Source organism: Loxodonta africana, unplaced genomic scaffold, assembly GCF_030014295.1.
Source record: "Loxodonta africana isolate mLoxAfr1 unplaced genomic scaffold, mLoxAfr1.hap2 scaffold_98, whole genome shotgun sequence".
Classification (NCBI taxonomy): Eukaryota; Metazoa; Chordata; class Mammalia; order Proboscidea; family Elephantidae; genus Loxodonta; species Loxodonta africana.
This window is the reverse complement of record NW_026975672.1, coordinates 277,221-421,399: the sequence shown is the minus strand read 5'-3', so window position 1 is coordinate 421,399 and position 144,179 is coordinate 277,221. Positions and strand designations below refer to the sequence as shown.

Here is a 144,179-nt window from a genome sequence, read left to right as displayed (position 1 = left end):
ACTTTGTATTCTATATTCTTCTACATACAATATACTCCTATATACTATATTGTATTTTTCATATACCACATTCTATATTCTGCAATCTATATTTTAAATTCTTCTATATTTTATGTTCTGTATTCTATATTCTCCATTCTAAATTCTATATTCTTCCTTATTCTTCTATATTCTATATTTTTCTATATACTATATTTTTCTGTATTCTCTTTCATATTCTACATTCTTCCTTCTATATTCTTCTATATTGTGTATTCTTTCTTTTACATCCTATATTCTATATTCCATTATCTACTATATGCTATAATCTATATTCTTCTATTTTCTGTGTTCTTTATACTTTATTTTATATTCTATATTTTGTATTCTACATTCTATGTTCTATATTCTATATTTTTCTATACTCTACATTTTCTATATTCTACATTCCATACTGTGTTCTGTATTCAATGTTCTTTTCTATATTCTATATTTTTCTATATAATTTTCTGTATTCTATATTCTACATTCTACACTATAGTCTTCATTGTCTGTATCATATATTCTTCTATATTGTATATTCTGTATTTCACATTCTACATTCTATATTCCATAATCTTCCATATTCTATAATGTATAATCTCTACATGATGTACTTTTTATTCTATATTTTATATTCTACATTCTATATTTTTCTATCTTCCATTGTATTCTATATTCAAAGTTTTCTATTTTTTATAATTTTCTGTATTCTTATTGCCTATTCTGTAAACTATATTCTTTATTCTATATTCTCTTATATTCCATCTTCTATATTTAATTCTACATTCTATATTCCAGAACCTTCTTTATTCTATAATCTATATTCTTCTATATTCTTAGTTCTCTATATTTTTTATTCTATAGTCTGTATTCTACGTTGTACATACTCTATTGGATATTCTATATTTATCTCTGTTCTATATTTTCCTTTATTCTCTATTCCATACTCTGTATTCTATATTCCATATTTGATGTTCTATATTCTATATTCTGTAGTTTTTATATCCAATATTCTTCTGTATTCTACATTCTATAGTCCTTACTCTATATTCTGCATTCTATATTCTTCTATATTCTGTGTTCTATACTCTTCTACATCTTTATTCTACATTCTATATTCTTCTGTTATAATCTATATTCTTCTATCTGCTATATTCTATGTTCTAAATTCTATACTCAATATTCTACAGTCCATTCTATATTCTAAATTTTTCGATATTCTTTATTCTTCTCTATTGTTCTCCATTCTACATTCCATTTCCTTCTATATTATATATTCTACATTTCTCTGAATTCTATATTCCTCTATATTCTATATTTTTTATTGTATATTCTACCTTCTAATCTCTATATTCTATATTCTTCTGTAATCCAATATTCTCTGTTCTACATTCTATATTCTCCTATATTTTGTAATCTATATTCTTCTACTTTATTCTCTATTCTTCAATAGTGTATATCCTATACCCTATATTCCCTATTTGTCAATATTCTATTTTCTTCTCCATTCTATCTTCTATATTCTGTAGTCTGTCATCTATTTGCTTTACTCCTGTATATTCTGTATTCTATATCCTGTATCTTCTATATTCTAAATATATACTGTTTTCCTATATTCTGTGTTCTATATTTTGCAATATTCTATATTCTTCTATAATTATATTCTACATTCTCCTATTTTCCATATTTCATTCTTCTATACTCTATATTCTTCTATTTTCTTTTATATTCTCTGTTGTACCTTCTATGTTCTGTGTTCTTCTATATACTATATTCCTCTATATACTATAGTCCATATTCTATATTCTACATTCTAAATTCTTCTATATTGTGTATTTTACATTCTAAATTTTATATTCTTCTATGTTCTATATTCTTTTATATTCTATGTCTATATTTTCCCATATTCTAGGTTCTAAATTCCGTACTCTGTATTCTATATTGTATATTCAAATTTCTATGTTCTATATTCTTTATCTATATATTTTTCTGTATGGTATAGTCTATGCTCCATATTCTATATTCTATATGCTATATTCTACATTCCGTGTTCTATGTTCTTTTATATTCTGTATTCTATATTCTGTATTTTACATTCTACATTCCACAATTTTCTATATTCTATAACCTGTACTCTAGTCTTTATTCTATATTCTGTATTCTACTTTCTATATTCTAAGTTCTTCTATAATCTATATTCTGTATTGTATACTCTTCTATTGTGTATATTCTTCTATAATGTATATTCTCTATTCTTCTGTATTCTATATTCTGTATTCTTCAATATTCTGTGTTCTGCACTCTACTATATTCTTTTTCTTGCATTTTGTATGGCTTTCTATATTCTTCTATTTCCTAAATTTATATTCAATATTCTTCTGTATTTTGTATTCTATATTCTGCAATGTACATTCTATAATCTATGTTCTTGTTTGTATTCTTCTATATTCCACATTCTTAGTATATTCTATATTCTACTATTTTCTATATTCTGTATTGTATCTTCTGTGTTCCATGTTCAATATTCTTCTATGTTCTATATTCCATAAATTCTTCTATATTCCATATTCTACATTTTAAATTCTGTTCTTCTATATTCTATATTTTCCTACATCCTATATTCCATACTCTCTATTCTATATTCGATGTTCCGTGTTCTATATTCTATATTTTTCTCTATACTATATTCTTCTGTATTCTATATTCCATATTGTATATTCTACATTCTCTATTCTATATGCTACGTTCTATTCTTCTATATTCTATATTTGTCGATATACTATGTTCTATATTAATTCTTCTATTTTCTGTTTTTACATATATTTTTGTGTATTCTGTATTCCATATTCTTAACTGTATTCAACACTCTATATTCTCCTATATTCTATATTCCATAATCTTCTATATTGTGTAATTTATAATCTTCTATATTCTATAATCTATATTCTCCTAAATTCTTCATTGTGTTTTGCAATCTATATTCTACATTGTACATTTTATATTCTTCTGTATTCTACTTCAAAATTTATATTCTATTTTCTTCGATATTCTGTATTTTTTATGCTATATTCTTTTATAATGTATATTCTATAATTTTTTTATTCCAAATCCTCTATAAACCATACTCCTCTATTTTCAAAGTTCTTTTATATTCTGTATTCTATCTTCAGTGTTCTGTTAACCCTAACCCTAAACCAGACCCTGACCATAAACCTGACTCTGACCCTAACAACCCTGACCCTAACCTTAACCCTAACCCTGACCCTAAAACCCTGACCCTGACTCTGACCATTGACCCTGACCCTAAAACCCTGACCGTGACCCTGACCCTAAAACCCTGACCATGACCCTGACCCCAACGCCTAACCCTGAACCTAACCCTTAACCCTGACCGAACCCCTAACCCGGACCCTAAACCCTAACCGCTAACCCTGACCTGAACCCCTAACCTTCCCCCGAACCCCTAACCCTGACCCGAGCCCCTAACCCTGAACCTAACCCCTAAACCTTACCCGAACCTCTAACCCTGACCCTAACCCCTAACAATGACCCTAACCCCTAACCCTGACCCTAACCCTTAACCCAGACTCTAACCCCTAACCTTAACCCAAACCCCTGAACCTGACCCTAAAGCCTAACTCCTAACCCTGACCCTAAACCCTAACTCCTAACCCTGACCCTAACTCCTGACCCTGACCATAACCCGACCCTGAACCTAACCCCTAACCCTAACCCTAAAACTTAACACTAACCCTAACCCCTAACCCGAACCGTAACCTCTAACCCTAACCAACCCAACCCTAACCAACCCAACCCTAACCAACCCTATCCTTAACACCCTAACCCTAACAACACTCTAACCCTAACACCCTAATACCTAACAAATCCCTAACCCAAACCCTAACACCCTAACCCTATTCCTAACACCCTAACCCTAACACCCTAACCCTAACCAACCCTAACCCTAACACCATAACCCTAACCAAACCTAAGCCTATACTGTTCATTATATTCTTCTTCATTAATATATTCTTTATTATATTTTTCACTATCATATTCTTCATTATGATGTTCTTTATTTACAATTATTATATCCTTCTTCATTATTACATCCTTCATTCTTACATCCTTCGCGATTACATCCTTCGTTATTAGATTCTTCATTGTTACATTCTTCATTGTTATATTCTTCATTACTATTTTCTTCATTATTACATTGTTCATTATTACATTCTTCATTATTATATTGTTTATTATATTCTTCATTATTTTCTTAAATATTATATACTTCTTCATTGTTATAATCTTCATTATATTCTTCCTCATTATTATATTCTTCATTATTATATTGTTTATTTTTATGTTCTTCATTATTTTTTCATTATTATATTCATTATTATTATATTCTTCACTATTACGTTCTTCACTGTTACGTTCTTCAGTGTTACGTTCTTCACTTACGTTCTTCACTCTTACGTTCTTCACTCTTACTTTCTTCACTATTCATTATATTCTTGATTATATTCTTCATTATTTTCTTCATTATATTGTTCATTACTATATTGTTCATTATATTCTTGCTCATTATGCTCTTCATTATATTCATTATTTTAATCCCATTATTCTATTCTTCATTAATATATTCATTATTACATTCTTCATTGTTAAATTCTTCATTATTACATTCTTCATTAATATATTATTACATTCTTCATTGTTACATTCTTCCTTATTACATTATTACATTGTTCATTATTACATTCTTCATTACTAGTCTTCATTACATTCTTCACTATTATATTCTTCATTATTATATTCTTCATTTCTATATTCTTTAGTCGTCATTATGTTCATTATTATATTCTTCATAATTATATTGTTCATTATATTCTTCATAATTAAATTCCTCATTTTTCTTCTATGTTGTAATATTCTTCATTATATTCACTATCTACTTTTATTTTGTTCTTCATTATTCTGTTCTTCATTGTTTTATCCTTCATTATTGTATCCTTCATTATTATATTCTTCACTATTGTGTTCTTCATTATTCTATTCTTCATTATTGTATTCTTCTTCATTATTATATTTTTTATTTTCTTCATTACATTCTACATTATATACTTCTTCGTTATTATATTCTTCATTATTGTATCCTTCATTATTGTTTTTCATTATTATATTCATTATTATATACAACCTCATTATCATATTCTTTATTGTATTCTTCATTACATTCTTCATAATTATGTTCTTTATTATATTCTTCATTATTGTATTCTGCATTATTATATTCTTTATTCTTTATTATTATATTCATCATTATTACAATCTTCATTACTATATTCGTCATTATTAAATTCTGCATTATTGTATTCTTATATTCTTCATTATATTCATTATTATATTCATTATTATAGTCTTCATTTATACATTCTTCATTATATTCTTCATCAGTATAGTCTTCGTTATTATATTCATTATTATATTCTTCATTATTATATTCTTTAATGTATTCTTCATTATTATGTTCTTCATTTTTATAGTCTTCACTATTATATTCTTCACTATAATATTCTACATATTACATTCTTCATTATTATATTCTTCATTTATATATTGTTCATTATTAAATTCTTTATTATATTCATTATATTATTCTTCATTATATTCTTCATTTTTATATTCATTATTTAATTCTTCATTACTGTATCCTTCATTATTATATTCATTTTTGTTCTTCACTATTATATTCTTCATTATTATATACTTCCTATTATATTCGTCTTTGTTGTATTCTTCATAATTATGTTCTTCATTATATTCTTCATTTTTACATTCTTCATTGTTGTTCTTTGATATTATATTCTAGTTATATTCTTCATTATTATATTCATTATTATATAATTCTTCATTATAATCTTCATTTTTGTATTCTTTATTACTGTATTCTTCATTATTATATCCTTCATTATTATGTTCTTCATTACTATGGTTTTCATTATTATATACTTCAATATTATATTCTTCATTATTATATACCTCCTCATTATTATATTCTTCTTTATTGTATTATTTTCTTCATAATTATGTTCTTCATTATATTCTTTAATTTATATTCTTCATTATTGTATTCATTATATTGTACATTATATTTTTCATTATTATATTCTCCATTATTGTATTCTTCATTATTATATTCTCCATTATAGCATTCTTCTTTATTATATCCTTCATTATATTCTTCTTCATTTATATTCTTGTTGATTATCATATCTTCTTCATTATTATATTCTACATTATTCGTCATTAGTATATTCATCATTATATTCTTCATTATTCATTGTTATATTCTTCATTATTATATTCTTCATAATTATATTCTTTATTATATTCCTCTTTTTCTTCATTATTGTATTCTTCATTTGATATTCTTCATTATGTTCTTCATTATTATATACTCCTTCATTCTATTGTTCTTCATTATTGTATTCTTATTATATTCTTCATTATTTTATTTAGTATATTCTTCAGTATTATATTCTTCATTATTATATACTTCCACATTATTATATTCTTCTTTATTTTATTCATTATATTCCTCTTTATTATATTCATTATTATATTCTTTGTTATTATGTTCATTATATTCTTCCTCATTATTATATTTTTTATTCTTCATTATTATAGTCTTCATTATTATATTCTTCATTTTTACAGTCTTTGTTATATTCTTCATTATTATATTCTTCATAATTATATTTTTCATTATTATATATTTCTTCATTATATTCATTATTATATTATTCTTCATTTTTGAATACTTCATTACTATATTCTTCATCATTATAGTCTTCCTTTTATATCCTTTTCATTATATTCTTGAATATTATATTTTTCATCTTTATATTCTTCATTATTATATTCCTCATCGTTATAATCTTCATTATTGTATTCTACACTATATTCTTCATTATTTTATTCTACATTATATTCTTCATTACTATATTCATTACTATATTCCTCATTATTAAATTCTTCATTATTACCTTCTTGACTATTATTTTTCATTATTATATTCTTCATTATCATATTATTCATTATATACTTCATTATTATATTCTTGTTCATTATTATAATGTACTTCATTATTACAGTCTTCATTATTATATTCATTATTTTCTTCGTTATTATATTCTTCGTTAGTATATTCTTCATTGTTAAATTCTTATTCATCATTATTCTTCATTAATGTGTTCATTATTATATTCTTCATTACATGCTTCATTATATTCTTCATTATTATATTCTACATTATTCATCATTATTATATTCATTATTATATTGTTCATTGTTATATTCTTTATTATAGTTTTCATAATTATGTTTTTCATTATTATATTCTTTATTATATTATTCATTGTATTCATTATATTATTATATTCCGCTTCATTATTATATTCTTCTGCATTATTCTTCATTTTTATGTTCTTCCTAGTTATATACTTCTTCATTCTATTCTTATAATATTCTTAATACATTATTATATTCTTTTTCATTATATTGTTCATTATGTTCTTCATTATATTCTTCATTGTTATATTCATCTTCATTAGTATATTCTTCATTATTATATCTTTATTATATTCTTCATTATTATATTCTTTCTCATTATTATTCTTCATTATATTCATTATTACATTCTTCCTCATTATTATATTCTTCATTAGTATACTCTTCATTAGTCTTCATTATTATTTTCTTCATTTGTATCATCTTCATTATTATAGTCTTCATTATTATACCCTCCCTATTGTATTCTTCATTATTACATTCTTCATTATTATATTCTTCACTATTATATACTTCATTATTTTATTCTTCATTATTACATTCTTCATTATATTCTCCATTATTGTATTTTCATCATATTCTCCATTAATATATTCTTCTTGATTATTATATGCTTCATTATTATATTCTTTATTATTATATCCTTCATTATGTTCTTCATTATATTCTTCATTATATTCTTCCTCAATATTATATTTCTACATTATATTTTTCATTATTATATACTTCATTTACTATTCTTCTAATTATATTCTTCATTGTTATATTCATTATTATATTCTTCATTAATGTATTCTTCATTATATTCTACGTTGTTCTTCATTATTATATTCATTATATTATTCTTTATTATTACGTTCTTCATTATTATATTATTCATTGTTATCTTGTTCATTATTATATTCTTCTTCATTAATGTATTCATTATATTCTACGTTATTTTCTTCATTATTATTGTCTTCATTGTTATCCTTATGTTCATCATTATATTCTTCATTACATTCTTGATTATCATATTCTTCATGATTATATTCTTCAGTATTTTAGTCTTCATTATTGTATTCTTCATTATTATATTCTCTTTCGTTAATGTATTCTTCTTCATCATTATATTCCACATTATTATATTCATTTTTATATTCTTCATTATTATATTCTTCTAAATTATATTCTGCATTATTGTTCTTCATTTTTATATTCTTCATTATATTCATTAATATATTCATTATATTATTCATTATTATATACTTTATTATATTCTTCATTATTATATATATCTTTATTATATTCTTCATTATTATATTCATTATTATATACTTCTTTATTACATTCATTATATACATCTTTATTATATTCTTCATTATTATATTCTTCTTCATTATATTCATTGTATTCATTATTATATTCATCATGATATTCTTCATGATATTCTTGATATTCTTCGTTATTATATTCTTCATTATTATATTGTTCATTATTGCATTCTTCATTATTGTATTCGTTATATTTTTCATTATTATATTCATTACTATATTCTTTTTCTATATTCTATATTTTATACAATTTTCTGTATTCTTTATTCTACATCCTATACTCTATATTCTTCTATAGTATATGTTCTTATATATTGTATTATTTTTTACTTTCTACGTTCTATATTCCATAATATTCTGTATTTTATAATGTATATTCTCTATATTATGTATTTTTATTTTATATTTTGTAGTCTATATTCGGTATTCTACATTGTATATTTTAAATTCTATATTGTTCTATATTCTATTGTCTGTATTCTATATTTAATGTTTTCTATATTGTATATTTTTATAATTTTCTGTCATCTCTATTCCATTTTGCATATTCTGTAAACTATATTCTACATACTATATTCTCTTATATTCCATCTTTTACTTCCTGTATTTAATTCTACTTTATTCCAGAATATTCTATATTCTATGATCTATATTCTTCTATATTCTATGTTCTTTATTCTATATTTTATATTCTATATTCTCTATTCTACTTTGTACATACTCTATTCTATATTTCTCTATATTTTTCTGTATTCTATATTCCATACTCTGTATTCTATAGTCTATGTTGTATATTCTATAATTTTTATATCCTATATTCTTCTGTATTCTACATTCTATATTCTTCTATGTTCTGTATTCTATACTCTTCTACATTTTTATTCATTCTATAGTCTTCTGTTATAATCTATATTCTTTCTGCTATATTGTACATTGTACATTCTATATTCAATATTCTACAGTCTACATTCTATATTCTAAACTTCTCAATATTCTTTATTCTTCTTTATTCTCTATTCCATATTCTATGTTCTCCATTCTACATTCCATTTTCTTCTATGTTCTATAGTCTACATTTTATATTCTAAATTTTTTTGAATTCTATATTCTTCTATATTCTATATTTTTAGTGTATATTCTACCTTCTTATCTCTATATTCTGTATTCTTCTGTAATCTAATATTTTCTTATATTGTATTCTACATTCTATATTCTTCTATATTTTGTAATCTATATTCTTCTACTTTAATTCTCTATTCTTCAATAGTGTATGTCCTATACCCTATATTCCCCGTTTGTCAATATTGTTTTCTGCTACTTTCTGTCTTCTATATTCTGTAGTCTGTCATCTATATTCCTTATTCTTCTATATTCTGCATTCTATACCCTATATCTTCTATATTCTAAATTTATGCTCTATGTTTTCCTATATTCTGTATTCTATATTTTTCAATATTTTATATTCTTCTATAATTACATTCTACATTCACCTATTTTCCATATTCTATATTTTTTTATATTCTTCTATAATCTATTTTCTTTTTTATGCTCTTTATGTTCTATGTTCTTCTATATACTATATTCCTCTATATTCTTTAGTTCATATTGTATACTCTACGTTCTAAATTCTTCTATATTCTACATTCTAAATTTTATATTCTTCTATGTTCTATATTCTTTTATATTCTATTTCTATATTTTTCCATATTCTAGGTTCTATATTCCATACTCTGTATTCTATATTGTATATTCAAAGTTCTATGTTCTATATTCTTTATTTTTACATATACTATATTTTTCTGTATGGTATATTCTATGTCCCCTATTCTATATTCCATATGCTATATTCTACATTCTATATTCTGTATTCTATATTCTTCTATATTTTATTCTACATTCCATAATTTTCTATATTCTATACTCTGTATTCTATAGTCTTTATTCTATTCTGTATTCTGCATTCTACTGTCTATATTCTAAATTCTGTATTCTATGTTCTTCTATAATCTATATTCTGTATTGTATAGTCTTCTATTGTGTATATTCTTCTATAATGTATATTCTTTATTCTTCTGTATTCTGTATTCGAATTCTTCTATATTCTCTATTCTTCCATATTCTGTATTCTACCTTCTACTATATTCTTTTTCTTGTATTATCTATAGCCTTGTATATTCTATATTCTACATTTATATTCGATATTCTTCTATATTCTTCTGTAATGTATATTCTATAATCTATATTCTTGTTTATATTCTTCTGTTACATATTCTCGTATATTACATATTCTACTATTTTCTGTATTCTTTTACAGTCTGTTTTCTATCTTCTGTTCCATGTTCAATCTTCTTCTATATACTATATCCTTCTATGTTCTATATTCCATATTTGATATTCCACATTCTAAATTCTATGTTCTATTCTCCTAAATTCTTCATTCTATATTTTGAATTCTGTATTCTACATTGTACCTTTTATATTCTTCTGTATTCTATATACTAAATTTATATTTTATTTTCTTCTATATTCTGTATTATTTATGCTATATTCTTCTGTAATTTATATTCTATCTTCTTTATTCCAAATCCTCTATACACTATATTCTTCTATTTCAAAGTTCTTTTATATTCTGTATTCTATCTTCAGTGTTCTATATTCCATATTTTATATTCTATATTTTAAATTCACTTTATTCTATAATCTATATTCTTCTATATTCTATGTTTTTGTATATTCTATAATCCATACTCTGTATTCTATATTCGATGTTCTATATTCTTCTACATACAATATTCTTCTATATTAAATATTTTATATTTTAAATTCTTCTATATTCTATGTTCTGTATTCTATATTCTACATTCACAATTTTATGTTCTATGTTCTTCCATACTCTATATTTTCTATATATTTTTCTCTATTCTATATTCCATATTCTACATTCTTCCTTCTATATTCAGTATTCTTCTATATTCTCTATTGTATATTCTTCTATATTGTATAGTCTATATTTTACATTCTATATTCTATATTCCATTATCGTCTATATTCTATAATCTATATTCTTCTGTATTCTGTGTTCTTTATACTTTATTTTATATTCTATATTTTGTATTCTACAGTGTATATTCTACATTTTTCTATACTCTGTATTTTCTATATTCTGTTTTCCATACTCTGTGTTCTATATTCAATGTTTTTTCTATATTCTATATTTCCCCATACAATTTTCTGTATTCTATATTCTACATTCTATACCCTATATTCTTCTATGGTCTATATCATATATTCTTCTATATTGTATATTCTCTTTTTACATTCTACATTCGATATTCCATAATATATATTCTGTAATGTATATTCTCTATATTATGTATTTATTCTATATTTTATATTTTTCTATATCCCATTCTCTGTATTCTATATTCAATGTTGTCTCTATTCCATATTTTTTATAATTTTCCGTATTCTATATTCCATATTGCATATTCTGTAAACTATATTCTACATTCTCTTATATTTCATCTTCTATATCCTATGTTTAATTCTACATTCTATATTCCAGAATATTCTATATTCTTCCATATTCTATGTTCTTTATTCTATATTTTATATTCAAAATTCTGCATTCTACTTTGTACATACTCTTCTATAGTCTATATTTATCTCTATTCTATATTTTTCTATATTCTCTATTCCATACTCTGTATTCTATATTCCATATTTGATGTTCTATATTTTTTATATCCTATATTCTTCTGTATTCTAGATTCTATATTCCATATTCTATATTCTGCATTCTATATTTTTCTGTTCTGTATTCTATACTCTTCTACATTCTTATGCTACATTCTATATTCTTCTGTTATAATCTATATTCTTCTTTCTGCTATGTTCTATATTGTACATTCTGAATTCTATATTCAATATTCTACAGTCTACTTTCTATAGTCTCAATTTTTCAAAATTGTTTATTCTTCTCTATTCTCTATTCCATATTCTATGTTGTCCCTTCTCCATTCTACATTCCTTTTTCTTCTATATTCTATAGTCTACATTTTATATTCTAAATTTTTCTGAATTCTATACTCCTCTATATTCTATATTTTTTACTGTATATTCTACCTTCTAATCTCTATAGTCTATAAAAAAATTTTTTAATACTCTTCTGTAATCTAATATTCTATTCTCTATTCTACATTCTATATTCTTCTATATTTTGTAATCTACATTCTTCTACTTTATTCTCTATTCTTCAATAGTGTATGTCCTGTACCGTATATTCCCTATTTGTCAATATTCTGTTTTCTTCTACTTCTTGTCTTCTATATTCTGTAGTCTGTCATCTATGTTCTTTATTCTTCTATATTTTGCATTCTATATCCTATATCTTCTATATTCTAAATTTATGCTGTTTTCCTATATTCTGTATTTCAATATTTTATATTCTTCTACAATTATATTCTACATTCTCCTATTTTCCATATTCCATGTTCTTCTATACCCTATATTCTTTTTTCTTTTATATTCTCTATTGTATCTTCTATGTTCTTCTATATACTATATTCCTCTTTATTCTATAGTCAATATTCTATATTCTATGTCCTAAATTCTTCTATATTCTATATTCTGTATTTTATATTCTATATTCTACATTCTAAATTGTACATTCCTCTATGTTCTATATTCGTTTATATTCTATTTCTATATTTTTCCATATTCTAGGTTCTATATTCCATACTCTGTATTCTATATTGTACATTCAAATTTCTGCTCTATATATTCTTTATTTTTCTATAGGGTATATTTTTCTGTATTGTATAATCTATATTCTATATGCTATATTCTACATTCTGTATTCATGAACAGGCCCGAATAGTGGAGCCCGGCACGCACGAACAGGCCCGGATAGCGGAGCTCCGCAGGCTCGAACAAACCCGAATAACGGAGCTCCGTAGGCACGAACAGGCCCGAATAGAGGACCCCCGCAGGCAAGACGAGACCCAAAAGGACACTCCCGCAGTCAAGATTAGGCCTGAATGGAGAATTCCGCAGGTAAGAATAGTCCCGGATGGAGGGTCCCGCAGGCTAGAATAGGCCCGAATGGAGATTCCTGCAGGCAAGAATAGGCCAGAATAGAGGAGCCCCGCAGGCAACAATAGGCCTGAACAGAGTTCCACAGGGAAGAATAGGTCCGACCGAAGAGTATCGCAGGCAAGAATAGGCTTCAACAGAGAGTCCCGCAGGGAAGAATAGGTCCAAACGGAGAGCCCCGCAGGCGAGAATAGGCCAGAATGAAGAGTCCCCCAGGCCTGATAGGCCCGAAGAGAGTCCAGCAGGCAAAAATAGGCCTGAATAGAGGAGCCCCGCAGGCAAGATTAGGCCCGAAGAGAGTCCAGCAGGCAAGAATACACCCAGAGAGTCCTGAAGGCAAGAACAGGCCCGACCAGAGTCCCACAGGCAAAAATAGGCCCTAATAGAGGAGCCCCGCAGGCAACAATAGGCCCGAATAGAGTCCCGCAGGCAAGAAGAGGCACGAACGGAGAGTCCTGCAGGCAAGAATAGGCCTGGAGTGCGCTGCAGGCAAGAATAGGCCCGAACGGAGATTCCCGCAGGCAAGAATAGGCCCAGAGTCCAGCAGGAAGTATAGGACCGAATAGAGGAGCCTCGCAGGCAAGAATAGGCCAAACACAGTCCCATAGGCAATAATAGGCCCAAAAAGAGGAGATCCAGAGGCAAGATTAGGCCCGAACAGAGAGACCCGAAGGCAAGAATAGGCCCGAGTACAGGAGCCACGCAGGCAAGAATAGGCCCAACCAGAGTCGCACAGGGAATAGGACCGAATAGCGGAGACCTGAAAGCACGAACAGGACCGAATACTGAAGACCCGTATGCATGAACAGGCCCGAGTAGAGGAGCCACGTACGCTCAAACAGGCCCAAATATCGGAGCTCCGCAGGCTCGATAAGGCCTGAATAACAGAGCTCCATAGGCATGAACACTACCGAATAGAGGACCCCCACAGGAAAGAGGAGGCCCAAAAGGAGACTCCCACAGCTGAGAATAATAAAGAACAGAGTCCCGTAGGTGAGGATAGGCCCGAACGCAGAGTCCCGCAGGCGAGAATAGGCCCAAACAGAGAGTCCCGTAGGTAAGAAAAGGCCCGAGCGGAGAGTCCCGCAGCAAGAATAGGCCTGAATAGAGGAGCCCCGCAGGCAAGAATAGGCCTGAACAGAGTCCCGCATGCAAGAATAGGCCTGAAAAGGGGCATTCCTCAGGCAAGATTAGGTCCGAAGAGAGTCCAGCAGGCAAGAATAGGTACGAATGGAGTGTCCCGCATGCCAGAACAGGCCCGAACGGAGATTTCCGGAGGGAAGAATAGGCCCGAAAAAGAGTGCCGGAGGCAAGAATAGTCCTGAGTAGAGAAGCCGTGCACGCAAGCATATGCCCGAACAGAGTCCGGCAGGCCATAATAGGCCCGAACGGAGAGTCCCGCAGGCAAGAATAGGCCCAAATAGAGGAACCCTGTAGGCAAGATGAGGGCCGAGTAGAGTTCTGCTCGCAAGAATAGGCCCGAACAGAGAGTCCCGCAGGCCAGAAAGGCCCAAACGGAGAGTCTCGCAGGCAAGAATAAGCCCAGAGAGTCCCGCAGGCCAGAATATGAAAGAATGGAGAGTCCCCCGTCCAGAACAGACCCGAAGAGAAGTCACGCTGGCGAGAATACTCCCAAACTGAGAATCCCACAGGCCAGCATAGGCCCAGAGAGTGTTGCAGGCAAGAATAGACCTGAACGGAGAGTCCTGCAGGCCAGAATTGCCTGAAAGGAGACTCCCGCAGGTCAGAATAGGCCCAAACTGAGATACCCGCAGGCAAGCATAGGCCCAAAAAGGGGAGCCCTGCAGGCAAGAACAGGCCTGAACAGAGTTCCGCAGCCAGAATAGGCACGAATAGAGGAGCCCCGCAGGCAAGAATAAGCCCAAACAGAGTCCTGAAGGCAAGAATAGGCACGAGTAGAGGAGCCGTACAGGCAAGAAGAGGTCCGAACAGAGTCCGGTAGGCGAGAATAGGTCCGAACGGAGAGTCCCGCAGGCCAGAATAGGGCCGAAGAGAATTCACGTAGGCGAGAATACTCCCAAACTGAGAATCCCACAGGCCAGCATAGGACCGAACAGAGAGTCCTGCAGGCAAGAATAGACCTCAACAGAGAGCCCCGCAGGCTAGAAAGGCCCGAATGGAGAGTCACGCAGGTCAGAATACGCCCGAACGGAAAGTCCCGCAAGCCAGAATAGGGCCGAAGAGAAGTCACGCAGGTAAGAATACTCCCAAACTGAGAATCCCGCAGGCCAGAAAAGTCCCGAATGGAGAGACCCGCAGGCTAGAACAGGCCCAAATGGAGATTCCTGCAGGCAAGCATAGGTCCGAACAGAGTCCCGCAGGCCTAAATAGGCCCAAACGGAGATTCCCGGAGCAAGAATAGGCCTGAACAGAGTCCCGCAGTCAAGAATAGGCCCGAGTAGAGGAGCCGTGCAAGCAAGAAGAGGACCAAACAGAGTCCACAGGCAAGAATAGGCCCAAATGGAGAGTCCCGCAGGCAAGAATAGGCCCGAACGGAGATTACTGCAGGCAAGAATAGGCACGTATGGAGTCCCCTAGGCAAGAATACTCCTGAGTAGAGGAGACATGCATGCAAGAAAAGACCTGAAGAGAGTCCCGCAGGCAAGAATTGACTCGAACGGAGAGTCCTGTAGGCAAAAACAGGCCCAAATGGAGATTCCTGCAGGCAAGAATAGACCCGAACAGAGTCCCGCAGGCAAGAATAGGCCAGAACAGAGGAACCCCGTAGACACGAATAGACACGAATAGAGTCCCGCAGGCAAGAATAGGCCCGAGTAGAGGAGCCGTGCAGGCAAAAAGAAGCCATAACAGAGTCCCGCAGGCCCGAATAGCCCCAAACGGAGAGGCCCGCAGACAAGAATAGGTCCGAACAGAGAGTGCCGAAGGCCAGAAAGGCCCGAACAAAGAGTCCCGCAGGCAAGCATAGGCCTGAACAGAGTCCTGCAGGCCAGAATAGGCCCGAACGGAGATTCCCGGAGGCAAGAATACGCCCAGAGTCCCGCAGACAAGAATAGGCCCAAGTAGAGGAGCCGTGCAGGCCAGAAGAGGCCCAAAAAGAGTCCCACAGGCAAGAATACGCTCAAACGGAGAGTCCCACAGGCGAGAATAGGCCGGAACGGAGATACCTGCAGGCAAGCACAGGCCGGAACAGAGTCCCGCAGGCCAGAATACGCCGGAACGGAGATTCCTGGAGGCAAGAAGAGACCCGAACAGAGTCCTGCAGGCAAGAATAGGCTCGAACAGAGAGTCCCACAGGCAAGAATAGGCCCGAACGGAGATTCCTGCAGGCAAGAATAGGCAAGTACAGAGTCCCACAAGCCAGAACAGGCCCGAACAGAGATTCCCGCAGGCAAGAATAGACTTGAACGGAGAGTCCCGTAGGCAAAAATAGGCCGGAATATAGATTCCTGCGGGCAAGAATAGGCCCGAACAGAGTCCCGCAGGCAAGGATAGGCCCGAACGGAGATTCCTGCAGGCAAGAATAGGCACGAACAGAGTCCCGCGGGCAAAAATAGACCCGAGTAGAGGAGCCATGCAGGCAAGAAGAGTCCTGAATAGAGTCCCGCTGGCAAGAATAAGACCGAACGGAGTGTCCCACAGGCAAGGAAATCCTAACGGATACTCCCGCAGACGAGAATAGGCCCGAATGCAGAGTCCCGCAGGCCAAAATAGGCCCTAACGGAGATTCCCGCAGGCAAACCTCGACCGGAACAGAGTCCCAAAGACCAAAATAGGCCCCAACAGAGATTCCGGAGCATGAAGAGGCCCGAACAGAGTCCCGCAGGCAAGAATAGGCCTGAACGGAGAGTTCCGCAGGCATGAATAGGCCTGAATAGAGGAGCCCCACACGCACGAATAGGCCCGAGTAGTGGAGCCCCGCACGCACAAACAGACCTGAGTAGTGGAGCCTCGCATTCATGATCAGGCCTGAGTACCACCCCGCATGTACGATCAGGCCCGAATAGCAGAGCTCCACAGGCTAGAACAGGACCGAATAACGGAGCTCCGTAAGCACAAAAGGCCCAAATAGAGGAGCCCCGCATGCAAGAGGACACCTGAAAGGAGACTCCCGCAGGTAAGATTAGGTCCGAACGGAGAGTTCCACAGGTAAGAATAGGCCCGAACAGAGAGCCCCGCTGGCAAGAATAGGCCCGAACGGAGAGTCCTGCAGGCGAGAACAGGCCCGAAGGGAAGTCCCTCAGGCGAGAATACATGCAAACTGAGAATCCCTCAGGCCAGCATAGGCCTTAACGAACATTCCCGCAGGCAAGCATAGGTCTGAACAGAGTCCTGCAGGCCAGAATAGGCCCGAACGGAGATTCCCGCAGGAAATCATAGGCAATAACAGAGTCCCGCAGGCGAGAATAGGCCCAAAAGGAGATTCCTGGAGCAAGAATAGGCCCGAACAGAGTCCTGCAGGCAAGAATAGGCCTGAGTAGAAGAACCGTGCAGGCAAGAAGAGGCCCGGACAGAGTCCCGCAGGCAAGAATAGGCCCAAACGGAGAGTCCTGCAGGCAAGAATTGGCCCGAATAGAGTCCCACAGGCAAGAATAGGCTCGAACGGATAGTCCCGAAGGACTGAACGGCCCGAATGCAGAGTCTCACACGTAAGAATAGACCCAAACGAAAATTCCCTCAGTCAAGCATAGGCCCGAACAGAGTCCAGCAGGCCAGAATAGACCCAAACGGAGATTCCCGGAGGCAAGATTAGGTCCGAACAGAGTCCTGCAGGAAGAATAGGCCCAAGTAGAGGAGCCATGCAAGCAAGAAGAGGCCCGAAAAGAGTCCCGCAGGCAAGAATAGGCCCGAATGGAGAGTCCCGCAGGTGAGAATAGGCCCGAACAGAGAGCCCCGCAGAAAGAATAGACTCGAACGGAGTGTCCCTTAGGCAAGAATAGGCCAGAACGGAGATTCCTGCAGGCAAGAATAGGCACGTACAGAGTCCCACAGGCAAGAATAGGCCCGAAAAGAAGTCATGCTGGTGAGAATACTCCCAAACTGAGAATCCCACAGACCAGCATACGCCCGAACAGAGAGTCCTGCAGGCAAGGATAGACCTGAACGGAGAGTCCCGCAGGCCAGAAAGACCCGAAGAGGGAGTCCCGCAGGCCAGGATAGGCCTGAATGGAGAGTCCCGCAGGCAAGAATAGGCCCGAATGGAGATTCCCCCACGCAAGCATAGGCACAAACAGAGTCCCGCACGCACGAACAGACCCAAGTAGGGAAGCCCCGCATGCACGATCAGGCGCAAATAGCGGAGCCCCACATGCATCATCAGGCCCAAATAGTGGAGCTCCGCAGGCTAAAACAGGACTGAATAACGGAGCTCCGTAAGCACAAAAGGCCCAAAGAGAGGAGCCCTGCATGCAAGAGGTGACCCGAAGGAGACTCTCGCAGGCAAGATTAGGTCCGAATGGAGAGTTCCGCAGGTAAGAATAGTCCCGAACGGAGACACCTGCAGGTGAAAATAGGCCCGAAGCAAGTCCCACAGGTGAAAATACGCCAAAACTGAGAATCCCGCAGGCCAGCATAGGCCTGAAAGGAGATTCCCACAGGACAAGCATAGGCCCGAACAGAGTCCCGCAGGCCAGAATAGACCCGAATGGAGATTCCCAGAGCTAGAATAGGCCCCAAAATACTCCCGCAGGCAAGAATAGGCCCAAATGGAGATTCCTGAAGGCAAGAATAGGCCCAAACAGAGTCCCGCAGGCAAGAATAAGCCCGAATAGAGGAACCCCGGAGGAAAGAATAGGCCCGAATAGAGTCCCGCTGGAAAAAATAGGCCCGAGAAGAGAAGCCATGTAGGCAAGAAGAGGCCCAAACAGAGTCCCCAGGCAAGATTAGGCCCGAATGGAGAGTCCCACAGGCAAGAATAGGTTAGATCGGAAAGTCTCACAGGGAAGAACAGGCTCGAACGGAGATTCCCGCAGGCAAGAACAGGCCCAAACGGAAATTTCTACAGGCAACAATAGGCCCGAACAGAGTCCCGCAAGCAAGAATAGACTCGAACGGAGAGTCCCGCAGGCAAAAATAGGCCTGAATAGAGACTGCTGCAGGCAAGAATAGGCCCAAACAGAGTCCCGCAGGCCAGAATAGGCCCGAACAGAGAGACCCGCAGGCACGAATAGGCCCGAAGGGAAGGCTCGCAGGCAAAAATACGCCCAAACTGAAAATCCCGCGGGCCAGCCTAGGCCTGAACAGAGATTCCTGCAGGCAAGGATAGGATCGAACAGAGTCCCGCAGGCAAGAATATGCCCAAGTAGAGAAGCCCCGCACGCACAAACACGCCCGAGTAGCAGAGCCCCACAAGCACGAACAGGCTTGAGTAGCGGAGTCCCGCATGCATGAACAGGCCCGAATAGCAGAGCTCCGCAGGCTAGAACAGGACCAAATAAAGGAGCAGCATAAGCTCGAGAGGCCCAGATAGAGTAGGCCCGCATGCAAGAGGAGACCTGAAAGGAGACTCCCGCAGGCAAGATTAGGTCCAAACGGAGAGTACCGCAGGCAAGAATAGGCCTGAAGGGAAGTCCCGCAGGCGAGAATAGACCCTAGTAGAGGAGCCGTGCAGGAAAGAAGAGACCCGAACAGAGTTCCGCAGGCCAGAAGACGCCCGAACGGAGATTCCCGGAGGCAAGAATAGGCTCGAAGGGAGAGTCCCGCAGGCAACAATAGGCCCAAGTAGAGGAGCCGTGCAGGAAAGAAGAGGCCCGAACAGAGTCCCGCAGGCAAGAACAGACCCGAACGGAGAGTAACGCAGGCAAGAATAGGCTCAAACGGAGAGTCCCGCAGGCAAGAATAGGCCCGTACGGACAGTCCTGCAGGCAGGAACAGGCAAGAGCAGAGACCAGCAGGTAAGAATAGGCCCGAGTAGAGGAGCCATGCAGGCAAGAAGAGGCTCAAACAGAGTCCCGTAGGCAAGAATAGGTCCGAACGGAGAGTCACGCAGGGAAGAATAGGATCGAACAGAGAGTACCGCGGGCAAGAATAGGCCCGAATGGAGATTCCTTCAGGCAAGAATAGGCCCGAATAGATGAGCCCCGTAGGCAAGAATTTTTTTAAAGTCCCACTGGCAAGAAAACGTCCAGAGAGTCCCGCAGTCCAGAAAGACCCGAACGGAGAGTCCCGCAAGTGAGAATAGGCCCGAACGGAGAGTTCTGCAGGTCAGAATAGGCCCAAACGGAGAATCCCGCAGGCGAGAATGGGCCCAAACTGAGAATCCCGCAGGCTAGCACAGGCCGGAACGGAGAGCCCTGCAGGCAAGAATAGACCTGATCGGACAGTCCCGATGGCCAGAAAGGCCTGAACAGAGAGTCCCGCAGACGAGGAAAGACCCGAACGGCGAGTCCCGCAGGTGAGAACAGGCCTGAACGGAGAGTCCCGCAGGCCAGAATAGGCCCGAACGGAGATTCCTGCTGGCAAGCATAGGCTCTAACAGAGTCCCGCAAGCAAGGATAGGTCCGAGTAGAGTCCCGCTATCAAGAATAGGACCGAACAGAGAGTCCCGCAGTTCAGAATAGTCCGAACGGAGACTCTCGCAGGCGAGAATAGGCCCGAACGGATAGTCCTGCAGGCCAGAACAGCAAAGAACGGAGAATCCCGTAGGCCACAATAGGCCCGAATACAGGAGCACCACAGGCAAGAATAGGCCTGAACAGAGTTCCGCAGCAAGAACAGGCCCGAATAGAGAAGCCCCACACTAAGGAACAGGCCCGAGTAGCACAGCCGGGCACGCACGAACACACCATGTAGCGCAGCCCTGCACATATGCTCTGGCCCAAGTAGCGAGGCCATGCACGCACGAACAGGCCCGAATAGCAAAGCTCCGCAGCCTAGAACAGAACCAAATAAAGCAGATCCGTAAGCACAAAAGGATCTAAGAGAGGAGCCTCGCGTGGAAGAGGACACCCGAAAGGAGACTCCCGCAGGCAAGATTAGGTTTAGGTCCGAACGGAGAGCTCAGCAGTAAGAATACTACCGAACGGAGAGTCCAGCATTCAAGAATAGGTGCGAATGGAGAGACATGGAAGCAAGAACAGGCCCGAACAGAGATTTCTGAAGGCAATAATAGGCAACCTCCGGTGGCACACTGCATATGCGTCACTTCTCCAAAGGCAAGGCCAAAATCAGGGCATCCAGGGTACCAGCTGTCCAGAGTCTGTGCATGGGGGCATAGGGATAACCTCTTTGAACTTACATGAGGGAGGCCTGGGCCCTGGATTGGCTCCGCTAGAGCTCCACGACCTCAGCTATTTTACGGGATCTTTGGCCCGTGCCCTTGTGAGTGTGTGATCTCTAGTTACACTTCTCCTCCGAACACTCTCAAAAAGCCACCTGTGGATACCTGAGTGTGGAAATCAACATCGATCACTGGCTACAGTGTCACAGGTCACTAGGTGACTAGGCTCAGGCTGACCTTGGCTGTCTTCTGTCCAGGCAAGGAGCTTAATCCTTGAAAGGAAATGAGGACAAGTGGTCACTGGCCGACATCCTTTCTTTAATCCACACAGCGCTCTAGAAGAGGATAAAGAGGCCACGTAGGCCAGGTGAAGGCTGAGTGCGGGGCCTAAGGCTTCTTTCCAAATCAGTAGGCAAGGCGCCTTCCCCAGCATCTATGGCCCCTCTCTGGATGTGTTCATTCAGAGGAATCTCTTCCTTCTACCCCTGAGACACATCACAAGTATGAGGGGCCTGACAGAGAGCCTGGAGATGAAACGGGGGAGGCTTCTGGCTGGACCGCTTCCCCGTGGGTAGACAATAGCAGGTAGTCTCTCTGGAAGGTCTTAGCTTCTGTTGATTGACATGGGCAATACAGTAGGGGCGGTCCCTGGCCAGGTGGAGCTTGTGGGCAGATGCAACCTCTCCGGCGACGAATAATCCCGCTGCTGCTTTGTTTGCTGAAAACCTCCCCCCGCCAACTCGGATGGGCAGAGAACATTCACCCACACCTGCCAGGGGCCTTTCCTGGGACTAAAGATCCCAACCTGGTCTCAACGTCGTCACCCTCTCAGCACACACCTTTCCTGCACACATAATCCTGCCTTTCTCCGTCAGTGCCTTATCCTACTCGGAAACAAAGCATGCCGCTCAAATAGGCCGATGCCGGGGAAATCGAGGAGACACTGCCATTTTCCACATTTTTCCTGTCTACATGTCCCCGCCCCCGGTGCAAGGCTGCGTATGTGGCCGGGCTCCGAAGGCAAGGCCGAAATCCTGGCAGCCTGGGCCCCGGCAGTCCAATGGTTTATGGACGTGGGGACACGGATGACCTGTTTGCCACATACAGGAGAAATCCTTGGGCCCTTCACTGGCTCGCCATTCAGCTCCACGACGTCCACTCCTGGCCCTGGCCTTTGGCCGGTGCCCCATTCAACGTGTGCTCAGGAGCCATGTTTCTCCACCCATCGCTATCATTCTGCCACCAGGGGATATGTGAGTGTGGGAGTCACCATTTGTCACTGGCAGCAGCGTCACAACTCACTAGACTTCCAGGGACCCGCAGACCTAGGCTGCCTTCTGCCTCAGGCAAGGTCCCGAATCCTTTATCCCAGATGCTGACACCTGGCCACTGGCGGACATTCATTTTGATCAACACAGAGGTCTGAGTGAGGGTCAGCAGGCCGGGTAGGTGAAGTGAAGGCCCGGTGGGCGGGACTAAGGCTTCTTTGCCATCACCATGGAGACAGTCTCCCCACCGGAAGAGTAGGCGCAGCTTATGATGGGCCTGGTGACAAGACTCAGCCAATGGCAGAGATCCAGCCCGCCAGGCAGATGACACAGGGCCCTCCATTGTGACCCAGGACACCTAGTGGCCACAGGATTTGAGCACACCCTGGGAAAGGCTACGCAGGCACAAGGGAGCCTCTGGTGCGGACTGCTTCAGGGCATTGGCACAGCAGGCCAGGGTCCAATTTTCCCACTTTCCTCAGGATATCAGTACGCAAGACATCCCCACTCAGCATCTCCTGCCTCTCTCTCTCTCTCTCTCTGTATGTGTTCATTCTCTGAAATCTCTTCCTTCTCCCCCCCAGGCGCTTCACAGCTTGGAGTGCCTGACAGAGTGTCTAGAGACGAAAGGGCAAAGGGGGAAGGCCTCTGGCTGTACTGGTTGCCCAAGGGCAGAGAAGATCTGGTAGTCTATCTGGAAGGACTAGGGAGTAGTGATTGATTGGGGAGCTACATCACGGGTGAACCCTGGCCGGGTGAAGCTTGTTGACACGGGGCAGCCTCTCCGGAGACTACTAATTCCGCTGATAACATTGTATTCAAATACCCGGCTGAGTGCCATGGGCAGAAAACATTGACACATACCTGCCAGAGGCCTATCCTGGGTCTGAAGAGTCCACCCTGGTCTCCAGCGACTCATCATCTCAGCACACACTTTGCCGGCACACATGGAATCCGCCTCTCTCCAGGAATGCTTCTCCTGCTAGGAAACACAGGATGGCACTCAGCCAAAGGAGAACACAGGCAAAGTCAAATGAAGCCCGCATTTTCAAGATTTTGCTTCTGCTGGGCCACAGCCCCCGGTGGCACACTGCATGCGCGTCACTTCTCCAAAGACAAGGCCGAAATCCGGGCGTCCAGGGCCCCAGCAGTCCAGAGTCTGCGGATGGCGGCATACTCTGCAGATGGTGCCACCTATTTGCCAAGTACAGGACGGAGGCCTGTGCCCTAGACTGGCTCCGCTAGGGCTCCACGACCTCAGCTATTTTCCGAGACCTTTGACCCGTGCCCTCGTGAGTGTGTGATCTCTAGTTACACTTCTCCTCCGACCACTCTCAATCCGCCACCTGCGGATACCTGAGCGTGGAAATCTACATCTATCACTAGCTGCAGTGTCACAGGTCACTAGGTGTTTAGGCTCAGGCTGACCTTGGCTGTCTTCTGCCCGGGCAAGGAGCGAAATCCTTCAAAGGAAATGAGGACACGTGGTCACTGGCCGACATCCTTTCTTTCATCCACACGGCGGTCCAGATGAGGGTAAAGAGGCCACGTAGGCCAGGTGAAGGCTGAGTGCGGGGCCTAAGGCTTCTTCCCCAATCACCATGGAGACAGCCACCGGAAGGCTGGCCGGAACTTCTGACGGGGACGGGTCACAAACACTGAGCCAATAGGAGAAGTCCAGCCTAACCGGCCAGTTCCGCAGAGCCCTCCATGGTACCCATGGACACACAACAGGCCCTTGTGTCTTTGGCCACAAAATCGAGGGCACCAGGGAATAACTTCACAGTAGCCAATCCCTGATGCGGACACGTTCGACACACTGGGACAGCAGGCAGGTACCTCTTTACCACTTACGCTAGGATGTCAGTAGGCAAGGTGCCCTTCCTCAGCATCTATGGCCCCTCTCTGGATGTGTTCATTCAGAGGAATCTCTTCCTTCTACCCCTGAGACACATCACAAGTATGAGGGGCCTGACAGAGAGCCTGGAGATGAAACGGGGGAGGCTTCTGGCTGGACCGCTTCCCCGTGGGTAGACGATAGCAGGTAGTCTCTCTGGAAGGTCTTAGCTTCTGTTGATTGACATGGGCAATACAGTAGGGGCGGTCCCTGGCCAGGTGGAGCTTGTGGGCAGATGCAACCTCTCCGGCGACGAATAATCCCGCTGCTGCTTTGTTTGCTGAAAACCTCCCCCCGCCAACTCGGATGGGCAGAGAACATTCACCCACACCTGCCAGGGGCCTTTCCTGGGACTAAAGATCCCAACCTGGTCTCAACGTCGTCACCCTCTCAGCACACACCTTTCCTGCACACATAATCCTGCCTTTCTCCGTCAGTGCCTTATCCTACTCGGAAACAAAGCATGCCGCTCAAATAGGCCGATGCCGGGGAAATCGAGGAGACACTGCCATTTTCCACATTTTTCCTGTCTACATGTCCCCGCCCCCGGTGCAAGGCTGCGTATGTGGCCGGGCTCCGAAGGCAAGGCCGAAATCCTGGCAGCCTGGGCCCCGGCAGTCCAATGGTTTATGGACGTGGGGACACGGATGACCTGTTTGCCACATACAGGAGAAATCCTTGGGCCCTTCACTGGCTCGCCATTCAGCTCCACGACGTCCACTCCTGGCCCTGGCCTTTGGCCGGTGCCCCATTCAACGTGTGCTCAGGAGCCATGTTTCTCCACCCATCGCTATCATTCTGCCACCAGGGGATATGTGAGTGTGGGAGTCACCATTTGTCACTGGCAGCAGCGTCACAACTCACTAGACTTCCAGGGACCCGCAGACCTAGGCTGCCTTCTGCCTCAGGCAAGGTCCCGAATCCTTTATCCCAGATGCTGACACCTGGCCACTGGCGGACATTCATTTTGATCAACACAGAGGTCTGAGTGAGGGTCAGCAGGCCGGGTAGGTGAAGTGAAGGCCCGGTGGGCGGGACTAAGGCTTCTTTGCCATCACCATGGAGACAGTCTCCCCACCGGAAGAGTAGGCGCAGCTTATGATGGGCCTGGTGACAAGACTCAGCCAATGGCAGAGATCCAGCCCGCCAGGCAGATGACACAGGGCCCTCCATTGTGACCCAGGACACCTAGTGGCCACAGGATTTGAGCACACCCTGGGAAAGGCTACGCAGGCACAAGGGAGCCCCTGGTGCGGACTGCTTCAGGGCATTGGCACAGCAGGCCAGGGTCCAATTTTCCCACTTTCCTCAGGATATCAGTACGCAAGACATCCCCACTCAGCATCTCCTGCCTCTCTCTCTCTCTCTCTCTGTATGTGTTCATTCTCTGAAATCTCTTCCTTCTCCCCCCCAGGCGCTTCACAGCTTGGAGTGCCTGACAGAGTGTCTAGAGACGAAAGGGCAAAGGGGGAAGGCCTCTGGCTGTACTGGTTGCCCAAGGGCAGAGAAGATCTGGTAGTCTATCTGGAAGGACTAGGGAGTAGTGATTGATTGGGGAGCTACATCACGGGTGAACCCTGGCCGGGTGAAGCTTGTTGACACGGGGCAGCCTCTCCGGAGACTACTAATTCCGCTGATAACATTGTATTCAAATACCCGGCTGAGTGCCATGGGCAGAAAACATTGACACATACCTGCCAGAGGCCTATCCTGGGTCTGAAGAGTCCACCCTGGTCTCCAGCGACTCATCATCTCAGCACACACTTTGCCGGCACACATGGAATCCGCCTCTCTCCAGGAATGCTTCTCCTGCTAGGAAACACAGGATGGCACTCAGCCAAAGGAGAACACAGGCAAAGTCAAATGAAGCCCGCATTTTCAAGATTTTGCTTCTGCTGGGCCACAGCCCCCGGTGGCACACTGCATGCGCGTCACTTCTCCAAAGACAAGGCCGAAATCCGGGCGTCCAGGGCCCCAGCAGTCCAGAGTCTGCGGATGGCGGCATACTCTGCAGATGGTGCCACCTATTTGCCAAGTACAGGACGGAGGCCTGTGCCCTAGACTGGCTCCGCTAGGGCTCCACGACCTCAGCTATTTTCCGAGACCTTTGACCCGTGCCCTCGTGAGTGTGTGATCTCTAGTTACACTTCTCCTCCGACCACTCTCAATCCGCCACCTGCGGATACCTGAGCGTGGAAATCTACATCTATCACTAGCTGCAGTGTCACAGGTCACTAGGTGTTTAGGCTCAGGCTGACCTTGGCTGTCTTCTGCCCGGGCAAGGAGCGAAATCCTTCAAAGGAAATGAGGACACGTGGTCACTGGCCGACATCCTTTCTTTCATCCACACGGCGGTCCAGATGAGGGTAAAGAGGCCACGTAGGCCAGGTGAAGGCTGAGTGCGGGGCCTAAGGCTTCTTCCCCAATCACCATGGAGACAGCCACCGGAAGGCTGGCCGGAACTTCTGACGGGGACGGGTCACAAACACTGAGCCAATAGGAGAAGTCCAGCCTAACCGGCCAGTTCCGCAGAGCCCTCCATGGTACCCATGGACACACAACAGGCCCTTGTGTCTTTGGCCACAAAATCGAGGGCACCAGGGAATAACTTCACAGTAGCCAATCCCTGATGCGGACACGTTCGACACACTGGGACAGCAGGCAGGTACCTCTTTACCACTTACGCTAGGATGTCAGTAGGCAAGGTGCCCTTCCTCAGCATCTATGGCCCCTCTCTGGATGTGTTCATTCAGAGGAATCTCTTCCTTCTACCCCTGAGACACATCACAAGTATGAGGGGCCTGACAGAGAGCCTGGAGATGAAACGGGGGAGGCTTCTGGCTGGACCGCTTCCCCGTGGGTAGACGATAGCAGGTAGTCTCTCTGGAAGGTCTTAGCTTCTGTTGATTGACATGGGCAATACAGTAGGGGCGGTCCCTGGCCAGGTGGAGCTTGTGGGCAGATGCAACCTCTCCGGCGACGAATAATCCCGCTGCTGCTTTGTTTGCTGAAAACCTCCCCCCGCCAACTCGGATGGGCAGAGAACATTCACCCACACCTGCCAGGGGCCTTTCCTGGGACTAAAGATCCCAACCTGGTCTCAACGTCGTCACCCTCTCAGCACACACCTTTCCTGCACACATAATCCTGCCTTTCTCCGTCAGTGCCTTATCCTACAAGGAAACAAAGCATGCCGCTCAAATAGGCCGATGCCGGGGAAATCGAGGAGACACTGCCATTTTCCACATTTTTCCTGTCTACATGTCCCCGCCTCCAGTGCAAGGCTGCGTATGTGGCCGGGCTCCGAAGGCAAGGCCGAAATCCTGGCAGCCTGGGCCCCGGCAGTCCAATGGTTTATGGACGTGGGGACACGGATGACCTGTTTGCCACATACAGGAGAAATCCTTGGGCCCTTCACTGGCTCGCCATTCAGCTCCACGACGTCCACTCCTGGCCCTGGCCTTTGGCCGGTGCCCCATTCAACGTGTGCTCAGGAGCCATGTTTCTCCACCCATCGCTATCATTCTGCCACCAGGGGATATGTGAGTGTGGGAGTCACCATTTGTCACTGGCAGCAGCGTCACAACTCACTAGACTTCCAGGGACCCGCAGACCTAGGCTGCCTTCTGCCTCAGGCAAGGTCCCGAATCCTTTATCCCAGATGCTGACACCTGGCCACTGGCGGACATTCATTTTGATCAACACAGAGGTCTGAGTGAGGGTCAGCAGGCCGGGTAGGTGAAGTGAAGGCCCGGTGGGCGGGACTAAGGCTTCTTTGCCATCACCATGGAGACAGTCTCCCCACCGGAAGAGTAGGCGCAGCTTATGATGGGCCTGGTGACAAGACTCAGCCAATGGCAGAGATCCAGCCCGCCAGGCAGATGACACAGGGCCCTCCATTGTGACCCAGGACACCTAGTGGCCACAGGATTTGAGCACACCCTGGGAAAGGCTACGCAGGCACAAGGGAGCCCCTGGTGCGGACTGCTTCAGGGCATTGGCACAGCAGGCCAGGGTCCAATTTTCCCACTTTCCTCAGGATATCAGTACGCAAGACATCCCCACTCAGCATCTCCTGCCTCTCTCTCTGTCTCTCTCTCTCTCTGTATGTGTTCATTCTCTGAAATCTCTTCCTTCTCCCCCCCAGGCACTTCACAGCTTGGAGTGCCTGACAGAGTGTCTAGAGACGAAAGGGCAAAGGGGGAAGGCCTCTGGCTGTACTGGTTGCCCAAGGGCAGAGAAGATCTGGTAGTCTATCTGGAAGGACTAGGGAGTAGTGATTGATTGGGGAGCTACATCACGGGTGAACCCTGGCCGGGTGAAGCTTGTTGACACGGGGCAGCCTCTCCGGAGACTACTAATTCCGCTGATAACATTGTATTCAAATACCCGGCTGAGTGCCATGGGCAGAAAACATTGACACATACCTGCCAGAGGCCTATCCTGGGTCTGAAGAGTCCACCCTGGTCTCCAGCGACTCATCATCTCAGCACACACTTTGCCGGCACACATGGAATCCGCCTCTCTCCAGGAATGCTTCTCCTGCTAGGAAACACAGGATGGCACTCAGCCAAAGGAGAACACAGGCAAAGTCAAATGAAGCCCGCATTTTCAAGATTTTGCTTCTGCTGGGCCACAGCCCCCGGTGGCACACTGCATGCGCGTCACTTCTCCAAAGACAAGGCCGAAATCCGGGCGTCCAGGGCCCCAGCAGTCCAGAGTCTGCGGATGGCGGCATACTCTGCAGATGGTGCCACCTATTTGCCAAGTACAGGACGGAGGCCTGTGCCCTAGACTGGCTCCGCTAGGGCTCCACGACCTCAGCTATTTTCCGAGACCTTTGACCCGTGCCCTCGTGAGTGTGTGATCTCTAGTTACACTTCTCCTCCGACCACTCTCAATCCGCCACCTGCGGATACCTGAGCGTGGAAATCTACATCTATCACTAGCTGCAGTGTCACAGGTCACTAGGTGTTTAGGCTCAGGCTGACCTTGGCTGTCTTCTGCCCGGGCAAGGAGCGAAATCCTTCAAAGGAAATGAGGACACGTGGTCACTGGCCGACATCCTTTCTTTCATCCACACGGCGGTCCAGATGAGGGTAAAGAGGCCACGTAGGCCAGGTGAAGGCTGAGTGCGGGGCCTAAGGCTTCTTCCCCAATCACCATGGAGACAGCCACCGGAAGGCTGGCCGGAACTTCTGACGGGGACGGGTCACAAACACTGAGCCAATAGGAGAAGTCCAGCCTAACCGGCCAGTTCCGCAGAGCCCTCCATGGTACCCATGGACACACAACAGGCCCTTGTGTCTTTGGCCACAAAATCGAGGGCACCAGGGAATAACTTCACAGTAGCCAATCCCTGATGTGGACACGTTCGACACACTGGGACAGCAGGCAGGTACCTCTTTACCACTTACGCTAGGATGTCAGTAGGCAAGGTGCCCTTCCTCAGCATCTATGGCCCCTCTCTGGATGTGTTCATTCAGAGGAATCTCTTTCTTCTACCCCTGAGACACATCACAAGTATGAGGGGCCTGACAGAGAGCCTGGAGATGAAACGGGGGAGGCTTCTGGCTGGACCGCTTCCCCGTGGGTAGACGATAGCAGGTAGTCTCTCTGGAAGGTCTTAGCTTCTGTTGATTGACATGGGCAATACAGTAGGGGCGGTCCCTGGCCAGGTGGAGCTTGTGGGCAGATGCAACCTCTCCGGCGACGAATAATCCCGCTGCTGCTTTGTTTGCTGAAAACCTCCCCCCGCCAACTCGGATGGGCAGAGAACATTCACCCACACCTGCCAGGGGCCTTTCCTGGGACTAAAGATCCCAACCTGGTCTCAACGTCGTCACCCTCTCAGCACACACCTTTCCTGCACACATAATCCTGCCTTTCTCCGTCAGTGCCTTATCCTACTAGGAAACAAAGCATGCCGCTCAAATAGGCCGATGCCGGGGAAATCGAGGAGACACTGCCATTTTCCACATTTTTCCTGTCTACATGTCCCCGCCCCCGGTGCAAGGCTGCGTATGTGGCCGGGCTCCGAAGGCAAGGCCGAAATCCTGGCAGCCTGGGCCCCGGCAGTCCAATGGTTTATGGACGTGGGGACACGGATGACCTGTTTGCCACATACAGGAGAAATCCTTGGGCCCTTCACTGGCTCGCCATTCAGCTCCACGACGTCCACTCCTGGCCCTGGCCTTTGGCCGGTGCCCCATTCAACGTGTGCTCAGGAGCCATGTTTCTCCACCCATCGCTATCATTCTGCCACCAGGGGATATGTGAGTGTGGGAGTCACCATTTGTCACTGGCAGCAGCGTCACAACTCACTAGACTTCCAGGGACCCGCAGACCTAGGCTGCCTTCTGCCTCAGGCAAGGTCCCGAATCCTTTATCCCAGATGCTGACACCTGGCCACTGGCGGACATTCATTTTGATCAACACAGAGGTCTGAGTGAGGGTCAGCAGGCCGGGTAGGTGAAGTGAAGGCCCGGTGGGCGGGACTAAGGCTTCTTTGCCATCACCATGGAGACAGTCTCCCCACCGGAAGAGTAGGCGCAGCTTATGATGGGCCTGGTGACAAGACTCAGCCAATGGCAGAGATCCAGCCCGCCAGGCAGATGACACAGGGCCCTCCATTGTGACCCAGGACACCTAGTGGCCACAGGATTTGAGCACACCCTGGGAAAGGCTACGCAGGCACAAGGGAGCCCCTGGTGCGGACTGCTTCAGGGCATTGGCACAGCAGGCCAGGGTCCAATTTTCCCACTTTCCTCAGGATATCAGTACGCAAGACATCCCCACTCAGCATCTCCTGCCTCTCTCTCTCTCTCTCTCTGTATGTGTTCATTCTCTGAAATCTCTTCCTTCTCCCCCCCAGGCGCTTCACAGCTTGGAGTGCCTGACAGAGTGTCTAGAGACGAAAGGGCAAAGGGGGAAGGCCTCTGGCTGTACTGGTTGCCCAAGGGCAGAGAAGATCTGGTAGTCTATCTGGAAGGACTAGGGAGTAGTGATTGATTGGGGAGCTACATCACGGGTGAACCCTGGCCGGGTGAAGCTTGTTGACACGGGGCAGCCTCTCCGGAGACTACTAATTCCGCTGATAACATTGTATTCAAATACCCGGCTGAGTGCCATGGGCAGAAAACATTGACACATACCTGCCAGAGGCCTATCCTGGGTCTGAAGAGTCCACCCTGGTCTCCAGCGACTCATCATCTCAGCACACACTTTGCCGGCACACATGGAATCCGCCTCTCTCCAGGAATGCTTCTCCTGCTAGGAAACACAGGATGGCACTCAGCCAAAGGAGAACACAGGCAAAGTCAAATGAAGCCCGCATTTTCAAGATTTTGCTTCTGCTGGGCCACAGCCCCCGGTGGCACACTGCATGCGCGTCACTTCTCCAAAGACAAGGCCGAAATCCGGGCGTCCAGGGCCCCAGCAGTCCAGAGTCTGCGGATGGCGGCATACTCTGCAGATGGTGCCACCTATTTGCCAAGTACAGGACGGAGGCCTGTGCCCTAGACTGGCTCCGCTAGGGCTCCACGACCTCAGCTATTTTCCGAGACCTTTGACCCGTGCCCTCGTGAGTGTGTGATCTCTAGTTACACTTCTCCTCCGACCACTCTCAATCCGCCACCTGCGGATACCTGAGCGTGGAAATCTACATCTATCACTAGCTGCAGTGTCACAGGTCACTAGGTGTTTAGGCTCAGGCTGACCTTGGCTGTCTTCTGCCCGGGCAAGGAGCGAAATCCTTCAAAGGAAATGAGGACACGTGGTCACTGGCCGACATCCTTTCTTTCATCCACACGGCGGTCCAGATGAGGGTAAAGAGGCCACGTAGGCCAGGTGAAGGCTGAGTGCGGGGCCTAAGGCTTCTTCCCCAATCACCATGGAGACAGCCACCGGAAGGCTGGCCGGAACTTCTGACGGGGACGGGTCACAAACACTGAGCCAATAGGAGAAGTCCAGCCTAACCGGCCAGTTCCGCAGAGCCCTCCATGGTACCCATGGACACACAACAGGCCCTTGTGTCTTTGGCCACAAAATCGAGGGCACCAGGGAATAACTTCACAGTAGCCAATCCCTGATGCGGACACGTTCGACACACTGGGACAGCAGGCAGGTACCTCTTTACCACTTACGCTAGGATGTCAGTAGGCAAGGTGCCCTTCCTCAGCATCTATGGCCCCTCTCTGGATGTGTTCATTCAGAGGAATCTCTTCCTTCTACCCCTGAGACACATCACAAGTATGAGGGGCCTGACAGAGAGCCTGGAGATGAAACGGGGGAGGCTTCTGGCTGGACCGCTTCCCCGTGGGTAGACGATAGCAGGTAGTCTCTCTGGAAGGTCTTAGCTTCTGTTGATTGACATGGGCAATACAGTAGGGGCGGTCCCTGGCCAGGTGGAGCTTGTGGGCAGATGCAACCTCTCCGGCGACGAATAATCCCGCTGCTGCTTTGTTTGCTGAAAACCTCCCCCCGCCAACTCGGATGGGCAGAGAACATTCACCCACACCTGCCAGGGGCCTTTCCTGGGACTAAAGATCCCAACCTGGTCTCAACGTCGTCACCCTCTCAGCACACACCTTTCCTGCACACATAATCCTGCCTTTCTCCGTCAGTGCCTTATCCTACTAGGAAACAAAGCATGCTGCTCAAATAGGCCGATGCCGGGGAAATCGAGGAGACACTGCCATTTTCCAAATTTTTCCTGTCTACATGTCCCCGCCTCCGGTGCAAGGCTGCGTATGTGGCCGGGCTCCGAAGGCAAGGCCGAAATCCTGGCAGCCTGGGCCCCGGCAGTCCAATGGTTTATGGACGTGGGGACACGGATGACCTGTTTGCCACATACAGGAGAAATCCTTGGGCCCTTCACTGGCTCGCCATTCAGCTCCACGACGTCCACTCCTGGCCCTGGCCTTTGGCCGGTGCCCCATTCAACGTGTGCTCAGGAGCCATGTTTCTCCACCCATCGCTATCATTCTGCCACCAGGGGATATGTGAGTGTGGGAGTCACCATTTGTCACTGGCAGCAGCGTCACAACTCACTAGACTTCCAGGGACCCGCAGACCTAGGCTGCCTTCTGCCTCAGGCAAGGTCCCGAATCCTTTATCCCAGATGCTGACACCTGGCCACTGGCGGACATTCATTTTGATCAACACAGAGGTCTGAGTGAGGGTCAGCAGGCCGGGTAGGTGAAGTGAAGGCCCGGTGGGCGGGACTAAGGCTTCTTTGCCATCACCATGGAGACAGTCTCCCCACCGGAAGAGTAGGCGCAGCTTATGATGGGCCTGGTGACAAGACTCAGCCAATGGCAGAGATCCAGCCCGCCAGGCAGATGACACAGGGCCCTCCATTGTGACCCAGGACACCTAGTGGCCACAGGATTTGAGCACACCCTGGGAAAGGCTACGCAGGCACAAGGGAGCCCCTGGTGCAGACTGCTTCAGGGCATTGGCACAGCAGGCCAGGGTCCAATTTTCCCACTTTCCTCAGGATATCAGTACGCAAGACATCCCCACTCAGCATCTCCTGCCTCTCTCTCTCTCTCTCTCTCTCTCTGTATGTGTTCATTCTCTGAAATCTCTTCCTTCTCCCCCCCAGGCACTTCACAGCTTGGAGTGCCTGACAGAGTGTCTAGAGACGAAAGGGCAAAGGGGGAAGGCCTCTGGCTGTACTGGTTGCCCAAGGGCAGAGAAGATCTGGTAGTCTATCTGGAAGGACTAGGGAGTAGTGATTGATTGGGGAGCTACATCACGGGTGAACCCTGGCCGGGTGAAGCTTGTTGACACGGGGCAGCCTCTCCGGAGACTACTAATTCCGCTGATAACATTGTATTCAAATACCCGGCTGAGTGCCATGGGCAGAAAACATTGACACATACCTGCCAGAGGCCTATCCTGGGTCTGAAGAGTCCACCCTGGTCTCCAGCGACTCATCATCTCAGCACACACTTTGCCGGCACACATGGAATCCGCCTCTCTCCAGGAATGCTTCTCCTGCTAGGAAACACAGGATGGCACTCAGCCAAAGGAGAACACAGGCAAAGTCAAATGAAGCCCGCATTTTCAAGATTTTGCTTCTGCTGGGCCACAGCCCCCGGTGGCACACTGCATGCGCGTCACTTCTCCAAAGACAAGGCCGAAATCCGGGCGTCCAGGGCCCCAGCAGTCCAGAGTCTGCGGATGGCGGCATACTCTGCAGATGGTGCCACCTATTTGCCAAGTACAGGACGGAGGCCTGTGCCCTAGACTGGCTCCGCTAGGGCTCCACGACCTCAGCTATTTTCCGAGACCTTTGACCCGTGCCCTCGTGAGTGTGTGATCTCTAGTTACACTTCTCCTCCGACCACTCTCAATCCGCCACCTGCGGATACCTGAGCGTGGAAATCTACATCTATCACTAGCTGCAGTGTCACAGGTCACTAGGTGTTTAGGCTCAGGCTGACCTTGGCTGTCTTCTGCCCGGGCAAGGAGCGAAATCCTTCAAAGGAAATGAGGACACGTGGTCACTGGCCGACATCCTTTCTTTCATCCACACGGCGGTCCAGATGAGGGTAAAGAGGCCACGTAGGCCAGGTGAAGGCTGAGTGCGGGGCCTAAGGCTTCTTCCCCAATCACCATGGAGACAGCCACCGGAAGGCTGGCCGGAACTTCTGACGGGGACGGGTCACAAACACTGAGCCAATAGAAGAAGTCCAGCCTAACCGGCCAGTTCCGCAGAGCCCTCCATGGTACCCATGGACACACAACAGGCCCTTGTGTCTTTGGCCACAAAATCGAGGACACCAGGGAATAACTTCACAGTAGCCAATCCCTGATGTGGACACGTTCGACACACTGGGACAGCAGGCAGGTACCTCTTTACCACTTACGCTAGGATGTCAGTAGGCAAGGTGCCCTTCCTCAGCATCTATGGCCCCTCTCTGGGTGTGTTCATTCAGAGGAATCTCTTCCTTCTACCCCTGAGACACATCACAAGTATGAGGGGCCTGACAGAGAGCCTGGAGATGAAACGGGGGAGGCTTCTGGCTGGACCGCTTCCCCGTGGGTAGACAATAGCAGGTAGTCTCTCTGAAGGTCTTAGCTTCTGTTGATTGACATGGGCAATACAGTAGGGGCGGTCCCTGGCCAGGTGGAGCTTGTGGGCAGATGCAACCTCTCCGGCGACGAATAATCCCGCTGCTGCTTTGTTTGCTGAAAACCTCCCCCCGCCAACTCGGATGGGCAGAGAACATTCACCCACACCTGCCAGGGGCCTTTCCTGGGACTAAAGATCCCAACCTGGTCTCAACGTCGTCACCCTCTCAGCACACACCTTTCCTGCACACATAATCCTGCCTTTCTCCGTCAGTGCCTTATCCTACTAGGAAACAAAGCATGCCGCTCAAATAGGCCGATGCCGGGGAAATCGAGGAGACACTGCCATTTTCCAAATTTTTCCTGTCTACATGTCCCCGCCCCCGGTGCAAGGCAGCGTATGCGGCCGGGCTCCGAAGGCAAGGCCGAAATCCTGGCAGCCTGGGCCCCGGCAGTCCAATGGTTTATGGACGTGGGGACACGGATGACCTGTTTGCCACATACAGGAGAAATCCTTGGGCCCTTCACTGGCTCGCCATTCAGCTCCACGACGTCCACTCCTGGCCCTGGCCTTTGGCCGGTGCCCCATTCAACGTGTGCTCAGGAGCCATGTTTCTCCACCCATCGCTATCATTCTGCCACCAGGGAATATGTGAGTGTGGGAGTCACCATTTGTCACTGGCAGCAGCGTCACAACTCACTAGACTTCCAGGGACCCGCAGACCTAGGCTGCCTTCTGCCTCAGGCAAGGTCCCGAATCCTTTATCCCAGATGCTGACACCTGGCCACTGGCGGACATTCATTTTGATCAACACAGAGGTCTGAGTGAGGGTCAGCAGGCCGGGTAGGTGAAGTGAAGGCCAGGTGGGCGGGACTAAGGCTTCTTTGCCATCACCATGGAGACAGTCTCCCCACCGGAAGAGTAGGCGCAGCTTATGATGGGCCTGGTGACAAGACTCAGCCAATGGCAGAGATCCAGCCCGCCAGGCAGATGACACAGGGCCCTCCATTGTGACCCAGGACACCTAGTGGCCACAGGATTTGAGCACACCCTGGGAAAGGCTACGCAGGCACAAGGGAGCCCCTGGTGCGGACTGCTTCAGGGCATTGGCACAGCAGGCCAGGGTCCAATTTTCCCACTTTCCTCAGGATATCAGTACGCAAGACATCCCCACTCAGCATCTCCTGCCTCTCTCTCTCTCTCTGTATGTGTTCATTCTCTGAAATCTCTTCCTTCTCCCCCCCAGGCACTTCACAGCTTGGAGTGCCTGACAGAGTGTCTAGAGACGAAAGGGCAAAGGGGGAAGGCCTCTGGCTGTACTGGTTGCCCAAGGGCAGAGAAGATCTGGTAGTCTATCTGGAAGGACTAGGGAGTAGTGATTGATTGGGGAGCTACATCACGGGTGAACCCTGGCCGGGTGAAGCTTGTTGACACGGGGCAGCCTCTCCGGAGACTACTAATTCCGCTGATAACATTGTATTCAAATACCCGGCTGAGTGCCATGGGCAGAAAACATTGACACATACCTGCCAGAGGCCTATCCTGGGTCTGAAGAGTCCACCCTGGTCTCCAGCTACTCATCATCTCAGCACACACTTTGCCGGCACACATGGAATCCGCCTCTCCAGGAATGCTTCTCCTGCTAGGAAACACAGGATGGCACTCAGCCAAAGGAGAACACAGGCAAAGTCAAATGAAGCCCGCATTTTCAAGATTTTGCTTCTGCTGGGCCACAGCCCCCGGTGGCACACTGCATGCGCGTCACTTCTCCAAAGACAAGGCCGAAATCCGGGCGTCCAGGGCCCCAGCAGTCCAGAGTCTGCGGATGGCGGCATACTCTGCAGATGGTGCCACCTATTTGCCAAGTACAGGACGGAGGCCTGTGCCCTAGACTGGCTCCGCTAGGGCTCCACGACCTCAGCTATTTTCCGAGACCTTTGACCCGTGCCCTCGTGAGTGTGTGATCTCTAGTTACACTTCTCCTCCGACCACTCTCAATCCGCCACCTGCGGACACCTGAGCGTGGAAATCTACATCTATCACTAGCTGCAGTGTCACAGGTCACTAGGTGTTTAGGCTCAGGCTGACCTTGGCTGTCTTCTGCCCGGGCAAGGAGCGAAATCCTTCAAAGGAAATGAGGACACATGGTCACTGGCCGACATCCTTTCTTTCATCCACACGGCGGTCCAGATGAGGGTAAAGAGGCCACGTAGGCCAGGTGAAGGCTGAGTGCGGGGCCTAAGGCTTCTTCCCCAATCACCATGGAGACAGCCACCGGAAGGCTGGCCGGAACTTCTGACGGGGACGGGTCACAAACACTGAGCCAATAGAAGAAGTCCAGCCTAACCGGCCAGTTCCGCAGAGCCCTCCATGGTACCCATGGACACACAACAGGCCCTTGTGTCTTTGGCCACAAAATCGAGGGCACCAGGGAATAACTTCACAGTAGCCAATCCCTGATGTGGACACGTTCGACACACTGGGACAGCAGGCAGGTACCTCTTTACCACTTACGCTAGGATGTCAGTAGGCAAGGTGCCCTTCCTCAGCATCTATGGCCCCTCTCTGGATGTGTTCATTCAGAGGAATCTCTTTCTTCTACCCCTGAGACACATCACAAGTATGAGGGGCCTGACAGAGAGCCTGGAGATGAAACGGGGGAGGCTTCTGGCTGGACCGCTTCCCCGTGGGTAGACGATAGCAGGTAGTCTCTCTGGAAGGTCTTAGCTTCTGTTGATTGACGTGGGCAATACAGTAGGGGCGGTCCCTGGCCAGGTGGAGCTTGTGGGCAGATGCAACCTCTCCGGCGACGAATAATCCCGCTGCTGCTTTGTTTGCTGAAAACCTCCCCCCGCCAACTCGGATGGGCAGAGAACATTCACCCACACCTGCCAGGGGCCTTTCCTGGGACTAAAGATCCCAATCTGTTCTCAACGTCGTCACCCTCTCAGCACACACCTTTCCTGCACACATAATCCTGCCTTTCTCCGTCAGTGCCTTATCCTACTAGGAAACAAAGCATGCCGCTCAAATAGGCCGATGCCGGGGAAATCGAGGAGACACTGCCATTTTCCACATTTTTCCTGTCTACATGTCCCCGCCCCCGGTGCAAGGCTGCGTATGTGGCCGGGCTCCGAAGGCAAGGCCGAAATCCTGGCAGCCTGGGCCCCGGCAGTCCAATGGTTTATGGACGTGGGGACACGGATGACCTGTTTGCCACATACAGGAGAAATCCTTGGGCCCTTCACTGGCTCGCCATTCAGCTCCACGACGTCCACTCCTGGCCCTGGCCTTTGGCCGGTGCCCCATTCAACGTGTGCTCAGGAGCCATGTTTCTCCACCCATCGCTATCATTCTGCCACCAGGGGATATGTGAGTGTGGGAGTCACCATTTGTCACTGGCAGCAGCGTCACAACTCACTAGACTTCCAGGGACCCGCAGACCTAGGCTGCCTTCTGCCTCAGGCAAGGTCCCGAATCCTTTATCCCAGATGCTGACACCTGGCCACTGGCGGACATTCATTTTGATCAACACAGAGGTCTGAGTGAGGGTCAGCAGGCCGGGTAGGTGAAGTGAAGGCCCGGTGGGCGGGACTAAGGCTTCTTTGCCATCACCATGGAGACAGTCTCCCCACCGGAAGAGTAGGCGCAGCTTATGATGGGCCTGGTGACAAGACTCAGCCAATGGCAGAGATCCAGCCCGCCAGGCAGATGACACAGGGCCCTCCATTGTGACCCAGGACACCTAGTGGCCACAGGATTTGAGCACACCCTGGGAAAGGCTACGCAGGCACAAGGGAGCCCCTGGTGCGGACTGCTTCAGGGCATTGGCACAGCAGGCCAGGGTCCAATTTTCCCACTTTCCTCAGGATATCAGTACGCAAGACATCCCCACTCAGCATCTCCTGCCTCTCTCTCTGTCTCTCTCTCTCTCTGTATGTGTTCATTCTCTGAAATCTCTTCCTTCTCCCCCCCAGGCACTTCACAGCTTGGAGTGCCTGACAGAGTGTCTAGAGACGAAAGAGCAAAGGGGGAAGGCCTCTGGCTGTACTGGTTGCCCAAGGGCAGAGAAGATCTGGTAGTCTATCTGGAAGGACTAGGGAGTAGTGATTGATTGGGGAGCTACATCACGGGTGAACCCTGGCCGGGTGAAGCTTGTTGACACGGGGCAGCCTCTCCGGAGACTACTAATTCCGCTGATAACATTGTATTCAAATACCCGGCTGAGTGCCATGGGCAGAAAACATTGACACATACCTGCCAGAGGCCTATCCTGGGTCTGAAGAGTCCACCCTGGTCTCCAGCGACTCATCATCTCAGCACACACTTTGCCGGCACACATGGAATCCGCCTCTCTCCAGGAATGCTTCTCCTGCTAGGAAACACAGGATGGCACTCAGCCAAAGGAGAACACAGGCAAAGTCAAATGAAGCCCGCATTTCAAGATTTTGCTTCTGCTGGGCCACAGCCCCCGGTGGCACACTGCATGCGCGTCACTTCTCCAAAGACAAGGCCGAAATCCGGGCGTCCAGGGCCCCAGCAGTCCAGAGTCTGTGGATGGCGGCATACTCTGCAGATGGTGCCACCTATTTGCCAAGTACAGGACGGAGGCCTGTGCCCTAGACTGGCTCCGCTAGGGCTCCACGACCTCAGCTATTTTCCGAGACCTTTGACCCGTGCCCTCGTGAGTGTGTGATCTCTAGTTACACTTCTCCTCCGACCACTCTCAATCCGCCACCTGCGGATACCTGAGCGTGGAAATCTACATCTATCACTAGCTGCAGTGTCACAGGTCACTAGGTGTTTAGGCTCAGGCTGACCTTGGCTGTCTTCTGCCGGGCAAGGAGCAAAATCCTTCAAAGGAAATGAGGACACGTGGTCACTGGCCGACATCCTTTCTTTCATCCACACGGCGGTCCAGATGAGGGTAAAGAGGCCACGTAGGCCAGGTGAAGGCTGAGTGCGGGGCCTAAGGCTTCTTCCCAATCACCATGGAGACAGCCACCGAAGGCTGGCCGGAACTTCTGACGGGGACGGGTCACAAACACTGAGCCAATAGGAGAAGTCCAGCCTAACCGGCCAGTTCTGCAGAGCCCTCCATGGTACCCATGGACACACAACAGGCCCTTGTGTCTCTGGCCACAAAATCGAGGGCACCAGGGAATAACTTCACAGTAGCCAATCCCTGATGCGGACACGTTCGACACACTGGGACAGCAGGCAGGTACCTCTTTACCACTTACGCTAGGATGTCAGTAGGCAAGGTGCCCTTCCTCAGCATCTATGGCCCCTCTCTGGATGTGTTCATTCAGAGGAATCTCTTCCTTCTACCCCTGAGACACATCACAAGTATGAGGGGCCTGACAGAGAGCCTGGAGATGAAACGGGGGAGGCTTCTGGCTGGACCGCTTCCCCGTGGGTAGACGATAGCAGGTAGTCTCTCTGGAAGGTCTTAGCTTCTGTTGATTGACATGGGCAATACAGTAGGGGCGGTCCCTGGCCAGGTGGAGCTTGTGGGCAGATGCAACCTCTCCGGCGACGAATAATCCGCTGCTGCTTTGTTTGCTGAAAACCTCCCCCCGCCAACTCGGATGGGCAGAGAACATTCACCCACACCTGCCAGGGCCTTTCCTGGGACTAAAGATCCCAACCTGGTCTCAACGTCGTCACCCTCTCAGCACACACCTTTCCTGAATACTATCTCTCTTGCTGCCTTTCTCCGTCAGTGCCTTATCCTACTAGGAAACAAAGCATGCCGCTCAAATAGGCCGATGCCGGGGAAATCGAGGAGACACTGCCATTTTCCAAATTTTTCCTGTCTACATGTCCCCGCCCCCGGTGCAAGGCTGCGTATGTGGCCGGGCTCCGAAGGCAAGGCCGAAATCCTGGCAGCCTGGGCCCCGGCAGTCCAATGGTTTATGGACGTGGGGACACGGATGACCTGTTTGCCACATACAGGAGAAATCCTTGGGCCCTTCACTGGCTCGCCATTCAGCTCCACGACGTCCACTCCTGGCCCTGGCCTTTGGCCGGTGCCCCATTCAACGTGTGCTCAGGAGCCATGTTTCTCCACCCATCGCTATCATTCTGCCACCAGGGCATATGTGAGTGTGGGAGTCACCATTTGTCACTGGCAGCAGCGTCACAACTCACTAGACTTCCAGGGACCCGCAGACCTAGGCTGCCTTCTGCCTCAGGCAAGGTCCCGAATCCTTTATCCCAGATGCTGACACCTGGCCACTGGCGGACATTCATTTTGATCAACACAGAGGTCTGAGTGAGGGTCAGCAGGCCGGGTAGGTGAAGTGAAGGCCCGGTGGGCGGGACTAAGGCTTCTTTGCCATCACCATGGAGACAGTCTCCCCACCGGAAGAGTAGGCGCAGCTTATGATGGGCCTGGTGACAAGACTCAGCCAATGGCAGAGATCCAGCCCGCCAGGCAGATGACACAGGGCCCTCCATTGTGACCCAGGACACCTAGTGGCCACAGGATTTGAGCACACCCTGGGAAAGGCTACGCAGGCACAAGGGAGCCCTTGGTGCGGACTGCTTCAGGACATTGGCACAGCAGGCCAGGGTCCAATTTTCCCACTTTCCTCAGGATATCAGTACGCAAGACATCCCCACTCAGCATCTCCTGCCTCTCTCTCTGTCTCTCTCTCTCTCTGTATGTGTTCATTCTCTGAAATCTCTTCCTTCTCCCCCCCAGGCAGTTCACAGCTTGGAGTGCCTGACAGAGTGTCTAGAGACGAAAGGGCAAAGGGGGAAGGCCTCTGGCTGTACTGGTTGCCCAAGGGCAGAGAAGATCTGGTAGTCTATCTGGAAGGACTAGGGAGTAGTGATTGATTGGGGAGCTACATCACGGGTGAACCCTGGCCGGGTGAAGCTTGTTGACACGGGGCAGCCTCTCCGGAGACTACTAATTCCGCTGATAACATTGTATTCAAATACCCGGCTGAGTGCCATGGGCAGAAAACATTGACACATACCTGCCAGAGGCCTATCCTGGGTCTGAAGAGTCCACCCTGGTCTCCAGCGACTCATCATCTCAGCACACACTTTGCCGGCACACATGGAATCCGCCTCTCTCCAGGAATGCTTCTCCTGCTAGGAAACACAGGATGGCACTCAGCCAAAGGAGAACACAGGCAAAGTCAAATGAAGCCCGCATTTTCAAGATTTTGCTTCTGCTGGGCCACAGCCCCCGGTGGCACACTGCATGCGCGTCACTTCTCCAAAGACAAGGCCGAAATCCGGGCGTCCAGGGCCCCAGCAGTCCAGAGTCTGCGGATGGCGGCATACTCTGCAGATGGTGCCACCTATTTGCCAAGTACAGGACGGAGGCCTGTGCCCTAGACTGGCTCCGCTAGGGCTCCACGACCTCAGCTATTTTCCGAGACCTTTGACCCGTGCCCTCGTGAGTGTGTGATCTCTAGTTACACTTCTCCTCCGACCACTCTCAATCCGCCACCTGCGGACACCTGAGCGTGGAAATCTACATCTATCACTAGCTGCAGTGTCACAGGTCACTAGGTGTTTAGGCTCAGGCTGACCTTGGCTGTCTTCTGCCCGGGCAAGGAGCAAAATCCTTCAAAGGAAATGAGGACACGTGGTCACTGGCCGACATCCTTTCTTTCATCCACACGGCGGTCCAGATGAGGGTAAAGAGGCCACGTAGGCCAGGTGAAGGCTGAGTGCGGGGCCTAAGGCTTCTTCCCCAATCACCATGGAGACAGCCACCGGAAGGCTGGCCGGAACTTCTGACGGGGACGGGTCACAAACACTGAGCCAATAGAAGAAGTCCAGCCTAACCGGCCAGTTCCGCAGAGCCCTCCATGGTACCCATGGACACACAACAGGCCCTTGTGTCTTTGGCCACAAAATCGAGGGCACCAGGGAATAACTTCACAGTAGCCAATCCCTGATGTGGACACGTTCGACACACTGGGACAGCAGGCAGGTACCTCTTTACCACTTACGCTAGGATGTCAGTAGGCAAGGTGCCCTTCCTCAGCATCTATGGCCCCTCTCTGGATGTGTTCATTCAGAGGAATCTCTTTCTTCTACCCCTGAGACACATCACAAGTATGAGGGGCCTGACAGAGAGCCTGGAGATGAAACGGGGGAGGCTTCTGGCTGGACCGCTTCCCCGTGGGTAGACGATAGCAGGTAGTCTCTCTGGAAGGTCTTAGCTTCTGTTGATTGACGTGGGCAATACAGTAGGGGCGGTCCCTGGCCAGGTGGAGCTTGTGGGCAGATGCAACCTCTCCGGCGACGAATAATCCCGCTGCTGCTTTGTTTGCTGAAAACCTCCCCCCGCCAACTCGGATGGGCAGAGAACATTCACCCACACCTGCCAGGGGCCTTTCCTGGGACTAAAGATCCCAATCTGTTCTCAACGTCGTCACCCTCTCAGCACACACCTTTCCTGCACACATAATCCTGCCTTTCTCCGTCAGTGCCTTATCCTACTAGGAAACAAAGCATGCCGCTCAAATAGGCCGATGCCGGGGAAATCGAGGAGACACTGCCATTTTCCACATTTTTCCTGTCTACATGTCCCCGCCCCCGGTGCAAGGCTGCGTATGTGGCCGGGCTCCGAAGGCAAGGCCGAAATCCTGGCAGCCTGGGCCCCGGCAGTCCAATGGTTTATGGACGTGGGGACACGGATGACCTGTTTGCCACATACAGGAGAAATCCTTGGGCCCTTCACTGGCTCGCCATTCAGCTCCACGACGTCCACTCCTGGCCCTGGCCTTTGGCCGGTGCCCCATTCAACGTGTGCTCAGGAGCCATGTTTCTCCACCCATCGCTATCATTCTGCCACCAGGGGATATGTGAGTGTGGGAGTCACCATTTGTCACTGGCAGCAGCGTCACAACTCACTAGACTTCCAGGGACCCGCAGACCTAGGCTGCCTTCTGCCTCAGGCAAGGTCCCGAATCCTTTATCCCAGATGCTGACACCTGGCCACTGGCGGACATTCATTTTGATCAACACAGAGGTCTGAGTGAGGGTCAGCAGGCCGGGTAGGTGAAGTGAAGGCCCGGTGGGCGGGACTAAGGCTTCTTTGCCATCACCATGGAGACAGTCTCCCCACCGGAAGAGTAGGCGCAGCTTATGATGGGCCTGGTGACAAGACTCAGCCAATGGCAGAGATCCAGCCCGCCAGGCAGATGACACAGGGCCCTCCATTGTGACCCAGGACACCTAGTGGCCACAGGATTTGAGCACACCCTGGGAAAGGCTACGCAGGCACAAGGGAGCCCCTGGTGCGGACTGCTTCAGGGCATTGGCACAGCAGGCCAGGGTCCAATTTTCCCACTTTCCTCAGGATATCAGTACGCAAGACATCCCCACTCAGCATCTCCTGCCTCTCTCTCTGTCTCTCTCTCTCTCTGTATGTGTTCATTCTCTGAAATCTCTTCCTTCTCCCCCCCAGGCACTTCACAGCTTGGAGTGCCTGACAGAGTGTCTAGAGACGAAAGAGCAAAGGGGGAAGGCCTCTGGCTGTACTGGTTGCCCAAGGGCAGAGAAGATCTGGTAGTCTATCTGGAAGGACTAGGGAGTAGTGATTGATTGGGGAGCTACATCACGGGTGAACCCTGGCCGGGTGAAGCTTGTTGACACGGGGCAGCCTCTCCGGAGACTACTAATTCCGCTGATAACATTGTATTCAAATACCCGGCTGAGTGCCATGGGCAGAAAACATTGACACATACCTGCCAGAGGCCTATCCTGGGTCTGAAGAGTCCACCCTGGTCTCCAGCGACTCATCATCTCAGCACACACTTTGCCGGCACACATGGAATCCGCCTCTCTCCAGGAATGCTTCTCCTGCTAGGAAACACAGGATGGCACTCAGCCAAAGGAGAACACAGGCAAAGTCAAATGAAGCCCGCATTTTCAAGATTTTGCTTCTGCTGGGCCACAGCCCCCGGTGGCACACTGCATGCGCGTCACTTCTCCAAAGACAAGGCCGAAATCCGGGCGTCCAGGGCCCCAGCAGTCCAGAGTCTGTGGATGGCGGCATACTCTGCAGATGGTGCCACCTATTTGCCAAGTACAGGACGGAGGCCTGTGCCCTAGACTGGCTCCGCTAGGGCTCCACGACCTCAGCTATTTTCCGAGACCTTTGACCCGTGCCCTCGTGAGTGTGTGATCTCTAGTTACACTTCTCCTCCGACCACTCTCAATCCGCCACCTGCGGATACCTGAGCGTGGAAATCTACATCTATCACTAGCTGCAGTGTCACAGGTCACTAGGTGTTTAGGCTCAGGCTGACCTTGGCTGTCTTCTGCCCGGGCAAGGAGCAAAATCCTTCAAAGGAAATGAGGACACGTGGTCACTGGCCGACATCCTTTCTTTCATCCACACGGCGGTCCAGATGAGGGTAAAGAGGCCACGTAGGCCAGGTGAAGGCTGAGTGCGGGGCCTAAGGCTTCTTCCCCAATCACCATGGAGACAGCCACCGGAAGGCTGGCCGGAACTTCTGACGGGGACGGGTCACAAACACTGAGCCAATAGGAGAAGTCCAGCCTAACCGGCCAGTTCTGCAGAGCCCTCCATGGTACCCATGGACACACAACAGGCCCTTGTGTCTCTGGCCACAAAATCGAGGGCACCAGGGAATAACTTCACAGTAGCCAATCCCTGATGCGGACACGTTCGACACACTGGGACAGCAGGCAGGTACCTCTTTACCACTTACGCTAGGATGTCAGTAGGCAAGGTGCCCTTCCTCAGCATCTATGGCCCCTCTCTGGATGTGTTCATTCAGAGGAATCTCTTCCTTCTACCCCTGAGACACATCACAAGTATGAGGGGCCTGACAGAGAGCCTGGAGATGAAACGGGGGAGGCTTCTGGCTGGACCGCTTCCCCGTGGGTAGACGATAGCAGGTAGTCTCTCTGGAAGGTCTTAGCTTCTGTTGATTGACATGGGCAATACAGTAGGGGCGGTCCCTGGCCAGGTGGAGCTTGTGGGCAGATGCAACCTCTCCGGCGACGAATAATCCCGCTGCTGCTTTGTTTGCTGAAAACCTCCCCCCGCCAACTCGGATGGGCAGAGAACATTCACCCACACCTGCCAGGGGCCTTTCCTGGGACTAAAGATCCCAACCTGGTCTCAACGTCGTCACCCTCTCAGCACACACCTTTCCTGCACACATAATCCTGCCTTTCTCCGTCAGTGCCTTATCCTACTAGGAAACAAAGCATGCCGCTCAAATAGGCCGATGCCGGGGAAATCGAGGAGACACTGCCATTTTCCAAATTTTTCCTGTCTACATGTCCCCGCCCCCGGTGCAAGGCTGCGTATGTGGCCGGGCTCCGAAGGCAAGGCCGAAATCCTGGCAGCCTGGGCCCCGGCAGTCCAATGGTTTATGGACGTGGGGACACGGATGACCTGTTTGCCACATACAGGAGAAATCCTTGGGCCCTTCACTGGCTCGCCATTCAGCTCCACGACGTCCACTCCTGGCCCTGGCCTTTGGCCGGTGCCCCATTCAACGTGTGCTCAGGAGCCATGTTTCTCCACCCATCGCTATCATTCTGCCACCAGGGCATATGTGAGTGTGGGAGTCACCATTTGTCACTGGCAGCAGCGTCACAACTCACTAGACTTCCAGGGACCCGCAGACCTAGGCTGCCTTCTGCCTCAGGCAAGGTCCCGAATCCTTTATCCCAGATGCTGACACCTGGCCACTGGCGGACATTCATTTTGATCAACACAGAGGTCTGAGTGAGGGTCAGCAGGCCGGGTAGGTGAAGTGAAGGCCCGGTGGGCGGGACTAAGGCTTCTTTGCCATCACCATGGAGACAGTCTCCCCACCGGAAGAGTAGGCGCAGCTTATGATGGGCCTGGTGACAAGACTCAGCCAATGGCAGAGATCCAGCCCGCCAGGCAGATGACACAGGGCCCTCCATTGTGACCCAGGACACCTAGTGGCCACAGGATTTGAGCACACCCTGGGAAAGGCTACGCAGGCACAAGGGAGCCCTTGGTGCGGACTGCTTCAGGACATTGGCACAGCAGGCCAGGGTCCAATTTTCCCACTTTCCTCAGGATATCAGTACGCAAGACATCCCCACTCAGCATCTCCTGCCTCTCTCTCTGTCTCTCTCTCTCTCTGTATGTGTTCATTCTCTGAAATCTCTTCCTTCTCCCCCCCAGGCAGTTCACAGCTTGGAGTGCCTGACAGAGTGTCTAGAGACGAAAGGGCAAAGGGGGAAGGCCTCTGGCTGTACTGGTTGCCCAAGGGCAGAGAAGATCTGGTAGTCTATCTGGAAGGACTAGGGAGTAGTGATTGATTGGGGAGCTACATCACGGGTGAACCCTGGCCGGGTGAAGCTTGTTGACACGGGGCAGCCTCTCCGGAGACTACTAATTCCGCTGATAACATTGTATTCAAATACCCGGCTGAGTGCCATGGGCAGAAAACATTGACACATACCTGCCAGAGGCCTATCCTGGGTCTGAAGAGTCCACCCTGGTCTCCAGCGACTCATCATCTCAGCACACACTTTGCCGGCACACATGGAATCCGCCTCTCTCCAGGAATGCTTCTCCTGCTAGGAAACACAGGATGGCACTCAGCCAAAGGAGAACACAGGCAAAGTCAAATGAAGCCCGCATTTTCAAGATTTTGCTTCTGCTGGGCCACAGCCCCCGGTGGCACACTGCATGCGCGTCACTTCTCCAAAGACAAGGCCGAAATCCGGGCGTCCAGGGCCCCAGCAGTCCAGAGTCTGCGGATGGCGGCATACTCTGCAGATGGTGCCACCTATTTGCCAAGTACAGGACGGAGGCCTGTGCCCTAGACTGGCTCCGCTAGGGCTCCACGACCTCAGCTATTTTCCGAGACCTTTGACCCGTGCCCTCGTGAGTGTGTGATCTCTAGTTACACTTCTCCTCCGACCACTCTCAATCCGCCACCTGCGGACACCTGAGCGTGGAAATCTACATCTATCACTAGCTGCAGTGTCACAGGTCACTAGGTGTTTAGGCTCAGGCTGACCTTGGCTGTCTTCTGCCCGGGCAAGGAGCAAAATCCTTCAAAGGAAATGAGGACACGTGGTCACTGGCCGACATCCTTTCTTTCATCCACACGGCGGTCCAGATGAGGGTAAAGAGGCCACGTAGGCCAGGTGAAGGCTGAGTGCGGGGCCTAAGGCTTCTTCCCCAATCACCATGGAGACAGCCACCGGAAGGCTGGCCGGAACTTCTGACGGGGACGGGTCACAAACACTGAGCCAATAGGAGAAGTCCAGCCTAACCGGCCAGTTCCGCAGAGCCCTCCATGGTACCCATGGACACACAACAGGCCCTTGTGTCTTTGGCCACAAAATCGAGGGCACCAGGGAATAACTTCACAGTAGCCAATCCCTGATGTGGACACGTTCGACACACTGGGACAGCAGGCAGGTACCTCTTTACCACTTACGCTAGGATGTCAGTAGGCAAGGTGCCCTTCCTCAGCATCTATGGCCCCTCTCTGGATGTGTTCATTCAGAGGAATCTCTTCCTTCTACCCCTGAGACACATCACAAGTATGAGGGGCCTGACAGAGAGCCTGGAGATGAAACGGGGGAGGCTTCTGGCTGGACCGCTTCCCCGTGGGTAGACGATAGCAGGTAGTCTCTCTGGAAGGTCTTAGCTTCTGTTGATTGACATGGGCAATACAGTAGGGGCGGTCCCTGGCCAGGTGGAGCTTGTGGGCAGATGCAACCTCTCCGGCGACGAATAATCCCGCTGCTGCTTTGTTTGCTGAAAACCTCCCCCCGCCAACTCGGATGGGCAGAGAACATTCACCCACACCTGCCAGGGGCCTTTCCTGGGACTAAAGATCCCAACCTGGTCTCAACGTCGTCACCCTCTCAGCACACACCTTTCCTGCACACATAATCCTGCCTTTCTCCGTCAGTGCCTTATCCTACTAGGAAACAAAGCATGCCGCTCAAATAGGCCGATGCCGGGGAAATCGAGGAGACACTGCCATTTTCCAAATTTTTCCTGTCTACATGTCCCCGCCCCCGGTGCAAGGCTGCGTATGTGGCCGGGCTCCGAAGGCAAGGCCAAAATCCTGGCAGCCTGGGCCCCGGCAGTCCAATGGTTTATGGACGTGGGGACACGGATGACCTGTTTGCCACATACAGGAGAAATCCTTGGGCCCTTCACTGGCTCGCCATTCAGCTCCACGACGTCCACTCCTGGCCCTGGCCTTTGGCCGGTGCCCCATTCAACGTGTGCTCAGGAGCCATGTTTCTCCACCCATCGCTATCATTCTGCCACCAGGGCATATGTGAGTGTGGGAGTCACCATTTGTCACTGGCAGCAGCGTCACAACTCACTAGACTTCCAGGGACCCGCAGACCTAGGCTGCCTTCTGCCTCAGGCAAGGTCCCGAATCCTTTATCCCAGATGCTGACACCTGGCCACTGGCGGACATTCATTTTGATCAACACAGAGGTCTGAGTGAGGGTCAGCAGGCCGGGTAGGTGAAGTGAAGGCCCGGTGGGCGGGACTAAGGCTTCTTTGCCATCACCATGGAGACAGTCTCCCCACCGGAAGAGTAGGCGCAGCTTATGATGGGCCTGGTGACAAGACTCAGCCAATGGCAGAGATCCAGCCCGCCAGGCAGATGACACAGGGCCCTCCATTGTGACCCAGGACACCTAGTGGCCACAGGATTTGAGCACACCCTGGGAAAGGCTACGCAGGCACAAGGGAGCCCTTGGTGCGGACTGCTTCAGGACATTGGCACAGCAGGCCAGGGTCCAATTTTCCCACTTTCCTCAGGATATCAGTACGCAAGACATCCCCACTCAGCATCTCCTGCCTCTCTCTCTGTCTCTCTCTCTCTCTGTATGTGTTCATTCTCTGAAATCTCTTCCTTCTCCCCCCCAGGCACTTCACAGCTTGGAGTGCCTGACAGAGTGTCTAGAGACGAAAGGGCAAAGGGGGAAGGCCTCTGGCTGTACTGGTTGCCCAAGGGCAGAGAAGATCTGGTAGTCTATCTGGAAGGACTAGGGAGTAGTGATTGATTGGGGAGCTACATCACGGGTGAACCCTGGCCGGGTGAAGCTTGTTGACACGGGGCAGCCTCTCCGGAGACTACTAATTCCGCTGATAACATTGTATTCAAATACCCGGCTGAGTGCCATGGGCAGAAAACATTGACACATACCTGCCAGAGGCCTATCCTGGGTCTGAAGAGTCCACCCTGGTCTCCAGCGACTCATCATCTCAGCACACACTTTGCCGGCACACATGGAATCCGCCTCTCTCCAGGAATGCTTCTCCTGCTAGGAAACACAGGATGGCACTCAGCCAAAGGAGAACACAGGCAAAGTCAAATGAAGCCCGCATTTTCAAGATTTTGCTTCTGCTGGGCCACAGCCCCCGGTGGCACACTGCATGCGCGTCACTTCTCCAAAGACAAGGCCGAAATCCGGGCGTCCAGGGCCCCAGCAGTCCAGAGTCTGCGGATGGCGGCATACTCTGCAGATGGTGCCACCTATTTGCCAAGTACAGGACGGAGGCCTGTGCCCTAGACTGGCTCCGCTAGGGCTCCACGACCTCAGCTATTTTCCGAGACCTTTGACCCGTGCCCTCGTGAGTGTGTGATCTCTAGTTACACTTCTCCTCCGACCACTCTCAATCCGCCACCTGCGGACACCTGAGCGTGGAAATCTACATCTATCACTAGCTGCAGTGTCACAGGTCACTAGGTGTTTAGGCTCAGGCTGACCTTGGCTGTCTTCTGCCCGGGCAAGGAGCGAAATCCTTCAAAGGAAATGAGGACACGTGGTCACTGGCCGACATCCTTTCTTTCATCCACACGGCGGTCCAGATGAGGGTAAAGAGGCCACGTAGGCCAGGTGAAGGCTGAGTGCGGGGCCTAAGGCTTCTTCCCCAATCACCATGGAGACAGCCACCGGAAGGCTGGCCGGAACTTCTGACGGGGACGGGTCACAAACACTGAGCCAATAGGAGAAGTCCAGCCTAACCGGCCAGTTCCGCAGAGCCCTCCATGGTACCCATGGACACACAACAGGCCCTTGTGTCTTTGGCCACAAAATCGAGGGCACCAGGGAATAACTTCACAGTAGCCAATCCCTGATGTGGACACGTTCGACACACTGGGACAGCAGGCAGGTACCTCTTTACCACTTACGCTAGGATGTCAGTAGGCAAGGTGCCCTTCCTCAGCATCTATGGCCCCTCTCTGGATGTGTTCATTCAGAGGAATCTCTTCCTTCTACCCCTGAGACACATCACAAGTATGAGGGGCCTGACAGAGAGCCTGGAGATGAAACGGGGGAGGCTTCTGGCTGGACCGCTTCCCCGTGGGTAGACGATAGCAGGTAGTCTCTCTGGAAGGTCTTAGCTTCTGTTGATTGACATGGGCAATACAGTAGGGGCGGTCCCTGGCCAGGTGGAGCTTGTGGGCAGATGCAACCTCTCCGGCGACGAATAATCCCGCTGCTGCTTTGTTTGCTGAAAACCTCCCCCCGCCAACTCGGATGGGCAGAGAACATTCACCCACACCTGCCAGGGGCCTTTCCTGGGACTAAAGATCCCAACCTGGTCTCAACGTCGTCACCCTCTCAGCACACACCTTTCCTGCACACATAATCCTGCCTTTCTCCGTCAGTGCCTTATCCTACTAGGAAACAAAGCATGCCGCTCAAATAGGCCGATGCCGGGGAAATCGAGGAGACACTGCCATTTTCCAAATTTTTCCTGTCTACATGTCCCCGCCCCCGGTGCAAGGCTGCGTATGTGGCCGGGCTCCGAAGGCAAGGCCGAAATCCTGGCAGCCTGGGCCCCGGCAGTCCAATGGTTTATGGACGTGGGGACACGGATGACCTGTTTGCCACATACAGGAGAAATCCTTGGGCCCTTCACTGGCTCGCCATTCAGCTCCACGACGTCCACTCCTGGCCCTGGCCTTTGGCCGGTGCCCCATTCAACGTGTGCTCAGGAGCCATGTTTCTCCACCCATCGCTATCATTCTGCCACCAGGGCATATGTGAGTGTGGGAGTCACCATTTGTCACTGGCAGCAGCGTCACAACTCACTAGACTTCCAGGGACCCGCAGACCTAGGCTGCCTTCTGCCTCAGGCAAGGTCCCGAATCCTTTATCCCAGATGCTGACACCTGGCCACTGGCGGACATTCATTTTGATCAACACAGAGGTCTGAGTGAGGGTCAGCAGGCCGGGTAGGTGAAGTGAAGGCCCGGTGGGCGGGACTAAGGCTTCTTTGCCATCACCATGGAGACAGTCTCCCCACCGGAAGAGTAGGCGCAGCTTATGATGGGCCTGGTGACAAGACTCAGCCAATGGCAGAGATCCAGCCCGCCAGGCAGATGACACAGGGCCCTCCATTGTGACCCAGGACACCTAGTGGCCACAGGATTTGAGCACACCCTGGGAAAGGCTACGCAGGCACAAGGGAGCCCTTGGTGCGGACTGCTTCAGGACATTGGCACAGCAGGCCAGGGTCCAATTTTCCCACTTTCCTCAGGATATCAGTACGCAAGACATCCCCACTCAGCATCTCCTGCCTCTCTCTCTGTCTCTCTCTCTCTCTGTATGTGTTCATTCTCTGAAATCTCTTCCTTCTCCCCCCCAGGCACTTCACAGCTTGGAGTGCCTGACAGAGTGTCTAGAGACGAAAGGGCAAAGGGGGAAGGCCTCTGGCTGTACTGGTTGCCCAAGGGCAGAGAAGATCTGGTAGTCTATCTGGAAGGACTAGGGAGTAGTGATTGATTGGGGAGCTACATCACGGGTGAACCCTGGCCGGGTGAAGCTTGTTGACACGGGGCAGCCTCTCCGGAGACTACTAATTCCGCTGATAACATTGTATTCAAATACCCGGCTGAGTGCCATGGGCAGAAAACATTGACACATACCTGCCAGAGGCCTATCCTGGGTCTGAAGAGTCCACCCTGGTCTCCAGCGACTCATCATCTCAGCACACACTTTGCCGGCACACATGGAATCCGCCTCTCTCCAAGAATGCTTCTCCTGCTAGGAAACACAGGATGGCACTCAGCCAAAGGAGAACACAGGCAAAGTCAAATGAAGCCCGCATTTTCAAGATTTTGCTTCTGCTGGGCCACAGCCCCCGGTGGCGCACTGCATGCGCGTCACTTCTCCAAAGACAAGGCCGAAATCCGGGCGTCCAGGGCCCCAGCAGTCCAGAGTCTGCGGATGGCGGCATACTCTGCAGATGGTGCCACCTATTTGCCAAGTACAGGACGGAGGCCTGTGCCCTAGACTGGCTCCGCTAGGGCTCCACGACCTCAGCTATTTTCCGAGACCTTTGACCCGTGCCCTCGTGAGTGTGTGATCTCTAGTTACACTTCTCCTCCGACCACTCTCAATCCGCCACCTGCGGACACCTGAGCGTGGAAATCTACATCTATCACTAGCTGCAGTGTCACAGGTCACTAGGTGTTTAGGCTCAGGCTGACCTTGGCTGTCTTCTGCCCGGGCAAGGAGCAAAATCCTTCAAAGGAAATGAGGACACGTGGTCACTGGCCGACATCCTTTCTTTCATCCACACGGCGGTCCAGATGAGGGTAAAGAGGCCACGTAGGCCAGGTGAAGGCTGAGTGCGGGGCCTAAGGCTTCTTCCCCAATCACCATGGAGACAGCCACCGGAAGGCTGGCCGGAACTTCTGACGGGGACGGGTCACAAACACTGAGCCAATAGGAGAAGTCCACCCTAACCGGCCAGTTCCGCAGAGCCCTCCATGGTACCCATGGACACACAACAGGCCCTTGTGTCTTTGGCCACAAAATGGAGGGCACCAGGGAATAACTTCACAGTAGCCAATCCCTGATGTGGACACGTTCGACACACTGGGACAGCAGGCAGGTACCTCTTTACCACTTACGCTAGGATGTCAGTAGGCAAGGTGCCCTTCCTCAGCATCTATGGCCCCTCTCTGGATGTGTTCATTCAGAGGAATCTCTTCCTTCTACCCCTGAGACACATCACAAGTATGAGGGGCCTGACAGAGAGCCTGGAGATGAAACGGGGGAGGCTTCTGGCTGGACCGCTTCCCCGTGGGTAGACGATAGCAGGTAGTCTCTCTGGAAGGTCTTAGCTTCTGTTGATTGACATGGGCAATACAGTAGGGGCGGTCCCTGGCCAGGTGGAGCTTGTGGGCAGATGCAACCTCTCCGGCGACGAATAATCCCGCTGCTGCTTTGTTTGCTGAAAACCTCCCCCCGCCAACTCGGATGGGCAGAGAACATTCACCCACACCTGCCAGGGGCCTTTCCTGGGACTAAAGATCCCAACCTGGTCTCAACGTCGTCACCCTCTCAGCACACACCTTTCCTGCACACATAATCCTGCCTTTCTCCGTCAGTGCCTTATCCTACTAGGAAACAAAGCATGCCGCTCAAATAGGCCGATGCCGGGGAAATCGAGGAGACACTGCCATTTTCCAAATTTTTGCTGTCTACATGTCCCCGCCCCCGGTGCAAGGCTGCGTATGTGGCCGGGCTCCAAAGGCAAGGCCGAAATCCTGGCAGCCTGGGCCCCGGCAGTCCAATGGTTTATGGACGTGGGGACACGGATGACCTGTTTGCCACATACAGGAGAAATCCTTGGGCCCTTCACTGGCTCGCCATTCAGCTCCACGACGTCCACTCCTGGCCCTGGCCTTTGACCGGGTGCCCAATTCAACGTGTGCTCAGGAGCCATGTTTCGCCACCCATCGCTATCATTCTGCCACCAGGGGATCTGTGAGTGTGGGAGTCACCATTTGTCACTGGCAGCAGCGTCACAACTCACTAGACTTCCAGGGACCCGCAGACCTAGGCTGCCTTCTGCCTCAGGCAAGGTCCCGAATCCTTTATCCCAGATGCTGACACCTGGCCACTGGCGGACATTCATTTTGATCAACACAGAGGTCTGAGTGAGGGTCAGCAGGCCGGGTAGGTGAAGTGAAGGCCAGGTGGGCGGGACTAAGGCTTCTTTGCCATCACCATGGAGACAGTCTCCCCACCGGAAGAGTAGGCGCAGCTTATGATGGGCCTGGTGACAAGACTCAGCCAATGGCAGAGATCCAGCCCGCCAGGCAGATGACACAGGGCCCTCCATTGTGACCCAGGACACCTAGTGGCCACAGGATTTGAGCACACCCTGGGAAAGGCTACGCAGGCACAAGGGAGCCCCTGGTGCGGACTGCTTCAGGGCATTGGCACAGCAGGCCAGGGTCTAATTTTCCCACTTTCCTCAGGATATCAGTACGCAAGACATCCCCACTCAGCATCTCCTGCCTCTCTCTCTGTCTCTCTCTCTCTCTGTATGTGTTCATTCTCTGAAATCTCTTCCTTCTCCCCCCCAGGCGCTTCACAGCTTGGAGTGCCTGAGAGATTGTCTAGAGACGAAAGGGCAAAGGGGGAAGGCCTCTGGCTGTACTGGTTGCCCAAGGGCAGAGAAGATCTGGTAGTCTATCTGGAAGGACTAGGGAGTAGTGATTGATTGGGGAGCTACATCACGGGTGAACCCTGGCCGGGTGAAGCCTGTTGACACGGGGCAGCCTCTCCGGAGACTACTAATTCCGCTGATAACATTGTATTCAAATACCCGGCTGAGTGCCATGGGCAGAAAACATTGACACATACCTGCCAGAGGCCTATCCTGGGTCTGAAGAGTCCACCCTGGTCTCCAGCGACTCATCATCTCAGCACACACTTTGCCGGCACACATGGAATCCGCCTCTCTCCAAGAATGCTTCTCCTGCTAGGAAACACAGGATGGCACTCAGCCAAAGGAGAACACAGGCAAAGTCAAATGAAGCCCGCATTTTCAAGATTTTGCTTCTGCTGGGCCACAGCCCCCGGTGGCGCACTGCATGCGCGTCACTTCTCCAAAGACAAGGCCGAAATCCGGGCGTCCAGGGCCCCAGCAGTCCAGAGTCTGCGGATGGCGGCATACTCTGCAGATGGTGCCACCTATTTGCCAAGTACAGGACGGAGGCCTGTGCCCTAGACTGGCTCCGCTAGGGCTCCACGACCTCAGCTATTTTCCGAGACCTTTGACCCGTGCCCTCGTGAGTGTGTGATCTCTAGTTACACTTCTCCTCCGACCACTCTCAATCCGCCACCTGCGGACACCTGAGCGTGGAAATCTACATCTATCACTAGCTGCAGTGTCACAGGTCACTAGGTGTTTAGGCTCAGGCTGACCTTGGCTGTCTTCTGCCCGGGCAAGGAGCAAAATCCTTCAAAGGAAATGAGGACACGTGGTCACTGGCCGACATCCTTTCTTTCATCCACACGGCGGTCCAGATGAGGGTAAAGAGGCCACGTAGGCCAGGTGAAGGCTGAGTGCGGGGCCTAAGGCTTCTTCCCCAATCACCATGGAGACAGCCACCGGAAGGCTGGCCGGAACTTCTGACGGGGACGGGTCACAAACACTGAGCCAATAGGAGAAGTCCACCCTAACCGGCCAGTTCCGCAGAGCCCTCCATGGTACCCATGGACACACAACAGGCCCTTGTGTCTTTGGCCACAAAATGGAGGGCACCAGGGAATAACTTCACAGTAGCCAATCCCTGATGTGGACACGTTCGACACACTGGGACAGCAGGCAGGTACCTCTTTACCACTTACGCTAGGATGTCAGTAGGCAAGGTGCCCTTCCTCAGCATCTATGGCCCCTCTCTGGATGTGTTCATTCAGAGGAATCTCTTCCTTCTACCCCTGAGACACATCACAAGTATGAGGGGCCTGACAGAGAGCCTGGAGATGAAACGGGGGAGGCTTCTGGCTGGACCGCTTCCCCGTGGGTAGACGATAGCAGGTAGTCTCTCTGGAAGGTCTTAGCTTCTGTTGATTGACATGGGCAATACAGTAGGGGCGGTCCCTGGCCAGGTGGAGCTTGTGGGCAGATGCAACCTCTCCGGCGACGAATAATCCCGCTGCTGCTTTGTTTGCTGAAAACCTCCCCCCGCCAACTCGGATGGGCAGAGAACATTCACCCACACCTGCCAGGGGCCTTTCCTGGGACTAAAGATCCCAACCTGGTCTCAACGTCGTCACCCTCTCAGCACACACCTTTCCTGCACACATAATCCTGCCTTTCTCCGTCAGTGCCTTATCCTACTAGGAAACAAAGCATGCCGCTCAAATAGGCCGATGCCGGGGAAATCGAGGAGACACTGCCATTTTCCAAATTTTTGCTGTCTACATGTCCCCGCCCCCGGTGCAAGGCTGCGTATGTGGCCGGGCTCCAAAGGCAAGGCCGAAATCCTGGCAGCCTGGGCCCCGGCAGTCCAATGGTTTATGGACGTGGGGACACGGATGACCTGTTTGCCACATACAGGAGAAATCTTTGGGCCCTTCACTGGCTCGCCATTCAGCTCCACGACGTCCACTCCTGGCCCTGGCCTTTGACCGGGTGCCCAATTCAACGTGTGCTCAGGAGCCATGTTTCTCCACCCATCGCTATCATTCTGCCACCAGGGGATCTGTGAGTGTGGGAGTCACCATTTGTCACTGGCAGCAGCGTCACAACTCACTAGACTTCCAGGGACCCGCAGACCTAGGCTGCCTTCTGCCTCAGGCAAGGTCCCGAATCCTTTATCCCAGATGCTGACACCTGGCCACTGGCGGACATTCATTTTGATCAACACAGAGGTCTGAGTGAGGGTCAGCAGGCCGGGTAGGTGAAGTGAAGGCCAGGTGGGCGGGACTAAGGCTTCTTTGCCATCACCATGGAGACAGTCTCCCCACCGGAAGAGTAGGCGCAGCTTATGATGGGCCTGGTGACAAGACTCAGCCAATGGCAGAGATCCAGCCCGCCAGGCAGATGACACAGGGCCCTCCATTGTGACCCAGGACACCTAGTGGCCACAGGATTTGAGCACACCCTGGGAAAGGCTACGCAGGCACAAGGGAGCCCCTGGTGCGGACTGCTTCAGGGCATTGGCACAGCAGGCCAGGGTCTAATTTTCCCACTTTCCTCAGGATATCAGTACGCAAGACATCCCCACTCAGCATCTCCTGCCTCTCTCTCTGTCTCTCTCTCTCTCTGTATGTGTTCATTCTCTGAAATCTCTTCCTTCTCCCCCCAGGCGCTTCACAGCTTGGAGTGCCTGAGAGATTGTCTAGAGACGAAAGGGCAAAGGGGGAAGGCCTCTGGCTGTACTGGTTGCCCAAGGGCAGAGAAGATCTGGTAGTCTATCTGGAAGGACTAGGGAGTAGTGATTGATTGGGGAGCTACATCACGGGTGAACCCTGGCCGGGTGAAGCCTGTTGACACGGGGCAGCCTCTCCGGAGACTACTAATTCCGCTGATAACATTGTATTCAAATACCCGGCTGAGTGCCATGGGCAGAAAACATTGACACATACCTGCCAGAGGCCTATCCTGGGTCTGAAGAGTCCACCCTGGTCTCCAGCGACTCATCATCTCAGCACACACTTTGCCGGCACACATGGAATCCGCCTCTCTCCAAGAATGCTTCTCCTGCTAGGAAACACAGGATGGCACTCAGCCAAAGGAGAACACAGGCAACGTCAAATGAAGCCCGCATTTTCAAGATTTTGCTTCTGCTGGGCCACAGCCCCCGGTGGCGCACTGCATGCGCGTCACTTCTCCAAAGACAAGGCCGAAATCCGGGCGTCCAGGGCCCCAGCAGTCCAGAGTCTGCGGATGGCGGCATACTCTGCAGATGGTGCCACCTATTTGCCAAGTACAGGACGGAGGCCTGTGCCCTAGACTGGCTCCGCTAGGGCTCCACGACCTCAGCTATTTTCCGAGACCTTTGACCCGTGCCCTCGTGAGTGTGTGATCTCTAGTTACACTTCTCCTCCGACCACTCTCAATCCGCCACCTGCGGATACCTGAGCGTGGAAATCTACATCTATCACTAGCTGCAGTGTCACAGGTCACTAGGTGTTTAGGCTCAGGCTGACCTTGGCTGTCTTCTGCCCGGGCAAGGAGCAAAATCCTTCAAAGGAAATGAGGACACGTGGTCACTGGCCGACATCCTTTCTTTCATCCACACGGCGGTCCAGATGAGGGTAAAGAGGCCACGTAGACCAGGTGAAGGCTGAGTGCGGGGCCTAAGGCTTCTTCCCCAATCACCATGGAGACAGCCACCGGAAGGCTGGCCGGAACTTCTGACGGGGACGGGTCACAAACACTGAGCCAATAGAAGAAGTCCAGCCTAACCGGCCAGTTCCACAGAGCCCTCCATGGTACCCATGGACACACAACAGGCCCTTGTGTCTTTGGCCACAAAATCGAGGGCACCAGGGAATAACTTCACAGTAGCCAATCCCTGATGTGGACACGTTCGACACACTGGGACAGCAGGCAGGTACCTCTTTACCACTTACGCTAGGATGTCAGTAGGCAAGGTGCCCTTCCTCAGCATCTATGGCCCCTCTCTGGATGTGTTCATTCAGAGGAATCTCTTCCTTCTACCCCTGAGACACATCACAAGTATGAGGGGCCTGACAGAGAGCCTGGAGATGAAACGGGGGAGGCTTCTGGCTGGACCGCTTCCCCGTGGGTAGACGATAGCAGGTAGTCTCTCTGGAAGGTCTTAGCTTCTGTTGATTGACATGGGCAATACAGTAGGGGCGGTCCCTGGCCAGGTGGAGCTTGTGGGCAAATGCAACCTCTCCGGCGACGAATAATCCCGCTGCTGCTTTGTTTGCTGAAAACCTCCCCCCGCCAACTCGGATGGGCAGAGAACATTCACCCACACCTGCCAGGGGCCTTTCCTGGGACTAAAGATCCCAACCTGGTCTCAACGTCGTCACCCTCTCAGCACACACCTTTCCTGCACACATAATCCTGCCTTTCTCCGTCAGTGCCTTATCCTACTAGGAAACAAAGCATGCTGCTCAAATAGGCCGATGCCGGGGAAATCGAGGAGACACTGCCATTTTCCAAATTTTTGCTGTCTACATGTCCCCGCCCCCGGTGCAAGGCTGCGTATGTGGCCGGGCTCCGAAGGCAAGGCCGAAATCCTGGCAGCCTGGGCCCCGGCAGTCCAATGGTTTATGGACGTGGGGACACGGATGACCTGTTTGCCACATACAGGAGAAATCCTTGGGCCCTTCACTGGCTCGCCATTCAGCTCCACGACGTCCACTCCTGGCCCTGGCCTTTGGCCGGTGCCCCATTCAACGTGTGCTCAGGAGCCATGTTTCTCCACCCATCGCTATCATTCTGCCACCAGGGGATATGTGAGTGTGGGAGTCACCATTTGTCACTGGCAGCAGCGTCACAACTCACTAGACTTCCAGGGACCCGCAGACCTAGGCTGCCTTCTGCCTCAGGCAAGGTCCCGAATCCTTTATCCCAGATGCTGACACCTGGCCACTGGCGGACATTCATTTTGATCAACACAGAGGTCTGAGTGAGGGTCAGCAGGCCGGGTAGGTGAAGTGAAGGCCAGGTGGGCGGGACTAAGGCTTCTTTGCCATCACCATGGAGACAGTCTCCCCACCGGAAGAGTAGGCGCAGCTTATGATGGGCCTGGTGACAAGACTCAGCCAATGGCAGAGATCCAGCCCGCCAGGCAGATGACACAGGGCCCTCCATTGTGACCCAGGACACCTAGTGGCCACAGGATTTGAGCACACCCTGGGAAAGGCTACGCAGGCACAAGGGAGCCCCTGGTGCGGACTGCTTCAGGGCATTGGCACAGCAGGCCAGGGTCCAATTTTCCCACTTTCCTCAGGATATCAGTACGCAAGACATCCCCACTCAGCATCTCCTGCCTCTCTCTCTGTCTCTCTCTCTCTCTGTATGTGTTCATTCTCTGAAATCTCTTCCTTCTCCCCCCCAGGCACTTCACAGCTTGGAGTGCCTGACAGAGTGTCTAGAGACGAAAGGGCAAAGGGGGAAGGCCTCTGGCTGTACTGGTTGCCCAAGGGCAGAGAAGATCTGGTAGTCTATCTGGAAGGACTAGGGAGTAGTGATTGATTGGGGAGCTACATCACGGGTGAACCCTGGCCGGGTGAAGCTTGTTGACACGGGGCAGCCTCTCCGGAGACTACTAATTCCGCTGATAACATTGTATTCAAATACCCGGCTGAGTGCCATGGGCAGAAAACATTGACACATACCTGCCAGAGGCCTATCCTGGGTCTGAAGAGTCCACCCTGGTCTCCAGCTACTCATCATCTCAGCACACACTTTGCCGGCACACATGGAATCCGCCTCTCCAGGAATGCTTCTCCTGCTAGGAAACACAGGATGGCACTCAGCCAAAGGAGAACACAGGCAAAGTCAAATGAAGCCCGCATTTTCAAGATTTTGCTTCTGCTGGGCCACAGCCCCCGGTGGCACACTGCATGCGCGTCACTTCTCCAAAGACAAGGCCGAAATCCGGGCGTCCAGGGCCCCAGCAGTCCAGAGTCTGCGGATGGCGGCATACTCTGCAGATGGTGCCACCTATTTGCCAAGTACAGGACGGAGGCCTGTGCCCTAGACTGGCTCCGCTAGGGCTCCACGACCTCAGCTATTTTCCGAGACCTTTGACCCGTGCCCTCGTGAGTGTGTGATCTCTAGTTACACTTCTCCTCCGACCACTCTCAATCCGCCACCTGCGGATACCTGAGCGTGGAAATCTACATCTATCACTAGCTGCAGTGTCACAGGTCACTAGGTGTTTAGGCTCAGGCTGACCTTGGCTGTCTTCTGCCCGGGCAAGGAGCAAAATCCTTCAAAGGAAATGAGGACACGTGGTCACTGGCCGACATCCTTTCTTTCATCCACACGGCGGTCCAGATGAGGGTAAAGAGGCCACGTAGACCAGGTGAAGGCTGAGTGCGGGGCCTAAGGCTTCTTCCCCAATCACCATGGAGACAGCCACCGGAAGGCTGGCCGGAACTTCTGACGGGGACGGGTCACAAACACTGAGCCAATAGAAGAAGTCCAGCCTAACCGGCCAGTTCCACAGAGCCCTCCATGGTACCCATGGACACACAACAGGCCCTTGTGTCTTTGGCCACAAAATCGAGGGCACCAGGGAATAACTTCACAGTAGCCAATCCCTGATGTGGACACGTTCGACACACTGGGACAGCAGGCAGGTACCTCTTTACCACTTACGCTAGGATGTCAGTAGGCAAGGTGCCCTTCCTCAGCATCTATGGCCCCTCTCTGGATGTGTTCATTCAGAGGAATCTCTTCCTTCTACCCCTGAGACACATCACAAGTATGAGGGGCCTGACAGAGAGCCTGGAGATGAAACGGGGGAGGCTTCTGGCTGGACCGCTTCCCCGTGGGTAGACGATAGCAGGTAGTCTCTCTGGAAGGTCTTAGCTTCTGTTGATTGACATGGGCAATACAGTAGGGGCGGTCCCTGGCCAGGTGGAGCTTGTGGGCAGATGCAACCTCTCCGGCGACGAATAATCCCGCTGCTGCTTTGTTTGCTGAAAACCTCCCCCCGCCAACTCGGATGGGCAGAGAACATTCACCCACACCTGCCAGGGGCCTTTCCTGGGACTAAAGATCCCAACCTGGTCTCAACGTCGTCACCCTCTCAGCACACACCTTTCCTGCACACATAATCCTGCCTTTCTCCGTCAGTGCCTTATCCTACTAGGAAACAAAGCATGCTGCTCAAATAGGCCGATGCCGGGGAAATCGAGGAGACACTGCCATTTTCCAAATTTTTCCTGTCTACATGTCCCCGCCTCCGGTGCAAGGCTGCGTATGTGGCCGGGCTCCGAAGGCAAGGCCGAAATCCTGGCAGCCTGGGCCCCGGCAGTCCAATGGTTTATGGACGTGGGGACACGGATGACCTGTTTGCCACATACAGGAGAAATCCTTGGGCCCTTCACTGGCTCGCCATTCAGCTCCACGACGTCCACTCCTGGCCCTGGCCTTTGGCCGGTGCCCCATTCAACGTGTGCTCAGGAGCCATGTTTCTCCACCCATCGCTATCATTCTGCCACCAGGGGATATGTGAGTGTGGGAGTCACCATTTGTCACTGGCAGCAGCGTCACAACTCACTAGACTTCCAGGGACCCGCAGACCTAGGCTGCCTTCTGCCTCAGGCAAGGTCCCGAATCCTTTATCCCAGATGCTGACACCTGGCCACTGGCGGACATTCATTTTGATGAACACAGAGGTCTGAGTGAGGGTCAGCAGGCCGGGTAGGTGAAGTGAAGGCCAGGTGGGCGGGACTAAGGCTTCTTTGCCATCACCATGGAGACAGTCTCCCCACCGGAAGAGTAGGCGCAGCTTATGATGGGCCTGGTGACAAGACTCAGCCAATGGCAGAGATCCAGCCCGCCAGGCAGATGACACAGGGCCCTCCATTGTGACCCAGGACACCTAGTGGCCACAGGATTTGAGCACACCCTGGGAAAGGCTACGCAGGCACAAGGGAGCCCCTGGTGCGGACTGCTTCAGGGCATTGGCACAGCAGGCCAGGGTCCAATTGTCCCACTTTCCTCAGGATATCAGTACGCAAGACATCCCCACTCAGCATCTCCTGCCTCTCTCTCTCTCTCTCTCTCTCTCTGTATGTGTTCATTCTCTGAAATCTCTTCCTTCTCCCCCCCCAGGCACTTCACAGCTTGGAGTGCCTGACAGAGTGTCTAGAGACGAAAGGGCAAAGGGGGAAGGCCTCTGGCTGTACTGGTTGCCCAAGGGCAGAGAAGATCTGGTAGTCTATCTGGAAGGACTAGGGAGTAGTGATTGATTGGGGAGCTACATCACAGGTGAACCCTGGCCGGGTGAAGCTTGTTGACACGGGGCAGCCTCTCCGGAGACTACTAATTCCGCTGATAACATTGTATTCAAATACCCGGCTGAGTGCCATGGGCAGAAAACATTGACACATACCTGCCAGAGGCCTATCCTGGGTCTGAAGAGTCCACCCTGGTCTCCAGCGACTCATCATCTCAGCACACACTTTGCCGGCACACATGGAATCCGCCTCTCTCCAGGAATGCTTCTCCTGCTAGGAAACACAGGATGGCACTCAGCCAAAGGAGAACACAGGCAAAGTCAAATGAAGCCCGCATTTTCAAGATTTTGCTTCTGCTGGGCCACAGCCCCCGGTGGCACACTGCATGCGCGTCACTTCTCCAAAGACAAGGCCGAAATCCGGGCGTCCAGGGCCCCAGCAGTCCAGAGTCTGCGGATGGCGGCATACTCTGCAGATGGTGCCACCTATTTGCCAAGTACAGGACGGAGGCCTGTGCCCTAGACTGGCTCCGCTAGGGCTCCACGACCTCAGCTATTTTCCGAGACCTTTGACCCGTGCCCTCGTGAGTGTGTGATCTCTAGTTACACTTCTCCTCCGACCACTCTCAATCCGCCACCTGCGGATACCTGAGCGTGGAAATCTACATCTATCACTAGCTGCAGTGTCACAGGTCACTAGGTGTTTAGGCTCAGGCTGACCTTGGCTGTCTTCTGCCCGGGCAAGGAGCGAAATCCTTCAAAGGAAATGAGGACACGTGGTCACTGGCCGACATCCTTTAACCAACACTGAGTCCCTGGTCAGCATCCTGGTGTCCTGGCAAGAAGAGCCAGGCATCTCCAGGAGCATCTGGAGGAGTAGACAAGGGCTGAAGAGACTGCCACACCTACTGGTGCTGCTACACATGTGGGAGACCGGGCTGCAGAGGGTGCAGGCATGGCCTGAAGGTCAAAGGAGAAGCATCTGAAGATGTGCTAGGCCTCTTAGGCTGAGAGAAGCAGGATGTCTGGACTGAAAATATGCACCCTTCAGGGAAGAATTTCATTCAGGCTTCTTAAACCCACCTCTCCTGGAAGATCCATCCTTTTAGCCTTGTGCCCCTTCCACGCCCCCTCTATTACATGGAGAGATCCAGCCCTAGAGCACCAAGGTGGAAGAAGGCCCAGGATAGCTATCCGAAGACATGGGGTCCACTCAAAAGCTCCCCCTGCCAAGGAGAGAAGAGGACAAGACTCATCTGCAGATGAGGTCTCAGGGCCCTGAGAACGAACATAATGTTTGTAAGGAAAGAGAAAAGGGATTTCAGTGGTACATGGAAGTCTGAGAAAGAGCCTCTGGACAGATAGCTCTAAGGGAGGTGTGATTGTGAAGGTGGGCTGGTCACTGAGTTCTTTGTAGTACAAGGTACCAGACAAAAGCCAGACTCTGGGGGGAACCTGCCTGCCAGTGAGCAGTGGGCATAAAACCCTAAACCAATGAGAATCGAATCCCTTCCCAGCAGCTTCTGCACAGATCAGTGATGTTTGCTTGGTCTTTGTTTTCTCTGTGGTCTAACCCGATCTGTCCTGAGATCAGAGAGTTGGAATGGAAAAGCCTGACTGAGATGAAACGAGCAAAGAGAAGACAAGGCCTCCTAAATCTGGTGAAGACAGAACACAGATAATCAAAGGTGAGGATGGGAAGAAACAGATTGAGTTCCAAGTCCAATCCACAGTATCCCAGGGCCTGGGAATCCCTGGAAGTGCCAGAGGTGTGTACTCCCTGGGAGATGTGACCCCAAGTGTCAGAGGAAGCCCTGTGGAGCAAGGAAGGGAGGGCAGGGCCTCTAGGATGGGCACTTCCATACAGGCTGCCCATGTGAATTTCTCAGAGTGACCGTGACAGATCCTGAGAGGGACAGTTTGAGGCAAAGGAAAGTAAGTTTTCTGAAGAAGGCTGAATTCCGCCTTCTCCTGACAATGAAACAGAAATCCCGTCCTGCTCAGAGGTACTGAGTAGGAGGGATTGTGAATTCCCATCCTGCACAGAGGTTGGCTGGGAAGTTCAACTGTCTAAAGACAATGTGGCCAAAGTCTTCTTTATCTTTCAAAGATATATCTTTAACTTCCTGCAAATTCAATCCTGGATAAAAGCCTAGAATATACAAGTGTGGGTTTTTCAGGAGAGCAACAAGGGGAGAAGGTGATAGTGGCATATCAGAGAAGGAGAACAATAGTCTAATGGTCCCCGTGTTACTTAATGAATCACACATGGTGTCCAGCATTCTTCCTTATCTGTAGACATGTAAATGCAGTAGATGTTTGAGCAATAACTGAATTAATCCTCACAGAATTCTTTTTGGCCATTTCCAGGCATAGAGACCAGAAGAAGTCATTAGTTACAAGAGCAAGCAATAATTCGCTGGTCTGAATTTTGTTCAATTTCTGTGTTTGCCCTTCACAGGTGGATAAAAGTCTCTGAATCTGGCATTGAAGACAGTGTTTTCTCTATTGTTATGGATTGAATAGTGTCCCCCAAAATGTGTGCCCACCTGGCCAGACCATGATTCCCAGTATTGTGTGGTTGTCCTGCATTTTGTGATCTGATGTGATTACTTATGTGTTGTAAATTCCAACCTCTCTGATGTTAATGAGGCAGGATTAGAGGCAGTTAGGTTAATGAGGGAGGACACAATCTACAGGATTAGGGTGAGTCTTGAGTCAGTCTCTTTTGACATACAAAGAGAAAAGTGAGCAGAAATGAGAGGGACCTCCTACCACCAAGGAAGAAGTGCCTGGAGTGGAGCACGTCTTTTTGACCCAGTGTCCACACGCTGAGAATTTCCTAGGCCAGGGGAAGATAGATGACAAGGGCCTTCCCCCAGAGCCACAAACAGAGAAAGCTTTCTCCTAGAGCTGGTGCCCTGACTTCAAACTTCTTGCTTCTTAAACTGTGAGAGAATAAGCTTCTGTTTGTTAAAGCCATCCACTTGTGGTATCTCTGCTATAGCCACACTAGATAACTAAAAAACACATATATAAAATAGTCAAAACAGAAAAAAAGTTTCAAATACACACACATACACGTATGATGTTATTAACTTTAAAAGGTTTTACATTCTTATAACACATTTAACAATAGAGATTTGTATACAGAAGTTATAATAAGAGCCATCCCCACATAAGTATATTGTACCTGCTCCCCTGAAGTGTCCAGTGTCCAAAGATACATATGTACCCTTTTACACACTGCTTTTTGCCGGGACACACGTAAGGACATTCATTTGTTTGTTTTTATGGAAATTAGGTCACATTCTACCCATGTTTTCCTCTGAATCACTCTTCACTTGACAATTTTTCATGGTTCCTCTAAATCAGCAGACATGGAAGAAGCACTCTTTTTGGTTCTTCTCATTTTTAACTCCCACCACTCTTCTGTCAGTTTGTTGTACTGTGGTGGCTTGCATGCTGCTGTGATGTTAGAAGCTATGCCACCGGTATTTCAAATACCACCAGGTTCACCCATGGTAGACAGCTTTGAGTGGAGCTCTGGATTTAGACAGACTAGGAAAAAGGACCTAGTGATCTATTTCTAAAAAAAACTGGCCAGTGAAATCTTACAAATAGCACTGGAACACTGTCTGATTGAATGACAGAGGATAACCCCTTAGGTTGGAAGGCACTCAAAATACGAGTGGGGAAGAGCTACCTCCTCAAAGTAGATCCCACTTTAATGACATTTGCTGATGGGGCATAACTCATAATGAGAAGAAACTGATGCAAATATCCTTTAATAATCAGAATGTGGAATGAAGGAAGTATGAATCTAGGGAAATTGGAAGTCATCAAAAGTGAAATGGAATGCATAAAGGTCAGTAATCCAAGGCATTAGTGAGCTGAAATAACTTGGTTTTGGACATTTTAAACTAGACAATGATATGTTCTACTATGCCAGGATTGAGATACTGAAGAGAACGGCATCATATTCATCGATAAAAAGAACATATCAAGATCTTTTCTGAAGTACAACACTACGAGCAATAGGATAATATCCACAGGCCTACCAGGAAGACCAGTTAATAAGACTATTATTCAAATTTACACACAAATCATGAATGTGAAAGATGAACAAGTTGAAGGTTTTTACCAAGTTATACAGTTTGAAACTGATCAAACGTGATACATTGATCAATCATTTAGAATGCGAAGTTGAAAACAAAGCAGACAAATCAGCAGTTGGAAAATAAGGTATTGATGGTAGAAATGACAACGAAGCTTACATGATAGAATTTGGCAAGACCAGTGACTTATTCATTGCACATACCTTTCGTCAGGAACATAAATGGTGACTATACTCGTGAACCATTCCAGGCAGAATAGACAGGAATCAAATTTGTGGAAGGTGATGATGGAGAAGGTCAATATCATGAGTCAGAATCAGGCCAGGGGCTGACTGCAGAACAGATGATCAGTTGCTCATATTCACGTTCAAGTTGAAGCTGAAGAAAATTAAAACAAGTCCATGAGTCAAAGTATGCCCTTGAGTATATCAAACCTGAATTTAGAGAGCATCTCAAGAATAGATTTGATGCACTGCACACTAATAATCGAAGACCAGATTAGTTGTGGGATGATAGCAAGGACATCATATATGAAAAAAACAAAAAGTCATTAGAAAGACAGGAAAGAAAGCAAACACCAAAGAGGATGTCACAAGAGACTCTGAATCTTGCTCTTGAATGTACAGTAGCTAAAGAGAATGGAAGGAAAAATAAAGTAAAAGAGCTCAATAGAATACCTGAAAGGGAAGCTGGAGAAGACAAAGTATGATAATATAATGTGAACAGATCTGGAGTTAGAAAACCAAAAGGGAAGAAAACACCTGGCATTTCTCAAGCTGAAAGAACTGAAGGAAATATTCAAGCCTCTAGGTGCAATACTGAACGATTCTATGGGCAAAATATCGAACAACACAGGAAACATCAAAAGAAGACGGAAGGAATACACAGACTCAATACACCAAAAAGAATTGGTCAACGTTCAACCATATCAGGAGGTAGCATAGGATCAAGAGCTGATGGTACTGAAGGAAGAACTCCAAGCTGCACTGAAGGCATTGGCAAAAAACATGGCTCCAGGAATTGATGGTGTACCAAATGAGATGTTTCAACACACGGACGCAGTGCTGAAGGCGCTCACTTGTCTATTCCAATATATTTGGAAGACAGCTACCTGACCAAATGACTGAAAGAGATCTATATGTGTGCCCATTCAAAGAGAGGTGGTCCAACGCAATGCGGAAATTATCAAGCAATGTCATTAACATCAGACGCAAGAAAAATTTTGCTGAATATAATTTAAAAACAGTTGCAGCAGTGCACAGACAGGGAACTACCAAAAATTCAAGCTAGATTCAGAGGAAGACATGGAACATGGGATATTATTTCTGATGTCTGATGGATCTTGGCTGAAAGTAGAGAATATCAGTAAGATGTTTACCTATTTCTGTTTCCTATACAAGCACACTCAACTGTGCGGCTCATGACAAATTATGGATAGCTTAGCAAAGAATGGGAATTCCAGAACACTTAACTGTATTCATGCGGAATATGTACATAGACCAAGAGGCAGTCATTTGAGTAGGGCAAGGGGATACTGTGTGGTTTAAAATCAGAAAGTTATGTGTCATGGTGGTATCCTTTCACCATACTTACTCAATCTGTATGCTGAGCAAATAATCTGAGAAGCTGGTTTGTAAGAAGAACATGGCATTAGTTTTGGAGAAAGATTCACTAACAACCTATGATATGCAGCTGATACGACCTTGCTTGCTGAAAGTAAAGAGGACTTGAAGCAGTTACTGATGAACAGCAACCACTACAGCCTTCAGTATGGATTACACCTCAACATAAAGAAAACAAAAATTCTCACAACTGGACCAGTAAGCAACACCATGATAAACAGAGAAAATACTGAAGTCATCAAGCATTTCATTTAACTTGAATCCATAATCAATGCCCACAGAAGCAGCAGTCAAGAATTCAAACAATGTATTGCATTGGGCAAATCTGTTGCAAAAGACCTCCTTAAAGTGTTGAGAAAGAAAGATGTCACTTTGAGGACTAAGGTGTGCCTGAGCAAAGCCATGATATTTTCTATCACCTCACATGCTTGAGCAAGTTAGACAATGAATACGGAAAACCAAAGAACTGATTCATTTAAAATATGGTGTTGGCAAAGAATACTGAATATACCATGGACTGCCAGAAGAATAAACAAATCCATCTGGGAAGAAGTACACCAAGAATGCACCTTAGAAGCAAGGATGGCGAGACTTCGTCTCACGTGCCTTGGACATATTGGACATACACCAAGAATGCACCTTAGAAGCAAGGATGGCGAGACTTCGTCTCACGTGCCTTGGACCTGTCCCAGGAGAGGCTCATCATGCTTGGAGAAGCTGAGGGTCAGAAAAAAAGAGGAAGGCGCTCAACAACATGAACTGACACAATGGCTGCAAGAATGGGCTCAAACATGGCAATGATTGTGAGGATGGTTCAGGATCAGGCGGTGTTTCATTCTGTTTTACACAGGATCGATGGCATCTAACAGCCACAACTAACATATGTATGCGTATATATATGTATGTGTGTGTGTGTGTGTGTGTGTATGTATATATATATATACCCATTGCCGTCGAGTCGGTTCCAACTCGTAGTGACCCTACAGGACAGAGTAGAACTGCCCCACAGAGTTCCCAAGGAGCGCCTGGTGGATTCGAACTGCTAACCTTTTGGTTAGCAGCTATAGCTATTAACCATTATGCGACTAGGGTTTCCATACACACACACACACACAGAAACACACATATATATACACACACACTCATATATATGTGTGTGTGTGTATATATATATATGTTCTCTTCACTAGTTTTGCACCTCTAGAGATCCCAGGCTAAGACATTTGGTACCTACATTGGTTCTAGAGGAACCAAATCTTAAGGATGAGTTTTCTGAATTGATTCTCAAGTCTGGCTAATCTTAAAGGCACTGATAACTGTCTCCAGGAGTAAACAGGCTATTGTTAATCCATGGTGGAGGTGACAATAGAAATACGCAAAATACTACTACCACTGGATCAAATATTTGTGAGAGACAAGGCTCTGTCTGATTATATATTTGATACTTTTCTATAATTTTGTCAGCATAAGAATAATAAGGAAGCTGCTTGGTTGGTCCTGCTTTTGCTAGCCACACTGGTGAATGAAAGAAATGGACTCAAAGCTCAAGCACCACATACAAGATCTGAAAGCTGCCACCTGTGCCCAGAAAGAAAACCATATTTCTTATAGTAACAAGGCTAATGCTGCCAAAAATAAACTCAGATTCTTATCATAAGAGTGACTGAATTAAAGCGCCGGTTGAATATCCAACCTCAAATGGTGTCTGAAGTTAGAGTGAGGGCATTGATTGGGAAGAAATGGGATCCTGAAACCTGGGATGAGGACATATGGGCAGACAGTCAGAAAGCGGGGGACAATGAACCTCCAATTTCTGTTGAATCGCTCTTCCTAACAGAACCAGACCTCTTACTCCCATCTGAAGAGATTCTCTAACTTTGCCTGCTAAGGCACCCTTCCCAGTAAAACAATTATCCCTTCCACCTCCATCTGATGAGATTACCCCAGCTGTGCCTGAAGTGTCTTGTTTGAGTTGTCTCCTGGGGTGGTGTCTGGGGCATTGCCTGGGGCATCACCTTAGGCAGATGCCTTATAAGACACGGCTGAACATCCCACTGCCACTGCCCATTTTTGCTTCTAGACCTATACCTAGACTTCAGTCCCAACAAGCCCCAAAAGGTGAGCTATGAAGTGTGACCCAGGAAAAGCTATGCTAAACTCCAAAAGAACTGCTTGATTTTTCTAATATATACATACAGAAACCTGGTGAATATGTGTGGGAATGGCTATTTCGTGTGTGGGATAATGGTGCAAGCAACATAAAGGTGGATTAGTCTGAGTTTATTGATATAGGCCCAGGAAGCATAGATTCTTCATTCAGTGTTTCAGCTTGAGAGGTTAGAAAAGGATCTCATAGTTTATTTGGTTGGTTTACTGAAGCATGGATTAAGTGCTGGCCTACAATAAATCAAGTGGAAATGGCAGATCTGCCATTGTATAATGTAGGAGAAGGTAACCAAAGGCTGAGGGAAATTGGCAGGTTAGAATGGATTTATTAGGCTGGACCCACAGACCCACACACGGAGTGTCCAGGGGGCTCTCTTTTTACCATAGCGGTGAGGTACAAATTTGTGAAGCAAGCCCCAGCTTTACTGAAGACTTCTGTGGTTGCTATTTTATGTAAGTAAGAGTCCACAGTGAGAACTGCCCTAACTGAATTAAGACACCTAACTACAATGCAGTTGACTGGAGCCCATGGTGGTAGCAGCCAAGTGGTGGCACTCAATCAACAAAGACAAGGTGGGTGTGGTTACCATAACAGACAGTAGAGTCAAAGCAGTAATCAGAATAGTCTGCTCGCATGGATTTATGGCATTGGCTACTCAGTCATAGTGTCCCTGGGAGTGAAAGAACTGGGAAATGTACATCTCCTGGTACCTAGTGTCTTAGACATCTAGTGCTCCTGTAACAGAAATACCACAAACGGATGACTTTAACAAAAAAAATTATTCCCTCACAGTCCAGGAGGCTCTATAAGTCCAAATTCAGGGTGCCAATTCCAGGGGAAGGCTTTTTTTCTCTGTCACTCTTAGGGGAAGGTCTTTGTCACCAATCTTCCCCTGGACAAGAAGGTTCTCAGCACAGGGATCCTAGGTCCAAAGGATGCACTGCTCCTGACACTTCTTTCTTGGTGGTACTGAGGTCCCCCTGTCTCTCTGCTCTTTTCTCTTTTATATCTCAAAAGAGATTGACTTAAAACACAACTTAATCTTGTAGATTGAGCCCTGCCTCCTTAACATAACTGCTTCAAATCCTCGCTCATTAACATCATAGAGGTAGGATTTACAATACATTGGAAAATCACACCAGCTGACAAAATGGTGGATAATCGCACAATACTGGGAAGCATAGCCTAGTCAAGCTGATATATACATTTTGGGAAGACAGAGTTTAATCCGTAACACCTAGTATGCAGCTATCGACCTGTTAATGCCTTTTTCTCCATACCTGTTTTGAAGTATCACCAGAAACAGTGTGCCTTCTCTCTGACCTAAGTATATAAGGACCAAATAATATAGAGGAATCTCTGTTACATTTTCTCCATCTTACCGTTATTTGGCCTCATAGGCAGACCCAGTCACTTAATTGCACGGCAGAATGAAGAGATTAAAGCCCCTACATTCTTGCCAGTGGACCAGGAAAGTAGCTGCTCAGACATCAGAGAGCCTCAGAGAGACAGAGAACAGGCGGCTCAAAAGAGGGATACCATAAAGTTGTTTTTCATACCCCCCCCACCTCCCATAGTTGCATATGCTTTGCTCTGACCCTAAGAAGTAGATCAATCCTTTGAGAACTGCATTATGGGTTAGAACACCAACAAGGTCCCAGACTGAGTGACACTCCCATAGATTACATCCAAATATCACCGCAAAGTCTTCAAAATCTGAACCGACATCTGAGCCACAGCACACAGAAGGTGGGAAAGAACCTGCAGCCTGAACATAACTGGGTCAAGTGATTCCTAAAACAAACAACATCAACATTTTCTGTAAGTCTTGGAATCATAGACAAAAACTTTAAAAAGCTACTTTAACCACGCTCAAAGAAGTAACAGGCACACCTTAGAAAAATAGAAAAATACATAGAAACCATTCACAAATGAAAATTTTAGACAGGAAAAATAGAAAAATAGAGATAAATAATTCACTTGATCAGCTCTACAGCGGAATGCTGTTGACAGACAAAAGGATCAATGAGATGAAAATAGTTCAACTGAAAATATCCAATCTGAAAAAAAAATGAACAGAGCCTCAAAAAAATCCAAAAATATCTAACATTTATTTATTGGAATTACATAAGGTGTACAGAAAATATGTGGTGTAGAAAAAAGTATCTGAAGAAATACTGGCTCAACACTTTCCCAATTTGTTGAAAGACATAAACTTACAGATTCAAGAAGCTATGCAAACTCCAACAAGTTAAACTCACATAATTTTACGCCCAAATGCCTCACTGTCAATTGTGGAATAACAAGGACCAAGAAAGTATCTTCAAAGAAGCTAGAGAGAAAACAACTCATTTCACACAGGAAAAACAATTGGAATGACTCCGTATTCATCATCAGAAGCCATGGAGGCCAAAAGGCTGTGAAAACAACACTTTTTCAACACTAAAAGAAAAGAAACATTAACCCAGTGTTCTATAGGCTGTTATTTCCTTCATGAGTAAAGGAAAAATATTGACATTCTCAGGTGAAGGACGCTTAAGAGAATTCATCGCCACCAGACTTGTTCTAAATGAAACACTAAAGGAAGTTCTTCAGGTGGTAGACTTGGAATTTCAGGAATTATGGAAAGCAACAAAGTCGAAAGTACCTTCTGAAGTTCGCCCTTCAGCCAAAGATTAGACAGGTCTATAAAACAAACAGTAACACACGTGAAGAAAGTGTTTCTTAGTTCAATCGTGTGTATGAGACCAAAAGTGCAAAACCTGCCCAAAAGCACAGAAAAGAGGGCAGGATGGAACAGGAATCATGGCAGATGGAAACGGGGAACTGGAGCATAGAAGAGAATACTGACACATCATGAATATTGCCACCAATGTCACAAAACAATTGTGTATAAATGGCTGAACAAGAAAGTAATTTGCTCTGTAAAGTTTCAAGTAAAACACAATAAAAAATTTTTAAAAAGTGGTAGGTATCTGGGTAAACATATTATGCCATCCCTGCTGTCACTGCACAACACGGAGCAGGACTCCCCTCTTTGGAAAGACTTGCTAGCCTATTGGAAACACTTTGGAATATACTCTTGGTGGCAAATTAGTATTAGAGAATGGGATTAATTTTGAAAATATGAGATGTCTGTACTCATGCCTGGTGAATAAACTGGATAATAACATTTTCAGAGCGAAATGAGATGTTCTAACAGAAAAATAGGCCTGAATTCCCACGTGGGCCATGAGCCTAATCTGAAGGCCTTTCCCAGAGAGGCATTTCAGGCACTTCTAGAGCAGCAGGAGCACTGGGGAATGCATGTATCAACCTCCCCCAGGGCCTTCTCTGAGGAGTAAGTACCTGCTTTAGTACTGAGTTTAGTGGTTCATAAATAGTCATTCTGCATAAGGTCTTCGGGTTCAAGTCTGTAATCCAGCTGGGATTTCTGTGTGTGTTGCATCTCTGCATCAAAAGAACATACTTCTAGAAGCAGAATGCCAGGAGAGAGGCGGTTGGGCAGTTGGGGGTGGAGGGTGCTGCGCAGACAGGGGTGCCCAAGGGAGGCACAATATAGTCATTCTGCAGGAGGTCTAGTCATTCTGCATAAGAATTAGAATGCTTCTGTCAATGCATAATAGTTTACATGCAGGACATAAACAAAGTGACTGAAGGACAAAGTCGAATAGTAAACCAAGCCACTCCCTGTCAGTCCTTACCTGAGAGGGTCTTCACAAGGACTTCCGGGGATGGAGAAGGACACAGTAAACGCTGATTTATTTTACCTCTTCCTTCCTCAAGAAACAGGAACTGGTGTTAAGATGTCAGATGTCAAGCCCCAAACTCCTCTTCTGGTCTGTATTTAAGCTGTATAATAAAACTGGGAATCAGGCAATCAGCCGTGAGCAGACAGACCCAGGAGTATTCCCAGTGCCCCACATCTTTGAGCTCCAGTGAGATTCTGTTCTTAGTTATTACATTAGCAGAGGAGCTGAAAGACTGAAATTCTGTGTTTTAAGGCAACTTGGGCTTCAAACAGTCACTTATTGCTAAAGTCGTATTTCTCTATGTTAGTTTATGATCCTTAACTCAAATCCGGAGTTTGGAGCTCATTTTGATAACTCCTCATTAGTCTGCATAGACTAGAGTCTGCTCACAGTCAGTGATGACAATGGAGGAAACAAAGTCCCTAGCCCAGAGTAGGGACTGCTCCCCAGATTTGGGGCAATGCCCCTGGGAAGCATTGGCGAGGTGCACTTTGGCCTCTGTGGCTTTGCCTTCTGCTCCTGGAATTGCACCCTGGGGGCCTCCATATGCAGACCCAGAGTCCCTGGGTGACCACAACTCCCGCCCTTCTGGGTCATCCTCCGGACACACGTTGTGATATGCTTCCTGCCCTCCTTTCCAGCATAAGCTCTGCGATCACAAGTGGCAGAACCAGTTCTCAGGTCCAGACCCTAGACCTTGCCCTCCTTGGCCTTAGGCTTCCCCTAGTCCTGGTGGAACTTGCAAGCACCCGGCTGGGCGGGCTTGGGCCTGTCTCAAAAGGCTCATGGCGCACGCGGGTTCCACCTCCTTGGAGTCTGCGGGCTTGCGGTGGGCAGCCCGGCATCTCGTGCCTCCCTCGGGCGCCCTCTCTGAGCAGCAGCTCCCCTCCCCCTACCCCGCCAACCACCCAACAGTCGCACTGCCTGCTTTCTACTTCTAGAAGCACGTTCTTTTGATGCACACATGCAGCACAAACAGAAGCCCAGCTGGATTACAGACTTGAACCTGAAACGCACAACTTTAAAACTACTAGATTGGGGGAGGGGGTGTATTGGCAGTGAAAAAAGGAAAAAAAAAAGAAGAAAAAGAACAATTACAAAAAAAGTATTAGAAGACTGTATCCTCACAATATGGACTCAAGAAGGCTGCGCATACACAACTGCGTAGATAGCATACTGTTGTCTCTTTCTTTGCAAATAAGTCTTAAATGAGGGAATTTGGTACCGGGAAGAGTTGCAGAGCCTGACTTTGGGGAAATCTGGGATTGATGAATTGCCTTGCATGAGGCTACAAGCCCTGATAATCAATATTTAAAGATGAGATTCGAGCAACCTAGAACATGCATCAGAATTTTTTCTAAGTAAATTAGCACCAGAAGATGCCTTTAACCACTAAATAAAGTGGGTCAGTAGTTCAACATCTCCCTACAAAGAAAACGGCAGACCTAGATCGTTTCCAGTCAGGTTCCAGCAAACATGCAAGAAACAGTCATTTTAATCTTGTACGTAGTCAACAGAGATTAGAAAATCATGAGATATTCCCCTAACTTGATCCTTAAGGCTAGTTTAAAATTGATAACAAACTAGAGAAGGATAGTAGAAGAAGAGTTAGAGGACAAGCACACTCAGTAACTGAGATGCAAAACCCTACGTAAGACGCCAAGCAAAGGAAATCCAGCAAAGTATAAACCACGTAACACGCCATGATCAAGGCGGTTTATTGTAGGCATACAAATTTGAGTGAACATTAAAGATTTAGTAATTTCATTCACCACATGCATAGGTGAAAGAAGAGAAGACATATCCTCACCTCAAGAGATGGGGGCAAAGCAGGTTGATAAAATGCAATCACACCGAGAGATAAGGACTAGGAGCAAACATGGAACAGAAAAGGAGTTCCCGAACGTGGAAAACTACAACTAGCATGATAGTTCATGGTGACGTGTGGGACATTCTCTTTAAAATTAATAAACAATAAAATAAGGGTGCTTCTATCATTACTTTTATTAAACATTTAACACTGGAAGTGTAAGCTAGTACAAAAAAAGAAAAAGTATAAATGCTATTCATAGATTATAAGACTGTCTCCATTGAAAACTGTAGAAAATACTGGAATTAATAATAATCATAAATATAAAATAAATTGAAATTTCAATGCATCACCATCGAGCTTACTCTGTCATAGCTCTTAGGTGAAAGCAAAGGACACTGATAGGGAAAGAGCAGGTTCGGGTGGGCTAGACCAAGGAGGGAAGAAAATTATTCTGCACTGGGCTGAACTTATAAGCACGGTTATGTGTGTTAGTTACCTAGTCCCTCCATAACAAAAAATATCACAACTAGATGGCTTTAAAGAACAGAAATTTATTTTCTCACAGTTTAGCAGGTAGTCGTTCGAATTCAGGGCATGGCTGTAGTGGGAGGTCCTTCCTTGTCTACCTCAGCTTCTAGTAGATGCCAGCAATCATTTGTGTTCCTGGCCTTCTAGAAGCATCTGTCTTCTTTGTCTGTCTTCCTTTTCACCTGTTTGTGTCTGTGTGTATTCTGCTCCTTTTATAACTAAGAAGAGTTACGCTTAGGACCCACCCTACATTGGTATGACCTCATTCACATAATAAAAGCAGGCCCCCTCTTTCCTAACAAGGTCAGATTTACAGGTACCGGGGTTAGGATTTCCACATACATTTTGGAGGGACACAATTCAATCCCTAACAGTCGACTTACCAGATACTCTGGATTGAGAGTACTCGCATGAACAGCTGAGAGTGGTTACAATTCTTTGCTACATTCGTTGGCTGAAACTTGTCTCAATGGTCATCCATAGGAATGCTGGAGCAATTTATTGTGTAGGACCTAGCCAACCATTCCTAATCACGTCCATTGTGTGGAAAAACACACAATCCCATCACTGAAGCCTTGAGAAATTCATCGATAAGAATGGAATGGTGGTTGGAACCAAGAATTGTTTCATAGCCTAGATAACATGGTGTGGGTGTTAGATATTCACATGGAGATGTCAGGTAATAAAACTTCACCCCACATGGGGATGTCAAGAATAATACCAACAGCTAATGTTCATTGAGTACCTACACTGGTGCCAGGCACTCCTGTGCTTTCCCTTTCATGTTTGCTTTTCATGATGGCCATATGAGGAATGTATCATTATAATGCATAAAGAGGTCAATACAGAGAGTTAGGCTGACATTTGAATATATGAGTCTGGACCCAGGAGGAGTTTGAATGGATGGAGGTATAAACCTCACGTCCTTAGCTACAAATAGACAGCAGTAAACTCACTGAGGCATCCTACAGGGAGGGTGTCAATAGAGAGAGGAGCAGGCACCAAGCCCAAGGGTACTCTGGTATCTAGAAGCCTGCCAGGTGAACAGCAGCCAACAAGCCTCTCTGAAGTCCAGTGTGGTTCCTGGAGGGTTGTCTGTCCTTGCTCTCAGCTGCATTTCCCCAGTGCTCCTCCCACCTGCACTGGGTTGTCCCCTTCATGAGGACAGGGACAGTGTGTACCTTTCACCACTGTATCTGCATAACATAGACTATTTCTGGCCCATGGAATATACTGACTGAATGAAAAATAAACAAATGATAAGGACGTAAAATGCTTCGTAGTTGATACCTTGGGATACATTAAGGGGCTTCATGAGTAAGAGGGAGAAAAACTGATCAGGGCTGCTTCTGAGACCATCTCTTAGGCGTAAAGAGTGTTAAACAATAATTAAACAAAGAGATTTAATGGCAGAGATGTATGTTAAAAAGATGTAAGTATACATTGAAGATTACCAGAAACATGCACATTTATTATTGCAACTATAGTTCAAATTGTTAAAAAACATATACTACATGCACACAGAATATTATAAAGTAATTTAATGCCCTCATTAAAAAAAAACAAAAAAAAAATTATCATGAGAAAAGACTAATGATGAATGAAAATATCAGGATATAATATCTGTGTTAATATACATAAATGTGTGTGCTAATACACACATAAAACCAGTTGCCACTGAGTCAGTTCTGATTCATGATGACGCCAGTGTGCCAGAGTAGAACTGTACTCCATAGGGGTTTCAGTGGCTGGGTTTTCGGAAGTAGGCTGCCAGACCTCTCTTTCACAGCAATTCTGGGTGGACCTGAACTCCAACTTTCTGTCAGCAGCTCAAGATATTAACCATTTGCATCAACCAGAGACTCTAATACGCATACATGCCAATGTAAGTAAGATAACAGACATATCGGAACGTTAATAATTTATTCTATGCATTACGTATGTTTTCTTGTTATTTATTGCATATTTTCCCATTGCTTCCAAGTTTTTGAGGAATAGAATGTACTTCTGGAAAAATTCATGAGAGATTTTTAAGTAATGAAATAATTAACAGAAACTGAATGAGTAAATCTGTGGCAAGGCAGCCCATGAACCCAAGATTACAGTAACACTGGTATGAAAAGGAGAATTGTGGAGTCCTGAAGCTCAGTGGTCCCATGCATCCATCAGGAAAGAGGGAAGAGCAAATAAACGAGGAGAAAATACAGTGAGCCAGAGGAGTGGGAGCCCTCTGTTGTGGGCACAGTTTTCTCATGAAACTTTAGATGGACACAATGGGTGGGATTATCCACTTCCATCACACAAACATTTTTATTACCCTTGATTTTAACGGAACTATGTTATAAAAACATATGATAAAATAAAGTATAATAAAAGAATAAATCTCATAGTGGACTACTATCATTTTCCCCAGCCACTGAGGAGGGCAGGAGACACACACGGGAAAGAAGATAGAGCAGTGTGAAGAATCATGCTTAGTGAGGAGGGGAGTGTTTCTGAGACAGGCCTTACCTGCTACCACCTAGGGAAGTAGGCAGCTGTGCAGGACCAACTGGAAGAAATGGCACATTATTTCTGAGACCTACTCCAGCTCATAACAAATTATGGATAACATGGGGAAGAATGAGATTTCCAGGACACTTAATTGTTCTCATGAGAAACCTGTACATAGAAAAAGAGGCAGTCATCTAAACAGAACAAGGAATACTGCATGGTTTAAAGTCAAGAAAGGTGTGCATCTCCATTGTATCCTTTCACCATACCTATTCGACCTGTATGATGAGCAAATAATCCGAGAAGCTGGACTGTCTGAAGAAGAATAAGGCGTCAGGATTGGAGGAAGACTCATTAATAACCTGAGATATGCAGATGATACAATCTCGCTTGTTGAAAGTGAAGAGGCCTTAAAGCATTTACTGAAGAAAATCAAAGACTACAGACCAACAGCCTAACAACAGGACCAATAAGCAACATCATGACAACGGAGAAAATGTTGACATCACTAAGGGCTTCATTTTACTTGGATCCACAATAAACACCCACGGAAGCAGCAGTCAAGAAATCAAACGACACATTGCATTGGGCAAATCTGCTGCCAGAGACCTCTTTAAAGTGTTCAAATGCACAGATGTCACCTTGAAAACTAATGTGCGCCTGACTCAAGCCATGGTGTTTTCAGTCACCTCATACGCACACGAAAGGTGGGCAATGAATAAGGAAGACTAAAGAAAAATTGAAGGCACTGAATTACGGTATTTGCAAAGAATATTGAATATACCACGGACTGCCAAAAGAATGAACAAATCTGTCTTGAAAGAAGTACAGCCAGAATATTCCTTAGAAGCAAGAATGGCGAGGCTTCATCTCACATATTTTGGACATGTTGTCAGGAGAGATCGGTCCTTGGAGAAGAAAGTCATACTTGGTAACAAGTGGCCACAACAACCGGCTCAAACATAACAACGACTGTGAAGGCGACAATAGGTAGTTTAACATACATTTTGACCCATACGAATTAAAATTTAAACAATTATTTCATGCCTTTTTGTAGCGGTTTCAGAATATACAATTAAAATAAATGTAAACAATTAATAGAAAAAATCTCTGAAAATAACATTTAATTTTTTAAAGTCACTGCTCCATAGCCCAAATCTAAATGGCTTGATATAAAGCACTGGTATTTGTGATTCACAAAAAGCAGGTGCCAATTCCTGAACAAGAACTGAAGTGACAGGAGAAACTCCCCATGCTGTTAGAGCCCTGAGTATGGGCCCTAATCCAATAATCTGTCCTCATTAATTCCTTTTCATTTCATCTCTGTGAAAGAGGGGAGGGAGAAGGTGAGAGAGGGTTACATGTGCCTATTCTGTTCTTTAGCATCTAGTTCACTGCCAGGAACAACTATTCATAACAGGCTACAAAACATTAAAGTACAAATAAGGAGGAAAACCTCCTAGTATATATATGTATTAGGTGGCACAAAGAGTTAAGTGCTCAGCTACTAACTGAAAGGTTGGCAGTTTAAATCCACTCAGTTGCCTTGGAAGAAAGGCCTGGCAATCTACCTCCAAATGGTCACAGCTATTGAAAACCGTATGGAGGGCAGTCCTACTCTGAAAACTCACGGGGTCGTCATGAGTGAAAATCTCCTCAACGGCAACTGGATTGGTAATCTATATATGGCATAAATGTTCGGAAAATTAGTTTCTGAACATATACACGGCATACAGAATACACTGCACATTAGTATTATGTGCCAAAACCCACTGTCATCAAGTCGATTCTAACTCATAGTGACCCCAAAGGACAGAGTAAAACTGCCACATAGGGTTTCCAAGGCTGTAAGTCTTCACTGAAGCAGACTGCCACATCTGTCTCCTGCAGAGAGGCTGGTGGGTTCGAACCACTGACCTTTCAGTTAGCAGCCAAGTTCTTTAGCCACACAGCCACTAGGGCTCACTGCTGTCATGTACAGTGATTACATAAGCAAATTCTGAAACAAAGTGCCTGGGTTTAAATCCTAACTCAATCTATCAGCTGGTTGATCTGGGAACGTTACTTTATCTCTCACTGCCTCAGTTTCCCATTTCTAAAATGGGTCTTATTCAAAAGGTTGTTACGCAGGTTAAATAAAACACACAAGGCACTTAGAAAAAGGCCTTACACACAGAATGAACACAATAAATGTTAGCTTTCATAATTATTAAGGGAATACAAACAGCTTAGTTGAAGAAACTTCCATTGAGAAATAGTTGCGTTCCAAAATTCATGTGTAAAGTCATTTACATCAACTGTTAAAGTTGTATGTTTAGATTCAAGTGATTACTGAGGTGTGTTATGATCTTGAACAGAGTTCAGGGGACTATACAGGCTGCCTCTGCATGCCCTTCTCCTGCACATCCATTCCATCTCCCTTGGAGCCCAGACATCATGTTATCAATTAAACCCCTCCCATGCTGGTGGTGTACTGTTTAAGAGCTATGGCTGCTAACCAAAAGGTCATCAGTTCAAATCCACCAGGCGCTCCTTGCAAAGTCTATGGCACAGTTCTGCTCTGCCCTATTGGGCCGCTATGAGTTGGAATAGACTCAGTGGCAATGGGTTTTTAATGGGTATGAGTTAACTGTTCAGTTCTTAAAGACATACCCAAAGCAACCACGAACACAAAAGTATAGTAAAAAGTTCTTATTTCAGAATAGCAACACCTTTTTCTAACACAGTGGTGAATTAGGGTGGACTGTGTATCAAGTGGAGGCCTGGTGGCATAGTGGTTAAGAGCTCAGCTGCTAACCAAAAGGTCAGCAGTTCGAATGCACCAACTAGTCCTTGGAAACTCTATGAGGTAGTTCTACTCTATGCTATAGGGTCTCTATGAGTTAATATCAACTAGGGTCTGTACGGGTTGGAATCAACTTGATGGTGACAAGTTTGATTCGGTTTGGATTAAATTATGACCCTAAAAAACGTGTGTTTCAACTTGGTTAGGCCATGATTCCCACTATTGCCTAGTTGTCCTTCATTTTGTGATTGTAATTTTACTGTAAGAGGATTAGGGTGGGATTGTAACACCACCCTCACTCAGGTCACCTTTCCCTGAGGTGTGGCCTGCACCACCTTTTATCTCGCAAGAGGTAAAAGGAAAGGGAAGCAAGCGGAGAGTTGGGGTCCTCAGACTATCAAGAAAGCAGCACCAGGAGCAGAGCATGTCCTCTGGACCCAGGGTCCCTGCACCTGAGAAGCTCCTTGACCATGGGAAGGATAAGGACAAGGACCTTCTTCCAGAGCCGAAAGAGAGAGAAAACTTTCCCTTAGAGCTGATGCCTTGGACTATTAGCCTACTTTAATGCGAGGTATTAAATTTCTCTTGGTTAAAGCCATCCACTCATGGTATTTCTGTTACGGCAGCACTAGATGATGAGGACAGTGGGTAAAGGTGGAAGGGGTGGATGAAGGACAAAAAAAGAAAAATGGACAACAAGAGAAATATAAGAATTCAGAGAACTGTGAAAATTTAATTCCTGAATATACTTTCTTTCTCCTCCCTGTAACTGTAAGGACTTTTCTCATATACAGCATATATAAGTAAATCCTTGCAATATTTAAAACACTTAGATTTTTGTAAAACTCATTCTCTGAAAACTCATGGTGGCCCCATTAATTTGTGGCTTAAAAACAACTCAGAACTAAAAAGAAGCATAAATAAATAAATAAAGGCACTGCTGTCATTTGCGGGTGATGTTCTTTTCCTGCTATCCACAACCCACACACTCGGGAGTTAATTTTCCAGGGTCAGTGTTCATAGACCATCCTCTTTCTCTTACCACCACCCCACCACCCTTAATTATTTAGAAAAGGCAGGGCCAGTCAGTGCTCCAAACATCAAGTTTTCTCTCCAAAATGCCAACTCGCACTTGGGGAGCAGGCTACATTCTCAGCTATCAGCACTTCCACTAGCCCCTGCAGATAAGGAACATGACTCCACTGAACTGTTCGTTGTAATTAAAAAAAAAAAAAAAGTAAAAAACTGTTTCTTAAAACCAGAAAAAAAAAAAAAACAGGCATTTCCCTATTACCCACCCACCCCACTCTCCCACACCGAGTGCTCCCCTCACCACACACACACTCAAATATTTCCTACCAAGGGTGTGTCCCAAGCACGGGGTCTGGCTCCGCTCTTCTTTTACACCTCTTGGAGGCCTCTGGAGAAACCATACCTTTGGTTGGCAATTCCCTGAACCCTGCCTATTCAAGCTGGCACTTATTCAAAAAGGCAGGTGAGTCTTCAAGTCAGGTTTTTAAAAGGAGTTTAAGAGGAGCCAGGTGATATGCCTACTCACCCTCAAGTTTCTCAAAGGTAATAATTTCTTGAGATGTTTACAATGTCTCAACTATGGGTTAATTAAATCCCTTAGGATGGTGGGCATAGGAAAATCCTCCATCTCAATGCCCCCCACTTTGAAAAAAAAGAGGGGGAATCTCCAAAATTACAAATTTGAATTTCTACATACTTGATTGAACTAAGGAGTAAGTTCCTCATGTGTGTTATTCTTGGTTTGAGCTTGGTGGTGCAGTGGTTAAGAGCTCAGCTGCTAACCAAAAGGTCTGCTGTTTGAATCCAACAGCTGCTCCTTAGAAACCGTATGGGGTAGTTCTACTCCGTCCTATAGGGTTGCTAAGAGTCAGAATTCACTGGATGGCAATTGGTTTGTTTGTTTTTCAATCTTTGGCTGAAAGGTAGACTTTGTTATCAATTTATTAAATCAACTGGTAATTTGCTGGATATTTCTCATACAGGAACTTATGATGTCTTCAAATCCAGCCAATCAGGTTTAGGAAGAGAGAAACTTCTCTACCTTAGCCTCCCTGCCACTCCCACACCTTTTTCATTGATTTCCATGCCCTGTTTAAGTAACATCGCTCATCACTTCTCACTGTCTAGGTTATCTGAGCCAATTCATGGCAGTCAATTCCACCTGAGCCCTAGGATACCCTCATTTACATACTCTGCCCTGTTCCTTCACCAATGGCTGACCTCACATCTCCCCTTGAATGTCTACTAGGCATCTCAAACTTAATGTGGTTCAAATAAAATTCTTCGTCCAAGTGTCTTATCTACCTCCCAGTCTTCCTTATCTCAGCAAATGTTCTCACTATCCTCTGGATTGTTCAGGACAAAAACCTAGAAATCATCCTTGATTTCTCTCCTTTATTCAAATCTTGCATCCAATCCATTGACACATATTCTGGACTCTTGGCGCTACCTTAAAATAAATCCTGACTCTATCCACTTCTCACTACCTCCACCTTACAGCCACCATCATCTCTTGGTGAAAACTGGACTCCGTGCCACCGATCTTCCCTCTTACAGTCTACATAACAGCATCACCTCAGTGGCTTTTCATGGCAATTAGGAAAAATTCCCAAATCCTTCCCATGGTCTTTCATGATGCGGGGCTTGCCCACCATACTAACCTCATTTCCTAACAGTCTTCCCTCGGTTCACTCCACACTAGCCATGACTTATTTCCTGAGCTTCCTCAAAACATGCCAGAACACTTGGTTATTAAAGGGCCTCAGAAACAACTCTTTCCTTTATTGGCAATATCCTCCCTCCAGAACTTCATACAGCTATTCTCTCCTTTGATATAGGTCAGTTATCTCCTCAAATATCCTGCTCCCATAAGCCTTTACTATTAATCTAAAACAGCTCACCCCACTCATTCCCTCACATGCAACTCTGTCTTATTTTCAAAATATTTAGCTCTCCTTGACATTTTTTGTTAATTATTACCTGTAAATGTATTTTTTGTGGTTGAGAATATATGCAGCAAAACATACACCAACTCAACAGTTTCTACCTGTACAATTTAACGACATCGGTTACATTCAAGTTGTGCAACCATTCTTACCCTCCTTTTCTGAGTAGTTCCTCTGTCATTAGCATAAACCCACTGCTCCTTAAGGTTCCTATCTAATCTTTTCAGTAGCTGTTGGCAATCTGATGCCATATAGACAGTTCTTAAAAGAGCATATGCTCAAGGTAGACCATTTTTATTAGTTAAGTAGCTAATGTTCTGGAGCCCTCGTGGCACAGTGGTTAAGTGATACGGTAGCCAAGCAAAAGAAGAGCAGTTTGAATCCACCACCTGCACCTTGGAAACTCTATGGGGCAGTGCTATTCTGTCCTACAGGGTCTCTGAGTCGGAATCAACTCAATGGCAACAGTATGGTGTTTTCTTTTTTATACTTCAGTTTTAAGATGATTCAAGGGAAGGCTTTTGGTGTAATGTTTAAAGATTATCTCACGGCAATAGTTTCAGGAGTTCATTCACCCTCAATGGCTCCAAAAAGTCTAGGGTTCATGAGAATTTGAAATTCTGTTCTGCATTTTCCCCCTTTTGATCAGGGCTTTGCTATGGACTCTTTGATCAAAATGTTCAGCGACAGTAGCCGGGAACCTTCTGGTTCTTCTGGTCTCATGGCATGCTAGATGTTCTTTTAAAAAACATGAGTGGATGCTGGAGGTTATCAAATACTTATTTTATTACACCTATTAGTATAACCACATTTATTTTTCCTGTACATATGGCAAATTGTACTGATTCATTTTTGAATGTTAAACTAACCTTGAATTCTTGGGATAGACCCAACTTGGTCATAATATATTCTTCTTTAGAGTATTGCTGGATTTGTTTTGCCTATTTCTTTTTATATTTTGCATCTATGTTCATCAGTGACATTGGCCTGTAATTTTCCCATCTTGTGCTGCTCTTGTCAGGTTTTGGTATCAATATTCATTCTACAAGGTTTATAAAATGAGTTTGGGTATATATTTCATTTTATATTGAAGAATTTGTGAAGTATTTCTTGAATATTTGGCAGAATTTGCAGGAAAAGCCATCTGACATGAAGTTTTCTTTTTGAGAATAGTTTGAGCTCCAATTCAATTCTATTAACAATTGTGGAATTACTTTTGCTTCCTGTTTCTTCTTGAATCGTTGTTATTAACTTACATGGTATGATACGCTTGCCTACTTTACCTAAATTTGCAAATTTATTAGCTAATATGGTTCATAACATTCTCACATTATCTTTAAGTTCTGCAAGATCTGCAGTCATTTTCTTTCTAATTCCTGATATTCGTTATTTATACCTTCATTCTTTTTCACTTGATCAATCTTGCCTAAAGTTTGTCAATTTTACTAGCATTTTCTAAGAATTAACTTTAGTCTTCGTTGATCGTCTGTTGCATGTATCCAATCATTAATAGAAACAAAAATTCCTATGAATGTTTGTTTCTGTTTTTTTCCCAACATTTTGAATGGATGTTTAACTCACTTATTTTTCAAAATTTGTTCTTTCCAATTATACTTTTAAGGCTGTAAGTTTCCTATATTATATTGTCTGTACTGCACCAATTTTTATATGTACTATGTTCATAATTGTTCACTTCAAAATATATTCTAATTTTCATTATGATGTCTTTTTTAATGCCTAGTATTTTAAAATATCCAAGCACATGGAGATTTTGTATTTTCTTTTTCTAAGATGTTTTTTTTTAAACTATGCTGTACTTACACAGTATCCTCTATATTATTGCAGACTCTTGAAATTTGTTGAGACTTGCTTTATAACACAGTATACAGTTAATTTTTATAAACACTATGTATGTGCATGAGATGAATGTATATTCTTTAGTGGTTAGATAATGCACACACATACACATATATCAATCTGGTATTTTTATACATGTTAAATCTTCTGTATCCTTGACAATTTATGGACTTCTATGTTTCTGAGGGGTGTGTTAAAAATCTATTATGATGCATGATGTCAAAAGGAGCCCCAGTAGTGCAGTGGTTAAGCACTCAGCTCTTAAACCTTTTGATTTGATCCACCAACTATTCCACAGGAGAAAGATATGACAGTTTCCTTCCATAAAGATTACAGCCTTAGAAACCCTTTGGAGAAGTTCTACTCCATCCTATAGTCACTATGAGTCAGAACTGACTCAACAGCACATAAGAAAAAATGTATGATGTGATGGAAACTGAGCAGTACGAAGGTATAAGAATTGAACCTACATCCAGGGTCAAAGGATGAAGGACAGAGAAAACAGCAGAGACATCCAAAAGCTTGGAAAAAAGGGGGCTGAGAGGACAATGGTTGGTGGTTTAAGGGCTTTGAAGGGCTACCACATATACTGAGGAATCTGAAGTGCAATATTCTTGCCTAAGGATGAAGACATGCTCATAAAGATCCTGACAAAGCTTTAGGCTTGCACCTCTGGCTGATCTTTGGGCTCCATGGGCAGGAAGTGAAGGCTAAGGCAGAGTTTTAGGCGCTCTTGCTTAGCACTGAAAGAACACCCCAGTTCAGAGCCAATCTGCAAAGACTGGGATAATGTTACTTTTTCTTTTTGGCTACAAGCATTTAAAGAAATCACTGTCAGGTCATGAACTGACTGCTGTCATAACAGAACAGAACTTCAGTGTCCACACATGAGAAGACATACAATCTTTGCAGAACTAGTTTGGAAACATCACTAAGCAAATGGATGACTGGCCCTCAACAATTAAAAAAAAAAAAGCAAACCCTAATGACTGGAGGGAATCTGATTTCCAGAGTTACATTATAATATTTAAGATATCCAGTTTTCAACACACTATTCTAAGTCATAAAAGGAAAAAGAAAAGGATGGTTCATTTGTTAAGAAGAAAGAAAGAAGAGAATGAACAGAAAGCATCCCTAAGGAAACACAGATATTGGGATTACTAGACAAAGATTTTAAACCAATTGTCTTAAATTTCCTCAAAGAGCTAAAGAAACCATAGACCAAAAAAAAAAAGGAAACCAAGAGAAGAATGTATGAACAAGTAGAAAATATTAATAAAGAAATATTATACAAAAGAACCAAATAGAAATTATAGAGCTGAAAAGTAGAATAGCTGAAATAAAATTTTCATTAGAGGAGCTCAACAGCAGATTTGAGCAAGAAAGCAGGAAAATGTAAACTTGAAAAAGCACAACTGAAATTGTTCTAACTGAGGAGCATAAAGGAAAAAGAATGAAGAAAATGAACAGAGCCTAAGGGACCTGCAGGATAACATCAAGCATACCAATATACTCATTAAGGAGTCCCAGAAAGGAAAGAAAGATGAAAGGACAGAAAGAATATTTGAAAACGTAATGACTGGAAGTCTCCCAAATGTCATCTAGATATCCAAGAAGCTCAATAAACTCAAAGGACAATAAATACATAGATATCCACAGAGAGACATAATCAAAATGTCAAAAGACGAAGACAGAAACTTGAAAGTAGCAAGAGATAAGTGACCCCTAATGTACAAGAAGAGAGTCTCAACAAGTTTAACTGTTGATTTTTCATCAGACACCATTGAGATGAGAAAATAGTGGGATGATGTATTTAAGATACTGGAAAAAAAATACAGAAACAAAACTATGAACCAAGATGTCAATATCTAGCAAAACTATCTTTCAAAAATAAAGGTGAAATTAAGACATGCCCAGATACACAAAACCTGAGGGAGTGTGTTAGCAGCAGAACTGCCTTATGAGAAATGCTACAGGGAATCATTCTGGCTGGCATGGAAGGACACTAGACAGTAACTGGAAGCCATAAAAAGAAACAAAGACTCCGTAAAGGTAACTACTTAGATAAAACAAAGTCAGTAATATTTTTATATCATGCCTCTCTTTTTTTCATATATGATTTAAAGCACGAATGCATAAAAATACTTACACATCTCTCTTAATGGACACACAATGTATAAAGATGCAATTTTTGTACCAGCAACGTAAGTAGGGGAGGTAACTGAGCTGAATAAAAGCAGAATTTTGTATACTGTTGAGGCTAAATTTGTATTAATTAAAAGAAGATTGTTATAAATATAAGATATTAATTGTAATCCTCATGCTCACCACTAAGAAGTTAAAAAATATAAGGAAAGGAAACAAGGAGAGGATCAAAATTGTACACTTGAAAAAAAATCAGTCAAACACAAAAGTGGACAGTAGTGAAGAAAATGAGAAACAAAACACGTATATGACCTACTATTACAAAGTAGAAGATATAAGTCCTTCCTTATCATGAATTGCTTTAAATATAAATAGATTAAATTCACAATTGGGATCATTAAAGTTGTGTGTTAACTTTGTTGGACCATGATTCTCAGTGCTTTGGCAGTTATGATGTAGTTTAGCAGTCGTAAAACGATGCAATCACTTCCATGATGAGATGTGATATAATGTGATTACCTCCATGATGGGATCTGCTGTGAGTAGCCAATCAGATGTTTCCTCAGGGGTGTGGACTGCATCCAATATAGGTGGACTTTCTGGCAAGGCTCTTGAGCTTTTGCTCACTCTGAATCCTGCAGCTGGCTCCTCTTCATCTGATCTCAAGTTTTTGGGACTTGAACTCTCAGCTTACCTTCCAATTTGGGGATTCATCAGCCTCCGCAGTCTGTGAGCCGCGGGCTGCCAGCTTACCTGCCGATCTTGAGATTTGTCAGCCTTTGCAGCCTGTGAACCACAGACCTGTTGTATGACCTGCAGATCTTGAGTTCTGCAGTCCCTGCATCTATGTGAGTCAGGAGAAGCCACCAGGCTGACCCATGGACTTGAGACTTACCAGCCTCTACAGCCTCGGGAGCCATTTCCTTGATATAAATCTATTTATATATAAATACATACATATATATATATCACTGGTTTTGCTTCTCTAGAGAACCCAGCCTAAGATACCAATTAAAAGACAAACACTGGCAGAATGAATAAAAAAATCATTCAATTGCTATCAAGCTGATCTGACTCAGGGTGACCCCTCGCCCCATGTGTGTCAGAGTAGTAGTGACACACAAGTGTGTCAGTTCAACGGCTAATTTTTCAAAAGTAGATCGCCAAGCCTTTTCTCCGAAGTGCCTCTGGGTGGACTCAAACCTTCAACATTTTGGTTAGCAGCTGAATGCATTAACCGTTTGCACCTCCCAAGGACTCTATGTTTATTTCTGTATTACTTGTCTTTATACTATATACATACACACACACATAGACATCCATGAGTGGTTCATACAGATGCTTTGGACTTCGACTAGCAGGGCTCTATTAATTATTGATAGAAAAGTACTGATACCAATTACAAATGCGTATTTGTCCATTTCCCCTTTCGGATTTATTAGTTTTTGTATTTTGGAGCCCTGTTGTTAAATATGTACACATTTAGGATGGTTGTATCTTTTTGGAGAAGTGAACCTCTATTATGTTATGTCCCTACCTATTCCCAATAATACTCCTTTTTCTGAAGTATAATTTGTCTGATATTAATATAGTACTGCAGTAGAACTGGATAATTTTCAACCATTTCAAGAGGTAGCATAAGATCAAGAACTGATGGTATAAAAGGAAGAAATCGAAGCTGCATTGAAGGCATTGGTGAAAAAACTATCCTCTCTCCACCATCTTCACTAACCCTGACACCAACTGTCCCTCACACAGCACTCCCTACTTCTCTGCTGGGTTCAATAATTCATTGCAACGGCCACACAGAGCTCACAGTCCATATTCATGATTATGGGGTTTATTAGGGAAGTAACAGTTATAACTCAGGCTCAAAGATACTCAGAATACATTTCTTCTATCAGGACAACCTCTTCCCTCCTGTGCTCATAGGCGTGCCTCTGCCTGGCCTTGGGCCTCTCTCCAAAGGCACTCAGCTTTCCTTCTCCCTGGGCCAGCATCTCCTATAGCCGGGTCCCTGTTGCTTGGTCTCTCCTGCCATGGCATCTTACCGTCTTCAGGGTTACAGCTTCCTCTCTCTATCTCAGTCTCCTGCTTCTAGCAGCTTCTCAGTGCAGGGATCTCAGGTCCATAATATATGCTCAGCTCCTGGCTGTTCTTCCTTGATGGGAGTTGAAGCCTCCTCTTTGCTCTGGAACTGGTTCTCTTTGAAGGGAAAACTAAACAATCCCCTTGGTGAGCCACAATTACCCTATCACACAGTCCTGCCCAAGCACCAGGGTGGATGTTATAAGACCATGGCTAGAAAGGCCACACAAAGTAAACAATCACATCACAGTACCTTGGACTCATTTTTCGAGTGAAGTATCAAAAATCCCATCGGAACGGATTGGTAAAGAACATAATCAATGGCAAGAACATTTTCATAATTATGTTTTCTGTATTTGGAAGAAATCTATAGCACTATTCTTATTTTGCCAGTTCACAGGGATCACAGAGATTAGTGGTAGATATTGCAGTACCGGAAAACTCTCTGGTGAAACAGTCTGTGAGCAGTCTTACAAACACGGATATTCCACCAGAGTCAAAAGAATGACGTTACATTAATCATCATAGAGAACATTTCAAGATCTAGCCTGAAGTACAATGTTGTCACTGATAGGCTAATATCCATACACTTACAAGGAAGACCAGTTTATATGACTATTCAAATTTATGCACCAACCACCAATGCCAAAGACAAAGAAATTGAAGATTTTAAACAACTTCTGCAGCCTGAGATTGATCAAACGTGCAATCAAGATGCATTGATAATTACTGGTCATTAGAATGTTAAAGTTGGAAACAAAGAAGGAAAAGTAGTTGAAAAATACAGCATTGCTGATAGAAATGATGCCAGAAATCTCATGAAAGAAGTTTGCAAGACCAGTGACTCATCCACTGCAAATATTTTTTTTCAACAACATAAACGGCAGCTATACACGTGGACTTTACCAGTTGGAATACACAGGAATCAAACTGACTACATCTGTGGAAAGAGAAGATGGGAAAACTCATATCATCAGTCAGAACAAGGCCAGGGATCGATTGTGAAACAGACTGTCAATTGCTCATATGGGAGTTCAAGTTGAAACGGAAGAAAAGTAGAATAAGTCAAAAAGGGCCAAAGTATGACCTTGAGTATATCTCACCTGTATTTAGAGACCACCTCAAGAATACATTTTATGTGGTAAACACTAATGACTGAAGACCAGGTGAGTTGTGGAATGACATCAAGGACATCACACATGAAGAAAGCAAGAGGTCCTTTAAAAGACAGGAAAGAAAGAAAAGACCATAATGGATGTCGGAAGAGACTCTGAACGTTGCTCTTGAATGTCGAGTAGCTAAAGGGAAAGGAAGAAATGACGAAGTAATAGAGCTGAACAGAAGATTTCAAAGGGTGGCTTGAGAAGAAAAAGTATTATAATGACATGTGTAAAGATCTGGAGATGGATAACCAAAACGGAAGAACACACTCAGCATTTCTCAAGCTGAAAGAACTGAAGAAAAAATTCAACCCTTGAGTTGCAATACTGAAGGATTCTACGGGTATAATATTAAATGATGCAGGAAGCATCAAAAGAAGATGAAAGTAATACCCACAGTCACTATGCCAAAAAGAATTGGTCGACCTTCAACCATTTCAGGAAGTAGCATATGATCAGAAACCGATGGTACTGAAGGAAGAAGTCCATGCTGCACTGAAGGAATTGGTGAGAAAAAAAAGCCTCCGAGAATTGACGGAATACCAACTGAGATGTTTCACCAAATGGATGCAGCACTGGAATCACTCACTTGTCTAATCCCAAGAAATTTGGAATACAGCTACCTGGCCTCCGAACTGGAAAGGATCCATATTTACGCCGATTCCTAAGAAAGGTGATCCAACCAAATGTGGAAATTATCAAACAACATCATTAATATCACATGCAAGTAATATTCTGCTAAAAATCATGCAAAAGCAGCTGCAGCAGTACATTGACAGGGAACTGCCAGAAATTTAAGCAGGATTCAGAAGAGGACATGGAAGGAGGGATATCACAGCTGATGTCATATTGATTCTGGCCAAAAGCAGGGAATACCAGAAAGATGTTTAAACCTGTGTTTTATTGACTATGCAAAGGCATTTGACTGCTTGGGTCATAACAAATTATGGATAACATTGCGAAGAGTGGGAATTCCAGAACACTTAATTGTGCTGATGAGGAACCTGATCAAGAGGTAGACGTTCAAACAGAAAAAGGTGATACTGCGTGGTTTAAAGTCAGGAAAGGTGTGTGTCAGGGTTGTATTCTTTTACAATACTTATTTAATCTGCAAATAATCTGAGAAGCTGGACTTTACCAAGAACACGACATCAGGATTGGAGGAAGACTCACTAACAACCTGCATTTTGCAGATGACACAACCCTGCTTGCTAAAAGATAAGAGGGCTTGAAGCACTTACTGATGAAGATCAAAGACCGCGGCCTTCAGTAGAGATTGCACCTCAACATAAAGAAAACAAAAATCCTCACAACTGGACCAATGAGCAACATCATGATCAATGGAGAAAAGACTGAAGTTGTCAAGGATTTCATTTTATTTGGATCCACAATCGACACCCATGGAAAGAGCAGTTAAGAAATCAAAAGATGCACTGCCATCAGGCAAATCGGCCCAAAAGACCTCTAAAGTGTTGAAAAGCAAAGACATCACCTTGAAAACTAAGATGCAACTGATCCAAGCCACAGTGTTTTCAGTGGCCTCGTATGTGTGGGAAAGCTGGCTGATGAATAAGGAAGACCGTAGAAGAATTGATGCCTTTTAATTGTGTTGGTGAAGAATTCTGAATATACCATGAACTGCCAAAAGAACGAAAAAATCTATCCTGAAAGAAGTATAACCAGAATGTACCCTAGCCTAGAAGCAAAGATGGCTAGACTACATCCTACATACTTTGGACCTGTTTTCAGGAGGAATTAGTTCACGGAGAAGGATATCATGTACTATTTCTTTGGACTATCTAAGACCTGAAGAACAAAATCTCATGGTCCAAATTAACGTTTTTACTTACTAATTTTCAAATGTAGCCCTGGTGGAACAGTGGTTAAGAGCTTGGCTGAAACTAAAAGGTTTCAACCAGCCTCTCCTTAGAAGCCCTGCTATGCAGTTCTATTCTGTCCAATAGGGTCACTGTTAGTTAAAATTTAATCCACAGCAATGAGTTATTTAATTTTCAAATATAAATTTTTTGTGTTTATGTCTAAATTCTAAAGTAAATTTTATTTTATAAACTTCCGGTTTTATAAATTTATTTTCTATTATTCAAATTTATTGTTATGGCAGAATCAAATTTAAAAAGTGACATTAATTTTCAATCCAGGCAAAATGAAACGGCAATAACTAAGTGCCGTACAAAAATGGAAGCCTGCAGAAGATAAAAAGAAAATGATCTGTGAATCCCTAAAGACTATTCCAAAATTCGTTTTTAGGATGTAATAAATCAGCAGAGACTTCTTGCATTAAAGGTACGTGCTTAATGGGTGGGAATCATCCTACTAGTACCACTAGTGCTGAAATTAACGATGGCAATACTAATATAACAGAATTTGTTCCAAATTCTGCAACTATTTCTTGCTGTAGTAAAAAAAAAAGAAATTAGTAATGATCTAGAAAGTGAAACTAAGAATATTAAATTGTCACATCTGCAGAGCGCATAAATAACAGAAGTGCAGATCCTGCCTTGTGGAATAATTTTCTTCCAATGAAGTAAATTACTGGATCAAAAGAGGCCCAAGTGATTGTCAACATCACAGTTGTCCACTTGTAAATTTGTGTTGAAAATTCCTGGACGGTAAACAAAGTTCTGTAGCCAGAATTTTTTCTAGAGTGCAAAGTTAATGATGAAAATTATAAGAGGGAGTGGCTACTGCAATCTCCATCAGTCAGCTCCCTGTATTGTTTTGTTTGCAAACCTACTAACCAAACAAACAAACCCGTCATCCTCATTTAATTCTCGAATTGTTACAGATGAATTTAGCAATTGGTGCAAATTGAATAGGATCGGTAAACATGAAAATAGTTCAATTCACAAAGATTATGTTATCATATTTAAACCAAACACATTGTTCTGGCTTAATTTATGAACTAGAATCACAAATTAATGAACATCAGTATTGAAAAGCCATTTTGTAATGTGTCTTTGTTGTCCTAACAATCACTGAATGTGGACTATCTTCGTGAAAAAGAAATGAAGTCTTTGGGTCCCCACGAAATGGAAAATTTTAAAGTTGGCTTCAACTTGTTGCTCATTTGATCTATTTTTAGCAAGTCACATCTCAAAATATGGTAACACAGGAAAGGGCAATCCATCCTATAATTCTAAAATAATGTGTAAAAAATTTATAATCTTGATAAGTGATGAAGTTCAATCAACTACTGTCAGTGAAATAAGTATAGCTCGATATTTTATTTTGTCTGTGGATTCCACTTCTGAGCCTTCTCATACAGGCCAGCTAAGTATTGTTTAAAGATCCGTATCTCCAACAGATAGAAAACCTGTGTGGTGATTTATCACATTTGCTAGCTTAAAAAATCATACTGGTAAAGACATTGCAAAGCAAGTGTTTCACTAATTATGTGAAGTTTGCAAAATTGATTTTTCTAAGTGCAGAGACCAATCCTATGACAATGCTGCCATTACGTCACTGCATTATAAAGGCATACAACAGAAAATTCTGGAATGAAATTAATATGCCATTTTCATACCAAGGTGCTGCACATTCACTTAATTTTGTAGGATGTATCACAATAGATTTTTTTTGTCCAAAAGCAATTGATATTTTTTCTAATATTCAGTTACTTTACAAATTTTTTGCCACCTCTACTCACTGCTGAGCTGTTCTTAAAACACATTCAGGCAATGATTGAGCATTAAAATGTCTAATACACATTGGGAAGCACATGCTATAGCAACAAGTACAATTCTAGGTGCCACACAGAATATTGCTGAAGACCAGATACAGAAAGGAAACACCAAAACAGAAGCTAAAATCATCGCTGCCTTAGTCGTCTAGTGCTGCCACAACAGATACCATAAGTGGATGGCTTTAACAAAGAGAAATTTATTTTCTCACAGTCTAGTAGGTTACAAGTCCAAATTCAGGACGTCAGCTCCAGGGGAAGGCTTTCTCTCTCTGTTGATTCTGGAAGAAGGTCCTTGTGCTCCATCTTCCCATGGTCAAGGAGCTTCTCAGGCGCAGGGACCCCGGGTCCAAAGGACATGCTCTGCTCTTGGTAGTATGAGGTCCCCAACTCTCTTTCCTTTCATCTCCTGAGAGATAAAAGGTGGTACAGGCCACACCCTAGGGAAACTCCCTATATCTCGGATCAGGGAGGTGTTAAAATCCCACCCTAATCCTCTCAACATAAAATTACCATCACAAAATGGAGGACAACCTCACATGGCCTATCCAAGTTGATACACACATTTTGGGGGGACATAATTCAATCCATGACATTATACCCTTTGGCCCCCCCCAAATCACATTCTTGAAAATGGAAAACATATTCATCCCATCACAAACCAAAACCAAATCCACTGCCGTCCAGTTGATTCTGACTCATAGCGACCCTATAGGACAGAGTAGAACTTCCCCATAGAGCTTCCAAGGAGCGCCTGGCAGATTCGTACTGCCGACCTTTCAGTTAGCAGCCATAGCACTTAACCACTACGCCACCAGGGTTTCCTCATCCCATCATAGCATAGAAAAAGTCTTAAATCAAGTCCAAGTCCAAAATTCAAAAATCCCTCTTCATCTGTGAAATCTAGGACACAAGTTATCTGCTTCCAAAGGTACAATGGCATAAAAGGCACAGGCTAGACATTTGCATTACAAACTGAAGAAACTTGAGGGAAAGAAGGCGTAACATGCACCAAGCGAGTCAGGAGAGCACATCGCATTAGCCCTCAAAGACATTGCAAACCAAGTGTTTCACTAATTAGGCGAAGCTTGCAAAATTGATTTTTCTAAGTGCAGAGACCAATCCTATGACAATGCTGTGAAATGTCACTGCATTATAAAGGCATGCAACAGAAAATTCTGGAATGTAATGAATACGCCATTTTCATACCAAGGTGCTGCATATTCACTTAATTTTGTAGGATGTATCACAATGGATTTTTGTCAAAAAAATGATTTTTTCTTCTATTCAGATATTTTACAAATTTTTTGCCATCTGTATTCACCGATGACCTCTTCATAGGAAATGATCAGCATTAAAATGTCTTTCTAATACCCACTGGGAAGCACACGCTATAGCAACGAGTGCAATCCTGGAATCACACACTCAGATTCTAGGTGCCACAGAGAATATTGCTGAAGACCAGTCACAAAAAGGAGATCCCAGAACAGAAGCTTAAAACGTCGCCAACAAAATGGAAACACAGCCCATATATTTATGTTTGTTATGTATAATAATATATTGCATCATTTTCATTTGACGAGTCAATTCTCCAAGATTCAGAAGTAAATTTATAGACATGCATGGATCTCTACCAGCTATTAACAAGATATTTACATAAGAGAATATTTTGAAAACACAATAAAACAAATACTGCCAAATACTGATTATCAAGCAGTTTATTGTTGCAGAAGCATTAAAAGAAACAAGTAAATGACAGAAATGCTCCAGAAGTATTGAGTGCCAGGGATCAATTTCACACAACCATCCTCACTGACACACCTGAATCTTGCATGAAATGAAGGGTGAAGATGTATGAAGTTCCTTCTGATATTTTTTTCCTTCTTAATGTGAATATAACTGATGAAGAATTCCTGAAGGTACCCAATAAACCAGCACAGGCTTATCCTGACGAGAAAACCCTGGTGGCACAGTGGGTAAGTGCTACGAATGCTAACCAAGAGGACGGCAGTTCAAATCCACCAGGCGCTCCTTGGAAACTCTATCGGGCAGTTCTACTCTGTCCTATAGGGGCGGGATGAGTCAGAATCGACTCGACGGCAGTGGGTTTGGTTTTCATCCTGATGACTTAAGATAAACCTTTATGGAGAAGTGCTACAATTTCATTCTTACATTAGAATTAAGTTTAGAGATTCAAGACAAATTTTACTCATGTAGGCGAGTAAACCAAAAAACCAAACCTATTGCTGGTGAATTGATTTCAGCACATAGCAACGCTATAGGACAGAGTAGAATTGCCCCCATAGGGTTTCCATGGAGCAGCTAATGTATTCAAACTGCCAAGCTTTTGGTTAGCAGCTGAGTTCTTAACCACTGCACCACCAGTGCTCCAAATATACTCTGGCCCAGTAGTTCAAATGCAACAGCCGCTCCTTGAAAACCCTATGAGGCAGTTCTACTCTGACCTATAGGGTCATTATGCATCAGAATCGACTCCAACCCAACGGGTTTGTTCTGCCTACTGCCTCATCCCTATTTCATTTTCTCAGAGATAAGTTTCTGTGATAGTGTCAGATTCAGGAATGTGATTAAAAATGTCTCTTGTAGGGGTGGGGACAAGATGGCAGAATAGTCAGATGCTTTGTGTAGCCCCTCTTATAACAAAGACCCAGAGAAGTAAATCGATTATATATGACAATCTAGGAGCCCTGAACATCAAAGGTGAAGTTACAGAATTGGACTTAGTGGCAGGGGGAGGGGGATATGGTTCGGAAGCAGTGAGACGTTGAGAGATCTGACCCGGCAGAAACCAGCACTCTGCAGGCTGGATTGAATAGCATGTGCGGTGACACAAGCAGTGACGCTCGGGACATGTTTTTCACATCAGAAGAGACCGAGTGGTAGAAAGTCTACACAAGCCCCCAGAACCAGTGAAAAGCAGTGCTAAGTTGGCAAAAGATAAGTACATGCATTTAAAATGCCACACAAATCAAAAATCATCCCCTTTGGGAAGAACATCTCTCCCATTTACCTGCTTCCTCCCTCTCTGTTTTTAGTCTTAGACCAGCTTTGGCTATTTCTGGGTCCCCTGGGCCAGAAGTAGGAACTATCACATGCCCTGGAGCAGGAACAAACAACAAAAAATAATCTGCCAGCTTCCCTAAGCCAGGAACTCAGGGAAGGCACAGACATAAGGGGTCCAAAGACTCTGAGTGCCTTTCACCCTTGCATAGACCTGTGTGGGCCCATGTCAACAGCGTAGGCCCTCATTAGCACACTACAACAGGGTATATACCTGAAGCCTGTTTTCAACTGTATCAGCTATAAAGTGGAGTGGCAGGTTCGGGATATTTGACAATGTTCTGCCAATTAAACAGGGTCCTCACCTACCCACATCAGTGACCTGAGGGTTGGTGGCTCCACCCACGTCACCTAGCCACCCAATTCAGGAGTCCAAGAATAAGTGGTGAATCCCAGTCCTTACAACCAACAGCATTGGGTGCCCATGGTCTGGCTGCAAAACCCACACACCTATGTGCTCTAGGGAACAGGGACATGCTTTCCTCCCAGACACTCAGGGGCAGTCATTCCCCCCACAGTAGCCAGACACCTGTACCTACACCAATCAACCCTGTCTATGCAGGACTGTAGGTGAGAGCCTACACCACACACTTGGTGACCGACTACGTGGACAACTGAGCTGTATCCATACAAGAAAAGTAAAAGGGCTCCTAGGCTCACATACCTAGTAACAGCTCTGATCACCTGGTGACAGGATGTAAGAGCTTCAAAGGTGCCAATAATCAAACTAGCTCAACCAAGCAGCCTATTTGGGCATATTAAAATAAAACAAGAAACTAGGACACAATACAACAACAACAACAAAACCAAACCCAGTGCCATCAAATAGGTTCCGACTCAGTATGCAAACATAAAATAAATGAATATAATAACTTATTGATGGCTCAGAGACAAGTGTAAACATCAAATAACATAAAGAGGCAGACCATGATGGATTCAGGAAGCTCCCAAAACAACAAATCAAGAAAACTTCCAAATGAAAAAAAATTCCAGGAATTACTGGAGGTAGAATTTAAAAGATTAATAGACCGAGCCCTTCAAGAGATCCAGGAGGAGATCAGGCAAAACGAAGAATAAGCCAAGGAACACACAGATAAAACAATAGAGGAACTTAAGAAAGTTACACAAGAGTATAATGACAAATGTAACAGGCTGCAAGAATCCATAGAAAGACAGCAAGCAAATCCAAAAGAGTAACAATAAAATTTCAGAATTAGACAACCCAATAGAAAATGAGAGGAGCAGAATTGAGGCACTGGAAGTCAGAATTAGTGAGACTGAAGATAAAGCTCTTGATGCCAACTTATTTGAGGAAAAATCAGATAAAGTAATTTTTTTAAATTGAAGAAACTCTAAGAATTATGTGGGACTCTATCAAGAGTGATTGGAACACTAGAATCGGGGCAGGGGGTGGAGGGATAGCAGAAAACACAGTGAGAATTGTTGAAGACTTCTTGGCTAAAAACTTCGCTGATCTTGTGAAAGATAAGAAGATATCTATCCAAGATGCTTACTGAACCCCACACAAGGTAGATGCCAAGATAAAGTCACCAGGACATATAATAATCTTGCTTGCCAAAACCAAATATAAAAAGAGAATTTTAAGAGTAGCTAGGGATAAACAAAAAGTCACCTATAAAGAAGGGTCAGTAAGACTAAGCTCTGACTACTCAGCAGAAACCATGCAGGCAAGAAGGACATATACAAAGCCCTGAAGGAAAAAAAAAAAAAATTGCCTGCCAAGAACTATATATCCAGCAAAACTGTCTCTCAAATGTGACAGTGAAATTAGGACATTTCCAGATAAGCAGAAGTTTAGGGAATTTTTAAAAACCTAACCAATATGACAAGAAATAATAAAGGGAGTTCTCCAGTTAGAAAATCAATAACATCAGCTAACAACCCTAGACTAGAACACGGGACAGAACAACCAGATATCAACCCACGTAGGGACTTCACAAATAAATCAAAGCTAAAACACTGAAAATGTAGAAACAGACACATCGATCTGTAAAAGATGAAAACATTAAGAGAAAAAAGAGGGACTAAATAATGTAGTCATAGATCTTTCATATGGAGAGGAAGTCAAGACGATATAAAGAAATAAAAGATTGGTTTAAATTTAGAAAAACAGGTAAATGTTAAGGTAACCCAAAGGAAACTAACAATCCTACACATTAAAACAAGGAAAACATAAATTTTCGGCAAATACAAAAGCAACAACAAGGAAAAAGATGAAAGACTAAAAAGAAAAACGATTCAGCACAGAAAAAATTAATTAGCAGTAAATACAAAGGCAACAAAAATGAAGAGGATGAAAAGAAAATGCACAAAGAACAACGACTCAACAGAGAAAATTAAGTGGAATAAGGAAAATGTCAACAAGACATTCACAAAAAAGACGAAAATGACAGCACTAAACTCATAACTATGAATAATTATGATAAATGTAAATGGTTTAATTGCACCAATAAGGAGACAGAGAGTAGCAGAATGGATTAAAAAACATGATCCGTCTGTATGCAGACTGCAAGAGACACACCATAGACTCAAAGACATAAACAAACTAAATCTCAAAGAATGGAAATATATATATATATATATCAAGCAGACAACAATAAAAAATAAGAGTGGCAATATTAATCTCTGATAAAACAGGCTTTAAAGTAAAATCCACCACAAAGGAAAAGGAAATACACTATATAATGATTAAAGGGTCAATATACCAGGAAGACAAAATCATAATAAATACTTACATACCCAATGACAGGGCTCCAAAATACATAAAACAAACTCAAACAGCATTGAAAAGAGAAATAGCTCCACAATAATAGTCGAAGACTTCAACATACCACTTCTGATGACAGACAGGATATCCATAAAGAAGCTCAATAAAGACACGGAAGACCTAAATACCACAATCAGCCAACTTGATCTCATAGACTTAAACATAACACTTCACCCAACGGTAGTCAAGTAAACTTTCTTTTCTAACGCTCATGGAGCATTCTTGAGAATAGACCACGTATTAGGCCACAAAGCAAGCATTAACAGAATCCAAGACATCAGAATATTACACAGCATGTTTCCTGACCATACAGCCATAAAAGTCAAAATGCTGTCGTTATCATACATTTTAATTTCTTACATATTTTAAACCCAATAAAGTCTATTCTTATTATGTTATGCAGTCAGTAATCCTCTATTTTTACCCATTTCATTAACTTTCATTCCTTCTTGCATCTTAAGCCTTTCACCCTATTTTCTTTCTGCTTGAAGAATACCTTTGGAATTTTCTTTAATGTGGGCATGCTGATGTTAACTTATCTAGGTTTTGTTTGTCTGAAAACAAAAGTTCTTTGTTCGTTCATGAAGGATGTTTTTCCTCAGCATAGAGTTCTGGGTTGCCATGGATTTTCTCTCTGTAATTTAAATATACCATCTTATTGTCTTACAGTTTTCACTATTTCTGTACAGAAGTCATCGGTCAGTTTCTTTGTTTGTCCTTTAAAGATAATCTTTTAGTAGTGTTCAATTATTTGCTTTTTGTGGGGTTTTTTGTCTTTAGCTTCAGCAGTCCTACTATGAATTTCTTTGTATTTACCCTACATGGGTCTTATAAGGAAACCCTGGTGGCGTAGGGATTAAGCGTTACGGCTGCTAAGCAAAAAAAAGGTCAGCAGTTCGAATCCACCAGGCGCTCCTTGGAAACTCTACGGGGCAGTTCTACTCTGTCCTATAGGGTCGCTTTGAGTCAGAATCAACTTGACAGCAGTGGCTTTGTTCTTTTTTTTTTTTTTTTTTTGGTTTGGGTTTTGTAAGTCTTCTAGAATCCGTGACTTGATATCTTTAATCATTTGAGGAAAATTCTCAGCCATGATCTCAGTTTTTCTGCCTCATTCTTTTTCTTCCTTCTTAAAGTATTTTATGCTAGATATTCTCATTGTATTCTCTGTATCTTATTCCTTTTTATATTATATATATTTTTCCTTTTGTCTATGCCTGTATTTTCTTCCAACATGTCTTCCAGTTCACTAAATCTCTCTTCAGCATTTGTAATCTGCTGTTATATACATACATTAAGATTTTAACTTCAGCTATAGTTTTCAGTTGACTTTCTAAGTTGATCTTTTTCGTAGTTTCTAGTTTTTTGCCAAATTTCTAAGTCTTGCCTTTATTTCTTTGAACATAATAGAGTTATTTCACTGTCTTTGTCTGATAGTTCAAATATCTAGTTTTTCTGTGGATCTCATTCTGTTATTTGTTGTTTCTACAGGTTTCACTCTTTTCTTTCTTTTTTAAAAAAATTGTTGATTATATTAGAGAGGCGAGGCCAAGATGGCAGAGTAGGGAGATGCTGCCAGTGATCCCTCTTACAAAAAAGACCCGAAAAAACAAGTGAAGCGATTATATTTATGACAAGCTAGGAGCCCTGAACATCAAAGGCAAAGTTAGAAAATGGACTCAACGGCAGGGGGAGGGAGAGACTATTTGGAAGTGGAGAGGAGTTACTGGACCTGAATAGCCAGGAACCCTCAGGCACCATTCCCTGGAGCGACTGCAGTGGGGCTGGCAGTAGTGTTCCAGAGGCGCTTCGCTCAGGGAAAGACAGCAAGTTGCACAGACTACTCACACCTCCAGAACAAGAGAAGAACGGCACTCTCAGCAAAAGCTAATTACTTTTGTTTATTTTACCACGCCCCCAACCCCCAAGCTGGTTTCAGTGGCTGTCAACTTCCCTGGGCCTGAGATAGGCCCCGGTACCACTCTGAGCCATTCTTCCGTCCTTGAAGAAGGTATAAGTTCACAACTGAGGGAAAGATAATCTGCTAGCTCAATTAAGCTGAGGAGCTCAGGACACAAGCAGCTCTTGTTCAGGCACAAACGGTCCATGGGCTTTGAATACCTTTCACCCCAGCATGGACCTGTGTGGGCCCATTTCAGGAGAATAGGCCTTTGTTGCCAGACTGCAACTGTTTCAGCTGGACGGTGGAAAGATGGGTGTTTGATGTTTGACACTGCTTTGCCTATTAAACAGGGTCTTCACCTACCCACATCAGGGGCCTAAGGACTGGTGGCTCCACCCACAATACCTAGCCACCTGTGACAGGGCTCCAAGGATAAGTAGTACCTCCCAGAACTTACAACCAAAAGCATTGGGTACCCATCGCCCTTCTGCAGAACCCACCCGTGTGCTCTACAGAACAGGGATGTGCTTTCCTCACAGACACTCAGAGGACAGCTGTCAGACCCCTGCCTTGATCAGAGTCTGACCCCCTACTGCAGCCAGATACTTCCGCCTACACCACTAACCCCTGCCCCTCTAAGACTGTAGGGCAGAGCCTGTACCACACACTTTATGACCAACTACCTGGGCACCTGAGTTGAATGCATACAAGAAAAATAAATGAACTCCTAGGCTCATATGCCTGGTAACAGTGCTAGCCATCTGGTGATAGTACATTAGAGCTTCAAAGGTGAAAATAATCAACCTAACACACTCAAGCAGCTTATCTGGGTATACCAAAACTAAACAAAGGAAGAAGCTAGGATACAAAAAGCAAGCATAAAATAAACTAATACAATAACTTATAGATGGCTCAGAGACAACAGTCAATATCAAATCACATAAAGAGGCAGATGCGGGGACAGGACCAAGATGGCTGACTAGGTAGAAGCTTCCGCTTATCCCTCTTGAAACAAAGACTTGAAAAAACAAGTGAATTAATTACATAAAGGACAATCTACAAACCCTGACCATCAAACACAGAACTAAGGAGTTGACCTGAGTGACAGGGGGGTGAACAGCCACACTGCAGCAACGACCACTTCCGGAGCCAGTGTCCCACAGCACAGCCTTGAGCCCTACCGGTTTCCTGGTGTCAGAGTGGTGGGACTGATTGTGGCTTACTGAGACAGGGAAGCACGGATGTAGGCCTAACCTCAGGACCAACCTCAGAGGGGACCCAGGCAGCACACGCAGGCTCCACACAGACGCGGCTGGCAGGGAAATGAAAAACCACGGGGAAGCAGCAACTGGTTTTGGAGCCTGGAGTGCAGCGCCCCAGAAAGGAAACCTTGGTGCTGGGTGTTGGACTAAGTGTGGAGGAGCTGATTGTGGCTTCCTGAGATGGTGTGAGCATGGACGCAACCCTAACCCTCTGGGACAGTCTCAGCAGGGATACAGCCAGCACACGCAAGCTACACAATGCTCTGGAACCTCAGAAAAAACAGTCCTCACCAAACAACATAAGTAACTTTGTATATTTTGCCAGGCTACTCTCTTCTATATATCTGATTCCACCCCTCATTGCCCCAGCCAGCTTCATTAAGACTGGAATTCCCTGTGCCAGAGAGTGAAGTGCACTGCTCGATTTTTTTTTCTTCTTTCTTTTCTAACCCATTCTCCTGGCCTGAGAAAAGTACCATTTAACAATCAAAGAAAAAATCCTTCCCTGACTTCCCTAAACTGCAATTAACAATACAGAATCAGCTCCATCCAGGCATTAAGAGACCCATCGTCTTTGGCTTTCACCCTACAGGTAACTAGGTGGCTATTATAATGCAAAGGCAATTCTGATAGAGATCTCACCATAATTGTTTTAGCTCAGCAGTGGAAAGGCAAGTTTTGGAGGTCAGATACCTCTGTACCTATTAAACAGAGCCCTCACTGGTCCACACAAGCGAAAAGAAGGCTGAAACTCCACCCACACCACCTAGCCACCTGCTAGAGGGGTCTGAGAATAGTGACATCTACCCAAGTATTGGGTGCCTAAGATACAGCTGCAGAGCTCACCCACCAGAGCACTCTAGAGAATAGAGCCACACCTACCTCACTGACACTTGAAGGAAGGCTGTCAGCATCCTGCCCTCCTCGAAATGTGACCCCCTGCCACTAATAGAAACTGGCACATACAACCATCACCACTACTCCTCTAAGATAATAGGTGAGAGCCTACACCACACACTAGGTGACCAGCTATCAGGACACCTGAGCTGATTCTATTCAAGAATAGTGAATGGGCTCATACACTTATATACCTGGTAACAGCTCAGGCAAGCTGGTAATAGGACGTAAGTGATTCAAAAGCTACAGCAATCACGATACCACAATCTAGTAGCCCATGTGGGTGTATTGTAACAAAACAAAACAACAAGACTCAGTGAGCAAATACAAAAGAAAATATTACAAAATCTTATAGATGGCTCAGAGACAGCAGTCGACATCAAATCACATGAAGAAGCAGACCATGATTGCTTCTACAAACCCCCAAATCAAAGAATCAAAATCATTCCCGGATGTAGATACATTCCTAGAATTGCCAAATGTAGAATAAAAAAAAAATTGTATACAGAATGCTTCAAGACATCAGGAATGACCTCACAAATGAAATAAGGCAATCTACAAAAAAACCAAGGTATACACGGATAAAGCAGTTGAAGAAATCCAAAAGATCATTCAAGAACATAGTGAAAAAATTAATAAGCTGTAAGAATCCATAGAGAGATAGCATTCAGAAATCCAAAAGATTAACAATAAAGTCACAGAATCAGACAACTCAATAGGAAGTCAGAGGAGCAGACTCGAGGAACTGGAATGCAGAGTGGGGGAGCTGGAAGATAAGACAATTGACACAAATATAGTTGAAGAAAAATCAGATAATAGAATTTAAAACTACGAAGAAACCCTAAGAATCATGGGGGACTCTATCAAGAATAATTTGCGTGTGACTGGAGTTCCAGACAGGGAGGGGTAACAGAAAATACAGAGAGAATAGTGGAAGATCTGATGGCAGAAAAATTCCCTGGCATCGTGAAAGATGAAAAGGTATCTACCCAAGATGCTCCTCGAACCTCATACAAGATAGATCCCAAAAGAAAATCACCAAGACATATCATCAAACCTGCCAAAACCAAAGATAAAGAGAAAATTTTAAAAGCACCCAAGGATAAACGAAAAGTTACCTACAAAGGAGAATCAATAAGTTTGCACTACTCGGCAGAAACCATGCAGCCAAGAAGGCAATGGGATGACATATATAGAGCACTCAAAGAGGAAAAACTGTCAGCCAAGAATCATATATCCAGCAAAACTCTAAAACATGAAGGTGAAATTAAGATATTTACAGATAAACGCAAGCTTAGAGAATTTGCAAAAACCAAACCAAAACTGCAAGAATTACTAAAGGAAATTCTTTGGTCAGAAAATCAATAATATCAGATACCAATACAAGGTCACAGAACAAAACATCCTAATATCAACTCAGATAGGGAAATCACAAAAACAAAATAAGATTAATTAAAAAAAAATTACTCAAAACAGGGAATCATTGATGTCATTATGTAAAAGATTACAACAGTCAAAAAAGAGGGACTAAATACAGGAGGCATAGATCTTACATATGCAGAGGAAACCAAGGTGATATGGGGTGAAACAAGTTAGGTTTTTACTTAGTCAAACTGGGGTAAATATTAAGGTAACCACAATGAGGTCTAACAATTCCATACTTCAAAATAAAAACCAAGATAAACATAACGACTCAGCAAAATAAATTCAACTACTATAAAAGGGAGGAACACACATTCTACAAAGAAAACTCAACACAAAAAAGTAAATGGAAAAATGAAATTGTCAAAAACAGGCAACAAAATGACAGCACTAAACTCATACTTACCTATACTTACACTTAATGTAAATGGACTAAATTCACCAATAAAGAGACAGAAAGTTGCAGACTGGATAAAAAAACACGATCAGTCTGTATGCTGCATAAAAGAGACACACCTTAGACTTAGAGACACAAATAAACTAAAACTGAAAGGACGGATAAAAATATATCAAGCAAACAACAATCAAAAAAGAGCAGGAGAGGCAATATTAATTTCCAACAAAACAGACTTTAAAGTTAAATCCACCACAAAGGATAAAGAAGGACACTACGTAATGATTAAAGGGACAATTTACCAGGAAGATACAACCATATTAAATATTTATGCACCCAATGATAGAGCCGCAACATTCATAAAACAAACGTTAACAGAATTAAAAAGTGAGATAGACACCTCCACAATTATGGTAGGAGACTTCAACACAACACTCTCGGTGAAGGGTAGGAAATGCAGTAAGAAGCTCAATAGAGACACAGAAGATCTAATTGTTACAATTAAACAACTTCACTTCATAGACTTATACAGAACACTCCACCCAACAGCTGCAAAGTATAATTTTTTTTTTAGTGCACATGAAACATTCTCTAGAATAGATCACATATTAGGTCATAAAACAAGCCTTTGCAGAATGCAAAACACTGAAATATTACAAAACATCTTCTCTGAACAAAAGACCGTAAAAGTAAAAATCAATAACAGAAAAACCAGGGAAAAGAAATCAAATGCCTGGAAACTGCACAATACCCTGCTCAAAAAAGACTGGGTTATGGAAGACCTTAAGGAGGGAATAAAGAAATTCACAGAATTCAACGAGACTGAAAACGCTTCCTATGAAAACCTTTGGGACACGGTGAAAGCAGTGCTCAGAGGTCAATTTATATCAATAAAGGCACACATATTAAAGAAGAGCCAAAATGAAAGAACCGTTCCTACAACTTGAACAAAGAGAAAGAGAGCAACAAAAGAAACTGTCAGGCACCAGAAGAAAGCAAAAAATAAAAAGTACAGCAAAATTAAATGAATTAGAGAACAGAAAAACAATTGAAAGAGTTAACAAGGCCAAAAACTGCTTCTTTGAAAAAAATTAACAAAATTGATAAAACACTGGCCAGACTGACTAAAGAAATACAGGAAAACAAACCAATAACCCGAATAAGAAATGGGATGGGCCATATCACAACACATGCAACTGAAATTAAAACAATCATATCAAATTACTACAAAAAATTGTACTCTAACAAATTTGAAAACCTAGAAAAAATGGATGAATTCCTAGAAACACACTGCCTACCTAAACTAACACACACTGAAGTAGAACAACTAAATAGACCGATAACAAAAAAAGAGATTGAAAATGTAATCAAAACACTCCCAACAAAAAAAAGCCCTGGACCTGATGGCTTCACTGCAAAGTTCTACCAAACTTTCAGGGAAGACTTACCACTACTACCGAAGGTATTTCAAAGCATGGAAAAGGACGGAATACTACCTAACTCCTTCTCTGAAGCCAGCATAACCCTGATACCAAAACCAGCTAAAGACAACACAAAAAAAGAAAATTACAGACCTATATCCCTCATGAACATAGATGCAAAAATCCTCAACAAAATTCTAGCCAATAGAATTCAACAACGTATCAAAAAAATAATCCACCATTATCAAGTGGGATTTATACCAGGTATGCAAGGTTGGTTCAATATTAGAAAAACAATTAATGTAATCCACCACATAAAAAAAGACAAGAACCAAATAATTTTATCAATTGATACAGAAAAGGCATTTGACAAAGTCCAACACCCACTCATGATAAAAACTCTCACCAAAATAGGAATAGAAGGAAAATTCCTCAACATAATAAAGGGTATTAGTACAAAGCCAATACCCAACATCATCCTAAATGGAGAGAGCCTGAAAGCATTTCCCTTGAGAAGGGGAAACAGACCAGAATCCCCTTTATCACCGCTCTTATTCAACCTTGTGCTAGAGGTCCTAGCCAGAGCAACTGGGCTAGACAAAGAAATAAAGGGCATCCAGATTGGTAAGGAAAAAGTAAAATTATTTCTATTTTCCAACGACATTATCTTATACACAGAAAATCCTAAGGAATCCTCAAGAAAATTATTAAAATAGAAGGGTTCAGCAGAGTTTCAGGTTACAGTATAAACGTACAAAATCAGTTGATTCCTCTATATCAACAAAAAGAACATTGAAGAGGAAATCATCAAATGAATACCATTCAGAGCAGCCCCCAAGAAGATAAAATACTTAGGAATAAACCTCACCAAAAACTAAAACCGCTATACCAAGAAAACTACAAGGTACTACTGCAAAAAAACAAAAGGAACCTACGTAATTGGAAAAACATACCTTGCTCATGGATAGGAAGACAACATTGTAAAATTGTCCATTCTACTAAAAGCCATCTATAGATACAATGCACTTCCGATCCAAATTCCAATGACATTTTTTAAAAAGATGGAGAAACAAATCACCAACTTCATATGGAAGGGAAAAAAGTCGTGGATAAGTAAAGCATTACTAAAAAAGAACAAAGTGAGAGGACTCACTCTGCCTGATATTAGAACCAATTATACCGCCACAGTAGTCAAAACAGCCTGATACTGGTACAACAACAGACACATAGACCAATGGAACAGAATTGAGAATCTAGATATAAATCCATCCACATATGAGCAGCTGATATTTGACAAAGGCCCCGTGTCAGTTAATTGGGGAGAAGATAGTCTTTTTAACAAAAGGTGCTGGCGTACCTGTATATCCATCTGCAAAAAATGAAACAGGACCCATACCACACACCATGCACAAAAACTAACTCCAAATGGATCAAAGACCTAAACATAAAATCTAAAACGATAAAGATCATGGAAGAAAAAATAGGGACAACATTAGGAGACCTAATACATGGCATAAACAGAATACAAAACATTACTAAAAATGACGAAGAGAAACCAGATAACTGGGAGCTTCTAAAAATCAAACACCTATGCTCATCTAAAGACTTCACCAAAAGAGTAAAAAGACCACCTACAGACTGGGAAAAAGTTTTCAGCTAAGACATCTCCGCCCGGTGCCTGATCTCTAAAACCTACATGACTCTGCTAAAACTCAACCACAAAAAGACAAACAACCCAATTAAAAAATGGGCAAAGGATATGAACAGGCACTTCACTAAAGAAGACATTCAGGCAGCTAACAGATACATGAGGAAATGCTCTTGATCATTAGCCATTAGAGAAATGCAAATCAAAACTACAATGAGATTCCATCTCACTCCAACAAGGCTGGTATTAATCCAAAACACAGAAAATAATAAATGTTGGAGAGGCTGTGGAGAGACTGGAACACTTATACACTGCTGGTGGGAATGTAAAATGGTATACAACCACTTTGGAAATCAATTTGGCGCTTCCTTAAAAAGCTAGAAATAGAACTACCATACAACCCAGCAATCCCACTCCTCGGAATATATCCTAGAGAAATAAGAGCCTTTACACAAATAGATATATGCACATCTATGTTTACTGCAGCACTGTTTACAACAGCAAAAAGATGGAACCAACCAAGGTGCCCATCAATGGATGAATGGATAAATAAATTATGGTATATTCACACAATGGAATACTACACATCGATAAAGAACAGTGACGAATCTGTGAAATACTTCATAACATGGAGAAACCTGGAAGGCATTATGCTGAGTGAAATTAGTTGCAAAAGGTCAAATAGTGTATAAGACCACTATTATAAGATCTTGAGAAATAGTTTAAACTGAGAAGAACATATTCCTTTGTTGTTATGAGAGGGGGGAGGGAGGGGGGGTAGGAGAGGGGTATTTACTAAAGAGATAGACAAGAACTACTATGGGTGAATGGAAGGACAACACTCAACACAGTGGAGGTCAGCACAACTGGACTAAACCAAAGCAGTTTCCTAAATAAACTGAACGCTTCAAGGTCAGCAAAGCAGGGGCACATGTTTGGGAACCATGTTTTCAGGGGACATCTAAGTCAACAGGCATAATAAAATCTACTAAGAAAACATTCTGCATCCCACTTTGAAATGTGGCGTCTCGGGTCTTAAATGCTAACAAGCGGCCATCTCAGATGCATCAATGATTCTCAACCCACCTGGATCAAGGGAGAATGCAGAACACCAAGAACATAAGATAATAACGAGCCCAAGAGACAGAAAGGACTACATGAACTAGAGACTACATCATCCTGAGACCAGAAGAACTAGATAGTGCCGGGCCATAACCAATGACTGCCCTGACAGGGAACATAACAGAGATCCCTTGAGGGAGCAGGAGAACAGTGGGATGCAGACCCCAAATTCTCATAAAAAGACCAGACTTAATGGTCTGACTGAGACTGGAAGGACTCTAGTGATCATGGCCCCCACACCTTCCGTTTACCCACTACGGGAACCATCCCCAAAGCCAGTTCATCAGACATGGATTGGACTAGACAATGGGTTGGAGAGGGATGCTGGTGAGGCGTGAGCTACTTGGTTTGGGTGGACACTTGAGACAATGTTGGTATCTCCTGCCTGGAAGGGAGATGGGTGGATAGAGGGGCTTAGAAACTGGCAAAACGGTCACAAAAAGAAAGAGTGGAAGGAGGGAGTGGGCTCTCCCATTGGGGGGAAAGTAATTGGGAATATGTAAGAAGTTGTGTATAAGTTTTCATGTGAGAGACTGGCTTGATTTGTAAACTTTCACGTAAAACACAACAAAAATTATTGAAATAAAAAAAAAGCTGACCCATGATTGCTTCAACAAGCTCTCAGAACAAAGACTCAAAGAATCTTCTGGATGAAGGTGCAATCCTGGAATTACCAGATGCAGAATACAAAAGATTAATATACAGAACTCTTAAAGACATCAGGAAGGAAATGAGGCAAAATGCAGAACAAGCCATGGAACACACAGATAAAGCAGCCGAAGAAATTAAAAAGGTTACTCAAGAATATAATTAAAAATTTAATAGGCTGCAAGAAACCATACAGAGACTGCAATCAGAGATTCAGAAGATAAACAATAAAATTACAGAGATAGAAAACTCAACAGAAAGTAAGAAGAGCACAATTGAAGAACTGGAAGGCAGAATAACTGAGATTGAAGATAAAACACTTGGGACCAATATATTTGAAGAGAAACCAGATAAAAGAAATTAAAAAATGAAGAAATCCAAAGAATCATGTGGGACTTTATCAAGAGAAATAACTATGAGTGATTGGAGTACCAGAACAGGGAGGGCTAACAGAAAATACAGAGGGAACTGTTGAAGATTTGTTGGCAGAAAACTTCCCTGATATCATGAAAGATGCTCATCGAATTCCACATACGGTAGATCTCAAAAGAAAGTGACCAAGACATATAACAATCAAACTTGCCAAAATCAAATATAAAGAGAATTTTAAGAGAGGCTAGGGATAAAAGAAGTCACCAACAAAGGAAAGTAAATAATAATAAACTTGGACTACTCAGCAGAAATCATGGAGGCAAGAAGGCAATGGGATGACTTACATAAAATATTGAAGGAAAAAAATTGCCAGCCAGGAATCAAACCATAACCCTGGCCCTCTGGCCCTCTGGCCTTAGCCCTCTAACTCTAGCCCCTAAGCCCTGAGCCCCAAAGCCCCTAAGACCCTAAGCCCTTAGGTCCTAACCACCAAGACCCTGAACTCTAGCCCTAACCCAAACCGTAACCATATACCCTAAACCCTACAATCTAAACACCTACACCCCAAAACACTACACACAAAAACCATACACAATAAACCCTATACTCTAAGCCCAAAACCCTAAACCCAAACTTCAAGCCCCAAAGCCCAAACCCAAAACCTAACCGTAAGCCCTAAACCCTAACACCTAACCCTAAACCCTAACCACCCTAACCCTAACAACCCTAACCCTAACTACTCTAGCCCTAACCCTCGAACCCTAACCCTCTAATGCTAACCTGAAACCCTAACCCAAAACCCTAACCCTCTAACTCTAACCCTCTAACCCTAACCCTCTAACCCCAACCCCCAAACCCAACCGCAAACACTAAACCTCAAATCCCTAGCCCTAAACCTAAGAATGAGCCTAAGCCTAACCCTAACACAACCCTAAACCCTAAACCATAACACTTAAAACCCTAACACGCGAAACCCTAACACCCTTAGCCCTAACACATTTAACCCTAACATCCTAAATGCCAAAACCCTAAACACTAACACCCTTGACCCCAACCACTAACCCCTAAACCCTAACTTAAAGCCTAAGTCATCTAACCCTCTAACCCTAATACCCTAACTCTAAACCCTAAAACCTACACCCTAACCCCAGCCCCCAGCCCTAACCCTCACTCTAAGCCTTAAACCCTAAACCCTAAGGCCTAAACCCTAGGCTCTAAGCCCTAAGCCCTAAACCCTAAGTCCTAAAACCCTAAACTCTAAGCCCTAAGCCCTAAACCTAACCCTCTAACCCTAAACCCTAAAACCTTACCCCAAACCCATCCTAAACCCCTAAACCTGAACCCCTAAACCCTAGCCCTAACCAGTAACCCTAAATCTCTAAACTATACCCCTAACCCTCTAACCCTAACCCTCTAACCCTAACTACAACACCAACCCCAACCTCTGAACCCCCAAACCCTAACCCCCAACCCTAAGCCTCTGAACCCTAAGCCTAAACCCTCTAACCCTAAACCCTAACCTTCACCCCCTCACACCCTCACCTTCTCACTCCCTCACTCTATAATCTTCTCAACCTCTAACCCCCTCACCCTCTAACCCCTCACCCTGACTCCCTCAATCTCTAACCCCCAAACTCTAAACCCCAACCCTCTAACACCCACCCTCTAACCCCAAACCACAAATCCCAAACAAACCCAACCCCAAGCCTAAACCTAAATCCCTAAAACCTAACCCAAACCCTAATGACTAAACCACAAAACCTTAAACCCCCAAAACCCTAAACCCCAAACTGCAACCCCTAACACCTAACCTGTAACTCCAAACTCTAACCTCAAACCCTAAACCTAACACCTAACCCCAACCCAAAAACCCTAACCAAAAAACCCAACCCTAAACTCTAACCCCCAAACCCCAACCCCTAACCCAAACCCTAAGGACTCTAACTCTAACAACCCTAACCCTAACATCCCTAAGCCCAAACCCTAACCCTTTTTGTTAGCAGCCATAGCACTTAACCACTAGCCACCAGGGTTTCCATGAGCAGTCACAGGAATAGACACATGCACACCCGTGTTCACTGCAACATTATTCACAGTAGCAAAAAGATGGGAACAACCTAAGTGCTCATCCACAGAGGAACGGATAAACAAACTACGGTACATACACACAGTGGAACACTACACGACAATAAAGACCAATGATGAATCTCCGAAACATCTAACACCATGGATGAATCTGGAGCGCATCATACTAAGTCAATCACAAAACGACATATACATTAAGTGACCACTATCATGAAAACATTTACGCACAGAAACAATCTTTGATGTTCACCAGGGAGACGAAGAGCGGGTAGAGAAAAGCCAACTAAACAATAACCAAAAAAACCAAACCCACTGCCGTCGAGTTGATTCCAGCTCATAGAGACCCTATAGGACAGATTAGAACTGCCCCATAGAGTTTCCAAGGAGCGCCTGGTGGATTTGAACTGCAGACCTTTGGTTAGCACCGGTGGCTCTTAACCACTACGCCATCAGGGTTTCCAACCAAACGACACATATGTGGTAACTCTGGTGAAGGAAGAGACGGTACACAAGACTGGGAATCAACCTCAGCCTCACTCTAACCCTAACCCTAAACCACTTGTGCCCGAGCCGAGTAACCCGAGCCCTAACCCCAACCCCCAACCACCTAAAACCTATACCCCTAAACCTGACTCCCAAACCTCTAACCCCCAAACCTGGACCCCTAGCACCAAACCCTAACCCCTAACCCTAATCCTCCAACCCTTCTGCATCTCTGGGCCTCTCGACTCTCCGTCTATTTTCTCCCTCCAAATCGTACTAACACTCAGTGGAATTTTGAAGTTTGAGCTGTGCTTTGCTTCTTGTTGTCTCCACCGGTCCCATCAAGGCACTGCATCATTTCTTTGCTCTGCTTCACTATTCAGTTCCAAAACCATGGCTTAGAATCGCCTGTCACTGAACTTCAGCGATTCGGTGCAAGGCCGCGAGAGGGCGTGCGCACCGCCGGTTCTGTTCTGCCCACCAGGCCCTCTGAGTATGGGAACCTCCTGGACCTAAGCCGGGACCGACCTGGGTACCGCTCCAGTGGCGATAGCAGAAGCTTTTCTTCCCGAGGGACCCAACGCCCCAGGGCGCTCTCTCAATACTCCCATTAATGCTGTTATTATCCTAACCCACTCCTTCTGCGAGACCTAGTGGGTCCTCGACCAGGCCCAGCCTTCACGACCCGCACCCCCCTGCCGTGATCACGTACAGGAACCTGCAGGGCCGCGCCCTCCCCGCCCAAGCTCTGCCGCTCCACACCCTGATGCCCTGCAGGCCTCTACTAGGTCCCCGTCCAGAGGAGAGTTGTCGCCCTGCACGGGGTGGGGGGACACGAGTGAACATCCGGAAACCACCCCCCAAGCATGAAGCGGACTGCCCGTATTGAGACCATGTGAGCAGGGCTGCCCCGCCGACTGGAGCCTGCAGGACATCACTCACGTTTGTCAGCTTCTCACTGCCCTCTGGGCTCGGGGTCCCAGAGCAGCCAATCCCCCCGGGGCGGGGGGAGGGGCAGTCCGTCCGCAGGGGCTGGAAGATCGGGTTGGCGCCCATGGCCGGAGCGCTTAAAACCCTTATAAATCCTTATAAACCCTCATAAACGGCCAGCTCCAGACCTTCAAATGTCAGCCCGAGAGACACCTAATCTCCTCCAACCTAAAAAAAAAAAAAAAAAAAAAAACACGCTGCCGTGGAGTCAATTCTGACTCACAGCGACCCTATAGGACAGAGTAGAACTGCCCCACAGAGTTTCCAAGGAGCGCCTGGTGGATTCAAATGGCCAATCTTTTGGCTAGCAGCCTTAGCACTTAACCACTACGCCACCAGGGTAACCCACTGAACCCACTGCCACCAGGGTAGAGGCTCCAAATCCCGCCAGTTTGAGGAACCCTCAAATCCCCTCAGCACCAGAGATCGCGTCCACAGCGACCGGTACACAGCGCCGCACAAATGTTTAAGTTAACAAACGACCTGGTTGCTCAGGACCCCTTCCTGCTACCCCCACCCCCGCCTCCCAGAGGGGGAGCGGGACCCGGCATCCACACTGTTAACAGACACTGAATCGCTGCTGCTTCCACAAGGAGTAGGATCCCCGCGCTGCTCCACAGATTCCCAGGACCCCTTCCTTTCCAGGTGGGGCCGGGGCCGCGCCGACGCCCCAGCCCCGAGAGTAGACCAGCTGGCGCGGGCGCGGGGTGCCTCAGCCTCCCAGGCACAGCGCCCAAAACAATAAGGGGCAGCATGGCCTTGGGTGGGGGATCGCTCTCTCCCCTGTCCCTGGCACCCTACGGAGTCTGGTGGGGGTGGGAGGACGAATGGGGGCGAGTGCCCCGCCCTCAGTCTGGAATCTCACCCCCCCCCGGGCGAACTCTGGGCCTTGGTTTCCCCCCTGGCACAGGGAGCAGGTGGGGGGCGGGGGGGGCAGGCGCCCATCCCCCAGCTTGGCCCGCAAACCCGCCCCTGGCAGAGGAGGGACCTTGGCGCAGCCCTGGACACAGCCTTTCTCCCCAAGCTCTTCAAGCCCCCAGGCCCGAGGGCACTCCGCAGCTGGATCCCGCGGCTGGACCCCCCCCCCGCAAATCCATTGGGATGTAAATTCGCAGACCAGCTGAGTCTCCCGGGCCAGAGGCTCCCTCTCTCCCTCTCGCAGCCCCTAGAGTGGCTGCGTCCGCCCGGCCCCGCACCGCGTCCGCCCCAGGGGATCACTCGGGACGGGGTACGCCGGAGGGGGCGATGCGAGCTGCTAACCCAACGTCCGGACTCCCCAACCTCTGGAGCCCACGGGATGCTGGGACTGGGACCCGCCCTCCTGGCACCTTCCCTCCACACCTTCGAGGGGCCGGGCTTGTTCAGTCTGGGAGCGGGCCCCTCCACCCAGCTGCCGGAGTTTCCTACCTTTCAGAAACCACGGCACAGAAAGCAGCACGAACACCGTCCGCTCTAAGCCGCGCCATCCGGCCCGGGCCCCTCACCACCCGTCCGGGCGCTTCCGTGAGTAACTGGCTGGAGGGCGAGGAACATGGCTGCTGGCCCCGCCCAGCGGCCCGGGTAGGGGGCGGGCGTGGGGGGGTTGGGCCTCCAGAGGGGAGGGCGGGGTCTAGAAGCAAGGACAACGCCAAGGTGTGCGGAGTGAGGAGACGGGAGACGTCAGGAGAGGGCCCTCTCCCGCGCAGAGTTAAGTATTGGAGGTGCAACGGTTAAGTGCTTGGCTAACTGAAAGGTGGGCCGTTGTAACCCACCAGCTCAGAGGTTGAAAAGATCTGGAGATGGGCTCCCATAAAGATTCTAACCAAACAAAATCCAAACCAGTTGCTATTGAATCAATTCCAACTCATAGTGACCCTATAGGGCAGAGCAGAACTGCCCCACAGGGTTTCTAAGACTGTAAGTCTTTACAGAAGCAGACTGCCATGTCTTTCTGCAAAGAACCAACTGGTGGATTCGAACTGTCCACCCTTTGGTTAGCAGCCGAGCTCTTAACCACGGTGCCACCAGGGCTGCGCCATAAAGACTGCAACCTAGGAAACCTTGTGAGGCAGTTCTAAGCTGTCGTACAGGGTTGATATGAGTCAGAATCTCTTGATGGCACACAACCATGATTGTACTAAGAAAAATTCCTCCAAGCAGCTGTCTACATGACCCCTGAAGCACACATGCATGCACGCTATCAAAGCAGTGCGGCCAAAGACAGGAAATTGGAATAGAGACATTATAGAGTGGACAGTGAAAAGTGATTTCTGAGGGGCATGAAGCTCAAGCAGAGGAGGTAGCATACAACTAAATGCCCTTCTCCTTCTATTGTTCAATGGTCTTCAGAAAGAATGTGTCCCAGGAATTAACTGTAGCCCAGGAGAACTTGAAGACAGCAAATACAGAGGACCGGTCAGGATGCTTCTGCAGTGGTCAGGGTGAGGAGTGATGGTGGTAGTGCAGGTGGGAACGGTGGGCAGGCTTGAGGTGTACTTTGGAGCTTGAGCTGCCAAGAATTGCTGGTGGATCAGACGTATGGGATGAGGGGAATGGAGAATCAAAGGTGACTTCTAGAATTCAGGCTACCATGAGCTCATGGTCACCAGAGCCATTCTCTACCATGTGGAAAACCATGGAGGAACAAGCTTGAGAAAATGAGCAAAAGATTTTTTCTGGACATGTTAGATTTGGATGTCTGAGGTCATCCAAGTGTGGAGAACAGTTCCCAGCTGTGGATACCACTCTGAGGTAGAGTAGTTTTCCAGGTTCTAAGAATTTGGAGATCATCAGCCTATAGCTGATTTGAAAGCCACTGGTGGTGCGATGATTATGCATTTGGCTGCTACCAAAAGATCTGCAGTTTGAATCTACGAGTCGCTCCTTGGAAACCCTGTGGGGAAGCTCTACTCTGTCCTATAGGGTCCCTATGAGTCAGAATCCACTCGATAGCGACTTTGTTTTGTTTTAATACTAAGCTCAGAAAAGTTGTGTGTCAGGGTTGTATTTTTTCACAATACTTATTCAAGCAGTTCGAATCTACCAGCCACTCCTTGGAAGCCCTGTGGGTCAATTCTACTCTGTCCTTTAGGGTCGCTATGAGATAGAATCGACTCAACAGCAGTGAATTTAGTCTTAGATGAGCTCTTTGTCAAAGCTGAGAGTTTTACTTCATACTTTTTAAAACTGCCATGTCTCATGTTACGTGGCTACCCTTACAGGAGCATTTTTGGTGCTAACTTGACTTGTTCTTGGTGAAGGGCTCTGTATTCATTTTCTAGGGCTGCCATAGTAAATTACCAAAAACTCAGTGTCTTTAAAAAAACATATAATCCATACAGTCCAAGAAGCTGTATTATATGAAAAGAAGGGGCATCAGGATTAGAGGAAGACTCATTAACAGCCTAGACATGCAGATGACACAACCTTGCTTACTGAAAATGAAGAAGACTTGAAGCGCTTGCTGATGAGGATCAAAGACTTCAGCCTTCAGTATGGATTACACTTCAACATAAAGAAAACAAAAGTCCTCACAACTGGAACAATAAACAGAGAAAATACTGAAGTTGTCAAGGATTTCATTTTACTTGGATCCACAATCAACACCCATGGAAGCAGCCATCAAGAAATCAAATGACATATTTTATTGGACAAATCTGCTACAAAAGACCTCTTTAAAGTGTTAAAAATTGAAGATGTCACTTTGAGGACTAAGGTGTGCCTGAACCGAGCCATGATATTTTCAATCGCCTCATATGCATGCTAAAGCTGGACAATGAATAAAGAAGACAAAAGAACTGAAACTTGAATTATGTTGTTGGTGAAGAATAATGAATATACCATGGACTGCTAGAAGAATGAACACACCTGTCTTGGAAGAAGTACAGCCAGAATGCTCCTTAGAAAGGTGGGTGGCAAGACTTGGTCTCACGTACTCTGGACATATTATCAGGAGGAATCAGTCCCTGGAAAAAGACATCGTGCTTGGTAAAGTAGAGGGTCAGTGAAAAAGACAAAGATCCTCAATGAGACAGATTGAGACGGTGGCTGCAACAGTGGGCTCAGACATAGCAATGAGAAAGGCCCAGGGCTGGGCACTGTTTCGTTCTGTTGTACACAGGGTCGCTATGTGTTGGAACGGCCCAACAGCACCTAACAACAACATCATAAACTCACTAGATCTCCTGGGGATAGCATGTCATATTCAGTGTAGAATAGATAGAGTTTCTTTGTTTGTTAGTTTACCATATTTACTAATACTATGATTTACATTTGATAACTTCCACATTCTGTTGGATCGCTTTTCTTTGGAATGGACACAAACGTGCGTCTCCTGCAGTCTGTTGGCCAGGTAGCTAGCTTCCAAATTTCTTTGCATAGTGGAGTGAGCATCTACAGTGCTGCATCTGTTTGTTGAACCAACTCAGTGGGTATTCTGTCAGCTCCTGGAGCCTTGTTTTTCGCCAATGTCTTCAGTGTAGCTTGGACTTCTTGCTTCACTACTACCAGTTCTTCATCATGTGCCACCTCATGAAACGACTGAAAGTTGACCATTTCTTTTGGTACTGTGACTCTGTGTATTCTTTCCATCTTTTGTGTGTGTGCTTTAAGTGAAACTTTACAAATCAAGTCAGTCTCTCATACAAAAATTTGTATACAGCTTGCTATGTACTCCTAGTTCCTCTCCCACCAATGAGACAGCACACTCCTCTCAACGCTGTATTCCCCGTGTCCAGTCAGCCACTTTCTGTCCCCCTCTGCCTTCTCATCTCCCCTCCAAACGGGAGCTGCCCACATAGTCTCATGTGTTCACTTGAGACCAGAAGCTCACTCCTCACCACTATTTTTTCTATCCTATAATCCAGTCCAATCCCTGTCTGAAGAGTTGGCTTTGGGAATGGTTCCAGTCTTGGGCCAACAGAAGGTCTGGGGACCATGACCTCCAGGGTTCCTCTAGTCTCAGTCAGATCATTAAGTCTGATTTTTTTATGGGACTTTGAGGTCTGCATCTCACTGCTCTCGTGCTCCGTCAGGGATACTCTCTTTCATTTCCTGTCGGGGCAGTCTTCGGTTGTAGATGGGCACCATCTAGTTCTTCCGGTCTCAGGCTGATGTAGTCTTGCATTTACGTGGCCATTTCTGTCTTTTGGACTCATAATTACCTTGTATCTTTGGTGTTCTTCATTCTCCTTTGTTCCAGGTGGGTTGAGACCAATTGATGCATCTTAGATGGCCGCTTGATAGTGTTTTTAAGACTGCAGACGCCACTCACCAAAGTGGGATGCAGAATGTTTTCTTAATAGATTTTATTATGTCAATTGACCTAGATGTCCTCTGAAAACATGGTCCCCCAACTCCTGCCCCTGCTACTCTGGCCTTTGGAGCATTTGGTTTATTCAGGAAACTGCCTTTCATTTAGTCCATTTATGCTGACCTCTCCTTTATTGTATGTTGTCTTTCCCTTCACCTAAAATAGTTCTTGTCTACTATCTAAATTTGCGAATATCCTTCTCCCTCCCTTTCTCCCCACCCTCATAACCATCAAAGAATACTTTCTTCCCTGTTTAAACTATTTCTTGAGTTCTTATAATAGTGGTCTCATACAATATTTGTCCTTTTGCAACTGACTAATTTCACTCAACATAATGCCCTCCAGATTCCTCCAAACTATGAAATATTTCACGGGGGGGGGAGGGAGGGAGGGAGAGGGTTTTTTTACTGATTAATTAGTAGTTAAGAACTGCTTTAGGTGAAGGGAATGACAACACTCAATACATGCAAGGTCAGCTCAATTGGACTGGACCAAAAGCAAAGAAGTTTCTCGGATAAAATGAATGCTTCAAAGGTCAGCGGAGCAAGGGCGGGGGCTTGGGGACCATGGTTTAAGGGGACTTCTAAGTCAATAGGCAAAATAATTCTATTATGAAAACATTCTGCATCCCACTTTGAAATGTGGCGTCTGGGGACTTAAATGCTAACAAGCGGCCATCTAAGATGCATCAATTGGTCTCAACCCACGTGGAGCAAAGGAGAATGAAGAACACCAAGGTCACATGACAACTAAGAGCCCAAGAGACAGAAAGGGCCACATGAACTAGAGACCTACATCATCCTGAGACCAGAAGAATTAGTTGGTGCCCGGCCACAATAGATGACTGCCCTGACAGGGAGCACAACAGAGAACCCCTGAGGGAGCAGGAGATCAGTGGGATGCAGACCCCAAATTCTCATAAAAAGACCATACTTAATGGTCTGACTGAGACTAGAGGAATCCTGGCGGCCATGGTCCCCAGACCTTCTGTTGGCACAGGACAGGAACCATCCCCGAAGACAACTCATCAGACATGAAAGGAACTGGACAGTGAGGGGGAGAGAGATGCTGATGAAGAGTGAGCTAATTATATCAGGTGGACACTTGAGATTGTGTTGGCATCTCATGTCTGGAGGGGAGATGGGAGGATAGAGAGAGAGGGAAGCTGGCAAAATTGTCACGAAAGGAGAGACTGGAAGGACTGACTCATTAGGGGGAGAGCAAGTGGGAGTACGGAGTAAGATGTATGTAAACTTATATGTGACAGACTGACTTGATTTGTAAACGTTCACTTGAAGCTCAATAAAAGTTAATAAAAATATATATATATTAATGGTCACCTAATGGTATTAAAAATATGATATTCAAGTCAGCTATTATAGAGACATCTTTGGTTTAGGCTCTGTAAAAACCAATATGCCTATTGTTCATAGGAGACACCTGTGATATCTCACTGGTTTCTAGTCATGTTTGTAGAGCAAGTCAAAGTTTCACCCAAGCTTCTGTCAGTATTAATTATATAAAATACATATGGGTTGGGACGGGTGTGTATCATCACCATTATCATCAGCAAAAGCACTTTTTTTGCATTATCACTAAATCAGTTAAAATTTGTGTTAACTGGGTTAAAAAAAAAAAAAACCTGAGTTCAAACTTGTATAATAATTACAGGTGCATGAACCCCTTCTAGAATAAATAAACAATTGACCTAATTAGACAACATCTGGTTTAATTCATGCTCCAGAAATAATCACGACAAATGGGATTACTGTTATTGGTGAAATGGTTAGGTTATATCCTTAGAACTGGGCTTGAACTCTATCCTAGTTGATTGACAATCCACAAGTTTCATTGACTTAAAATGTGGGGATATTTCTCATTTATAATACCTCTTGGGTGTGAGTCAAGTGCAAATCTGCTCTGTATTATCATCTTTTCTAATTTCATTTCTGGTTAGCAGCTCTTATGTTAGCCACTATCATGGCAAATGCATAGGAATATGGATGGAACCAGGTAAATGGCACTTAATTCTTCTGTTTGAATGTGGAATCTTTCACTTCATTCATATTCCATTTGCCCAGCAAGTCATATGGCAAATCCTGACGTGAAAGAGATGAGAAATACCCCGCTACTCAGGATGCACCAAGGATAACCCTCTCCCTTGTTTCTAGGTATAGTGAATTAATCATATACTTCATATACCATTAGGTCTATATTTGGCTTCCATATCATGTTCCTATATTAGTCATGGAATCGACTCGAAGGCACTGGGTTGGGATATTAGTCAGAATTTTACTACAATAATGATGCATAAAAGACAACCACAAAATCTTAGTGACACGTAATAAAAAGTATTTCATGCAACTCTACAGATCAGCTAGGTTTTGAGTTCAGGTTGTTTCCATGCATCTCTTAATTTCCTTGGACAAGTTGAAGGGACAGCAGACACTTGAGGCAAGTTCATCTCATGGTAGAACTTCAAGCTTTCAGAGGAGAAGTCTCTTACAGACTAGGCTGGGAAACACCACACTCACACTCATATCCACATTCCATTAACCAAGTAACATGGCCAAGACTAGTGTCAATGGGTCAGGAAATATACTCCTCCCATGGAGACAGTGTAGGTCTGGGGGGGTGGGGGCAAGCAGGGGAATAATGTCAATATTTGGTGACTAATAATCTAATCTACACAAGTTGCATTCACTCATCCAAGAAATACTTTCTGGACACAAATATTTTTTTCAGATACCAAAGCAGGATGTCAAAGTATATGCATTCTAGTTGTTGTTAGCTGCCATCAAGTTGGTTCCGAGTTATGGTGACTTTATGCATCATAAAATGAAAGATTGCCATGTCCTGTAACATCTTCATGATCTTTGGTATTTTGAGTCCATTGTTGCAGCTATTGGGTTAATCCGTCTCACTGAGGGTTTCCCCCATTTTGGTTGGCTCTCTACTTTACCAAACATGGTACCTTTTTCTAGCAATTGGTTTTTCCTGATGACATGTTCAAAGTAAGCAATTTGAAGTCTCACCATCTGTCATGGATTGAATTGTGTCCCTCCCCCAAAATATCTGTCAACTTGCCTAGGTCATGATTACCTTGTGTGATTCTATGATTGCCTATCATTTTACGATCTGATGTGGTTTCGCTAAGTGTTGTACACCCTATCACTATGATGTAATAAGATGGATTAGCAGAAGTTATGTTGATGAAATGTATAAGATCAGGTAGTGTCTTAAGTGAATCTCTTTTGAGATACAAAAGAGAGAAGTGAGAAGAGAGACATGGGGGCCTCATACCACCAAGAAAGGAGTGCTGGAGCAGAGCATGTCCTTTGGGTCTGAGATTCCTGCACTGAGATGCTCCCAGACCAAGGGAAGATTGATGACAAGGGCATTCCTCCAGAGCAGACAGAGAGAGAAAGCCTTCCCCTGGAGCTGACGACTGAATTTGGACTTGTAGCCTACTAGACAGTGAGAGAATAAATTTTTCTTTGTTAAAGCCATCCTCCTGTGGTATTTCTGATATAGCAGCATTAGATGACTAAGACACCATCCTAATTTCTAAGGTATATTTTGGTTGTATTTCTTCTACGACTGAATGAGTAAACATTCATTCTATTGGGAGTCTATGGTATATTCAACATTCTTCATCAACGCTGGAGTTTGCATGCATCAATTCTTTTTCTAGTAGTAGATAGACAGAAATAGATACACATAATTACATATATATAGTTAGATGGTGCCTTGCTATCTGAAGAAAAATTTAAAAAGTAGGGTAAAAGGACAAGATAGTAACTGGTTCAGGGATGAAGTCTCTCTATCATTTCTAGAAGCAGACTGCTCAAAGCAAATGAACTGGCTAAAGCCCTAAAATAGAAGAAACCTCAGCAAAATATAGCTGTAATACAATGAAAGAGCCCAGTGATGTAATAGGAATTGAGGAGCATACAATAATGGAGGCCAGGTGGAGTTGGGCCTTGAGTTCAGTTTTAAAAGCTTTCCATTCAACTCAGGTTTTTGTAAAATTGAATAGAACAGTAATAAAATCTAACATACTTTAAATGGATTATTCCATGTGCTTTATGGTACAAAGATGGGCACAGTAAGACCATTTAGATAGATATTACAAAAGTACAGGTGAGTAAGTATGATGACTTGAACCATCAAGTATGGAAAATAGCAAAAGTAGCAAAATCCTGAAGACAATGAGCAAATGCTGAATAATGCATTCTTTGAGAGAACAGTGGAGTCAGGGATGCTACTAAAGCTTTGGTTGAATAAAGGCATCATTTATTGATAGGATGAAGATTGAGCAGGAAAATATCTTGGAGAGCCTAATCAACCTTTAAACTTCAAATAAGTCAATTTTGAATACTTAATATACATCCTCATGGAGATATTAACTTGGAAGTTGATATTCAACCATGGATTTCAGGGAAGAGATTCTATTTGAAGATATAAATTTGGTAGTTGTAAGCATAGAGATAGAAATTAAACAATGACATAAACTAGATTTAGTCAAATGAGAAGTCTGTTTATTTAAGTAAGGACACAGCACTGTTCATTTATTACAAAATGTCAGGTATCTGGTAGGGGATGTTACTTATTTTTTAGTACTACTCTAGCTACTATTGGGCCTTTACATACCTACGTAAGTTTTAGAATTAGTTTGTCATTTTCTTTACAAATTTTGTTGTGATTTTTATTAGATTTGCATAGAATATATAAACAGTATTGGTGGAATTTGGTCTTCTTAACCATTAACTTTCTATATCTGAAGAATTATTGAGGTCTACCTTCATGTCAATATTATAATTTTATCCATGAAATCCTTGAGTGGATATGTGTGTTCACGAGTGTAGGAGTGTGTGCATGCATGTGTGCGTTCATATACACGTGTGTAAGTCTGTTCACAGATATACATTAACAAAATATAATCAATAAAATACCAAAAAAATACTGAATAGAAAATACCTAAACTAGAAAGCTACTGAACTAGTAAAATCCAAAGCAAATCACTGTCATATAATTTTTATGTTACTTTTATCAAAATATCAAGAAACTTGCAATTCTTATACTTTGTAATATATTTCAGACACAGGGCATAGTGAGGGTAAGGCATTTCCAGGGGCAATCTCTAAGTTCAGCCTTTCCCTATCCCAAATTTCAAGACGAATAGATGTTGATGAGTCAGCAGAAATGTCTCCCCCTCTTGTCTGGCTTTCATATTTGCGGCGCCTGAAAGCATTCTGTACCTTGTCTGCTGCACCCTTGGACTTGGACCCTGGCGCACGTGCCCTCCTCTGCCCCCCTTTTGCGATGCTTCTGTTTAGACAATGGAGAATATAAAATAGAACAAAACCGTGTGATTAATAATAATCATACAAATTCTAGTTGCATGACCAAGAACAAGTTACTTAACCTCTCTGAGCCTCAACTTTGTCATCTGTACAATGGCAGTAATAACAGTAACAGATTCAATAGAAGTAATAGGTCTTGACGTTGTGAGGATTAACTAGTTGCCATCCAACTGATTTCATCTCATGGCAAACCCATGTGTGTCAGAGCAGAACTGTACTCTGCAGGGCTTTCAATTGCTGTGACCTTTTGGAGGTAGATAACTAGGTCTTTCTTCTGAGGTGCCTCTGGGCAGATTGAAACCACAAATATTTTGGTTAACAGCAAAGAGCTTAATAATTCGTGCAACTAGGGACTCCCTGTGAAAGTTAAGTGACTTAGTGTAAACAAAATGTGTAGAACACTGCTTGGTATATTGTAGTTGCTACTTAATTGTTATCAATATATCATGAATATTTATGGCATTATCACTGAAACATTTGATAACAAAGAGAACAAAAATATAAAGTTGGACAAGTCTCACTTATGCATATTATTTAACACCATAAATAAAATCCCAGAAAATGTGTGCTATCAGTAGATAAAAAGATACTGTATTTTAAACATATATTTGTAATTACAAAATTCCTAAGATGGTCCTACAATAGGACCAGTACAATCATCCATTCATTAAAAAATATTAAGTAAGTGCATATTGTTTGTCAACTGCTGTTTCAGGTCCCATAGAAATGGAAGTAAACCATCAGACAAATTCTCTACCCATCAGAAACTTACATTCCAATGTAGAAATACACAAAAATGCATATACAAATAGAGATACAGTAAAACTCAAAGTAATGCTAATGCTTACAAAATGAGCAAGGCATTGAAGTAGAATGTTAATTTATAGGTTAAATTAGTTGGTCAGCAAAGTCCTTTCTTAAGAGTGATATCTGAGCAGAGATCTGAATGAAAGGGGAGAGACAACCAACAGGAAAATATGCAAAAAAAAAACAAAAAAAAAATACTAGGAGAGAGAACCAACCCCAGTACAAAGGCCTGGAGGCAATGAAACAAAACAAGGAGGATGCACAGCAGAAATCAAGGGAGAGAGGGGTGCTCTGTAGTGAGGTGAGAGATATGTCCAAAAGATTATCATGGCAGCCTAAAGGACTTGGGTTTATTTAAAATCTTTGAAAAGATTTGATCAGAGAGACATGTCACCTGAGTAATGTTTTAAGAACTTCTCCCTGGTTGTTGTCTGATTAGACTCTAGAGGGAAAAATTGAAAGTTGGGAGAGCAGTTAGGAGGCCCTTACAGTGTCTGAGCAAGCTGTAATGGCAGCCAGGCCCAGGGTGTTGGCAAGGGAGTAATTTAGAAGTGGGCAGATATGGAATCTATTCTGAAGATACAACCAACAGAAAGTGTTGTATATAAGATGTTAGAGAAAGAGAGAAGTCAATGAATACTCCAAATTAGAGAAAAACCCCAACATCACATCAGTGGAGGAGAAACATTTTTGGTAAAAAATAATACAAATTCCCATAGAACACTAAATACAAACATACTAATTTTTTTTAATAGTCTAGAAGAGGCAGAAAAAAATCTGTAATATGATAAAATGCATACATATTTTAAATGGAAAATAAAACACTGTTAATGTTTTCCATCAATGTTAGAATCAAACATTAAGGATCCAATACTCAACATTTTTCTTGGAAATCGTAGATCTGGATATCAACACTGGAACCAAAAATATCTTACCTTTGAAAAGCTAGCAAAAACGAATGGTATTTATGTATGATATAATCATCCTGAAACACTATTAGACTCAACTGAAAAATCATATAAACTAAAAAGAATGCTCAGAAAGTATAATTGGCACCCCATTAATATAGATAAAGTATAACCCTGAAGAGTTATAAATTTTATTTTCTTATAAAATCAAAAATGCAACAAAATTTATACATTTCCTAAATATAAATTATCAATTTATATTTAGGAAATGTATTTGGTGATATTTATATAAAACATTTTTGCCTTGAACGCCACTTAAACCAAATGAAACCCATTGTTATTGAGTTGATTCCAACTTACAGCAACCCTATAAGAGAGATGTAACTGCTCAGTAGGACATTCTTGCTGTACTTCTTCCAAGACAGATTTTTTTCTCCTTTTGGCAGTCAACGGTACATTAAATATTCTTCACTAAAACCATTATTCAAAGGCACCAACTCTTCTTTGGTCTTCCTTACTCCTTGTCCAGCTTTCACACACATATAAGGCAGTTGAGAACACCATGGCTTGGATCAGGCACTCCGTAGTCCTTAAAGTGACATCTTTGCTTTTTAACACTTTAAGGAAGTCTTTTGCAGCAGATTTGCCTAAAGTAACACGTCATTTGATTTCTTGACTGCTGCTTTGATTGTCTCTCCAAGTAAAATGAAATCCTTGACAAGTTCAATATTTTCTCCTTTTATCATGACGTTTCTTAGTGGTCTGGTTGTGAGGATTTCTGTTTTCTTTATGTTGAGGTGTAGTCTATAATGAAGGCTGTGGTTTTTGATCTTTATCACTAAGTGCTTCAAGTCCTCTTCACTTTCAGTAAGCATCGTCTTGTCATCTGCATATCACAGATTGTTAATGAGTCTTCCTCTAATCCTGATGCCAAATTCTTCTATACAGTCTGGCTTCTCAGGTTACTTGGTCAGCGTACAGATTGAATAAGTATGGTGAAAATAGAGAAAACAAAAATCATCAAAACTGAACCAATAAGCAGCATCATGATAAACAGAGAGAAGACTGAAGTTGTAGAGGATTTCATTTTGCTTGGATCCACAATCAACACCCAGGAAAGCAGCTGTCAAAAAAATCAAATGTCTTATTGTATTGGGCAGATTGGCTGCAAAAGAGTTCTTTAAAGTGTTCAAAAGCAAAGATGACACTCTGAGGTCTAAGGTGGGCCTGACCCAAGCCATGGTATTTTCCATCGCCTTATATGCATTTTTTTTTTTTTTTACATGCATGCAAAAGCTGGGACAATAAATAAGGAAGGCCGAAGAAGTACTGACACCTTCGAATTATGGTGTTGGCAAAAAAATATTGAATTCTACCAGAAGTAGAAACAAATCTGTTTTGGAAGAAGTATGACCACAGTGCTCCTTAGAAGCGAGGATGGTAAGGCTCTGTCTCACGTACTTTGGACATGTTATCAGGAGGAACCAGCCCCTGGAGAAAGACATCGTGCTTGATAAAGTAGAAGCTCAGCAAAAAAGAGGAAGTTCCTCAATGAGAAAGATTAACACAGTGACTGCAACAGTGGTCTCCAACATGGTGACAACTGTGAGGATGGGCAGGACTGGGCAGTGTTTCCATCTGTGGTCCATAAGGTCAGTATGAGCTGGAACTGATTAGACCCACCTAACAACAACAACACAACAGCAACAATGTACGGCGAGCAATTTCACATGGGTTTCACTACGTCTTTGATGTGGTGGTTGACAGGTGAAATGGTGCACTGTAGATTAGTGGGAAGGCACAACTGGACCCATGCATAACCTTGCTTATTGGGTCACAGGCTGTGACAGTAATAATTCCTGCTTAGGAGAATTTGAAAGCTGTTCATTGTGGACGTGTGAGGGACTCCGAAATACTTGCAGAAATTTCCGAGTGGGTGGGGTGCTCTAGTGTGAGCATCGGGAGGAATGGACCCCATGTGTGCTTGACATCCTCTGCAGATTATGACACAATCAAACATTCCCTTTTCACTGTCTTGCAAATTGTAAGAGAACAGGGGGAAATTTTAGGCAGGATGCTTTCAAAACACATGGCAAGAAAATTTATTGAAACATTAAATTCAAAATAAAATTTTCCTATATTTTTCTTCCTTCCCTATCTTATTTCAAGGAGGTAGTTGGACTCACAGGGTTGAACCTCTGAAACTTTGAGACCCTGAAGAGCCTGTTGTAAAAGCCTCAGCTCACTGGAGTAATCACACTGCGTGAACTGAAGCCCAGGGGAGGAGTGAGAGTTGGATAGCAGAGCCTAGAAATAGGAAAGGGGTTGGCCCTGCTTCTTGACAGTGCCCTGGGGTAGACGGCAGCACCTCAAAGGATAATGCAGGCACATAGGTACACAAACCCCATCATGGTGTTCGCAGCCCTGCCAAGGTTCTCCTGCTCCAGCTAGGAATGGAAGGAGCAGAGCCAATACTTCTAGAGAAATCACCCACGTAGGCTGGGGCAATGGGTGTTTTGAAGCCTGTCTCCAAACCTTGGTCCTTCATTAGACCCCAGGAATTATTGCATATCTGGATGAGGAGGAAACCTAAAAATAAGTAAGGTGAAAATCCACCACCCCGTCCCCCCCCACCCCCCAATTTTGTAAGCAGGCTGCTCTGAGCTGGAATTCAGTTTATTTAAAGAAATATCATGCTTTTTTCACACAGGATTTTATGCAGATTCACACTTATGATTCATATTATTCATTTATCCACTAAGTCAAAAAAGATTTACTGTATACTGACTACATCTCAGACCCTATGCCATGTACTCTTGATGATAAGATAACTCAGAGAAGGTCCCTCATTGCCTGATCAGAGAAAGAGCCAAGTTAACCGTTGTATCAGTTGTGTATTGCTGTGTAACAAATGACCCCAAAATGTAGCACTTAAAAGAACAACCACTTACTAAGCTCAGAGTTATTCTGGTTGTCAATGTGGGGATCTTCCTATCTGGGCCAAGCACAGTGACTCGCAGCAGGCCTTCCTCATGTGTCTACAATTCGCTTCCAGGTCAGCTAGGAGCCATTTCATCTAAAATCAACTCAGTGAAACTGCTGGATCCTCTCTCCAATGGTCTCCCATCATCCAGCAGGCTGGCCTGGGTCCGTTCCCATGGGCTCTCAGGCTTTAAGAGCAACAAAAGGGCAAGTCTGAATGCAAAGTCCTTTCAACTCTCACCTTGTATCTGGTTCACTACTATCTTGATGGCCAAAGCAACCGTAAGGTCAGCCTCAACTGAGGGTGCAGAAAGACTCCTGCTGCTGAGGAAAGGCGCTCCAGAGTCTCACAGAAGGCATGGACACAGAGAGAGGGAGAATGTGTCGACCTTTCTAAAATCATCTGTGGCAAGTAAATGTAATTGTGTTTTATGTGGTGGTAAAGGGTATCTTGAATACAAAGGTGTACAGAGCAAGAAGTGGACAAATTTACCAGGAAAAGGGTCAGGGAAGATCTCAACTAGGAAGTGATGCCTGAGCCAAGTTGGGAATATGGTTGGATAGTTAAGGGATGACAAAGGCCCAGAAAGCAGGAAACCCCAAGAATTCTCTAGAGGCTTCAGTACAAGGTGAGGGATGGCTTGATGAGAACATTCTGAGGAGACAGAGTGAAGCCACTGGTGCATTTGTCAACAGGCACAGATCGTCTTTTGTTCTGTTTTCCAACCAGTCCTCCCTCCTATACAGTTGGGAGTCACACAAAACGAGCCCCTAGCAACTTCGTGTTGAAATTTCTATTTTCTACCGAGAAGTCAGCACCTCTCTCATCACCTCCCCAACTTTCCTAATTTCTTCCATAATAGATCTCCCCATTTCCAGGATCTTTTTCTAAATGGCATCCAAAACAAAAATAGAGTCTGGAAGAAGCAGAGGTCATGGGCTTTCCCAAGTCAACTCCTAAACCTCCTATTCTGGCTGCATAAAAGTCCTGAGTCTTAGGGCTTTTTGGTGAGGCCATAAGCCTAACCTGTTCCAACAGGGTCAGTTCTCTTCACCACATACTTCACCAGGGAGAGTAGGCCAGGAGATGAGAAGGGGGACAACATCTTCTAGTCAGAGTGAAGAGCCTGTGTGAAGCCTCAGAGGCTAAGGAGACCTGAAAAGGGTGTAGAGTGGATGTTGTATGACCAGGGCTGGAGAGACGATTCAAACTGAGTTAAATGAGAGGATTTGGTGGAAGCAACTGCCTATCACACTATTTTCATTCCCTGTATGCTCTCTCTCCCTCCCAAGGGATGGTAACCTCTTTGAGTGCAGAGAGAAGTTTTAATTTATTTTTAATATATAATCTCCCTCCTCCCAGCCCCCAAGCCCCTACTTCAACAGTTGCCATATTTTTCTTGCTGCCCAGCTTCGCTTCAAACTGGGCCCATAGAATCGAGCAGTGTCAACAATGATGTCACACAAGGGCTATGGAAGTCTTGGTGCTCGCTCAGATGTCAACTGCTCTTTGGAGAGGGTGCCGATCTGAGGTCTCCTGCAGGAGAGTGTCTTTAGATAGCAAATCCAGGAAATTCAGGACTACATCAGAGTCTCCAAGTCATGAAAGATTCAGATATCATCAGTAACTGGGAGGAGGGATAGAGATCCTTCAGAATACCGTTATTTTGGGATGTCTTCACCCAGACAGGATGAATCAGTGATAAACGAAGAAGAGGCCTTTCTCTAAGACTCTAAATAAGGGTGGGAGGAAAAATCTCCCAGATGGATGAGAGCTAGGGAACTAGGGGATCTGATTTCCAGAGAAATCAGAGCTATGACAGGACAAGATGAAGGATTTGAGGTGAACAGATAGGGTCATAAGGAGGATTGACCTAAGAAAGCATTTCCTGTCATTTAGTAGATAATTAACCAAAGTTTGTAATGTCAATAGGAAATGCAGGAATAAATTAATGATCAAACTTAGGATTCTGAGAAATTTCTGGAATAAGTGCAGAAATAATACTCAATTGTTCTGGCCTTCAAACCTGATGGAAAGGAAGGAAGCCAGTGTACAACTGGGACAGAGAATGTAGGACTGAGGAAAGGGTGGTGAGGGAAAAGTGTATTGCATTATTATATTTTCTAATGAGATGGAATGAACATACTATGTGGAGAACTAAGAAAATTTTCAGGAGGTTCTAGGAGTGGGTGGTGTGAAGAAGAACAGGGCTCACATCATTGTGAACCATGCAGCCCCAGCCTGTTAGGGCAGAAGAAGGTCTTTCAGACTCCTTCCCTAGACCCAGGAACGCGCCTTTTCCTCCTATGTCTCCTCGCCATCTCTCCCCAAGGACCTAAATCCCTCACAGCAAAGATAGCTACAGGATAGAATTTTTTACATTCCTACTTGACTTAACCTGAGCTTCATCTAGGATTACTAATTTCCCACTGTATCATAGGCCAGTTTTGTTGCTCTCCCCACTACCATTATCTCTGCTGCCCCCTAGCCTATGCTGCCCTCCCCTGGCCGTGCTTCCTGCTCCTTCCTGGTTTTCTGACACCCTCTTGACAAGTCCCCCATCCCATCTTCTGTCTGTCCCTGGAGCTTTCACTCCCCTCCCAAACTGCTTCCATTCATTTCTTCGTTAACTCACCAATCCTTCCTTCATATTCAGAAATGTGCACAGACCGTTAGGCTGACATTACAGCACACCCAGCCACACTCAGGTGAGGTTCTTGTATGTTGCCCACCTGAGGTTTGTGGCATCAAAACTCTCAGAAATGGACATCTGTTTCTGTGTCACCCTGAAGGAGTGCTTCTCATAGCAACATGGTAAGGGCCTTCTGTTCAGAAAAGGGCAATTTTAACCTTCTACCCTGGGTTGGTTAAGGATACAAGGAGAAGCTTTATATATATATAAAATACAAATTATTCTAAGTATGCTTCCTCCTATAAATACCCTTCCCTTAAAAGAAGGTTGAAAAGAGTTTAAAAAGTGATGACAATTTCTCCTGTTTCACTGTTTACACTCTAAATCTGTCATGAAAATCACTTTCATAGAAAATGTCTCTCAGAGAAGTCATGTGTGATTATGAAAGTTCAGGCAAATGAGGTCATTTTCAAGTTCCAAAGGAACAATTTCATTTGGCATGCAACAAATGCCAAAAAAATTAATGTGGAGACCCTCTCTTTGCAATAGAAATTATCAGTGTATTATAGTCCTTTGAAAGACTATAGACTTCTGTTATGAAGTGCTAATATCACAAAAGATTTCCCAGAGGAGACTTGGTCTCCCACAGTGATGTTCCCCAAAGATGGAAGGTCCCCAGGGAAAAAGGAAGAACCCACAGGTCCTGCAGAGGTGGAGGACAGTGATGATGGAGAGGCTCCCAGGGACACCTGAAACCAGGGTCTTGGGTCACAGTTGAGGACCCAGTGCCCAGAGGGTTCATGTAAGTTAACTCTTTATTATCAGAAGTCTCAACCCAAGAGGAAAGTGCCACTCAAGCTAGAATATCGGAAGCAAAAAACGTAAGCTTCAGGTCCAGGAAGACTCCTTAAGAATCAGAGAGGCCTTCCTCAGCTTCCTCTGAACAGATATCTCACTCATCAAGCTACTCCAGAGAAGCAATGAGTCAAGTATGTGTATTTCACCCAAGTGTGTACAGTTAAGGGGGTAGCCGCGGTCCGGCAGACCAAAACATCCCATGCCTCCGTGGGCAAGATGCCCCCAGTCTTGAGGCCAAGTTCTCAAAGACAGCCCCATCGGCTCTGCTTCCAGTCTACACAATACCTAAGCCTCGGTCAGCATCCTGGAGTCCTGGCAAGAAGAGCCGGGCACCTCCAGGAGCATCTAGAGGAGCAGAGACAGGGGCTGGAGAGACTACAGCACCTACTGGTGCTGCTGCAGATGTGGGAGACCTGGCTACAGAGGGTACAGGCATGGCCTCAAAATGTGGGCCCTTCTGGAAAGACGTCCTTTCAGGCTCCTTTCACCCACTGCACCTGTAAAATCCTCACATGTGCCTTCCTCCCCACCCCACTCCATCCCCTTAACTGCATGGAGAGCTCCAGCCGGAGGGGGAACTGGATGGAAGAAGCCTCAGGACAGCTGACCATAGACACCAGGTCTGCTCAGAGGCTCTCTCTTGGAGAGGAAAGAACAGGCCTCATCTGGATGGTGAGCTCTTGAGGCCTTGAGGATGAGCACAGCATTAGTAGGGAAAGTCAAATGGGATTTCAGTGGGACTTGGGAGACTGAGAGGGAGCCTCTGTAAAGACAGCTCTAAGGGAAGTGTGACGGTGAAGGGGGCATTACCACGTTCTTTGTGGCAGAAGGAACCAGAGAGACAGTAGGCTGTGGGGAAACCTGCCTGCAGGTGAGCAGTGGGCATAAATCTCTAAACCAATGACAGTCAATTCCTTTCCCAGCAGTCTTCACACATAATCAATGACACTTGTTTCGTCTTTCTCTTTTCTATGGTCTAGCCTGAACTGCCCCGAGATCAGAGAACTGGAAGAGAAAAGCCTGACTGAGATGAAAGGAGCAAAAGAGAAGACAAGGCCTCCTAAACCTGGTAAAGACAGCCAGAGTACAGATAACCAAAGGTTGAGGGTAGGAAGGGGCAGCTTGAGGCCCAGGCTCCACAGGCCCAGAAAAGCCCAAGTCCCATCCTCGATATCAAGTTCCAGGGCCTGGGAAGCCCTGGAGGTGCCAGAGGTATGTCCACCCTGGGAAATGAAACCCCAGTTGGCACAGGGAAGCCCTCAGGGGTGAGGAAGAATAGATAGGGCCTCCAGGCCAGGCACCTCCACCTGCAGGCTCTCCTACTTTTATTTCTCAGAGTGGAAGTGAGGGATCCTATAAGGGAATGGTTGGGGTTGATGGCAGCAAGGGTTCTGAAGTGGGTAAATTCTGCAGTCTCCTGATAATGAAACAGAAAGACTGAAATGCTCAGAGATACTGAGCGAGAGGGGTCTTGCATTCCCATCCCATGCAGAGGTTGCCTGGGAGGTCCACCTGTCTAAAGACCTTGTGGACAAAATCTTCTTTATCTTTAAAAGATGTATCTTTCCAGTTAACTTCCTCTATGTTGAGTCCTGAAAAAAGGCCTACAATGTATACCGTGGGTTTTCCAGTAGAGCAACAAGGGGAGGAACGTGGTAGTGGGACATCAGAGAAAGAACGGTCTAATGGTCCACGTGTTACTTAATGAATCACACATGGTGTCCAGCATTCTTCCTTACCCCGTAGACATGTACATGCAGTAGATGTTTGAACAGTGACTGCATTAATCCTGACAGAACTCTTTTTGGCCATTTCCAGGTATAGAGACCAGAAGAGGTCATTAGCTCCAAGAACAAGCAAGAAATTTGCTGAGACTTTTGTTCCGTCTCTGAGTTTGCTCTTCATCCAGTGGTGAAAGTCTCTGAATCCAGTATTGATGACAGTGTTTTGCCTATATAAAATAACAGCCAATAAAACTGTTTTAAATATATACATATATATATTTCTATGATTTTTTTTACTTTGAAAACTCTTGTATTCTTATTATAACACATTTGACAAGTCAGATTTTTATAAGAATTATAATAAGAGTCATCCCCACATGTGTAAATTTTACCTGCTTCTCCAAGGTGTCCATGTTCAAAGACACATGTGTACCTCTTCACACATTCCTGCTTGCTGGAACACATATGCATAGTCACAGGTACACACGTAGCTTTATGGTTTGTTTGCTTTTCTGGAGATTAGGTCACACTCTACCCACATGTTTCTCTGCACCATTCTTCACTTGACAATTTATCTTGGTTCCCGTAAGTCAGTAGCCATGGCAGTAACACTATCTTTTTGGTTCTTCTAACTTTTAACTCATATATAAATGGGAACATACCAAAAAAACAAAAAACCCAAACTCACTGCCAGCAAGTTGATTCCGACTCATAGCAACCCTATAGAACAGAGTAGAGCTGCCCATGGAATTTCTAAGGAGCAGCTGGTGGATTTGAACCACCAATCTTTTGGTTAGCAAGCGAGCTTTTAGCCACTGTGCCACCAGGGCAGTACACACTATCAACAGTCACATACAACTCTACAGAAATGAAAAGACATATCATCAATGCTTTTGAAGCATACTGTTTCTATATGTTTTAACTCTCCTCTGCCTGTCTTTACCGACAAGTGAATCCAAGGGAATTCACACTAAGAATCTGTTAAGTTTATCTCATTATCCTTGCTTAAACCATTAAACAGTTATAAAACTCTGCAGATTCCCTATTTAAATTACACGTTCATGAAGAAACGTGCATTTTCTTCCTGAAATAATATGATAAATTCACATTATCAAGGTTGAGCAAATCAGTGTTGTTTCCATGTCCCCGTGGTAGACATTAATTCAGCAGTCAATTAACAAAAAATGTTTTAAGAGAATTATTTAAACTGTGAATTCCTCTGAGTTTGAAAATATACCAAGTATAAATGCAACACTTTGCACTGAGTTTTTCTCCTGGAAATGAACACATTTTTCTTTCAAGTTTATTTTTCATGTCCTTTGGTACTAAGTACTTCTCTTTAAGACCTCAACTAGAAGCTGGGAAGGCTTATCTCCTGAGAAGGAACCAAAGAGATCTCACTTACTGACAGAAAGATGGGGCCAAACCAGATCTCAGGGATGACAATCCCTTTTGTAATGGGCCCAAAACTCACATGCATTATATTTGATTTCTCTGAGATCCAGGTCAGTCATGGTGCTTCCCAAACTTCATTGTGCACCCAGATCACCTAAGGATCGTGTTAAAATGATGAGTCTGAGTCAGGAGGTCTGGGTTGAGGCCCAAGAGTCTACATTTCCATCAAGGTTCCAGGTGCTACCAGTGCTGCTGGTCCCTGGATCCCAGTCTGAGGAGAGAGGTCCTAGAATATCCAAATGAAGAATTCAGATACGAGAAGATTCAGGGAATAAAGAGGAAACATCTACTTCAATTAAACTGGCCATACCTCTGAGAGGGGTGGGGATTAAAGGTACCTAGAGCAACCATCCTTCATTCCCAAACCCAACCGGGATATCAGAGCAGTAGCCAGAGCCATGGCTGGCTTCCCAGAAGATCCTTACTGTGCTCAGCCCACCAAGGTACAAAGGAGAGTAATAGGGATTGATGAAGTCAAAAGTGGCCGAGTCTACTTCTATCATAAGCACGGGTGTGAGTGTTGACCTCAATACATGCAGGCCCAACTTGTGACTCCCTCCTTCTAGACCTGGTGAGGCTCCATGACCTATGATCAGCTCTGAATTCTTCCATAGGAGACACCTCTGAGACAAATTTGATGAGAAGATCTGTGGGCTTGGGATTTTCTGATGGGTTTGATGTCTGTTTTGGGGCACAGATTTGACATGGGGGGGCCTTTCTTTCTTTCCATGGGGCTCTCTGACCCTTGCTGACATCGGAAGATCAGATGCAGCGAGTGCCCAAAAGAGCAAAAAAGAGGGGATGTTGGTTGGGCCTGGGTGAGGGGTGTCAACCTGAATCTCAGTGGTGGGAGGGGGACATGGAGCGTTTCACGTGCATGTCTCCAGCATAAAGAGTAGTTAGGAAATCCCAGTCTACAGCTTTGGGTGCAAATGAGAGGCATGGAAAGCCCTGGAGACACCAGAGATGTGACAGTTGTGCCTCCATTATTGGGAGAAGAGACAGGAGAGAGTTTCCCTGTTCGAGCTGTCTTTCTTTGGATTCATGCACCCATTCCACAGATATTGAACTACCTAAAACATACTACACTAGAAAGTGTTCTATCTATGATTGGGGGATATATCAATGCATAAAGCACACAAAAATTCCTGTCCTCACTAAGCTTATAGTCCAGTGGAGAGACAATAGAAAATAAATGTAATAAACTAGGAAATATTTATTATGTTAAAGGTGATAAGTGCTAGTAATAAAATAGGGCACAATTAGTGAAGGTGACAAAGACTTCCTCCAAAACTGATAGAGAAAGCCTTCTCCTGGAGCTGACACTGTGAATTTGGACCACCAGACTACTAGACTGTGAGAAAATAAATTTCTCTTTGTTAAAGCCATCCTCTTGTGGTATTTCTGTTGTAGCAGCACTAGATGACTAAGAAAGAATTTGATACTGAGAGAATGGGGTGCTGCTCTAACAGACACTTAAAATGTGGAAGTGGTTTTGAAACTGTGAATGGACAGACTCAGAAGGAAGTGAGGAGAACTGGTAACACCAGAGAAGGTACAGATGGTGAGAAACAGCAGCAGAGGACTAGCAGCAGCAGGGAGCCAGGAGCAGCACACCCAGGAAACCAGGGCCAGACAGTGCTGAAGTCGACCCAAGGAGCGAGAGAGCTGAGTGCCTGTGTGCTGGAGGATTCCTGGCAGAGTGGGGTGCCTCCAGGCACTTATCGGGGGAGCTACTGAGCTTTGGAACACTTGCCCCAATAGGACAGATGTGGGCATAAGGCCAGAGGGCCAAGAAGCCAAAAAGCAGAGTTTAAAGAGACAAGGAACACCGGAAGTTGAGCTGCCTTAGTCTCAAAAGGTATAGCCTTGACCTTTGGGATTTCGAAGTGGAGCCATGGCTTCTGGTGTTTCTAAGGGTTGAGTAGCCACTAAGATGGACAAGGAGAATGGTATGACTAAAGTCGAGGGAGCAGAGTTGCCATCCCAGTGGGTCAGGAAGGCAGAGCTGAAGCCCAGGGCCCTGGGGCCTCTGCTCAGAATCCGGAGAGTGTGGCCAATACCTAGAGTTCAGAGGGCTGGGCCATTGTGTAAATGGTCTCAGAGAACAGAGGATTATTTGCAAAGCCTTTAGGGCTAATGTAATGGGTTCTGTTAACTTGCTTGGTGCTTGTTATCCCTTCTATTCTTCCAGTTTCTCCATTTGTAATGGAAATATACAGCGTGCACTTGTCCTGCCACTGCATTTGAAAACAGAAAACTTATATTCTAGATTTCACAGATGAAGAGGAATGTTTGGATTTTAGACTAGGAGTTGATTTAAGACTTTTGCTGTGATATGATGGAGTAAATGCGTCTTACATGTAGCAAGGACATGCATTTGGTTGGGGGGCAAAGGGTGGAATGTCATGGATCAAAATGTGTCTTCCCAAAATATGTCTCAACTTGGTTAGGCCATAATTCCTAGTATTGTGTGATGGCCCTTCATTTTGTGATTGTAATTTTATGTTAAAGAGGATTAGGGTGGGATTGTAACCCCCTTACTAAGGTCACATCCCTGATCCAATGTAAAGGGAGTTTCTCCGGGGTATGTACACCACCTTTTATTTTCAAGAGATAAAATGAAAGAGAAGTAAGCAGAGAGTTGGAGATCTCATAACACTAAGAAAGCAGTGCTGGGGTTCCTGCACAGAGAAGCTCCTAGTCCAGGGATAGATTGGTAACAAGGACCTTCCTCCAGAGATGACAGAGAGAGAAAGACTTCCACTGGAGCTGGTGCTCTGATTTTGGACTTTTAGCCTACTAGGGTATGAGAAAATAAATTTCCCTTTGTTAAAGCCATCAGCTTGTGGTATTTCTGTTACAGCAGCACTAGATGACTAAGACAGTTAAAGGTGATAAGTGCTAGTGATAAAATAGGGCAGGGCTAGGGAGCATGTGAGTGTGAATGGGAGGGAAGAGATTTTCTGGTTGCAATTTTAAAAGGGTGGTCAGGGTAACCCTTAATAAGGAAATGGATTTTGAGCAATGAATTTTAAATGGTGAGCTAATTAGTCACATCTAAATCCTAGATTCTGGGGGCCAGAGGTGGTGCTGGAATGGGCCAGGGCATGGGCAGAGCTGTGAGCTCATCTCAGGGAACCATGGAGATTTCCCTCTCAATATGGCCATGCTGTGCCACCTTGAAATGGGCTATAGGATTTCAGGGCTGGCCCCAGGGAAACAGACAGGTCATCTGCCCATCTGCGCACTGCATGGGTTTTCCCTCTGATTTTCTCCTCTTGGGCAGCAGACACCCGTTTTGAGAAGCTGGGCTAAGGGAAATAAACCCCACCCTATAAGGTCACCTGTTTTTTTTATTTAACCAGAAGCAGAACCTAGGTATTCTGGTCAAAGGCATGCAGGATGCCGAGTGGGCCCCAGTGGTGGTATAGACTGATCCTCTTTTCTCAGTGAGAGCTTCATAACACGTTCATTCAGGGCCTGGCCCTGGACGGCTTCCTGTGTGGGAAGG

The 144,179-nt window shown here is 45.1% G+C and overlaps 2 long non-coding RNA genes across 13 annotated transcripts; both read right to left on the bottom strand.

Annotated features, from left to right (window-relative positions):
- Positions 1-33,451: 33,451 nt before the first annotated feature.
- LOC135230271 (uncharacterized) lies at positions 33,452-43,360 on the bottom strand. Of its 2 annotated transcripts, none has more exons than XR_010320913.1 (4): positions 43,216-43,360; positions 40,484-40,601; positions 37,753-37,868; positions 33,452-35,145 (listed from the first exon to the last, which is right to left on the bottom strand). It is a non-coding gene; the product is annotated as an uncharacterized LOC135230271 (long non-coding RNA). The 2 variants fall into 2 exon arrangements; XR_010320912.1 differs by having other exon boundaries at positions 33,455-35,148; positions 43,216-43,357.
- A 2,539-nt stretch (positions 43,361-45,899) lies between these two features.
- On the bottom strand, positions 45,900-120,164 carry LOC135230270 (uncharacterized). 11 transcript variants are annotated; one of them, XR_010320902.1, is made up of 12 exons: positions 120,050-120,164; positions 76,535-76,682; positions 76,179-76,417; positions 69,245-69,419; positions 65,080-65,197; positions 62,348-62,463; positions 59,615-59,732; positions 56,882-56,999; positions 54,148-54,265; positions 51,415-51,532; positions 48,682-48,799; positions 45,900-46,066 (listed from the first exon to the last, which is right to left on the bottom strand). It is a non-coding gene; the product is annotated as an uncharacterized LOC135230270 (long non-coding RNA). The 11 variants fall into 11 exon arrangements; XR_010320906.1 differs by having other exon boundaries at positions 45,902-46,066; positions 76,179-76,280; XR_010320904.1 differs by lacking the exon at positions 76,179-76,417 and having other exon boundaries at positions 45,905-46,066; positions 76,535-76,695.
- Positions 120,165-144,179: the final 24,015 nt, after the last annotated feature.